At 45.4% G+C, this 139,375-nt stretch overlaps 4 protein-coding genes and 1 long non-coding RNA gene across 5 annotated transcripts; 1 reads left to right on the plus strand and 4 right to left on the minus strand.

The window, feature by feature from the left end:
• Positions 1–1,254: 1,254 nt before the first annotated feature.
• LOC149870927 (alcohol dehydrogenase 1-like) lies at positions 1,255–3,217 on the minus strand. Its single transcript, XM_090034533.1, has 5 exons — positions 3,207–3,217; positions 3,007–3,121; positions 2,765–2,976; positions 2,022–2,028; positions 1,255–1,548 (listed from the first exon to the last, which is right to left on the minus strand). Exons 1-5 carry the CDS (start codon positions 3,215–3,217, stop codon positions 1,255–1,257), a joined length of 639 nt encoding a protein of 212 aa, XP_089890659.1.
• Positions 3,218–9,654: 6,437 nt separating this feature from the next.
• On the minus strand, positions 9,655–34,520 carry LOC149870928 (alcohol dehydrogenase 1). The gene is made up of 9 exons (XM_090031851.1): positions 34,377–34,520; positions 31,583–31,684; positions 28,260–28,398; positions 17,365–17,452; positions 17,035–17,254; positions 15,873–16,133; positions 14,772–14,907; positions 13,561–13,699; positions 9,655–10,939 (listed from the first exon to the last, which is right to left on the minus strand). Exons 1-9 carry the CDS (start codon positions 34,392–34,394, stop codon positions 10,915–10,917), a joined length of 1,128 nt encoding a protein of 375 aa, XP_089887977.1. The 5' UTR covers positions 34,395–34,520; the 3' UTR covers positions 9,655–10,914.
• On the plus strand, positions 17,251–96,494 carry C2H4orf17 (chromosome 2 C4orf17 homolog). Its single transcript, XM_090031854.1, has 9 exons — positions 17,251–17,281; positions 70,206–70,438; positions 79,169–79,375; positions 79,913–79,983; positions 81,446–81,616; positions 82,195–82,276; positions 89,752–89,923; positions 91,376–91,419; positions 94,590–96,494. Exons 2-9 carry the CDS (start codon positions 70,285–70,287, stop codon positions 94,802–94,804), a joined length of 1,116 nt encoding a protein of 371 aa, XP_089887980.1. The 5' UTR covers positions 17,251–17,281; positions 70,206–70,284; the 3' UTR covers positions 94,805–96,494.
• LOC149870930 (uncharacterized) lies at positions 42,597–53,989 on the minus strand. The gene is made up of 4 exons (XR_016440502.1): positions 53,869–53,989; positions 52,789–53,346; positions 52,527–52,671; positions 42,597–42,802 (listed from the first exon to the last, which is right to left on the minus strand). It is a non-coding gene; the product is annotated as an uncharacterized LOC149870930 (long non-coding RNA).
• A 2,784-nt stretch (positions 96,495–99,278) lies between the features above and the next one.
• On the minus strand, positions 99,279–127,193 carry TRMT10A (tRNA methyltransferase 10A). Its single transcript, XM_090031855.1, has 8 exons — positions 127,084–127,193; positions 124,925–125,216; positions 122,746–122,908; positions 121,154–121,225; positions 120,615–120,689; positions 119,349–119,498; positions 115,414–115,519; positions 99,279–102,750 (listed from the first exon to the last, which is right to left on the minus strand). The coding sequence occupies exons 2-8, from the start codon at positions 125,137–125,139 to the stop codon at positions 102,581–102,583; spliced, it is 951 nt and encodes a 316-aa protein (XP_089887981.1). The 5' UTR covers positions 125,140–125,216; positions 127,084–127,193; the 3' UTR covers positions 99,279–102,580.
• Positions 127,194–139,375: the final 12,182 nt, after the last annotated feature.

A 139,375-nucleotide genomic window follows, 5' to 3' on the forward strand; every position in this document is an offset into this window, starting at 1 on the left:
TTCAGCCAATTCCTTGAGTGCTATATAGTGTATCCTGCTAGCCCTGCTGATTTTTCAGAACTAAGTAATCCCTACCCTGTTGTTCCACTATATGCTGGGTGTCTCCTTCCCCATCTTTGCTGCCAACTGCATGTGTCACCTGGTAGCTTTATTAGAGAAGACCGAAGTTTAAAAAAAGCATTAAATACTTTGGCCTTCCCTGAATCATCCATTAGCAGATTGCCTTTTACATTCAATAAACAACTTACCCTGTCTTGTAGAATCCCTTTTAATTGTCTTTTACATCCTTTGCCAGTTGCATCTGATGTCTTGCCTTGATCTTCCTGATTTTTCTCCCTACATGCCCATGCAATACTCTTATGCTCTGCCCTAGTAATATGGCCAAGTTTCCATTTTTTGAACCTCAAGTTCTTCCTTGTGCTTCTCACATTAGTATATAAAAACATTTAAGTTGACTGATTGTCCCAATTTCTCTCCAAGAACATTGCTAAAACTTCTCCCATTGCCTTTTCTTACCAGGTTTTGATCAAGGTCTCCTGGCTCTTTACTTATCTCTGAGCTTTTGTCTCATTCCCTGGTGAACCTATTCATAGTACTGGAAGAAAGTGAGGAGCTTGTAGGATATTGGTTTTATTCCTGCTTAGATTTTTCTTTCAAAATATTTTTATATTGTTTTCTCATGAGGTGTACATGTTTACAAAGGCATAGCATAACTAATAGAGATAAAAGACCAGGGATTTCAAAAGCAATTGGACATTAAACCTCAATAAATTTAAGTAGGAATTACCTGCTTAACTCCCACAGACCCAGCCTACCAAGGTAAGTCATACAAAATTTCTCTAAAGGAGAATTATTTGAGGAATAGGATGTTTTTTTCTATGCGGTGCTCAGTTTGCTTTGACTTTCAGGTCAGCTGTTTTGTGTCATGATTTATGGCACCTGTGTCTTTCAGTAAGATTCCCTTCAACTCATATAAGGCAAAAACACCAGTTTGACAGATTCATGGAAAAAAATTTCCAATTTTGCCATGAAAAACAGTCCAGTTCAGTTCTTGTGAGAATTTTCTAATATTCCAAAGAAGCAGTTTGAGGCAGGAATGACCTGTGCAGTATGGGGTGCTGGAAATGTGTTTGCAGTGCCACGTACCGCACAACCGCACTCATCTGGACATGCCCCTAATATTTTGTAGAATACATGCATAGCAAGTCCAGCCACCAGACAGAACACTACATTAAGGTTTAAATTAATATCAGGCTACTGGTGAGCAGAGGGAATGTGTACTAACAATTTACGTACCATAGTATCCACATCCCCAACAACTTCAAAGGAATAGTCCACACCACCAGCAGTCATCTCAGTCAGCACCTGCTGAATGGGCTGCCTGAAATCCCGTGGGTTGATGCACTTGGTTGCTCCCACCTCTTTGGCCTTGGTAAATTTATCCTTGTTGATGTCAATCCCAATGATTCGGGAAGCTCCGGCTGTTTTACAGCCAATGACAACAGAGAGCCCAACTCCTCCCACAGCAAAGACGGCACAGGTATGTCTCTTATGGGTTTACAGGATAGAGGGAAGTCCCACATGATATATTGGTTGAAATCAGTACACTGGTGGGGTGAGGTTGAGCGCTGTTCGTTTTCACAATGATCACGATTTTTATTCCTTTAATATGTTTATTAAAACTCCTTACTATGTATGTAACACTGCTTAGCTTTAAAAATACCACAAACATTAAAAACACAATAACTACATATTAGAAACAATGCTCCAAACGCACTTCCTTCCCAAACAATGCTATAAGAATTAGTATTACAAAAACAACTACAATTACAAGTAAAAGTTAAATTTGATTCACTACTATTATTTCTCATGGTATACTTACAATCCTAGAATTCTTAGAAACCAAATTCCCAGATATACTTTCATTCTTTAGTTATGGTTTTAGTGTTGCTCTCAGCAGTGATAGGAACAAGTCCCCTTCCTTTGGTCCCACTCGGGCACTCCGCGGCTTCAGCGTGAACGGGAGTTCTAGTTCACGGAAAGGGTGGTTCAGGTGATGAGTCTGATCTGGCCTACGCTTGCAATTCTTCCTTTGGCGTTCTGCAAGTTAGCTTACCTCCAAATTGGGACTGTAGGTTACAGGTTATATACTGGGTGAGTTGCTGTCTTGGGCCCCTCCTACCCAAACCTGTCACTACTCCCAAATTGGGCTCGGATCTTACTCAACAGATTTTTACTGGGTGGTCAGTTTGTCTTCTGCAATGGAATTTGTCCACTGACTATTCAGTTTATCTTAAATTCTTGCTTTTTGGGAAATTTTCCACAACACTGCGGTGACCCATCTTTCCCAACCCCCTTTCAAAAGCTTCTGGGTTTGATCTCTGGAATGTTTGCCTAAGAGTTGTTTTTCTTGTTCCAAGGTTAACTTGTTAAAGGGCTCCAAAGATAAGATTGAGAACCTAAGACTTTTAAACAAACTTGTTGCAGGGCCAGGCAAAGCAAGCAATGCCCTAGATAAGAAGATGAACCTTGCCTTTGTCTAAGCGGGCTAAGGGGCAGTTATTACAAGAATTCAAACTATTACATTCAATATGACAAGGTAAAACGAGGTTTAACCTGCATAAACACAGATAACAGGACTTTGTTAGAATCCAATTATAAAATATTGTTCCGTGAAATGGAGGAAAAGGTGTGGGCTCCACACAATTCGTTAATGTCTTAAGGAAATATTTGTGCCTTTTGTCCTTGCAACACAAACGCACACACCTTAGCAGTATTGATGGCAGCCCCATAACCTGTGTACCTCCGAAAAGGTGCTGATCCACAGGAAATGGTGAATCTGTTTCCCTTTGCAGGAGAACCTGCTAGTCTTGTCAGGCATCGGGTTCTGTGGTTCATAAAGACTGTAGAGATACGTCCATACTTGTTAGTAAAATAAACCACGTCTGACACAGTCATCATGGCTGACTGAGAGATTCAGGTAATAGGGAAATTAAAACAAACTTAGTGTGTTTTCAAGCAACAGTTGGCATCTGGATTCAGACAGGAGCTGCATTCCCCACATTGAGGCAGGCAAAGAGGAATGACCTTATCTCCTAGTAAAATAACAATACATGGATTGCTATTTTAGGGTCAAATCTCACTCAGCAACTCTATACTACGTATCTGCTGTCTACTACAGCACCTCAGTTTGAGTTTTCAAATACCAGCACCACATGCAGAGCCATCTACTCAGCTGGAGATTTACAGTATTAATAATAATGCTCAGCAATTATATTCTAACTTATACAAGACATTATATAGTGACAAAGTTCTAAAATAGTCATATTTTCAAGTATGAACTGTAGCTATTTTATAAAACATTCCGCATAGTAAACTTGTTTTTAAAAAGTTAATTGTTAGTACAGTTACAAAATTGAACTAAAAAAGAAATCACTTCTTTAAGTTAAAGAAAAGGGTGATTTTTGCATCTCAAACCCCAAATGTTAGCCCAGTAGTTGTTCTTAGATTCCCCGTTTTTGGAAAAAAAACACGTTTTGCTAATAATAGCTAATACTTATTAAAGAAAAGTCAGTGGTCCCCTCTGCTCAAAGAATATTTTAAGCAAACTGGTGAGGTATGGTAAAAGCAACCATCTTGAGTAATATATGTGAGAAGTCTAGCTAGAGAACATGAAAAGGCATGCGGCCTCCCTAAAAAACCCTTAAGTAATGAGATAGTCTCTCTCTTTCTCCTCACTGGATGCAGACATACTGCTAATAATTTATATTGGTCTCTAGGGGCATTTGTACACATGCATGTGCTGCACCACATGCATTTGTAAAAATGATGAAACGTACGTTAGTGCTGAAAAAATGGCAGTGGCACACATTTGAACTAAAACACATCGAAGGTGGTTGGGGGCGCAAGTGTTTTTTTCCTTAATCCTTCCTGTTACAGGTCACAGACTGAGGAGGAAGAGACAAATTGAGGCAATAAACAGAAGACTGCTGTGCTGGTGCCATTGTGAAGGCTTCGGGACTTCAGATAGAGAGGCAGTGGTCTGTTGGGAAGAGATAGCCTCCACCTCACTCCACTGGGGAAGAAGCTCTTCTCAGCCAGACTGACTGACCTGCTTAACCAGGTGTTAAACTAAGCTCGCAGGAGGATGACTGGGGATCCTTTGGGTTAGAATACAAGGGGAATGTGGTGAAGGGGATACAATGGTAGGAGTCTACTACAGGCCTCCAAATCAGGAACAAGAGTTTGATGAAGAATTCTCCAGGGAGCTGGCTGAAGCTGCACGCTCTCGGTGTAATGTTGTCATGGGAGACTTCAACTACCCAGACATCTCTTGGGAAGAGACGGACTAACAGAAAGCAACATTCAGAGGGATAGCCAGCATGGGTTTGTTGTGGGTATGTCTTGTCTTTCCAATCTCAATTCCTTCTATGACTACGTGACACCTGGGCAAAAGGGAAGAGGTTGATGTCACATATTTGGACTTTAAAAAAGGCCTTGATTTGGTGTCCCATGATGTCCTCATGGAAAAATTGGCCAACTGCGGCCTAGACTACTCCACAGTCCTATGGCTGGGGAACTGGCTCCGAGGCTGGACCCAGAACCCAGAGAGTGGTAGTTGATGTAACTGAATCAACATGGCACATGGTGACCAGTGGTGTCCCCCAAGGCTCTGTTCTTGGACCTGTACTGTTTAATGTCTTCCTAAATGATCTGGACACTGGTGTCAAGAGCAGACTGGCTAGGTTAGCTGACGACACCAAACTTTGGGGAAGAGTGTCCACACTTGATGATAGACTAGTGATCCAGACCGACTTCGATAGGCTTGCAAGGTGAGCGGAGAAAAACATATGGAGAAATGCAAGGTGCAGATTGGCTGAAGGGTCGTACTCAGAGGGTGGTGGTGGATGGGAAGCTTCTGGGAGAGGGAAGGAGCGGGGATGTGGGGGGCAGAAGAGTTGCAGCCCCCCCTCACGCAGACCCAGGCTGGGGTCCTGTGGGCCATGGAGAGGGTTGAAACCCCCTATCGCTCCTCCACCTGAGCCTGCTGGCCCATGCCCCTGCCCTCTCTACTCCAGTGGGAGGGTGAAAGTCTGGCAGAGGCTGCTCTGCCCCCACTGGGCAGGCCAGGCTGTGTCCCCAGCTGGGTTTTCCATCCCAAACCCCTTGTCAGCCAGCCCTCACTGCTCTGGCTAGGGTACAGGCGTGAGGGGCCAACCTTGTTCTGCTCGAGCAGACAGCATAGCCCAGCTGAGCCCAGGGCTGCACAGCATCCTGGGATGCTGGAAGACTGGGATTTAATTTGAACCAGGAAGAGGTCTGGGACAAATGTTGCATAAACCAGTTTGACCTAAATTAGTTAAGTTTGATACTACATTCAACCAGGTCTATCTTAAATCAGTTTCTTCCATTTTGAAACTGGTTTATGTACACTAAACTTCTGTTCTGTTATAGGTTTAAACCAGTTTCTGATGACTTAAACTGGTTTATGTGCAACTGCTGTCACTAGCCCAGGAGCCATGGCATGTGGCTGGGCTGATAGACCCCTCTGCCAATCAGTGGTGGGGGTGGGATGCACAGGGGAAACACTAAGATTAAAGGAGCCTCTGTGCCATGAGCTGCACCATGATTTAAACCAGGACCAAGGGCAACACATGGGGCGACACAGTGTTGGAGCACAAGTCTGTGCTGCCCCTGCTGCTGCCAAGCACTGGCTCTGGCTGGACTGCAGCCCTGCGTCTTATACTTCCTACCAGCCCTGACCCCTCTAGGAGCCCTTCTAACCCCCCTAGCAGCCTCTTGATCCTCCTAAAAGCCCCCTGCCTCCCCAACAGCTCCCCAGAAACTCTTTAGCAGCTCCCCCTAAGGGAGGGGCAGCAGGGTGGGGAGCTCTCATCTTCCCCTTGCCCCCCATGGGCTCCACTTGGCTTTACCTCTGGCTGTGCTGCCCACAGGCCAGCGGGAAGGGATGGCAGGCTCCACGCTCCTCCCTCTGCTCTTGCTGCAGCAGCCGCCACCTCCTGCATTTGGCAGGTGGCTCCTGACTCCAGCCAAGCTGTAGCCCTGTGCCCTGTGCCCCACTGTCAGCGCAGAAATCTGGTGAGGTATGTGCCTTCCCCAAGCCTCCCAAAACGTCACCAATGGATTTACCTGCATCAGTTGCTCCCACCACTCTGCCTGGCTGTCCTGCTGGCTGGGTGTGTGTGCACATGCATGTGCATGTGGTGCCCCTGCTCTGCAGCCTCTGATCACCATGCCCCTGCTCCCCTCAGCCCCAAGCAGCTCCTTGCAGACTGGAACTCTGCCAGTCTGCAAGGGGAAGCCCATGGTTTCCCGCTTTAAAGAGGAAAATCTGGGGTTTTCCACATTTTTTCCCAATGAAGTGGAAAACCCAGATCTTTGGTTATAACTCACCCCAACTAGTCAGAGATCATGAGATTTTAAAAAAAATAAGCATGAGGTTCTTGTTATTTGCTCTCTGGTTGGGTGCAATCAGCCCACGCTTCCACTCTTTTCTGTGCGATCTGTGTTTTAAATGAAAAATGAGATGCCAGGGAAGAACTTGGCAATGAATGGGAGCATTAAGAACACCAAATAGTTTGAAGGCTTGCCAAAAATATTGCTGCCTTAGGCAACATGGCTATTCAACTTGCTGTGACAACAGTGCCAGCCTAGGTTGCAATCTTTTTTCTGTTGGTCCTAGTGAATGAGCTTTTGAAACATATACTTGGGCATAAATGTCTAGAATATGATCTTTGTTTGTGCTTGTGTTCTCATTTTTCTTAGTTATTTTCTTCTGAAATGCTCAGTTGCCACCAGCCCTTGGTTCCTTCTTACTGATGCATGACCCAGGCCCTGGGCCATTGTGGATATTTTTATGACTACTAGTCTTACTCATTATTTTTATACTAGAAATGTGTTCTTTCCTGGAGACAACTAGAAAGTCATTGTCCTTGCTCTGAAGAGATCAGTGATGATATCGAACATAAATATGGGTGTCTGATATACCTAGGGTCATCAACTCTCACAATTTACTTGTAAGTCTTGCAATATTTCATGAGTTCATAAATCCAAGTAATGTGAAACTTTCCGTCTCCCTTTAAAAAATTATGTATAAAAGTATGTTTCTAGTTTTCCTGGTTGGAGAAAAAAGCTTGAAAAGGTGAGCTAAATGCAGCCTAAACTTTGGAAACCAGAACAGAAATATAGAGAATTAAAAAATTACTATTTTAGGGAGAAAATCCTGATCTTGTGATAGTTTTAGGTCTGATTCAAGATTTTTTTTAATAGGTGGAAGCTGATACTGTAGAACAGAAAGTTGGATAAAAATTCAGAAAGTAGAATGAAACTGGACATGAACAACAGCATGTATTAACTGGCACTTGACCATACACTTAGGGCCTTATCTGCACTAGGAAAAAGGTGTATTTTTAATTTGATTAATGTAATTGAAGTGGGCCTTGGAGAGACCTAGGATTCCCTTTGATACATCTATAACTTGTTCTGTCCACAGCATGATATTATATAAGTTAGCTAGCACATGGTAACACAACTTTTCCCCAGTGTAGCCACAACTTCAAAGGACTTTACAAATAAACATATAACAATAGGTTTGTGTGAGTCAGCTCTTTTGGACATACACAGAATCCACCTTTAGATGGGACATGAGCAACAAGAGGTGAGTAGCTTGGCAGAGTAGAATAAAGAGGCTAGGAGCAGAGAGGAGAATCTTACATATTGTCTTTGAAACAAGGAATCTCACATATTGTCTTTGAAACAAGGAATAACTAGCTCACCTGCCCAGCTTTCTTGACAGTGTAACTGTTCTTCTTTTTGGGTAATTCTTCACAGTGAAGGATGATTAACTTCCATGAGTGTCTTATCTGTGAGTCCGAAGATGGCTGATAATGCTGATCCAGGATCAAGAGAATCTGCAGCAACTCCGTGCAGGGTGGGGTCCGTGCAGGGTGGGTGGTTTCAGATTCTTGTCCACGACACGCTGTTTCTGATGTTCCTGCTTTTCAGCCTCCTGTTGTCACCATAAGGTTTCAAAGTACTGAAATCCTTGCAGCAGATTCTTCCTCCATTCGGGGTGGTCCTGGGTGATAGTCTGGGTGCATTTGTTTTCAACTTGACCATGAGGATGTCCTTAAAATGCTTTCTCTGCCCTTCTCTTGAGCATATGCCTTGAAGAATGTAACTATGTTCCACATAAAACGGCTCCTGTGTATTCTTGGAGCATCAAATGGGCAACTGGTGCCTCCCAAGTCGGGGGGGGGGGGGGGGCAGCAGATCACTGGCTGGGGGGGTTGTCCCCAGAGGCCAATCACCAAGCCCACAATCACCAGCAGCAAAACTGGAAGTGCACTTCGACTGGCACTTCCAGTTTTGTGACTGGTGTATCCAGGAGGTGCACGACCAATCTCAGGGGGTTCATATGCACCCGCGTGCACCCCCTATGCATTGCCAGTGCAGCATCACAAACCTGCAGCTACCTTAGGCCTGAGAGAACACACATTCCTGTGCGCTCATTTTTCTTCCCCACAGGCTAAGTTGGGACAGGCCTTTTTGCTCTGTCAGCCCCTTTCATGGGTGAGGAAGAAAGCAGAGGCTGACTAGAGAGAGAAGCAACTAGTCAAATATTTACTCACAACTGAAAAGAGTTTTATGGCCCATACAACAAACCAGAATGAATTTTTTGAGCAAAGTATGCCAGCAGAATTAATAGTAACATAGTGTAGAAGTAATTGGCTTACTTGACTAGAAAAACAGACAAAGACCAGAAATGCTGATACTGCTTAATTCAGTTAAATGTTCTGAGATAAGGAATCCTGCATGCCTTGGGTTATCTTGATACCTTGCTCTGTGCATAGATAGTTTGCTTAAGTAAACGTCCTAAATTTCTGTGTTATTTACTATTGTTTTCTTTCTCCAAGGTGTATTTTTTAACTCTTTCTCTGTCTTACGTATAAATACGCTTGTAACCTTAGAGAGTCTGAGAAATCCTTTGAATCAGACAAGTGGGTGATTCCCCTTGCTGTATGGAATTCTCCCTGTGATCACAGTATAGCCTTAAATAAAGAAAAGCTGGCTCTGTCAGTTCTGATTCAACCACAACGCGAAGTTTGATTTCTTCCACAATAGTTACAGGTAAAGTCCAGTTCTTTACTCCCTGAACAAGCTAATTGTACCAATATATTACTATTTATAATTTGAAAGTTACCTACATTAACTTACCCACAACAAATCATTAACAGGGTTTTGGTTATGAAAGTGCATTGACACAGTCAATAGAAATTAAGAAACATATCAGTTAAGGCAATGTTAAAATCCAGAGTTACTCCAGTTCACTTGCTTTTACCACTCAGTATCCTATTACCCTCATGTCCTGAACTCTGAGTGTGATAATCCTCAAAAGCTGTTTTTAAAGTAGAAATATTTCATTCTAAAAAATAAGGCTGAAATGTGTGTACTTTTGTCTGAATTTCATTGGTGTGTTAACAGGTAAACATAATTCCTTACTTATATGCTACAGTTTCTTTAAGATTGCTGCCATCTGAAATTTGAGGACAAGCAATAAGAATTCACACCTGGTGTTGTGTTTTTGTGGTGCAAATAACAATGCATCAGTCGCTGGCAACTATTCACACATGATACATTTCATTCATTTACTTTATTTCCAAACAGTTTTGGCGCATACACACGTTCTCTAAATAAAATCAAATTGTTGTCCAAAACCATGTGCCGCAAGGAAGAGAAATTAATCTAAATAGCAGAAGTATGAGGCATATACAGACAGTCCAGTGTTATTTTTTTTAATAACGTACATTGGTTTCAGAGCTCTAAAAGTTAAAAGTTCTAATACAGAAACATGTGTTGTAGCTTAGCATCTTCCACTATGTAGGTTTGCAATGACTTTGGGTGCGTACAGAAGTTACTTTTTTTTGCATGATGAGGCCCCTGAAAGTGCTCTGTAGACGTTACAGAGCAAACATTCACAGCTGTGGAGCACTTTTAAAATGGCTGATCACGTGAACATGTAACCCTCATTTGATGTAGTGTCATACAGGGGTGCTCTAGGGACGAGTATCGTAGGGAACCTGCGGACAGGTATCCTACAAGGGTTAATTTCAGATGACTCCACCTACATCCCATGAGCTGCGCTTGCACAGGCAAGCACTAACCTAGCCCCACCCCTGAAACTGTCCGAAAGAGGAGACAGAAAACCCCTGTCTGCTTCCTGCACAGCTGGGCAAGGGGTAGGGGGGGAAAGCAGCCCCCCACTGCAGGTGTCCACCCCCAGCTAGCACTGCTGGGGGGCGGGGGGTGCTCCCTTTCCTGTCCACCCCTGCTGAAGTATCTTGACAGAAGCAGCCATGGCTGCTGTGCCTGGAGCTGGTCAAGGGGGGGAAATGGAGCCCCCCACCTCATGAGCCTGGCCCAGCTACCCTTGCTGGGGTCTTGCGTGGAGCTGGGCTGGGTTGAAGAGCTGGGGGTGCTCCATTCCCCCATCCTCACCCCAACTCTGGGCACAGGAGCTATGGCTGCCGCTGTCAACGTCGTGCTTGTGTGGGGGATGAGGAGGAGGAAGGTCCCCCCCCGACATGGGCATGGGCCAGCTCCCCCCAAGCCCTAGCAGGGGTAGTTGTGGGGGCTGGTTTTTTGGGGGGGAGGGCGGGGCTACCCCTCCCCCCCCCTTCAGCCACTGCTGCCAGCTAGTTTCCTTATTCTTTATTATTCCAAAATCTCTCTGGATGTTTAAAGTGCTGCTTTGTTCCATGTTATTCAGCTGTAAAGAATGGTTTTCCCACAAATATGTTGTTATAAAGCTGTATAGAGATCATAGGAAAAGACATTTTAGATAAGCCGTGGCATGCTGTTGGTAGCTCACATGCTTCTTAGGAGTCTGGGATCTTAAAACGTCAGAACACTGCGAATACTGAAACATAAGAAGACAGGTTAATGCTGTTTTTGAAAAGCCATGCTCTAAACAGCATCATGGAACTGCTAAAATATTGTAAGATTTATGATAATCCCATCCTCCAGCATGCTCCTGCCAGCACCAACTGACTCTATTATAAAAGAACTGACTGCAAATTTAGCTGGATGCAGATGCAGAAAGCCTACAGACGCATACTTCTCACATCTGTTTTGTGCGGTACTATGTTCTTTACTTCACTCGTGAATCCCTCTGTGCTTTTGTTGTTTATCACGGAGGTTATAGATGGAAGACCCTATGAGACAGCACTAGGAAACTTACTTTTGGGAACAATGTTGTGCTCTCTGCGTGCCTTATTCTGAATCTGTGGAACTGGAGCTATTTTGTCATTAATATTGATCAACCTAACCAAGCCCTGAGGTGCAGCCTTCTTGATGTCATGGTCACAAGTGGCCTGTGCTGTTATTCTACTGTTTAAACTCGTGATTCTCAACAAGGGTGCCACAGCACAGTGGGGCGCCTTGAGATTCCTTCAAGGGTGCTGTGGGGTGCCACACAATGTTGGCACTGTTAGATGTGCAACTCTGAGTCACAAGCTAAATCCTGAAATTTCACATAGGTAGCCACATTCACATAGGAAGAACATTCTGCCCTATTGTAGTCTTTCTGAGTTCTTTGCAACAAAATAATTGCTCTATTCTTTTTCTGTAATCAAAAGACAAGAGCTGGCATTTTCTGAGGGGTGCCTAGTGTCTAAAAATGTTGATAGCCACTGGTTTAAACATTCTGCTAGATGGTTGTTTGGTTCTCTCATTTCCAGAGAAGATAAGTTCTGCTTCCTCTGTCATTTCTCAGACTGAAAACTGTTTTGGGGTATTTTTGGTGTTACACTTCATGCTACTGATAGAGCAGTGATCTCTAAGGGTGCAGAAAGAAGTGACAATTTTTGTCCAATCTGGGCACAGAAAGTGGTTTATAGCCATGACCAAACACAAGCACATGGCTGCAGACTGCTTAAAAATGGCCAGTGGGGTGAAACTCTGAACCCTTGTTACACAAGGGTTTAGATGAAGACATTTCCAAAAATAGCATCTTCTGTAACTTGTGTCTGCCTGCCTGCCAGCCTCCAAGCTGTTTGCAGAATGGGAGTGGGGAAAGGGAGGGGAGGGAGTTCAGTCTGGAGTTTCTTCGGGGGGGGGTGGGGGGGAGACTCCAGTTCACCCATCCGAACCTCCAGCATCAGCTAGGGAACCCCTAGGATGAGCTCCCTCTGCCCCCCTTCTCCCCTCCCATTCTGAACACAGGGAGAGGCTGGGAGGGAGGAGGCGCCCTTGGTAGGGGAAACTGGCTGCAGGCTCCCAGCCAGCAGCTAGATTCCCCTCCTCCCTGGAGCTAACAGTGACCTTCTGTTAGGTTCGGGGTATTGTGTAACTCAGAACGCTTCCTGAAAATCATTCTCAGGTACAGTGGGGAGCTGCACTTCTGTCTGCGCCCTAAAAGCGTGGTGTATGCTCCTTTGGGAGACGTCCAGAATTAGCTCCGAGGACAGGAAGAGACTTCCCAAGTGCTGCCCAGAGTCTCAGCTTTCATTTAGAGAAAGGTTGCACTCAGCTGTTATATTTGCATAGAAAACCTTCAGACCAGAGCGAACATTACTTATGCTGAGATGTTCGTTTGTGGTCGCTTAAATAATAGCTATCAGGTTTGAGCTGCTCAATTTGTTACAAGGTGGGTTAGCTGTTTCACCATTCACTAAAGCATGTAAAACTAGGAGAAGAAGTATATTATGAAGGGCTACACCATTTCCCAAAGTTGTGATTGAGGGGGAAAGGAGGAGAGAGCTTGTGAGTTATCTAAGACTTACATGTGGCAGGATAGATGGTGGGGGAGAAAGCGGGGAAAATGTAATGGGGTTTGTTTTCTTGAAACGGGAATCAACTTTCAAACATTTGTGAAAAAAATGTTATGTCATGGGCTTTTCTAAGGTGTGGGAACAATATATGTAGAGCAGATGCAGTAATATGTAAGGAAATAATTCATTTTAGATTTGAAATATGTGGAAGATTATATATATTCAGCTGAAAACACCTGAAGTAGCTCTACCACATTTTAGGAGATAACAATATGATCCCAACACTTGCTGCAACCATTTATATTTTATGAACATAAGCTGCTTAAGTTAGTGTCGTTTTAGTAACTCAAAATAATTCTAAAAGAATGTAATAACTGCTCAGCCAAACTTTGCCCCATTCTGAAGAAAACTGTCAATGTTTAATCAAACAAAGTTTATTATTAATGCAATGCCCACTATCAACCAGCTAAGACCCAGAATTTATAAAACAAGAATGACTCTGGATCTATGTAAGGGCAGAATTTGAATCCAGTTCCGAAAATCTGTAAGATTTGCAGAAAAAATCAACTTAAATAACTTGACAAAGGGAGGATTCTAGTGATGTTATAATATGCACATTTATGAGTCCTACATAAAGACTCATAAAGTCTCATCCCATTTATCAACATTCCTCTCTTTTTTCAGGTATTAAAGCAAATATCACATTTGCTTCTGTTTAAACTAATGGATCAATCAATGCTAGGTAGATCAATAAAGTAATGTTGCTCACCTCTTCCCTTTTCTCAGCAGCTCAAATCCTTCATTGATTTTCTCAAATGGCAAAGTGTGGGTTATTAATCCATCCAAATTAATTTTTTTTTCCATGTAGTCTGCAACCAGTTTGGGAACAGACTCTTTGCTCTTCCAGCCTGAAAAACAGAAAACAATGAGCAGTCAATCTATTACCATTTAATATATATAATGAGACTAGAAACAAAGGAAATGTTTAGAAAAACATTTGGGAGGTCTGGAGGTGTAACTTAATTGAAACTCACTTCTTTGACAAAGTGGCCCAGCAGTTACGACTTTGTAGGCATTTCTTGGTGGAACACTCCATATGAACAAGAATCAAGCTTGAAAGTATGCTTTGGTGGAGTCGAGCTCATGCTCTAACCCCAGCGTTGCCCATTTTCACCCTAATTCTGAACTATTTAAATAAGCAAGAATGTTTGAATGCTGGCAAATGAATCTTCATAGAATCCAGCCCGCTTCTCACAGCAGCAAACAATCCTTCACAATGCATTTATCAACCCTCTTGATTGACTTCAGTTACCCAGCCCTTACCCTAAAATCTGTAAACACATATAGACCAAGGAATGAGCAACAAAAGACTAGCTGACAACTGGAACTGGATTCCTTCATTTTCCTCTAGATACTATTAGAGTGGAAATGCGTTGCATGGTCCTTTCAGGAGGTACCAAAAACCCCGTGTGCATCAGAATCTCTCAACAACAAGACAAACAATGGAAGATCATCTAAAATGGCTAGCCAAAATCATAGTTCATGCCATTTTCAGTACAATTTAAAGGACTATTAAGCAAGGAGTTAAAGGATTATTAAGCATGGATTATTAAGCAGAGACTTTCTTTAGCTACAGGGATCTTGGAATAAAAAATTGTTTTTCTCCTATCTGTGCATTTAAAAAAAAGACTTTTAATGGTGGTTGTTACCTTGGAAGTACAGCACTGATAACCACTTGAAAGCTTGACCCAAACCTGACTGTTTAAGATTGGAACTCAACCAGGGGTCCATAACGTCCTCTCTCTTAATGAGCCGAAGCCACCCCATTCTCAGTACGAAAGGACTTAACCTTTCTTAAGGAGAAGTCCTACGTGGGGATTTAGGCACCTAACTATGACATCCCTGTTGGGAAATTTGACCTAAGATCCTGCCAAACTGAATAAAAGTGCAGAAGAGGCAAGTCATTTTTCAAGTTCGTACCTCCAAAAACAGACCCTTTCCAGGTGCGTCCAGTGAACAGCATCATGGGGTCGAAAGCGATCTTTTCTGATGCGGGGGGCACCCCAACAATCACGCAGGTTCCATAGTTATTTTGGCAGCATGCCAGGGCAGCTATCTGAATTAAAACAAAAGGAAACACTCTGCAGTCATACAGCGGTAGCTATTCCACACTCAGTCGCAAGCTCCATTCTTAGTTGCTTGTGTGACTGAAAATGCAGCAAGGTTCCTCCAGTGACAGTGAGAATACCTGACACAGACATCAGATGTCACCTCCCACCCTGGTCTGGGTGCAGAAGAGGGGACAGGAAGCCTGATGGAACCAAATACTGAATGTGAAGGGAAATAACAGACAGGTTTCTCTCTTTGGCCTCATTTACCATAATGACTCAGCACACAGAGGTGCCTCTGTATCAAGGTCCATAGCAAGATGGGTGACTGAATAGCTGCCTTGTGAGGCATTGTGTCCACTCCAAGACCTTTGGGGCCATGGAGGTAAGTTAATGCTGATGCTGATGCTGTTAGCATTTTCAGACCCGCCTCACCCCTCTGCATTTCCTACTGCTCTCTCCCACCACCTCTCAGGGGCTTTTTAGATAGCAGCATATTCTCTGGCAACATGAATCCCCAGCTGCCTATACACATGCTCCAGGGTGGGAGATGGGGGGTGGGGCTCTCGGGAGTGGCTTGCCTTAAAATACCTGCAGTATCTCGTGTGTTCAGCATCCTGTGTTTCAAAATGGCGATGGGGCGCTTTAACTATTGCTCATTTTATGCCATTTTGAAATGCAGGATGCTGAATACACCAGATGCTGCTGCACACTTGGGCATTCAGATTAGAGCTTTCCAGCAGAATCGATTCATCGAGTTTGCTTTGTTGCCTTCTAATCTAATCGGAGCACGTCTGTGGGATGTAAGGGATGTGGATTCTGGGGTTTTGAATTTCTTCTTAACCATTGCTTAACAGCTCTGCACTTCCAGTTGGATTGTAAAGAGGCTTAGATAAGGGACTCCTGAGTGGTTCAATTCATACTTTCCACTGCCCACCACTTGGTAGACATTTTACATTTTCAGGTCACCTACCATGGTATCAATGCGTCCAATTACTTCAAATGAATAGTCCACACCACCACCAGTCATCTCAGACAGCACCTCCTGAATGGGTTTCTTGCAGTCCAGTGGGTTGATGCACTCAGTGGCTCCTAGCTCCTTGGCCTTGGCAAATTTATCTTTGTTGATGTCAATTCCAATGATCCGGGAAGCTCCAGCTGCTTTACAGCCCATGACGGTGGAGAGCCCAACTCCTCCCAAACCAAAGACAGCGCAGGTAGAACCAGGTTCCACCTGCATAATCACAACAACATGGGACGCTTAAAAGGCAGGTGGCATTCAGAAAATTAGTCAGCCTGTCAGTCTCTTCAGGTTAGCCATTAATATGTGCTGCTGGTAACTGTCTGGCAGCATTTTTGCATCAAAAAGTAGCCCAGCTGCCAGCCACGTTACAGGATTACATCTGAATACAGTGCCACCAAAGCATGTGTGAGAGAACAGGTTTTCATTAGAGATGAGATCATGCCACCAAATCTGGGTTTAGTTTGGGGGTATTTAGATCAGGGATTTCGGCTCAACCTATTATGGAGAAGGCTGTCAAAAACCAGATTCTCATACGGATTTGGATTCTGAACTTTCCATGAAATCGCTGGAATTATCACATCCGAGTTTTTGATTTGACCATGTCTCTAGTATAAACATACGCACTGCACTTATACACAGAGCCCTGAATTATGCCAATTTTGCTGTATGAAAGCTGTTTCCATAGAGAACTGGCAGGCCCCAAAGTACTGTGTGCTTGCAGAGAACCGATATCTTTATAGCAGGCCTGTGGCTTCACCACTCCTAAATGTATGCCATGAGATAAGCAAACAGTTTTAAGAGAGGAAATCTTGTAGGAAATTTCCTTTTATACTGTTTTTCATCTGTAAATCTCAAAACGGCTTACTTTGGGAAAAATGGAGAGAGGCAGAGAGAACTGTTATTTCCTGCAAGTCAACATCTACAGCTCTAATCTTCTACATGCTGGCTATCCCTCAGGATGTTGGCATCAGACTGTCCAATAAGAATGGCCTCTTTAATAAACTTTTCTAAGATCTTCCCCGGGATAGAAGTCAGGCTGACTACAGGCACAGGCCCTCTCCAGTAGACACACTGTCATCCTTGTCCTTGAAACACGTAGTCAAATTCTCACCTGAGCAGTTTTTACTGCAGCCCCATAGCCAGTAGAAAATCCACAGCCAATCAGACACACTTTCTCCAGAGGAGCAGCAGCATCTATTTTGGCAACTGCCGTCTCATGTACAACTGTATATTCCGTGAAGGTACTTGTGCCCATAAAGTGATGAATCATTTTTCCTTTGCAGGTAAACCTGCTCGTTCCATCAGCCATTAATCCACAAGGTGACCCAAGGCTATTGAAAAGACATCCGGAAATATAGGTAAATTAGATATTTCTAATGCAGTCAGACTTACTCTAAATGTAGTCAAACTTACAGTGAGGGGTATGACCAGCAAGACTTACTCATTTTTAATGCATAGATTGCCATTTGATTTTAAGCAAGGCATACACTCTCCACACTGTGGGACAAAGAGTGGGATGACTTTGTCTCCTAGAAACAAAGCAAATGAATAAAGGAATTTTAAATCAAGAACACAAGTAAAAGGGTGAAGTACATACAATTATTACACAAACTTACAGTGAAAGAGCAATTCATAATTGAATCTTCACTGTTACCTTTTGAAATGAAACAACATGGTACGTAGTAGAAGTAGACAGCTGTACTTATTTTCTTACCAAAAATCAAGTTTCTGCCCAGGTCAGCGTAACTAGTACAAAGTTATGACTGAGAATTTCAACATTCAAAATATGAGGAAATTCAAGGTGTTGGTACTCATCACAGGGCATACACTGGGCATGTGCCTGGTGATAAAGACTTGTTGTCAGTTCGTGTATGTGTTACCACTTATACAACATGGTTAAGCAGTCTTCCACATTTCCCATTTCCCACTGAAGAATGACATGCTAGTGTGATGCGTGGAATCAAAACCAGAGGTTACAGAAAGTCCCTGGGTGGATTCTGACCACTCTTCCATTCTTTATATCTGCACTGAAAGACGATCATGATTTATGTTTTTTCTGTAGTAACATGGTGATGCATCTATATGTGCACTTTACTAGGGAGTAGACTAAATAACTGTGACGGAAAGCATCATCATCTACATTAATGCCATATTATGATAGTACTGTTGTCAGGGTAATTTGCAGGAGCGCAGAAACTGAGGCCAGGGATGGCAGGACTGTGGGGCCTGGGTCAGTGCAAGCCAATGCTCAAGGACACATGTGCTAAACCCTATGGGGAAATGGGTTTCGCTTAACGTGGTTTCACTTAGCGCTCGGTTTTTCCAGAAACAGTTAAGAGTGCTAAGCGGGGGTTGCCTTCTGCTGCAGCATGGGAGGGCAGACAAGTAATAAACTGATCAAAGGGGGAAAGTTTGGTGTTTTAACTCCTCTGTCCCATACATTTGCTTGTAATTCTATATGTTTTGGGAACAGGAATCTTCTTTTCGTACCTACAGAATGTGCCAAGTCCAGCACTGACCTTGGGGTATTCCATTCTTCAGAGTTCATACTTTGCTGTTATCTCTTTGGCTGGTAGTGAATTTGAATGATGTGCTGGAGATCATGTTCATGATGACAATACATAGCTCATTGTCAGGTATCACACAGTGCAGTTTATATTTGAGGCCTTGATGCCATACAGTGTCATAGGTGACTGTAAGGTTGATAAAAAAACTGTGCCTGTTTTCTACTTCATTTCAAATGTATTTGCTGTCAGATGTAAGTAATGTAACTGTGTCAACATGGTGCGTGGTGACCAGTGGCATCCCTCAGGGCTCTCTGGTTGGACCAGTACTTTTTACCATATTTATAAATGATCTGGATGCAGGTATCAGAAGAAGACTGGCTAAATTCACTAATGATACCAAACTATGGAGAAGTGTGCTCACACTAGAGGATAAGCTGGTGATTCAGACCAACCTGGACAGGCTTTCAATGTGGGCAGATCAATATCTGATGACATTCAACACTGAGAAATACAAGGTGCTCTACCTCAGGGAAAAAAAATCCATGTTATACTTATAGGCTCAGTGGTGCTACACTTTCTGGCCACGACTGAAAGGGACTTGGGGGTCATGACTGACCATAAGATGAACATGAGAATTGGCGACAGACGGGGGGACAAGGCTGAACTCCTCAATGAGTTCTTTGCCTCAGTGTTCCTAAACAAGGGGCAAAACAAGTCTCACAATGGGATTGTAGAGAGGCAACAGCTGGGCACCAGACTACCAAGCGTTGACCCTGAGATGTTGCAGAGTCACTTGGAAGGACTGGATGTGTTTAAGTTGGCAGGCCTGGATGAGCTCCATCCGAGGGTACTTAAGGCACTGGCTGATGTCATTGCACAGCCACTGGAAAGAATATTTGAGCACTCGTGGCACATGGACCAGGTCCCAGAGGACTGGAAAAGGGCCAGTATGGTCCCTATTTTCAAGAAGGGGAGAAAGGAGGATCCAGGCAACTACAGGCCAGTCAGTATCACTTCCATCCTTGGCAAAGTCTTTGAAAAGACTATTGAGGCTCATATATATGAGAGACCAGCAGGAAAAATTATGCTGAGGGGAAACCAGCATGGGTTCACAGCAGGTAGATCACACCTGACCAATCTTGTCTCTTTTTATGACCAGGTTACAAAACACCTGGACACAGGAGTAGGGGTTGACACTGTTTACTTAGACTTCAGGAAGGCCTTCAATACAGTATCCCACCCCATACTGGTGAACAAGTTAAGAGGCTGACTTGGATGATTACATAGTCTGGTGGGTGGCAAAGTGGTTAGAGGGTCATACCCAGACAGTGGTAGTGGATGGGTCGGTATCCACCTGGAAGGGCGTGGGCAGTGGTGTCCCACAGGGCTCGGTCTTTGGACTGATACTCTTCAGTGTCTTAATCAGTGACTTGGACGAGGGAGTGAAGTGTACTCTGTCCAAGTTTGCAGATGATACAAAACTGTGGGGAGAAGTGGACACACAGGAGGGCAGGGAACAACTACAGGCAGATCTGGACAGGTTGGACAAATGGGCAGAAAACTGTGTGCAGTTTTGGGTGCCACGCTTCAAGAGCAATGTGGATAACCTGGAGAGGGTCCAGAGAAGGGCCAATCATATGGTTAAGGGCTTGCAGGCCAAGCCCTATAAGAAGAGGCTAGGGCACCTAGACCTCTTCAGCCTCCGCAAGAGAAGGTTGAGAGGTGACCTTGTGGCTGCCTATAAATTCATCATGGGGGCACAGAAGGGGATTTGTGAGGCTCTACTCACCAAGGCGCCCATGGTGGTCACAAGAAATAATGGCCATAAACTAGCAGAGAGCAGATTTAGACTGGACATTAGGAAGAACTTCTTCACAGTTAGATTGGCCAAAATCTGGAATGGGCTCCCAAGGGAAGTGGTGCTCTGCCCTACCCTGGGGGTCTTCAAAAGGAGGTTGGATGGGCACCTGGCTGGGGTCATCTGAACCCAGCACTCTTTCCAGCCTATGCAGGGGGTCGGACTCGATGATCTTCCGATGACAGGCTGAGAGACATGGGACTCTTTAGCCTGGAAAAGCGTAGGCTCGGGGTGATCTGATAAGTTTATCAGGGGTGACCACCAGAATCTGGGGGAACGTTTGTTCATCAGAGCGCCCCAAGGGATGACTAGGTCGAATGGTCATAAACTCCTGCAAGACCGTTTCAGGCTGGACATAAGGAAGCCCCCAAGGACTGGAACAGTCTGCCATCGGAGGTGGTTCAAGCACCTACACTGAACACCTTCAAGAGTAAATTGGATGCTTATCTTGCTGGGATCCTATAACCCCAGCTGACTTCCTGCCCTTTGGGCAGGGGGCTGGACTTGATGATCTCCCGAGGTCCCTTCCAGCCCTGATGTCTATGAAATCTATGAAATCTATGAAATCCGTTGAGGTCCCTTCTGACCCTAACATCTATGAATCTATGAATCTATCTATGAATCTATGAGCCACCAATGTAATGCCACAGCCAGCACAGCAAACAAAACCCTTGTTTGAATCCACCTATGCTTTTCAAGCAAGACCCAGGAAGTCATCCTCCTGCTGTACTCAGCCCTGGTGAGGCCACAGCTGAAGTACTGCATCCAGTTCTGGGCTCCACACTTCAGGAAAGATGTGGAGAAGCTTGAGAGAGTCCAAAGGAGAGCCACGTGCATGATCAGAGGACAAGAGAATAAGTCTTATGAGGAAAGGCCTGGTGGCCTTTTACGATCAGATCACCAGATCATTAGATGCAGGGGTAGCAGTGGATATAGTCCTCCTGGACTTCCGGAAGGCTTTCGACACTGTCTCTCACCCTGTTCTCATTAAGAAACTGGGGGGCTGTGGTGTAGACACCCATGCAGTCAAATGGGTCGCCAACTGGCTGGAGGGCCGCACCCAGAGGGTGGTAGTGGATGGGTCCTTCTCAACCTGGAAGGACGTGGGCAGTGGGGTTCTGCAGGGCTCGGTCCTCGGGCCCGCACTGTTCAACATCTTGGCCTGCACTGTTCAACATCTTCATCAGTGATTTGGATGAGGGGGTAAAAAGCACCCTGTTCAAATTTGCTGATGACACTAAGATGTGGGGGGACGTGGGCACACTGGAAGGATGCAACAGGCTACAGTCAGACCTAGACAGGTTACAGGGGTAGGTGGACGAGAATAGGATGGATTTCAACACAGACAAGAGCAAGGTGATGCACCTCGGGAGGAACAACCGGCGCCGTACCTACAGGTTAGGGAACTCCCCTCTTGTCAGCACAGAGGCAGAAAAGGATCTTGGGGTCATCATTGACTCCAAGATGAACATGGGCCGGCAGTGTGGGGAGGCAGTTAGGAAGGCCAACCGCACCTTGTCATGCATCCATAGATGCATCTCGAGCAGGTCCAAAGAGGTGATCCTCCCCCTGTATGCGGCACTGGTCAGGCTGCAGTTGGAGTACTGCATCCAGTTCTGGGTGCCACACTTCAAGAGGGATGTCGACAGCATGGAGAGGGTCCAGAGGAGGGCCACTCGTATGATCAGGGGACAACACGGCAGGCCCTATGAGGACAGGCTACGGGACCTGAACCTGTTCAGCCTCCACAAGAGAAGGCTGAGGGGGGATCTTGTGGCCTGTTATAAACTAGTCAGGGGGGATCAGCAGGCATTGGGGGAGTCACTGCTCCCCCAAGCACCGCCAGGAGTGACCAGGAATAACGGTCACAAGCTGGCAGAGGGTAGGTTTAGGTTAGATATCAGGAGGCGCTACTTCACGGTCAGGGCGGCTAGGGTCTGGAACCAACTTCCAAGAGAAGTGGTGCAGGCTTCTACCCTGAGGGTCTTTAAGAGGAGGTTAGATGAACATCTTGCTGGGGTCGTTTGACCCCAGTATTCTTTCCCTCCATGGCAGGGGGTCGGACTAGATGATCTGCTCAGGTCCCTTCCAACCCTAGAAACTATGAAACTATGAAACATCCTTTTCCTGTAGGGTAAGAAATGATGTGTCAGAAAGACATGGCACTCTTCAGCCTGGAAAAGTGAAGTCTCAGGGGACACTTGGTGGCAGTCTATAAGTATATTAGGGGGGTGCACCAGGAACTAGAAGAATGTCTGTTTACCAGGGCAAATTATTTTGCATATGTTTATTGCACAATCAGTGTGGGGTTTTGGATTCCTTGTATTTCAAATTAACATGGAGGAAGTTGGGGGCAGATAACTGCCGTGGCTCTGACTCTGGCCTGAGTCTGGGTCAGGGCCAGAGTCAGACCCACAGCAGTCTCCTGTCCTTCTTCTGCTCTCCTCTCTGTCCCTTTCCCCTCTTATTGTCACATACAGTTTACTTCATTACTTTCCATGTTATGCTCAGGGAGGAACAGAGCAGTTGGTGGGGGAAGAGGGAAAGTGGGCCACTTGACCTCCTCGCCAGCCACTACTTTCCATGCTGTAGCAGTGGGAGAGGGACAAATTCAAGACAACCCTGTGATAATTTGATTCTACACCTGGAAAATTATAACAAATTTATAAATTGTCCATATATAGAATCTAATTATGGGGACCATCTTATATTCGAGTAAATTTGGTAATATATGCTCATGGGATCCCATGTAGAGGGGCATGCCCTCCATTACTCTGGATGTGGCTAAGCTGCTTTCACCTGAGAAATAAATCTGTCCAAAGCAGTGCTGGATGCTTGATACTACCATGGAATGTATTAGTTTATGCTCTAACACTTACCTGGGTGACTGTACAGCTTTTACTGTACAGACATGGCCAGATAGACTATTACTTCATAAGCTTTTATATATAATGAATAATGACATGCCCTCCAGGAGAAAACAAAACACCAAATGTCCATTTGACTCACTTATTATAGACTGCCCAGAACTTCATATTCCCCACCCCGCTTCCCACTCCCCTCCTGCAAACCCCACATCCCTTCAGCACACCCTGTGTGCTCAGCTGCCAGACAGGATGAGACCTGATGGCAGGAGCTGTGGCTGCAGGACATCCTGGTTGGTGAAGGGGTAAAGGGGGGAGGGTCTAACTGCTTTAAGATAAGAAAACCAAAGGCAAACAGCAAAACATATCGGTATTTAGAATTCATTTTATTATGATGATAAAGACACTGGTAGGCTTCCAAATTGCTTTAACATTGTAGACATATCAATAAAACCTTGCCCAACTGATCACTCTCTCTGTCTCTCTCTCTCTCTCTATACATATATAGCAATCTTTTGTTTTAATTGTGGAAGAACATGGATTTTGGGGTATTTTACAGAGTGACTTTGGGATTTTTTTTATCTGGGATTTTTCAGTTTTTATATAGGGAACACCAGAATTCCTGCTAGGGAGGCAAATGGCAGTACCCAGGCAGAGAAGCCTGCTCAGACCTGGCACCCAGGACCCAGCTGGAGGTGGCTGACCTCCTGGCCACATGGCGCCAGGAGGACATGGTTTGACGGTTCAAAGCAGGCCACCCCACTGAGAAAATCTTCTGGGTGATAGCTACCCAGATGGCCAGGCAGAGGCACACATGGCAGTAGTGCTGCACAAAGGCCAACTCTCTAGCCACAGCCTACTGGCAGCTGGCTCAGAGGGGCAGATACCTCTAATGGCTGTGCAGTCCCCATCTGGGTCTGGCAGGTGCATGGCCTTGGGGCCATATGGTGTTGCAAGTAGCAGCAGGTCACAGCCAGGCAGCAGTCCCCACTGCCAGACTGCTGCTGTGGGTAGAGGGTGCAGGGAACTCTCAGGTTTGCTTCAGCAGTCCATCTGGCACAAGGGGTAGTGTCCCCAGGAACCAACTGGCTGCGCCCCAGAAGTTCCCGAGAGTGAGTGGCTCTGAGCTACTTGCCAAAGCAGCTTTTTGTGCTGGCCCCAGGCTCTTAGCTCCCCTTGGCTGCAGATCTGGGAGGAGCCAGGCAGGGTTAGTCTGCCCCAAGTAGCACAATTTGCCCCATACCAAAGTGCATGTCTGGGCACGTGTGCTCAGGCAAAAAGCCCCTGATCAAATTTGCACTATTTCTATTTTAGCTGCTGCAAGTGCACATGCCTGCATGTGTGGATGTGCCCAATGAGTCTTCAGCCCAACTTGGGTTTTGGAGCCTTGTGGAAAAGTTTGGCTGTCCAAGGAAGTTTATATCTTAAGACAGCTCCATGATGGTAATGTGGGGCCCCTGCAGGACACATTAGGAAATTTGGTCTTCACACCAGACGGCAAAGCCAACATATTTAGCAATTTCTTTGCCTCCATTTTCCTAAGCAGGGACCGGAACAGTCACGCCCCTGCTGGGCCCCCCTCAGGCCCCAGTGGAGGCACACCTAGGCCAAGGATTAGTAAGGAACTAGTTAGGGAACTGCTGGAGGGACTGGATGTATTCAAGTCAGCTGGTCTGGACGATCTCCACCCTAGAGTACTAAGGGAATTAGCTGAGGTCATTGCAGGACCCCTGGCCCGGCTTTATGAGCACTCATGGTGCTCTGGAGTGGTGCCAGAGGACTGGAAGAGGGCCAACGTGGTTCCCATCTTCAAAAAGAGGAAGAAGGAGGACCCGGGAAACTATAGGCCAGTTAGTCTTATCTCTATCCTGGGCAAGCTTTTAGAGAAAATTATTCTGGCGCATATCCACGAGGGGCCAGCAGGGGAGATCATGCTTAGGGGCAACCAACACGGGTTCATTAGTGGCAGGCCCTGTCAGACCAACCTGGTGGCTTTCTATGATCAGATCAACAAATCATTAGATGCAGGGGTAGCAGTGGACATAGTCTTTCTGGACTTTCGGAAGGCCTTCGACACTGTCTCTCACCTAGTTCTCATTAAAAAACTGCGGGGACTGTGGTATTGACACCTACACAGTCAAATGGATCGCCAACTGGCTGGAGGGCTGCACCCAGAGAGTGGTGGTGGATGCATCATTTTTGACCTGGAAGGACATGGGCAGTGGGGTTCCACAGGGCTCGGTCCTCGGGCCCACACTGTTCAACATCTTCATCAGTGACTTGGACGAGGGGGTAAAAAGCACCCTGTTCAAATTTGCTGATGACACTAAGATGTGGGGGGATGTGGGCACGCTAGAAGGGAGGAATAGGCTGCAATCAGACCTAGACAGGTTACAAGGGTGGGTGGATGAGAATAGGATGGGATTCAACAAGTGCAAAGTGATGCACCTGGGAAGGAAGAACCGGCACCATACCTACAGGTTAGGGAACTCCCTTCTCATCAGTACAGAGGCAGAAAAGGATCTTGGAGTCGTCATTGACTTCAAGATGAACATGGGCCGGCAGTATGGGGATGCAGTCAGGAAGGCCAACCGTACCTTGTCATGCATCCACAGGTGCATCTTGAGCAGGTCCAGGGAGGTGATATTCCCCCTCTATGCAGCACTGGTCAGGCCGCAGCTGGAGTACTGTGTCCAGTTCTGGGTGCCACACTTCAGGAGGGATGTGGACAACATGGAGAGGGTCCAGACGAGGGCCACTTGCATGATCAGGGGGCAGCAGAGCAGGTCTTATGAGGAGAGGCTCCCGGACCTGAACCTGTTCAGCCTCCACAAGAGAAGGCTGAGGGGGGATCTAGTGGCCTGTTACAAACTAGTCAGGAGGACCAGCAGGCACTGGGAGAGTCCCTGTTCCCACGAGCACTACCAGGAGTGACCAGGAATAATGGTCACAAGCTGGCAGAGGGTAGATTTAGGTTAGATATCAGGAGGCGGTACTTCACAGTCAGGGCGGCTAGGGTCTGGAACCAACTTCCAAGAGAAGTGGTGCAGGCTCCTACCCTGAGGGTCTTTAAGAGGAGGCTAGATGTACACCTTGCTGGAGTCATTTGACCCCAGTACTCTTTCCTGCCATGGCAGGGGGTCGGACTAGATGATCTACTCAGGTCCCTTCCGACCCTAGAAACGATGAAACTATGAAGGTATGAAACTATGGTGTGGGTACAAAGAATAAAGGTTAATAGCATCCTATCTAACTGCTTCCTTCTGCCAAGTGGCATAGTGCTCAAACCAACATATGCCTTAGGGCAATGGATGGCAAATGACAATTTACAGGCTGGATCTGGTGCTCCAAACAGTTTTATCTGACTTGGAAGGCAATAGTGCTAAACAAGGTGGACCCTGTCCTTAATGCTGGGTTTAGGCTTCATTTCGGAACCGAGGCAGATTCTTTTTAGACTATAAGCAGAGTGTAAGGTTGCCAAATGGACTATTAGAAACCATTGTATGTCAGTGACTGGTTGCTGGTTGCCTACTCCATGGGAGACCTTCAGCTGTTGGTGGACCATTTAACTGCCACTGCAACCAGCTTGTGCTCTTGAGTGGAAATGTCCATTGTGTGATCAAAAGTATCTATCATGCATAGGACTATACAGTCACCTGTGTATGCACTAAGAAGGGGGACACTCCCCATGACACTGTCAACTTCAACTACAAGGGATTCCCAAGGACAATGACATTGTGCACACCTGAAACAGATGTCTATGGGGGCAAGGTAACATCATTGCTCTAAAGTAAAAGTCTATCCTGATGAAGTGTCCAACAGTATATATTTGACCTGGCAGCTAGAATTATAAGCACAGTGTTTGTATTAAGTCTAGTGAGTGTCACACTCTCTGATCCAGGCTCTCAGAAGATATATGGGAAAAGAAAAATTGGCTCTACCTACCAACACTTGAAACGTCCAGAAGTTTGCATGCTTATCTGAATCTCACCCAAAGCAATTTGATATGGGTGCCTGATATGAATAAGTTGTATCAGGTGATCTCAAATTCTTCCTGGTTCCAGCATACCTGGAATGAATGCTTTTGCATTTCTGAAGCACTTACCTTGCCAGTACAAGCAGCAGCTAGTAAGTACAAATGTCGAAAATTTAAAAAAGGGTAACTAAACATGGTTAATCTTTGAACACTGGCTTGGATTCAGTTCAAGATTTGGAGAAGGATCTGGTTCCCTTCATGTTTTAATTACTCTGCCCAGACCTGTTTACAGTTTGGAGTTAATGGGAAAAGAGTGCAGTTGTGTCTCATCTTGCAATGAACTAGAGGTATTGAAGCCTGATGTCTTAGCCTCTGATATAACAAAGTATCTGATACATGCCTTACGTGTCTGTCTACACATTCATTATTGCACAGAAGTTAATGAGCATTTAATTTAATACTTGCTTGATGGAGCACTAACTAAATGCACAGTAACTACAGTTACTGCGCAGTAGTGCTGGTCATGTTTACAGAGCAGTAGCTTAATACTACTGTGCGACAGTGTATTAGCACAGTTTTTGCCCGGCATGTTACTATGCAGACATGCCTGCTTAAATTTAAGTTTAAGGACTTGATTACTGTAGTTGATAGAACTATTCAGGTACTTAAAATCTTTGCTGAACTTCTTCCCAAATCAGGATCTGAGCTCAAAAGTAGCAGCTCACATTTGGTTTACTTTGAGTAAAACAAATGCACAGATTTTTGAATCCTGAAAGGGATACTTCACAGGTGGATGAAGAAGTGTGCCACTGATGAAACCAAAAGTGAAAAGATGGAAACTTCAGAAATAAAAAAGAATAACTGGAATGTTAAAAAGACAGATTTAAACACCATTTTCTCCTATGAAATACTCTAAACCATCCCCTGTGAAAGATGACACATTAGGTTTAACAAGGAATGTTTTCAACAGGGCCTGGGAGCTTGAAGGTCTCACTGGCCCAGAAGCACGGCCAGGTCCCAGAGATTGACAATAAAATTTGTACATACCAGTGTCCTTGATTTTGGACTGGGTTTTGTGAAAGCTAAATAAAAACTACTGATCAGTGGTTTGTTCTTGGTAGTTTTTCATACCTGGTTTAAGGCTAGTTACTCCTTCTCCAGTACTCTCCACAACACCAGCTGCTTCATGGCCAAGAATCATTGGTAAAGGCATAGTGAATACACCAGCTGTCACATGATCATCTGAGCGACAGATCCCTGTGGCCAAAATCTGTATGGAAAGCAAACAATATTTCAATTGGAAGGAATCTTTTGCTCATATTTTACCTGCATGACATGATAATGAACTGAAAATGCATTTATATTTGCAAAAGTAAATTTTCTATATTATATTTTATAGATTTTATATTTGAAAACTTTCCATCAAAAAAAGAATATACCTAAGAGAAACTGGGGGACTGAGGTGTCGACACCCACATAGTCAATTGGGTCGCCAACTGGCTGGAGGGCCACACGCAGAGAGTGGTGGTGGATGGGTCATTTTCGACCTGGAGGGATGTGGGCAGTGGGGTCCCCCAGGGCTCAGTCCTCGGGCCCGCACTGTACAGCATCTTCATCAGTGACTTGGACAAGGGATTGAAAAGCACCTTGTTCAAGTTTGCAGATGACCCTATGATGTGGGCACGTTGGAGGAGAGGGACAGGCTGCAGCTAGATCTAGACAGGTTACAGGGGTGGGTGGATGAAAACAGGATGAGATTCAGTACTGACAAGTGCGCGGTACTGAACCTGGGAAAGAAGAACCGGCAGCATACCTACAGGCTGAGCAACTCCCTTCTTGTCAGCACAGAGGCAGAAAAGGATCTTGGAGTTCATTATTGATTCCAAAGTGAACATGGGCCACCAATGTGAGGATGCAGTCAGGAAGGCCAACTGCACCTTGTCATGCATCCACAGATGCATCATGAGCAGGTCCAGGGAGGTGATCCTCCCCCTCTATGCGGCACTGGTCAGGTCGCAGCTGGAGGACTGCGTCCAGTTCTGGGTGCCGCACTTCCGGAAGGATGGGGACAGCATCGAGTGGGTTCAGAAGAGGGCCACTCGCATGATCAGGGGCAGGAGGGCAGACCCTATGAGGAGAAGCTATGGGACCTGACCCTGTTCAGCGTTCACAAGAGAAGGCTGAGAGGGGATCTGGTGGCCGTCTATAAACTTACCAAGGGGCACCAGCGGGGAATGCTAGAGACCCTGTTCCCCTCAGCACTACTAGGAGTAACTAGGAATAACAGCCATAAGTTGACTGAGAGTTGGTTCAGCCTGGACAGCAACTCCTTTACCGGGTAATGTTTACAAGATGGTGCCCTAAATGTCTCTAAACGTCTGTCTTACTGTAACGGGGTGGCCGTGATGCCCCTGGAACCCTCCTCAGCCCTTGTCAGCTTGCTCGCTCTGGGCAACCTTCCCTTCCCCTCGCCTGCCATGCTTTGAGGAAATGTTACTTTTAGAAAAGGGAGGCTGCCCCTGGGCTTCCCAAGTCAGATCTCCTCTCATGAACACAGGTGTCAGTACTCATTGCCTTAAGGGCTAATTACATGGCTCTGATTGCCCTTTACACCCACCCATGCCTCACAGCTGTTACTCAGTCCTGCTGATACATGCCTGTCCTGGGCTATGGGATCCCAGTCCCAGTCCTCACTCCTCTTGGGCTATGGGCTTCCCTCAGTCTCCAGTTATGACCCCCAGTCTTTGGCCCCTCTCTGGGGCCTGGTCCTGCTCTAGGCCAGTCATGAATCCTGGACTCTCCTGGCTCCAGGTCTCCAGCTGTGGCCCGCCTCAGCCTTTGGCCCATCTCTGGCCCTGGCCCCATTCCTGGCCCAGTCAGACCTCTGGGCTCCCTGGCCCTGGTGACACCCCCCGCTCCTGGGCTACAAACCTCTGGGCTCCCTGGCCCCTCTCTCCCTTCTCAGTCAGCTTGGATGTCCTTACCTCCCTTTAGTGCAGAGCAGGGCTTTCCAACCTTTTCCTCAGCATCTTTGTGACCCCATTTTATCATTGAAACCCCAAATGGGGTCAAGACCCCAAGGTTGGGAACCACTGTTTTAGACCCTTTCACAAACCACCACTTGTTACTTTCCCTCAGCCAACCTGTTCACCGGGAGTCCTGCTGCGGCCCTGTTGCCTAGAAGGTCCTCTCCCCACAGCTCTCAGGGCTGGACTTGCTGACCAGCTCAGGCCCAGGGCTTATATGCTTCAAGCCAGGCATCCTTCTGGTCAAGTGACACCTGCAGGCTGCTTCTCCCACAGCCCCTTCCCTTCTTAAAATGACAGAGGCAAGCTAAGCACCCTGAGACATACCTCCTTCACTTTGTTCACACCTTCAGCCTCCACAAAGTGCTTTTCTGCTTGATGTGCTCCCCTAGCCTTTTTCCTGCCACAGAATAACGCACAAGGCAGACCCACAAGGCAATAATTCACAACCATACTCAGCTTACCCTGAGGTGGCAACATGTGGCATTTTATAGAGGCTGCTTGGCCACAGGACCCCGCCACATCAATGCAGCCCCAGGAGGGTGCAGTTTCAGGTCATACCCATGACCAGGAGCTTCCCACTCTTGGGCTTCCTAGATGTCTCTTATGCAGTTCTCTGAGGCTGCCTATTCCCGGCATCTTGTTTTCCTGTGCCATGATAAGCCCACTCTTTTGTTTCTACACATTGTCTTGGTCTCTAATGCTCACCCTATGGGTCTCCATTAACTTCTGGCCTTTTCTTCCATTAACAGACCATCCTTAACTCAGACATCACTGCCTTAGCCAGCCCCTTCCTGGGCTGCAGGATCCTTAACCCCCTCTGTCTCCAGCTATGGCCCTCCTGGCCTTCAGTCCTTACTTAGACCCTGACCCCACTTCTAGGCCAGTTGAGACACTGCTGGGGTCAGGCACACAGCCACCAGTCCTTACTTGACTATGGTTTGCTCCTCTGCCCCAGCTCGGGCTCCATGCACTCTGGCCCCAGATTCTGCCCCTCTCTGGCCCTCTGGTCCCTCTTTCCTTTCGGGACCAGCTGCGATCTGCTTACCTCCCCTTACTCCCTTCATAGTTGTTGCTTACCCCAGCTCACATTGTAGCCAGCAGTCCTGCTGCAGGCCTACTGCCCAGGAGCTCCTCTCCTCATGGCGTAGAGGAGCTCCTGGGCAGCAGGGCTGCAGCAGGACTGCTGGGCTAGACTCCTGGACCAGCTCAGGCCTCAGGCTTATGTGTTTCAAGTCCAGACCCCTTCTGGTTAGATAACTCTCTAATGGGCAGCTGCCATACCTGTTGGTGGCTTTTCCCACAGCCTCTTCCCCTTTTAAAGTGTCACTCTTACCAATGATAATTTACAAAGCTCATCTGGCTTATTAGTTTTGGGCGGGAGGGGCTGGGAGGGGGGCATAGTGGGGTTGTTTGTTTGTTTTTTACCTTAATGCGAACTTCATGTGCCTTTGGTGGGGCAACTTCTATCTCCTCAATGGAGAATGGTTTCTTTATCTCCCATGTAATAGCTGCTTTGCATTTAATGACCTGTGGAAAGAATAAAGGAACAAAATTGGCATGTCTGTATGTGATTGTACATGTGTGAATAAATAGAAACTTGGCCCAGATGCTGCATTCATCTTTTTCATAAATACTGCCACTCAGATTTGGTTGCATGGTAGGTTTGTGACCACCACCAGTGCAAGCTCCCATCATTATGCATCAACAGATAAAACGGTGCTTGAAGAACATTTTTTTCCTGATTCAGAGCAACCTTATAGCCATCTTTTCTCTCTCTCTCACATAGTCCTCAAGCATATCTGAGCATCACTGAGAAGTATAGCATATACATTAAGCTAGATGGATTTCTCTACTTTTTGATCTCCTATTTTCATTAATTTAATTTGTTCATCCTCCTCCCACCAGGGCTGATTCCCAGGATGACAACTAGTTTATTCCACTCCTCGCCATTGCACCTTGCACCACAGCTACTTGTCCCTGGGGAATGCCCATACATTCAAAAAAAGCCGCAGGGAAAAAAAAAAATGGCGCAGTGCACGCTTGGACAGTGTGGCCTTGCAGGGAGGAGAACACCACATCCTGCACGACCACGCTTGTCTGGACATACCCATAAAGGACTTTATGTGGGAGTGTGCTTGTTGGGATCCAGAATACATGCCTTGAATAGCTTTAGTGCTTCCTTCTGAGCTTTGTTATGACAAGCTACTAGCTGATGACCTCTTAAATTTTCTTCTTCCGCTCAAAGGGGAGGCCACCTAGGATTGGTAGAGATTCCCCTACTGCATCTGTGAGTGCTGGTATAAAGGCCGTGGACTGAGGCTGTGGGGATATGGTGTTATCCCAACAGCAGGTCAGCAGAGAGAAACGCAGGGCTTTGGGGGCACAACTTGGATGGATGACCCTTACTTCAGCTGTCAGTTTCATCTCAGCCTTCATTGCTTTATAGCATTTCTCCTGGGATTTAATAGTTTCCTACTACTTGTTTTTCAGCATCTGCTCTGTCCAGTGGCTTGTTCTTCAGTTGTGAGCAATTTTTCATCTTCATCCTTGAATGGCAAATAATTCCCCCTTCTTTTCAAATTTAAAATTAATGCTTCCCCCTTCCAAAGAGGAATTGGAGTATTCAGATCTTGCATGTACTAGTTGCACCATAAAGCTTTCCATTTTCAAAGATTCTTCTTGTAGGAGTCCTATTCTTTGTGAAAAGCTACTGAAATCAGCAATAGGTCTAAAACTTACAGCCGATTAAATCTTAAAATTAAAAAACTATCTTGGTGAACATTTTTGAAATTTTAAAATTGTGTTCAATTAAAAGGGTGAGAAATGGACACTTTTAAAATTTAAATGCATCCTTTTTAATATAAAAATCCCCAAATATTTATTAAAACATTCTTAAAAATTGTATTGATGTATAAAGACATGCAAGAGGCAAGGAATTTTGAGGGTGATATCGTTCACTGGACCAACTGCACAGCTGGGGTAGACTTAGACAAGGTAAGTCTACCCCGCGCCTTGACAAGCTTTTGAATTCAGCAACCTGAAGAAGAAGGGTCTGCATTTGAAAGCTTTTCCTAAGTCTATCACCACCATGCAGTTGATCCAATGAAATATATTAGTCACAGAAATCCTTGCCTCTTGCGTATTTCCTGAACCATCCTGGCTATAACATCATTCCAGCACTATAAAAAAAAGATAACATTTTGGGTGAAAATGTTCAATAATATACAAAAGGTTAAATGAAAATTTTATCTTCATAAAAAGACTGTTATCAATTAAGTAAAAGTAACCTGTCCATTCAAAATTTGTTAGGAGCTCTACTAAAATAAAATCAACTTTTTCTATTTATCCACTACTGTATTGCATCAGTCCTATAGCATATTCCTATAGTACAACTTAACAAACCTAGCTAACTAGGATAATTATAAAAAGGAACAATAAATCCACAAGTTAACAAATACATGCATGTATAAGCAGATCCTGAATATGTGATCCTTGGTCTCAGCTGTAAAGGGCGATTCATGGAACATACAGTTTCGTGGAACTTCATGAAAACAACTTGTACATATTGTTCTCACATAATATTATACAAACCCGATGGAAACAATATTTCAATATTTGCACAGCTTGCAAAGGGCAAAGTTTCTGCAAACTTTACAAGATGTAGCCAAAAACTCTGGGGCAATGCAACTGATTCTAGAACAATCCAAAAGAAATTTTCCCCAACTGGATTCCTCTCCAGTTCTACCAGACTCAGTGGTTGCTCTTTATAGACATCTGAGAGCAAAATTTCACCCACTTTGATTAGCCATAGGAAGACATAGCAGCACGAGCTAGCTGGAATCACACCAGCATTTCAAAACATAACGGGCTTGTTTTCATTGCTAAACAAGTTATGCATATTTTATTCCCTTCCAGGTAACTGATGCATATTAGCTATCTTGTTGGAAAATACAGTTAGGCAACATTTATTGGCAGGGAGCTGGAACGGCAGCAAGTTAAAGCACAGTGACAGATTATCCCATAGGTGAATAAACAAGTTTACTGTATTAACACAGAAATCATTAAAAAAATGTCTTTCAGGTGATATTTATGCCCCTTTTATTTCTGTCAACTTTGGGTTAAACTACACAAAGACACACATTTCAAGCAACATCATTAGCAATTAAATCCTTGCCCATTTATCATTTACAGTGATATTTTTCTTAAATGGCTTGCTTACTTTGCCTGCTGTGCTCATACTGGCTCTCTTTCTCTCACACCAGGAGGCCCCTAAGTCCCCACTTGTCAGGCTCAGTAGGCTGTGGAGGATTCCTCTTGCTGATGGTCTTTCTTGATGCACGGAGGGGATGAAGTGGCTCCTGCCTTATTTAAACACTGCTGCAAACACATGACAGACCTTTGAGCCAAGCCCACTAGTTGTGGGCTTGGCTTGGCTTGGCTTTAAACATTCAAAACATTGAATAGAAAGACACTAAACGGATCCTCTGATGAAACCCTACTCTTTGCTGTATTTCAGTTTCTCTTTTGATCCCCACCTCCCTGCCATGTTTTCTTCTTCCCTTCCTTCTCCTTCTGTGTCCATGACTAATTTGAACCTCATAAAAAGAAAAGAAAAAGCTCTGAATTGCAGGCCAGAGCTTTCTAACTATGTTTACAGGACTTGTCTGTTAAGGGACACATGAGATGAATAGTTTATTCCATAAGAACAAGAATGAATGGGACCAGCTGTTGACTTATTTTACAGCAGCACGGGCATTAGAGTGGAGAACAGGGCGAATCCAGGGTCTTGAAACTTTTCCTGCTCTGTGTACATCTCCTGTGATGCACAATTTTGTTATACTGGTCTGCTGGCTCTCTAAAGCTGGGGTGGGCAATTCTTTGGGCCAGAGGGCCACTTAATGAGTTTTGGTGAGCTGTCATGGGCCCCCCATGCCTTGACAAGTGCCCTGCCACCTGGTTGCCATCTTGGGATCAATAGTGCCAGACCTAACCTCTGACTTTTGCCACTGGAAGTCCCTCCCCTTGCCCCCAGAAATGCTTCTTTTGGGAAGGCAGGTTGTCACCTTGGAACCAGGAAAAAAAAATTTATATACTAAAAATCAAACATCCGTAATAGCGTCTTTTAATTTTATTTTTTTTTAAAATAGTTCCGATTTGTGTGTGTTTGCACTATTTATAGAAGTGATTCCATAATAGCTCAAAAATCAAGTCTTACTCTTGTATATTATGGGGAGGGGTGTGGAGGGTTGTGGGAACTATGGGAAGGTGGGTGTGAGGTTTGTGGAGGGTTCTGTGTGCGTGTAGATGTGTGTATGTGGGGTGTGGGGGAGGGTGTGGGGGTATGTGTAGATGTGGGTGGGTGAGTATGGGAGGTTTGTGCAGATGTGTAGGTATCTGAGTTGGTATGGGATTTATAGGGGGCTGTAAGGTGAGTGGAGTGGGAGAGGGTGGCTGGCAGTGTGGGTGTGCATATGTGTGTGGTAGTGTATGTGCATGTAGCAGTGAGCAGGGCTACCTCAGAGACACATGAGTGTGAGAGTGGGGGGTGTGGGTGGGTGCAGTGTTTGTGGGGTATGTGGAGCTATAACGTTTGGGCTGCAGAGCTCCCTAAGGGTCTGGAAATTTGGCAGTGGGGAAGTGGTGGCAATGTTAATTGCCGCTCCCCTGCTGCCAAATTTCTGAGCCTGTGAAATGGTCTGTGGACCAGATCATGTGGCCCTTTGCACCTGATTAACCAGTGCAGAGCTGAATTTTGGCTTGCAGGATTGGGCTGGGGGTTGGATCACACCCATGGACAACCCCATGTGCTGATCCCACATGGGATCTGGTCTGCATACCACTCATCTGGCCTGCAGGACAAAAGTTTGGGTGCCACTAACCTATATCAAGAGTGGGAGAATTGTGCAATTGTCTCTTAAGGGAGGTGATGACCCAAGGCTTGAAAGCAGAGTACTTTCAAAGAGGTCAGAGAAGCAGTTAGTTGGTAAATGTAACGCTGTTATCTACACATTATAAAACAATTATCCTAAGTATAGTATGGAGTCATGTTAGTGCAATGAAATAATCTCTGATAAGTTTAAAACTGCTGGTAATCATGTTAATGAAAAAGACACACTGGGCACATCTACATATGCTATTAATGTGATTAAATAAATTCTGGTGCAGTTCATGTCTGGAGGTTATTGCTTCCAGGTGCCACATGACCAGCAAGTTGAGCTGGGGCTGAGGAGCCCCAGTTTATAGGGGGCCCAGGGTGTCAGCCTGCCAGCCTGGGACTGCTCCAGCCCAGCTCAGCGTGCTGCAAAGGGGCTGGCTAGGGCATGAAAGTGCTCCAGTGTGGGGCTAGCTGGCAGGCAGCCTCTGTACTGAAGCACCCTTTTTCCTCAGCCAGTCCCATCAGCATCTACACAGTACACCATATAATGCCCCATAGGACAGCACTTGTGTTGCAAGACTCACAGAGTTAATAACAGAGCTGGTGCTGGACTTTGTGAAAAAGAACTTGGACTTCCAGTTTTTAGCTAAACAGAAGTATCTAATGCTTTTTTTTACCAATGACCGGAACATAGGCAGTAATGCAAACCTACTGCCCAACCTCCCTCTCTTCCCCCCCACCCCCACACCTCCTCCCCTGATCTTGAAGCAGGGCCTGGGACATTGTCTGATCTCAGAGCTGGGGCTTGGACAAAGTCACCTGCCCCTGCAGGAGGCAACTGTCAGGGCCAGGGACATTGTCTAAGCCCTGGCTGCAAGATCAGAGCTGGCCCTGCCAGCAGACAGCAGTGAAGGCGTGGGGTGGTCTGGCATCTGTTTGGTGTGGGCACACGGGACATTGTCCCTGCCCCCTCTTTGATCGACTGATTGCAGTGAGGGCTAGGAAGCAGGCAGCTGCCTGGGAGAGTGGACAGTTCTCTCGCTCCCCCGCTGCCTGGGCTCATAGGGAGCAATTTGCTCTTGGTCAGCTATTTTAATGCGTGGTAGGCACTGCACAGGGTTACACAGTGATGATTTACTGTGCCATAAGTCAGTCTACTGCACAGTAAAGTGTCTCATGTAGACACACCTGCAGGAGTGTTTCTTCCCCTTTCTTTGCAGAAAGATCCTTATAGTAATGCTATGATTTTACTAGGATTAAAACTGCCATCTTTGTGAAGGTGGCCTCTGGGTTCTAATTGGATTAGGGTTGGTGCTTCCAGCTGGGAACCCCTGATTTAAAAACTTTATTGAGAAAATTAAAAAAATTACGTGGTACAATACGATTATGAAAAGGATGGCAGACACATGATTATACAGTTGAAGGGTAGAAGAGCATTCTTAGGCAGCACATTCAATATGAGGTTAACATTTGCTCCCGTAAGGGAGATGCCACAACTTCCCTGGGCAGTTTATTCTACTGCCTCACTGTTCTAACAGTAAGAAAGCTTTTCTTGGTATCTAATCTACATCTACTTTGCTGAATTTTAAACCATTGCTTTGCATCTTGCCTCCTCCAGGAGGGGAGAAAAGTTGTCCTCCCTTTTCTTCATTTCAGATATTGGAAGACTGCTATCATGTCCCCCTTTAATCACCTTTTCTGTAAGCTAAGCACAGCCAGTGATCTCAGCCTTTCCCAAATGGCTTGCCTTCCAACCCCTTTATCATTTTTGCCATTTGCCTCTGGACCCTTTTGACTTTCTCTGTATCCTTCTTAAAATAGAGCCTTTAATACTCTAGATGAGATTTAACTGGCACTGAGGAAAAATAACACAATTACCTCCTGTGTCTAACACCTAATACTTCTGTTGATGCAGCCCAAAACTGTATTTGCTTTTTTTGACTGCATTATATCACTAACTTGTATTGGGCACATATATACAAGTGCTTTAATCCACAATAGACTATTTTCCTGCATGTTAAACCGTCACATAAAAAATGACATTACACTAATGCAGTAAAAATAGTCTATTGCATATTAAATGTCACTAAAAAAGCATGCAAATGTACTACTGCGCACTAGTACAGCCTAATGGGCATTAATTTAGTTTCTGACATTGGAGGTACTAAATTTAATGTGCATTATAAAAGGCATATTAATGCAAGTGTAGAAAAGCCCACTGAGTCTATGATTCATAAAAACCCCAAGATCCTCCTCAGCAGTCCTGCCACCCAGCCCATTATCTCCCATTCTGTGTTGGTGTTTTTAATTATTCTTCCCTAAGTGCAGCATCTTGCATTTGTCTGCGCTGAATTTCATCCTATTGCCTCTAGCTCAGCTTTCCAAACTATCAGGACTCTTCTGGAATTTATTCCTATTCTCCAACGTATTTTCAATCCTTCCCGGTTTCATGTAATTTGCAAATTGGCTCAGGAAGCTATTATGGCATCCAAATCATTATAAACATGTCAAATAGCACTGGACACAGAACAGATCCCTAGGGAATCCCACTCAAAGCCACTCTCTATTCCAGCACTGATTCATTTTTAATTACCTTTTGCTAACAGAAATTGAGCCAATGTTCTATCCACCGTGTAGTAATTTTATTTAGCCCATATTTCTCCAATTTGTTCTTAAAAAATCCATGCTGGCTGCTTGTGATCAGCTTTTCTCCTTTACATGTTTATAAATTGACTTTTTTATAACTTGTTTCAGTAACTTCCTGGATATTGAAGTCAGCCTGACTAATTTATACCAAAATTACTTGAGCAGAAGATGACCCTAATTATAAGCTGCCTCCCCAATAATTAGATTCTATATATGGAATGTTTATAAATTTGTTATAATTTTCCATGTCTAGAGTCTTGTTGGAGATTGGCTTTGAATTTGCACCCTTCCCACTATTACAGCAGAGAAAATAAATCTGGGGGATAAAGTAGCCCTTTGCTCTGTTTCCCTACAGCTTTTTCCTCTGGAAGTCCCTTGCCCCTCCCCTTACCATCTGACCCTGCTCTCTCTGAGCACATAGAAGCAAGGAGCAAATTCGAAAACAATAACCTTGCAATTAAACATGAGTGTAGCAATCTGCATGCAATATCCATACATGTAGTTCATTCGGAATTGATGTATGCTACCTGTTCTTGAAACTGCTGCAAGTTTTAGCACAGGCATTTCATAAACACAATTTTGAAAAGCACTTTTGTACCTATTTATAACTAGTATAAAATATACATGGTATTCATCCAAAGCCAAAAAGCTCATGATTTACCATGTAGTTCACTGGGCTGGGTGCCACCAGAGTCAATAGTACAATCCAGAATAATACAATACAAACCACTATCTACAAGAAACCCATGGACCAACATACATATCTACACAGAACCAGCAATCACCCTAAACACACACCAAGAAAACTGTAATATACAGCTAAGCCTTCAGATACCACTGAATTTCTGCTGAGGAGAACACCCATGATCATCACCTTTCACATTTCAAAAGGGCCTTCACTCAACAAGGACACTCCTCTAGAGCGATAGATTGCACGTTTGAAAGAGCCACCCGGATACCATGTGAAGAATTGCTGCAGTACAGAAGGAAAACCCCCATGAATCGCATACCACTGGTTATGACATATCACCCCTCCCTCGAACCTATATGGAAAATCCTCAAGCAATTGCAACCCATACTAGAAGAGATTCTCAAAGAGATCTTCCCAGAGCCACCCTTTAAACAAGCACTGAACCTTGCCAACCTTATCACCAGAAGCAAACTTTCTTTGGCCCAAAACACACTGAATGGATCCAGACCATGCTGGGATAAGAAATGCAAAACTTGCCAACACAGCTCCACCACCCCACAATTACTACACCTCACAACAGAGCCATCAGCATTCCTGGATCTTACAGCTACACCTCCAGAAATGTAATATATCTCATCCAGTGCACCAAATGCCCTGATGGAAAATATGTAGGAGAAACCAAAGAACAACTGTGCACCAGAATGAACGCATATTGAAAAACTATCAAAGACAGGAATACTCAAATACCTGTGGGGGCACATTTCTCACGAGAAAACCACTCTCTCTCCAATCTCTCTACTGCTCAGTATGTGCATATACTCCAGATTCCCCTCACAAAAAATCCATGTGCTAGTTAGCCCTCACTCATGACTGGAACCGGGTAATCTTTTCACAATTCCTGGGATGCTCCAAAAATGTATGTGCAGATGAGGCAGAGCAACCTAGTTAGGCTTCACCTCATGAAAGGCATGGCCACACTAATTATATGCACCAGGCTGAGAAAGACACAACAGAGAGATTCTGGGTGAACTGTATGCAATGGCATGGCTTACCATGACTTGAAAAGGAGTCAGCAGTGGTGGGGATTGCACTTAATGGGCACTGCCATATGCCTTATTGAGATAGATTGTGCTAACCAATCCTTGTGGTAGGTTCCCATCAGCAGCATAGCTTCTCAGCCAACTTTGGCTAAGACCAAGTGTAGTGGCTGGGTGAGAGGGCCGGTATACCACCTGGACTGATGCCAGAAACACTGGCAGGATAATGATGGAGCACCAGATGGTGGTGGTGGAGGAGGAGTTCTAGGAGCCCAGAAAAGCATTGGCAGCAGTCCTGGAGAGGAGAGTGAGTTATGAAAGAAAAAGCAGACCAAGAGATGAAAAGCAAATTGGAAAGCAGAAGTCCATGGAGGATGGACAAAGGTGGGGAATGAGGGATGAAAGAAGGTAGGAAAGAAAGATATAATGGAGATCATCAGTGTTGGAGGAGGCTTTATTGAAGAAAGGAATGAGGAAAGAGCCCAGTCAGCAGGAAGAACAGGAGAAGAAGAGAGGAATTCAGGAGGGAGAAATGAGGAATGAAACAGTGATTGAAAGGAAGAGGAAAACTAGTGGGAGGAATAAACCAGATCTGTAAGGAGAAAGAAGATGGAAGGAAGCAAGAGAGAGAGCAGCAGGTAATCTACACCTGAGAATAACAGCAATAGTAACAGGGGAAGGAGAATGGAGAAGTCAGACAATGAATAGATATGAATTTATAGAAAAATATTGTTTTGACTTTTTGGATGTTAAAGTGGAATATTGGAATAGCCAGGTTGCCTTTCTTAACTGGAATTCTTGGGAAATTTCATATAGCAGTGAAGAAGGATCTGAGGATTTTTGGAAGATGTATGCAGCAGTAGACAATACCCGATTTTACGATTTCCATGAAATTGTGAATTGAGTGGCTCCCTACCCATGCTCAGTATAGGATGCTGACACCTTTCTATCCTTCACCTTCAGTTTATCATGTTAGTTTGCATCAAAACATGTATATGAAGGAAAACATTTGCTCATTAGAATGGAATTTAGGGACAAAAAATGGAACTGTAGCTAAAATTCATGTCATGTCAAATTAAATCAGATGCCACTCAAGACATACCACCTGACTACATGAAGAATTATACAAGCATTTACGATGAAAAGGTAGACCTGAATTCAATAACCACATAAGGAAGAATTGCCCAGTTTGGGAACAAAATATTTTTAAGCCCTTCTGTGGCGAAATGCCGGGCTAGCGGCTCCGGCACCGCTTAGGGGAGCCGCGGGCTTTGCGGAGCTGTGTGAGTGCGTGGCTTGTGGGGCAGAATTGAGGTAGCTTTTTAGCCGCCCTCGAGGTTCACCGAGTTGGCACAAGTAGACGACTTAGAGTAAGTAGTTAGTGTCTCTTAATCTATAGGGTGTCCGTTGGTTCACGAGGTTCCAGAGCCAGCCCTTGCGTTCCAACAGTGGAGCTAGTCCAAAGCTAGGTGCGGCTGCCGGCTCCTTAAGTCCCAGAACTGGTCAACGGCTCATGAATGGGAAATACAAAGCAATACTGTAACATGGTGAATCGTTGTTAGTTGTCGGATTTCTGAGGCCTTTGTCTTCGCTGGGGTACGCCCAGACGGAGAGGCTGAGAACCGGTCTGCGGGATGATCAGGCCCACAGGGTTTTCCGGTTGTCGTCTCTGCTGCTTCCTGATTTTTTGCCTCTTTTATAGATGTTCGTTGGACTGCCTTTATGACACTAACTATAATATAGAGATAGGATAATTTTCTTTTACATAATTATTGCTAGGCAGATTTTCTACATAAGTTTCATTTCTGCAGAAACGACACTTCTAGATAAGAAATGAAATTTACAGAATGCGCATGTGTAGCTTAATGCCAGCGGAGAAAAGTACAAAGTGTTCATTTTGATTAACAGTTGACTTCAAGGTTACATAAATGTGAGAGTGCCGCGCGGCAGTTATACAGAAAAGGGAAAATAATATAAAGTCTTTGCTAAAAACTATAAGATAGTTACACCTTCCTCAGAAAATAAGAGACCCAATGGTTTGGTAATATTTTTACTTTAAGGATTCATAGGATGGTACAGTGTTAGTCCCAGGAAAAACAGAAGAACAAAGTCTGGCTTTCAGTCTTTGAGTGAATAAGAAGATAGAAGAGATAAGTAAGAACCAACATTTGTTATTGTTGTTTAGTGGTTTTTTTGTCCAGCAGAGCTCACAAGGTACTCAGCGCTGCGTTCTCAGAAGTGCAGTACCCAGCATTGTGCTTTTGCAGAGGTCAGGTATGGCCATAATCTTCAGGTCAAGAACCAACCTTAGCTTGTCTTTAAGTTCATCTGTATATTTTCAAAAAAGTACCAGGGCCTCCTTCAAAACATCTGCTTTAATTTGTCTAAAAATCCCCCTGTGGACATAAACAGAATTTCCAGTGACAGAAACCAACATCAACAATCTAAACAATCAGTACAATCACAGGATGAAGAGTATCTAAATGAGTTGCACATTGGAGCTATAACAAACCCCCTGGTTAAAAAAACAAAACAAAACAAGAAAACACCTTTGTTCCCCAAGATTACAATAAGAAAGAACTTATTACTTTAGCCAAAAATAAATTAAGAAAAGATTGTACATTTTTTCTAACCATCCAAGTATAAATGGAAAGTTTGGAAATTCCAAGGGACGGTTCCACTTAACAAATTTCCCAAACATTCATCAGCATGTAAATGTACTCTTAAGCCTTCATAGCTCTGCCCTCCATATGGCATGGACCTGATATCAAACCAGTAACTTGATTGCCAAGTCATATATATTTAGCTCATTACTGGGCACAACTACACAAGATGCTTTACTGATCATTAGGTTAATTTAATGCACAGTCAAGTGTCACTTCATGCACCATTTGCTAGTACCAACACACACAGGTACTAGAGAACCAGCACATTAACTAATGTGCAGCAGGGCATGTATAGATGCAAACTGCACCTGGTCAGCCACATCAGGAGGGTGCCAACCTCCAGCTTGGGGAAGAGCCATGTACCTGGCAGTTTTCCAGCCACATGGCATGGGCAGCTGTTCAGCTGCCCAAAGCTAGCCTCTGGAGCCCTCATTGTGCAGGGCTTCCCCGGTGGTGTGCAGGTGCTGGGAGCTGGAAGTCCGCAGCGTGGAGCCTTGCACAGTAGAGGCAGGATGGGCAAGCTGTGCTCCTTGCCGCTACATGTAGCACTGCCAGAGCCATGCAACTGCTGGGCAACGGTACCACAAGGGCCCTCACCTGCTGCTGCCGCCACTGGCAGGGGCGTGTGCCATGGGGTGGGGAGTGTGGAGGGGGACCCCACACCCCAACCCTCCCTCACACCCACACCCTGCCCACCTGAGCTCTGCACTCCTGCTGCCCCACTGGGCATGGGTTCCACTGTCCTGCCAGTCTGAGCCCCGCGCTCCCTGCTCAGCTTCAGCGTCCCCCGACCCCGCCACTTCCCTAACTGTTGCTTGGAACAAGCACTGCTGCAGGGAGACAAAGAGGAGCTGTTGGACACTGGGGAAACTGAGCAGGTCCCCCAGCAGCTGGTTGTGTACTGGTTGGGCCAGGGCCCATCCATGCACCAGGGTGGGTGAGACATGCAGGGGTTGAGTGGGGTACAATTAATTGGTGGGTGCCTGTGGGCCAGATGGGATTGTCTGGCTCACCAGATCTGGCCCACAGGCCATATTTTGCCCACTCCTCATCTATAGACTGAGTCTCCTTGAGCTTTTTCTTTTGTTTAATGAAGCAGGCCAACACCCATTAGTTTTGCAGGAAGTTAGGATTGCAGGTGCTCAGTGTCTCTGGGTGTGTCTACAGAGATCTTTCACTGTTCATTAGATTAATTTAATGCACAGTAAAGCATCACCGTCTACATGTACACAGCAATTACTATGCAGTTTATTTGTCTAATACGCTCTACCATACATGTAGACACTGACTGGGAGCAAATGACTCCTGGTCAGCCTAGGCAGCAGGGGGCCACAGGGTGCAAGGAAAGTAGTCTTGGTGTGGCAGGATGCTGCCTGCCAGCCACATGGAGATTGGGGCCCGTCTCCAGCCAGGGCAGCTCCTCCCCTCCCCTCCCCTCCCCACCACACTTGGGGCCAGCCCAATCTTCCACCAAGCTGGGACAGCTCCCCCTGACCTCCACAGCTCAGGGCAAAGCCCCCATGCTGCCTGCCAGTCTGGGACTGGCACCTGGAGGAGCCTGTTAGATGGGGGCAGAGCAGGGCAGGAGTGGTCCTGGACTGGGCTGCTCCTGTCGGGATTAATTTGCTCCTGACCGGAGTGTAGACATGCCCAGGGAGGAGCAATCCTTATGTTTAGTTTGATTTTTCAAGGTATAATCTCAAGAACAAAGATTGCATTTTTTTTCTGTTACAGCAGAGAATTCAGCAAAATATAATGGTCCTCTTTGAAGTTAGATATTTTCTGTTGTCTCTTTCAGCATATAATAATACATTTTAAAAATGTGTAAACTTCTGTTTTACATTCACAGTCTAAGTTACTAATTAAACCTTGAATGTTTGGTGACCTAGATGAGAGTTTCCTGCTTTGCCTGTAGCAGCTCTAACACTTGTAAACTGCAGCTCTTGTTAAGGGAAGAAAATATGAGACTCTATTTCATTATCCGTATCAATGTAAATTCCTATTAAATATTGACATGAGAATTTTGATACCAGATTAAACTTTCATTTCTAATCAGGGGAGAAAAAAGTCAGGGCAAGCAAATTTACACTTCCCCCCCACCGAGTTTTTTTAGGGTGTTATTGTATAAAAGGATGTAAATACCTTGCTAATACGCTCAGGAGGCAAAATCCTTATCCCTACTCTGGACATCTCTTAGGGCAAGCTGATGCTGTTAAATACCTGCATGCTCTGGCAGGAACAGGAACATACCTAATAGCTCAAGGCAGGAACAGATTTTCTCTCACAAACAATTGCTTTCACATCTGTTATGTAAGCCGTACTTCCTGTGCTTAGTAGTACTCACATTCAGTACTGGGATTTGAGGTATATGTCACCATATCCCCTTCCCCACACACCCCACACCCATCATATAAAGCAGAGCCCATCTAGAAATTGGTCTGTGGTGCACTGTGGGGCAATTTGCCATTCCTTAATGGCCCATGGATAGACATCATTTTTGCCCGCTATCCTCTGTGGCTGTGAAGTCCCCTGTGGTTCAGTAACAGAATCCTTATCTACCACACAGGAGACCTGGGTTCAATTCCTGGACGCTTATACAAATACAGCCATGGAGGCACCAAATGTTTGGACTATCTGGACTTTGGATTCTCTCTCAATGGCCTAAAGGGGTGATGGAAGGTCTGGGCAGCCTCCACTCTCCAAAAAAAACCATCCAGCCTAGGCATATGCATCAAAGGTCTGGGTGACCTCCCATGCATACACCATGATCTGGAAGGGTTGATGTTTGCCAAGTAGTGCATTGAAAGGACTGCATCTGCTCCCCCCTGTGGCTGTGCCAGCTCAACATGCTGCTTAGTCTTGTGTGAGCAGTAGTCAGAGCCATGGTCCTGCCAGAGTAGCTCTTCTGACCATGACCCAAATGTTTACAATGTGGGCCAATCTTTCCAAGAGATGCTTGAAGTTCTTTGAGGTATTATAGAAACATGTAAAGGTGCTGGATATGGACGGCCTGAAGGAAGCACACCAAAATTAGGAAGACGTGACGAATACTGCAGTTTTTGTCCTGTTCTCATATGTAATATTGGATCAGGAAAACTAGTATGGCATGGTAAAATCATATAGTTCTGCAAGCATGGAAAGGCCAGTAAAGACTCCAGAACTTTCACATGAGGAAGTAGATCTCCATAAACCTTTATAAGAAGCTTGCCCCTAGTTCCTGGAGCCACAGTGCACAATTCAGGTATCTTATATTGACAGAGAAGAAGGTTATTGTGACTGTCCAGGAATCAGCTATCTCAGATTCCTATAAGTTTCTGATTAGCTGTTTGGTACTGGCAAGTCAATGTTGAGTTAGTGGGTTGTGATGTGATTATGAAAGTTGTATGAGAACTGCAGGGTGTCAACACCAAGAACATGCCTGAAATAGTAGTTAGATGTCAGAGAACGCTCTAGGGCAGTTGCATCAGGGAGGGCTCTCAGGCACAATGGGTGCCTGTAGATGCATGGGAAGTGCTGTAATAACAGTGTGTTGGAACTGACTTGCTCAATTAGCATGCTCCAGCAGCCTTGGTGTCTTGTGTATTCAGCATCCCCATGCTACAAAATGGTGGCAATAGTGTTTTAACTAAAGCTTGTCAAACAAGCGTTAAAGTGCCCCAACCACCATTTTGAAGTGCGGGATGCTGAATACATGAGATGCTGCAGGTGCTTTAATTTGAGTGGATCCTGAGAGCTGCTCTAATTAAAGCACTCCCTGACCACAAGAGCATGTGTAAAGACACCCAATAACTTGGCCCTGGCTCCCCAAATTGGCATGATTGCTAGTAGTGTAACCACTTGCAGCTGGGGTCTGACTCTTTGTTCCTGGTTCCCTCTTGCTTGTTCCTTGTTTCCTTTTCCTTGGAGAGTTGTTGACTTCCTGGCTTCATCTTTTTTCCCAGTTTCTGCCAATTGGTTCCTGCCCTTTGACTCATTGTTTCAGCCTCCAGCCCAGTTCCCTTTGCTCTTAAATCATCTCTCTGGCTCCTGATCCCAGTCCACTCCTGTCTCCTGACAGCCAGACTCTGGCTCATGGCTTTAGTTTGGCAGTTACCTATGTCCCAATCCCATGTATCTATAGCTGCCTCATTTGGACTCCCAGGCTAGTAACCTCTGTCTGGATACCTCTTCCCTATTCCTGGACCCTATAGCCAGGGTGACTGCCTAGGTCATCTCAGTCCCTTACAGACCTCAACCTCCCAACCCTCTGACTCTTGACTCTATCATGCACCTTCCCTGGTCCTCATCATCCTAGACTGTGACTGTCTAGGGCATTGGTTTTCAACCTTCTTAGATTTGAGGCACCCCTTATTAGACTTAAGACACCCCTTGGAAAATGCCAAGTCTTAGTTTTCACTCATTTTTTGACTACAGAAAAATAATAGAGAAATTCTTTTGTTGCAAAGAACTCAGAAAGACCACAACAGGTCAGACTGTTTTTACAACTATGACTTCCTATTTGAAATCTTGTGAATCATGTTTACATACCTAACAGTGTTAACATTGTGGGACAGACACCCTGTGATGCCCCTGAGAAAAGGATCTCAAGACACCCTGGTTGAGAATCATTGGTCTAGGGTCAAATCTTGATCACCTGTGTGCAGTCCAATCCCCAGACACTGACACTATGGTTGAAAGTCAGGTAATCATTCGCTAGGAAGCTGCTCTTAGGCAGCTACCTGCTCTTTAGGAACACATGTTTGGCTTTGTGGACTGGGGTGAGGTAGCACTTCACAGCAATCCATGAGAAAAATGTTATATCGGATTATTATAAAGTGCCATCCAGCTTCCAGGGCATTGATGACATGTAAGTGTTGACAGTGGGGGAGAGGGCATAACTCCGTGCTGCTGCCCCCCATCCCTGCTGCTGCTTGGTGCTTACTCTAGCTGGGCTGCAGGCCCACACCTTCTGTCGGCACAGACATCTGGGGGGGGAGCATGTGCCCTCCATGCCCTGCCATGCATTGCCTATGTTCCAGGGAGTAGATGGCATGGAAAAAAGGACCAGACACATAAGAACAAAGGACTTGTGGGAGTAATAGTGGAGAATTTTATATTCAAGCCCCATAATTCACAATTGTGCTCCAGCCATACTCCATGTAGGCTGTGTAGAGTCTGCAAGTGTGGGCTGCACTCCCCCAGGAAACAAGTACAGGGATTATTTATGTGGACAATATAGTGACATGGGCAAGAAGACCAGCCCAAATGAACAGGTACCTCGCAATGGAGACACTCAAGTGAAACAGCATAAAATCTTGGTACTTCTAATGTTATCCTCAGATGACTGTTCAGTAGTCTTCGTCAAATTAGTTGATTGTCTTAGTCCAGATCCTGAGCAGTGATGACAACTAAAAAACTACCAATACACTTACAGCTGATAGGATAAACTTAATATCAAGGTAAAAAACTTCATTCTAATTCCACAAGAAAGTCCTTCCAGGGTACATATAATCAGCTTTGTTACAAATCTCTGCATTATCAGTTGAGTAGTTAACTGGAGTTTTCAGATATTTCAATTCAGTTTTTTTGTGACAATTAAAAATCTATTTAAGAAACAAAGGTTGCAAAATTATGTAAACAGATCCATCAGTCAATATCTGCAAGCTTTTTCCCCCCCAGGGTTGATCATTTCATATTGCCAATGACCTTCCGTCTATGTAATCTCTTGCACAGGTCACAAATGCTGTGTTGGACTTACAGCATCCTAAACAAACACTTTCGTTAGAATTGAGTAACTGCATGAAAAAGGTTGTACAAGACCTGTTCCACTTGATGTGACTTTGTAAAACAAAAAGCAGTTTGTTTGCTTTGTTTACATATTTCGAAACATGGGAGTTTTTCACTTAGTTTTTTAAAATTTTTCAGAAATGCTGCTTCTACTTGAATACTTGCATGGGAAATTTTCATCCTGTACCAAAAAGTGAAGTCCTAGGAAGCAGCCATCTGAATAAGCAGAGGTGGCAACTTAAAAACAAGAGTTCTGTCCCCTTCTGCCTTAGCAGTACGTTACAATACTATAAAACTTTCAGATGTGCTTTATGAACTTACAGTGGGAGGTAGGTAAACAACATTATGTGGAAACTGAAGGTCAGAGAAGCCAAGTGACTAGCTGTCAGACTACTGGCAAGTAACAGAATAAGATGAGACTGATAGGTAGAATCACCTACCTAACCCCGCTGTATGCATTAGTTTCACCATTGGTGAAAGATATTTACCTACCTGCACCCAAAAGATGGTGTACAATTTGAACAAACCTTTGAACAGGAAAACATTATACAGTCTTTCATTTTCAAAGTATCAAATCCACCTACAAATTTATACACCACCTGCATCATTAAGTATCTTAGTGATCTTAACATTTGACAGCAGGGACTCAGTCTCTTGAAAGTGCTCTACATTAACTTCTGTCTGTCCTTGCATGTAATGAGGGCTTGGCTGATGCTCATGGGGAACTCCAGTCCACCCACTCTCCCCTCTCCAGATCGGGCTGGGCAAATCTTTCTTCTCCCTCCCATCCTACAGACAGCACCAGAGCTGGCAGGGAGAGGGAGAGGGGAAAGAGGCTGCGGGCAGGCAGCTCCTCTTGGATCAGCTCCAAAGTGAAGCTTGATTCCTTCCCCTGCCCCAAAAGCAAACAGCTGTTGGGTTGGGGGTGGAGTCACTAACACATGGAGGTATCTGTGAAGCGCTATGAGTTAGAGCAGGGAGCTGTACATCTGTTAGCACCCTTAGCCACTCACAAAAGGATCTGGATCTTAAGGAGTACAATGACTCCTGACAAATAATTAAATAAGGGAAGGGTTATAGACATTTCTCCAAACTGTCTTCTATCCATCATTTCTATTTGTTATATCCTTATATAGTTCATATTTGTTGATTCACTCAATTTATATGGCTATTTATAAAATGATGCATGTCAGCAAAACTCATAACTGAGATCCAAAGCCAGGAAGGGATTTCCTTTAACATTGTTGAACAAATAAAAGCACAGTGCATTTTCTTTTTTGCTCAAAGATCTCTGTAAGGTCAAATGCTCTGTCACTTTATAAATAAAAGACAGCGCTGTTTAATGCAGGAACCATGAGTTTTCTGCTTGAGGTGTTGGTTGTGGGGGGGTGGGGGGCACTCTGTGTGGCTTGTGCACCTTGGCAATCTGCTCATTGTGAATTTTTCTATAGCATAATGGAGCTTGCATTGGGAGCTAAGGGACAGGAATGGCAGAGTGGGCTATGGATTCACCACTCTGTTGCTGCACAAGACAAACCCCCTGCATGGAGACTTGAAAACTTATGTATCAGTTCCCTTTGGCTCTTTTTATCATGTTCCTAAATAACTGAAACATTTTGTCCTCACCTTTGGCTCAATTTGCCCAGAAATGTTTCAACAAAATGTTAGTTCTGCTGGAAAATACCAGTACTTTGGAATCAAAGCTGTTTGTGGATAGAAGTTAGGCTCAGTAAAGCTTTGGTTATGAAGAATTTTTCTTGTCCAGAGAATTATGGGTCATAAAAAAAAGAGAATATGGAAGATCCCAGAATAACCACTTGTCTAGGGGGTAAGACTCTCACCTGGCTCCTGGTAAAGCTGGGTTCAAATCCCTGCTGTAAGCCAAGCAGAGAAAGGGTTATATGACCTGATGTATCCCATTTCACTAGTATGTGCCCTAACTGCCAGGTGAGACTAGCTATCAGGGAGCATTGTGCTCTCTTTCCTTTTCACTAAAAACCACAAAATCTGACAGTTTGTCTCTATACAGAATAAGACAGAGGAAAACTTCTGAAATCTTGAAAATATTTGCAAGACAGGGAGACCTTTCATTGCCCATCTCTGGACAATAGAATCAGGCAGGTGATCTTTAGTCTCAAGAGAAAATGTGACTAAACCTGTGCCAAGGTCTGTGCTGGTCTGATATAGTTTACTTAATTGTGTATGCCATGTTCACATCCTATGACCCAAAACAATAAAGATATTAAGAGTATTTTGCTTTTCACCCCAAATAATTACAAGTTCATTTGGTTGAAATCACCCACCAGCCCCTGTTTCAAGTACCATTTATATTTATCCATAACACACATCCTCAAATAAGACATGCACCTAGTTGTGGGAAAGCAAATTGAAGAAGAAAGGATTTTCCCCCTTTAACCAAATTGTCCAGAATCAGTTCTCTCATGTAAGACATGCACCCCAATTTCAATGCTAATTTTAAGGAGAAAAGGTTAGTGTAGCATGTGAATAAACAAGGTACATGTTATCCAAAGTTTTTAGCAGTATCTCATGAGAAAGCATTTCACACCCAAACATCTGGCTATTGTTAGACCTAAACTTGAATCAAACCCTTTACATGCTTTGGCTATAGTCATCTCATCTTCTGGGTTCTGACTGGTAGCACAAGTGTAGCATCTCTCAAGAAGAAAGAGTTATTATTAGTCCATTGAACAATATTTGAATTTCTAGAATATTTAGTTCCAAAATTGTTGTCATTTACTTGTAATGAAGATGCATTTATCTTCAGTCTGCTATGTTTCACATGGATATGCATATGCTTTCTGCTCGTCCAGTGCAAGGTAGCTAAGGCCTGAAGCAGCCCTAGATTCCAGGAGGGCAAACTTCAATGAGCTAAGGAGTCCAAGTTACATTGAGTAACTTCTGCTGGTAACTATAACATCTTACTGGAGTGGTTGGTGAATTCCAGCAGGTGATGATCGCTGTCACCCAGGTGGTCGAGCACCCACAGCCCCCTCACCAGGTCATCACCCTGTGGCCAGCACCAGGTCCAACAAGGCATCTCCCCTGGTGGAGCTGTGCACCTCCTGAGTTAGATGGAGGTCCAGCATTTTGGCCAGGAACCTACATGAGCAGTCAGATCTGGCTGACTGCTCTTCCCAGCAGATGTCTGGAAAGTTCAGGTCACCCATGATGACCACGTCCTTTGACCTAACTACCTCTGTGAGCTGACTTAAGAATTCCTGGTCTAGCTCTTCCCCTTGGTTGGGTCGTCTGTAGTAGACCCCCACTGTTAAGTCTCTATCCCCTCAACTATTGGTTGTATTCTAACCCAGAGCACTTCAGTGTGCCCCTCCTCTGACACTGTGCTACTTGATGAGAACGTGTATTCCTCCTTAGTGTAGAGCACCACACCCCCGCCTTTCCTCCCTGTCCTGTCCTGTCCTGTTGTGTCTTGTTCTGTCCCTCCTGTACAGCCTATAGCCCTTGATATTCACCACTCAGTCATGCGTTGGGTTCCACCATGTTTCTGTGAGCCCCACTATGTCTGGGTTGGTGTCAGCTAGCAGGAGGGTAAGTTCCTCCTCTTTTTTCCCATACTACAAGCGTTTGTGTAGAGGCATTTGAGGCCTCCTGAGGATGTGTGCACTGCCCCCCTAATCTCAGCATTGCCCTGGTCCCTGTTGCTTACCTGGGTATATGTTCTGCTCGTCGGTCTAGGCTGGGCTGTACTTGTGGGTGCTGCTTGGTTTTGTGGTCCAAGGCTTCCTCCACCCTCATCTTCCTCTTCTCCTGACAAGCCTAGTTTAAAGCCCACGGGGAGGAGATCCACCAACCTAGAAGAGAACACATGCTTACTTGTAGGGGAAAGGTGGAGCCCATCCCATCCCAGCATGTCTCTCATCATGATGTGCAGGTTGTTGTCTAGGAAGCCAAAGCCCGCCTCAAGATACCATTCCCGAAGCCTCCAGTTGGTCTCTTTGATGCAGGTTTCATGTCGTCTTCCACGTCTGCTCACTGGTAGAATAGAAGAGAATACCACCTGTGCACCTATCTCCTTCAGCATGCCCCCCAGAGTGTGGTAGTCTGCCATCAGGTGATATGGGCTTCTCCTGGCCGCATCGTTAGTACCTACATGGATTAGGACCATGGGGTAGTAATCGGTGGGCTGGATTACGGCCTGGATCATCCCCATCATGTCCTGAATCTTTGCTCTGGGCAGGCAGTAGACCTTGTGTGTCAAGGGGTCCTGGCAACAGATGGGGCCCTCTGTACTTCTCAGGATGGAGTAACCTATGATGATCACTCGATGCTTCCTCCTCCGGGACTGCTTAGCTCCTTTGGCCTGTTCGGAGCATGGAGAGTGTGGAGTCGCCTCCTCTCCAGTTGCTCTCCTTCCTTTTCCTCCAGTGTTGCCAAGGCCTCGTACCTGTTCTCCAGTTGGACTGGAGGAACTGGTACTGTTATGTTGTGAGCAGCCCTGGTGGTGCTTCTTCCTTGGATGCATGGCCCTGCAGGGAAAGGAAATAACCATCAATTTCATCCTCCACCTCCCTGATTCCCCTCAGCCTGCTAACCTCCTCCAGGAGTTCCCTCTCCTGTGCCTCCGTGGCCCTAAGGTGGGCGCCTGCAGGACAGGTGTGGGGGCCCCCAATTCCTGCTCCCCCAGCCTTGCTGGACATCCCTCGCAGGGTGGGCGGATGCCAGCTCCCCTGTGGGGTCTGTCTCGGTGGAGGCCTCAGACAAGCCCCGGGTAGGCCGCGCCCCCCGGGCAGGGGCCCTAGCAGCACTCCGCGTCAACACCATCGTATGAGTTGCTGTTTATTTATAGTTTAGTGCGGTGCCTCCACCCTACCCTAGCAGGAGTCTCCCTCCTGGCCCTTCCTGCCTGCCCACCGGCGTGAACGCTGGTGCGCTCTGTTTGCACGGCATGGCTCGGAAGCATGGCTTCCTACCAGCTCAGCTAAAAGGGATCCGGGGGGCTACCTCTCTGGATCTGGCACAGCTGTGTCCAGTCCCTCTGCCCCACTTACCTTAGGGGGACCAGCTGATGCTTCCCCTGCTGCTGGTTCCACTGCTGCTGTGTCCACATCCTCCTCGAGTCAGGTAAGGGGGCACACATGTGTGTGGGATGCACGTGTGCCTGGATCCCTCCTCTCCTCCTGGCTCCCAAGTGCTGGGGGCTACATCAAACTGTGGCTTTTAAAGGCCCTGGTTTGAATTTTCCACCGCTGCCCCAGCAGCCAATCAGGCGCTCCAGTCTTCCTGGAAGTGCCTGCTGGCAGTCCCGCCCCCTCTGCTCCTCCGCTTGCAGATGTTAAAAAAAACAACAACAAAAAACACTTTGCAGGAAGAAACAGTGCTTTACTTCAACCTGGCTCTGCAGGCTGTAAAGATTGGGTGCTTCAGTGGGGCTTTTTGGTGCTTTTAGCTAAAGCTGATTCAATCAGCTGTTAGAGAAAAGCACCCCAAAAAAACCCCACTAAATCACCCAATCCTTACAGATCCTGCAGAACTGGGTTGAAGTAATGCACTGCATCTTCTGAACATGTGCAAGGCTCAGGGCAGCCGGTTTTGGGATTTTTTACATCTGCAAGCGCCCACCAGCAAAAAAACAAAGTTGGAGTGTATGTTCACTGCTGATAAATGCAAGGTTCTCTCTCAGGATAACTTTGAGAGATCATAAATAAGAATAATCATAAACATACATACAAAACAGGTGACAGCTGGTTGGATGGTAGCACTATGGAGAAGGATCTAGGAAACCTGAAGGGTCACAGAGTCAATATGAGTCTGCAGTGTGATGCAGCTGCGCAAAAACTGAATGCAGTTGTGGGATGCATTAATAAAAGCATTAGGTGGAAGACACAGGAGATGGCAGTGCCTCTCTTCTTGGCACTGGTTAAGTAAGCCTCATTTAGAGTATTGTATGCAGTTTTGGGCTCCACATTTTAAAACTACATGGAGAATTAGAGAAGGTCCAGAAGTGAGCAACAAAAATGATAAGGGGCTTGTAAGGCAGGCTGTATAAGGAGAAGCTGAAGGAAATAAGCAAGTTCAGCTTGCAGAAAAAGTGCTTAAGAGGGGACATGATAGTAATCTTCAAATACCTTAACAGCTGCCATAAAGCAGAGAGAGAATGCCCTTTCTCTCTTGCACAGAGAGCAGGACTTAAATCTATGCCTTGTAGCACAGTAGGTTTCAAGTGAATATCAGGTAAAACTTCACTGTTAGATTACTAATGCAGTGGAATAGACAACCCAGGAAAGTTGTAGAATCTCCGTCATTGGAGATGTTCAAGAAGAGGATGAATAAGTATTGGCCAGGGATGATTTAGGAATAGCTATGGCTATGCTCTGCTGTGGGTATTTCCTATGCCTCTGGTCTTTGTTGATTGCCATATAGGGTTGGGAAGAAGCCTGTTGTTTTTGGCTCCCTCAGAACCACTCTGTTGGCTGCTCCCAAGGCTGGGGATTTTGACTGGGGTGTTCCAGTGCTCCGCTGAGCCTAATACTCCATTTCTGGCTGGATAGTCTTGCCTCTTTGCTTGTAGTGGGGGTGTGGCCCTCTAGTGTGGATCTCTCAAGTGTATTTAAACAACCTGTGCAGCAGAACACTGATCACCATTAACTCCCTACTTTAACTGTCGCAGCTTACTATGGCTATATCTTGAGGGTAGAGTGACAAGGTTGACTGTGTAGGTTTAGAATTAGGTTAGACAAGGATTTTTATGGTTTGGATACAGCTGATCCTGCCTCAAGCAAAGGGTTGGATTAGATGACCTTCCAGAGGTCCCTTCCAGCCCTTCTTTTCTATGAATAACTCTTCAAATTCACATTTCTGATGATTGCAGCTGTCATAGTTAGAGGGAAAGAGAGAGAGATGGTACCTGAGAAAAATCAGGGTCCTTTCTCCTGAGGACCTTAGAAAAATCAGCATAAGAACCTTGAATCCAATCCAGAATTGGATAGGGAGCCAATGCTCTGGCTAGTTTGTTCATATCAACTTGAATTGCCTCACACATGCAATATAGAATGTTTAACCAGCTGGAAATAGGTTCAACGTGTTGAACAACAAGATCACAGCCATGTGGATCATTATGACCAGTTTGTCACTCAATAGAAAAGACAGCCAGGGTGAGTCCAGGCAAGTGTGCATATACCTCTTGCAGTCTCAAAGCAGTTTGAGATGCTGCAAGAGGCACACTGGGAACAAAAAAACTTTCCCTGCACTGCATATTTTCAGCACTGACTCTAAATTTGATATCTGGAAATCCAAGAATATAAAAAAATACCTGCAGGGAAAAAAAGCCGGGCAAGGCATAGTCCAGAACCATGTCCTGAGGCAAACTGGTGGTGGGTCATCCAGAGACGCTCTGGTATCCAGCCAGAACATTTCTATGGTGCTTCTCTTGCCCCAGCATGCTGCCTTAGTGTGGAGAGCAAACAGAAGCAGGGGAAGCCTGTGACAGAACCCGGCTCCAGCACTGTCCCAGGTAAGCAGAGACTGGGGGTAGGGAGGTTGTATGGTTTCAGGGGTAGGGGGGAATTTGTGAGTGTATGGTGTGTGGAGGGGATCTGGGGTTTGTGGGGGAGCCACCACATGCAAGCCCTCCCATCCCGTGGTGCCAGCTGGGCCATGCCAGTGCTAGTGCTGCCCAACCTGTGGTCTGTGCGAGAACAGGCCCAGCCAGACCCAACCCAACCCAACCCAGCATGCCTTTGGACAGAACCAGGAGGCATGGCTACGGGTCCAACAGCTCCTGTCCAAAGGTGTGCACAAGCTGGGTGGGCTGGGCCAGGTTGTGTTGGGCTGGGTCCATTCTCCATGAAGGTCAGGTGGCGATGCACCATGGTCTATTGTAGGCAGAGCCCCATGGCCATGCACCGCCACCTGACCCTTGTGGAGAACGGGCCCGACAGCCCAATACAGCCTGGCCTGGTGCACCCAGCTAGCACATGCCTTTGGACAGAAGCCGTGGGTCCTGGAGCCACGCCTCCTGGTACTATCCAAAGGCATGCTAGCAGGCCATCCTGGGCTGGTTCCAGCTGGGCCCACCCTTCCCACACAGACAGGGGGTTGGGCAGCATTTTCACGGGCATGGTCCAGCTGGTGCTGCAGGGGGTGGAGGGGAGGCATGTGGCAGCCCCCCGCACAAATCCCACATCTCCCACCCCCCTCCTGCAAACCCACCACACCCATGCACACACCCACATCCATGTTCTACAAACCCCACATTCCCCTGCACCCACTCACCCCACTCCCCCTCACATCCACCCACACAACTCACACCCCCCCAACACCCATTCCTCCACCACTCCTGCAAACCCCACATCCCATCCACATCCACCCACATCCCCCACACCCCTTCTGCAAACCTCACATCCCCCACAACATACACCAGTGTGCCCAGCTGCCAGACAGGATGAGATCTGCGGGAAGGAGCTGTGGCTGCAGGGGCAGCTGTCCCCACATCCTGGTTAGTGAAGGGATCGGGGGAACTCTAATTTTTGTCTAATAAGAAAGCCAAAAGCAAATATCAAAGCAAATAGATATTTAGAATTTATTTTATTATGATGAAAAAGATACTGGAAGGCTTCCAAGTGGCTTTAAAATTGTAAATTTATCAATAAAACATTGCCCAACTGACTGATCTCTCTCCACGCACACACGGCTTTGCTGAAGATGTCTAGTCATGATGGGACTCCTCTGGAAAGGTTTGCAGCTCATGTGTTTCACTAGTTTTCTGTGGCCAGTGGTTGAAGTAAGATGATTGTTTGCATCTTGCATCTCCTTTTGTTATGTCAGAGTGCCCAGAACAACACACGTGCGTTAAATTTTGCATGAAAAATCAGGAAAACAGCAAGTGAAACATGAATTTCTTAAAATAGCATTTACTGATGACACCATGAGCAGTGCAAGAGTTTTTGAATGGTATCATCAGTTTAAAGAAGGATGATCATCAGTTGAAACAGATGAGTGTTCTGGATGCCCTTCAACATCACAAAATGCTGCAAATGTGGCAGCGGTTCACAGTTTGGTTTGAAATGATAGGCGATTGACTGTCTGAAAGATAGCAGAAGTTGGAATTTCTGTTGGTTCATGTCATTCAATTCTAACTGGTGATTTGGGAATGAAACAACCAGAAAAATGACCAGAAAAAGTGGGTGTCTGACTCTTGGATGCTTCACCACAACAATGTACCTGCCCACTCAGCACAGCTTGTGAAGCAATTTTTGGCCAAACACCGTATCCTACAAGTGCCACAGCCTCCATATTCACCTGATATGGCCCCATGAGACTTTTTTCCTATTACCTTAACTAAAGAAAAGCTGGAAAGGAATAAGATTTTGTGATTCTCACAGGGTCATGCAGGTGCCCTGTTCCTATGAAGGAATAAGGGCAGCTGCCAATCGCAGGGGGCAGCTCAGGTGATGGTTGCTGGGGCAACCGTGCTGGTCAGGTGACCAGAAGAGGGCAGGGCCGGGCCTTTATAAACAGCCCAGGCTGAAGCCCAGCTGGCAGTTCCCTTCTGGCAGCCGGAAGAGCAAGGGGCTCTGCAGGGGAGTCGAGTCGAGTCGAGTCGAGTCGAGTCGAGTCGAGTCGAGCAGATTGATAGAATGAGCATCACGGTGCGGGTGGAGAGAACCCTGACTAGGAGGCTTTACTGGAAAGCCAGGTGGGACCTGGACCTTATGTTATAGCCAGAAGGCTTACTGTTATGTTGCAGCCGGTTGGTTCATGGCTTTTGTGTTCCCTGTGTGATATTGTTAAACCGGAGGACCGGGTGAGGCTGTAGGGGTGCGAGGAGGCCTCATGGGAGCTCCCCAGTTGCTTGGGGGTTCCTGGTGCCCTGTGTGGGCAAACGAGTAGTGCCAGGGATGGCATGGTTGTTTGGCACCGGGTGGTGCAGTGTTGGTGATTACGGAAAGACCGGCAAAAGCAGAGAGAAGCCACAGGATCGAGCGGATACTTGAGAGGAGCCCGGGGGGCGGGGCATATTTAGGGAAGCAACCCCAAGAGGGAGGTGGAGTATTGACAGACACCCCAAGAGGGGTGTGGCCTAGAAGGCGTTCCAGAGGGTTTCCAATGTAACAAGAACCCTGAGGAACCAAAAGGGCCAGGTAAGGCTTCAGCTGCCTGAGCCTTGCTGGATGCATATTATTGACAGGAATCCAGAAGGGCCAGGGAGGCCAGGTAAGGCTTAGATCGCCTGAGCCTAATTGGACACTTATTATTGACAAGAACCCAGAGGGGCCAGGAAAGGCTTAGGCCGCCGACCTCAGTGGGCAAAAGCACCACCAGTAAGCCCGATAGGGCTAATGAGTAGAGGGGCGCCGGTTGCGAGACGAGCCCAGGGGGCGCCAGATGAGGGGCAGAGAAGGTTAAGGACCAGATAATGTCCAGGAAGAGCTGCGAGGCTTGGGACATGCTAAAGGGGAGGTAGGAGGCACGCATTGCCCATAAGGCTGGGGTGCACCGAGTCGCCTCATACGGAACAGGGGGATAGTTCAGCATAACACCGTGCATTAGGAGATGAAAGGCAGCCTCCCATAGAACCTTATATATCTTGCCTGCCATGTCTTGCTGGTATAAGAGGGTGCTGAATCACCTAATCGACATGGTAGGGGGCGCTAGTGGGATCACGGCCGCTCCTAGGCCCCACTCCGTGACAGTGATGTGAAAACCATAAAACAAAATGTGACTGAGCAGCTTTTAGTGATTCCACAAATTGCTCATCAGAAGTGCTTCCAACCATGGCAGAAACGTTGAGAGAAGTATGTGGCTGCAGAAGCAGCATACTTCAAAGGAGATTAAGCCAAAACCCCTGTAAAGAAAATATTTTGTTTCCCACAGCATCAGTCTTGATACTTTTTGAACAGCCCTTAGTGTCTGGGTGGGGCATGAGGGCAGCATGGTGGAATATGCAGCGCACAAGCATGTAGAGGGGCTGGCAATGGATGGTGGAGGCGTAGACTGGCTTGATGTCCTCCAGCTAGCTCAGGTGGTGGAGCAGGGAGTGCCATGAGGCCGGGTGAGGCACCAGCCCCATGACACATTGCAGCAGGCTGGAAGACACAGAGGCAGGGACCGCCATCATGCAGGACCTGGTTGACAAAGGCAAGGGCGTCGGGAGGTAAGGCAGATTATATCTCCTGGACTAGGCTACAGGTCTCACACATTGTGGGTAAATCCATGCACTGGGCCAATGCAGCAGGGTCCACCCACTCCTACCTATTGTAATCCAGGAGGTCCCCAATATGGGTGACACTAGCCAGGATCAATGTCTGTCACAACAGAGGCACTTCCACCATCAGCACCTCCAGCTGGGAGTCCCAGAGGAGGGGCTCAAAGAACAGGTCAGCACCCTGGGTGAGTGTTGCAGGGGACCTGGAGGTGAAGACCAGACTCCAGGCCCAGAGAAGGTCTCTGTCAAATGCCTTCTCCTGACCCAGGGACAGGAGGGCAATAGACAGGCCCTCCTGGTATACTAGCTCCAGAAAGCCCCAAACTAGGTATAGGTTGTCAAAGATGGAATGTCCAGGCACCATGTACTTCATAGTTGGTAGGGTCGGAAGGGACCTGAGTAGATCATCAAGTCCAACACCCTGCCATGGCAGGAAAGAGTACTGGGGTCAAACAACCCCGGCAAGGTGTTCATCTAACCTCCTCTTAAAGACCCCAGGGTAGGAGCCAGCACCACTTCTCTTGGAAGCTGGTTCCAGATCCTAGCTGCCCTGACAGTGAAGTAGCACCTCCTGATGTCTAGCCTGAATCTACCCTCTGCCAGCTTGTGTTATTTCTAGTCACTCCTGGTAGTGCTTGGGGGAACAGAGACTCCCCCAATGCCTGCTGGTCCCCTCTGACTAGTTTGTAACAGGCCACTAGATCCCCCCCCTCAGCCTTCTCTTGTGGAGGCTGAACAGGTTCAGGTCTCTTAACCTCTCCTTGTAGGGCCTGCCCTGCTGCCCCCTAATCATGCAAATGGCCTTCCTCTGGATCCTCTCCATGTTGTCCACATCTCTCCTGAAGTGTTGCGCCCAGAATTGGGCACAGTACACCAACTGCAGTCCAGTCCAGTCCAGAACTGGATGCAGTACTCCAACTTCGGCCTAACCAGTATTGCATAGAGGGGGAGAATCACCTCCTTGGACCTGCTTGAGATGCATCTGTGGATCTATGACAAGGTATGGTTGGCCTTCCTGACTGCATCCCTACACTGTCAGCCCATGTTCATTTTGGCATCAGTAATGACTCCAAGATCCTTTTCTGCCTCTGCACTGATGAGAAGGGAGGTCCCCAGCCTGTAGATATGGTGCTGGTTCTTCCTCCCCAGCTGCAGTACCTTGTATTTGTCAGTGTTGAAACCCATCCTGTTCTCATCCACCTGATGCAAATGATTGCGGTCCGTTTCTTGGAGGCCACTAAAATCACAGACACACATACATCAGATGGCACAAAAGGTGTATTTGCAAATAGGGTCAGAGCAGAGTCAAAGACTCAGATTACTCTGAATCCACCAAGGAATTTTTGCAGGCTGTATTTATCTTTTTCCTCCTGGGCACGTGTGCAGAAACAGGAACTCTTACAGCTCATTTCCGTTTCATACAAACATATATGTGGTTACATCACTACATCCATCGCATGTACATTATAATTAACTACTTAAGTATGCAGGGCGGAGAGGTAAAAACCAAGAGTTTAAACCCCCCCCACTTTCAAGGACACAGTCAGTTGAATTCCAGCTTCTGTAATCTGCATGAGAGAGGCTAGGGAGAAGCTGGGGGAGAGTCTGTGATTTAGTATAAGAAGAGCTGTGGCAAGGCTGGGCAAGGAGAAAAGTCCTTGGCAGTGTTTCTTTCTTATCAGGCGCAAGATGCAAGCTGTGCATTTCTAACAATATTCCATTTCTAACACACCCACCCCTGTAACCTGTCTAGGTCCAATTGCAGCCTATTCCTCCCTTCTAGTGTGCCCACTTCCCCCCATATCTTAATGTTGTCTGCGAATTTGAACAGTGTGCTTTTTACCCCCTCGTCCAAGTCGCTGATGAAGATGTTGAACAGTGCAGGCCCAAGGAGTGAGCCCTGTGGAACCCCAAATCCGTCCAGGTCGAATAGGACCTCTCCGGGACATAGAAGAAGTAGGAGCCATGTTCCATCTCCCAAAGGAGCTGGATGCACGAGCGGACAAATGCACAACAGGTGCATTGGTAGTCTAGAGCACGAAGCTCTTCCTGCCTCTCCCAGTACTCTCTCCAGAGGGATGGATTGTTTGGGTCAGTGGCCAGGTGCCTCTCCAGCTATAGAACTTCCTGCTTGAGCTGTTCCCAGATTGCGTCCCTCTTCCGAGTGTGCCCACTTCCCCCCCCCCCCCCGAGTGTAGCTGTGGCAAGAGAGCCAGATGTGCACCTTTGCCACATCCCACCATTTCTGAGCCAAGGGGAAAGCTGCCTGTTGCTTCTGCCAGGCCAGCCAGAATTCCTGGAAGGTCTCCCTGAAGCCCATATCATCCAGCAGACTGGCACTGAAATGCCAGTAGGTTGACCCCAGATGCCCAGACCCTAGTGTGGCCTGGGTCCAGACAAGGTGGTGATCAATGAAGGGGGTTAGCCAGATGCAGAGGAGTGGGCCCGGGCACAGTGCAGCAAAGAGATATAAACCTTATATGGCATGCCTGCTCCTCTCCCACCTTCACAGTGGTGGGGGCAGGGGGGCTGGTAGAGTGACAGGCATGCCAGATGTCCACCAGGGCGTAGTTCATCAGGATCTCCTTGAGGACACCCACAGTGGCCTGGTTCTGCTCCCTGCCTAACTGTTCTCACTTGTCTAAGGTGACATTAAAGTCCCTGCCAAGGACCAGGCAGTCATGAGGGTTAAGGGTGCCAATGTATGTGGCCACCTGGCAGAAGAAATCCGCCAACTCTGGGTCCCTCACGGAGGCATACATGTTCAGAACAAGCCCCTGCACCTGGACCCAGAGGCACAGCAGGCAGCCCAGCACTACCTCAATGTCTTGGAGAACCGCTGGCTGCAGGCCTGGGGAAGAACAGGGCGGCCATCCTGCAAGAGGTGACTAAAAAAGACCCTCCTTTCCCCACTTCATCTGCCAACTAAGCTCAATGGTGCATGTGGCGGAGGCCAGGGTCTCAGCACCCCAGTGAGAGGGCCACCACCAGAGAGAGAACTCTCCCCAGTGTTTGGAGCTGGGGGAGCAGGGCCCACATGGGGATATAGGGAAGGATGGAGCTGGTCCCTAGCTCTTCTAGAGGCTTGAGGGGGTCATACTTGCCCTCCACCATGAGCCCCCTCTCCACCGCCTTTTGTGCAGTGGCCTCTGAGGCAAGGAAAAGACCCCTTGCCATGAAAGTGGGAGGCTGCCATGATCTTGGGGGGGGAGCCCCCCACTACCTGAGCCAGGGCCTGCATCCAGGTCTTGAAATGCAGGTTCTCCTCCTTGGGCAGTTGGCAGTTCACCCCATGCCTGTGGGTGAGTGTGGGAAAGGGAGCCCTGCTGCCCAAGTTGGAAGGGCCAGCAGTGGAAGGTCCAGGCCCCCTGGCTTCAGGTCTCCCCGCAGCTGCCTGAGCATAGCTGTGGTCCCCCCTCCAGGGGGCCACGTTGGTGGATCCAGGGCTGGTGTAGTGCACCTGGTCCCCTCAGGCACTGGTGGTCTAGGCTTGAGGGCAGGGCCTTCACCTTTCCCACCCCCAGCTGTGGAGGAGGCTGAAGAGGAGCCCTTCCCACTGCACTTGCCCTCTGATGGGAGAGGGGGCTTGGGAACCCCTGGGGGGGGGGGAAGCTAGCCAGGGGAGACCCCCTGGCCCTGTTAGCTCCCTACCAGGGTCTCACCTGCCTCTGCAGTGGAGGTCCACCCTGGAAGGGGTTGGTTGCACTCTGCCTCTGGGGTGGAGGCTGCAGTGGCATGCATCCCCCTAGGGGCTTGGCTGAGATCCATCCCCATAGTGAGGGCTGCAGGAAGCTCTTTGGGGGCAGCTGCCTCCCGAGAAGGTTCCTGCCCTGCCATTGTTTCACATGAGGGCAGGGAAGACAATAAAGAAAAACAAAATATCCCATTGTGAATCTAGTAGGGGCAGGCTGGGGTTGAAGCCCACTGAGCTACAGCCCCACAGGAAAAAAAACAACTGGGAGGTCTATGCTTTAAGAATGTGGTGGGAGGGGAAACACAAGGCTGGGGAAACTTGAGGTTGCTTACTCAGCCACACAAACACCAGCTCAGGGGGAGTGGACCACAGGACTTACCACACAAGGGCAAAAACATACAGGGAAAGCTGCTGAGGCAGATGTAAAAGATGACTGGAACAGTGGAGGGGCTTTATTTGTGGAAGATTTGTCCAGAAGCCTCTCAGGCCTCCAGCCAGGTAGTCAGCAACAGAGTAGTAGGTAGAAAGACAAAGCAGGATCAGATGCAGTGAGGTAGCTGTGGGGGAGGGCAGGAGCAGTCAGTCAATTAAGAAGTAATCCTGGTCAGGTGTGGTGTTAGGTGGTGTAAGGTGCTGCAGCAGGGAATCTCCATCTCTCCTGAGAGGGGGCAGCAGCAGTGATGGTGGGAGCCATCCAGTTCAGCCATTCAGGGTGTGCTTCTGGTGAAAGTGGAGGTCAAGATGGGGGTGGCCTGCCAAGGCAGCAGTGGCAGGCAAGGTACCTTTAGACTCCGGCAGTAATGGTGGAGGAGGGGTCCACAGGCAGCACAGGCTCCCTCCCCAGGCTGTCCCCTGACCGTGGCTTGGTGACGGGCTGGGCAGCAGACCAGAACAGGGGTGCAGAAGCTGAGGTGCGGTGCAGTGCAGTGGGTCCCTCCCTGCATGCAGCAGAGGACTCCCCTGGCAGGGGGGGGCAGCAACAGCAGGAGCAGCAGCCCAAGGCAGGAAGAGGTGTGGCCAACTTACTCCAAAGGCTCTGAGACCAAGTTAGCAGCAAATAGTAGCCAGAGGCAGGAAAGGGCCTGGCCATCTTCTTCCCAGGAGCTCCTGAGTCCAAGCTTGCAGCAGCAGCCTGGGATAGGAAAGGGCATGGCCAGCTTCCTTCCACAGGCTCCTCTCCCAGAAGTTCCTGAGGTCAAGTAGCTCTGAACTGCTGGCCAGGGAAGGTTTTTATAGTGCTGAAGCCAGCACATGTACTGGCCCAAGGCTCTAGCTGCTCCTGGCTGCAGGTCCAAGAGGAGCTGAGCACAGGGACATGTGTGTTGAGGCAAAAATCACCAGCACAAATTTGTGCTGCTCCTATTTGAGCTGCTGCAGGTGCACATGTGTGGATGCACTCCCAGAGATTTAAAAAAAGTGCTTTTGATAATGTTCACTATTTGGAAGTCTAGCAGCAAAAAAAAAAAAAGTCAAAAACTAAGATTGACAGCCATGGAAATTTCTGGAACCTTTCCTCCAGGTGCTTATGAGGTCATTTCTAAGTGAAGATATTCTAAGGAGATTTGAAAGGTCAAATATATTGTATTCATATGTTACATTTAGCTGTCAAGAAAACGGAAGTCTTATTTTTTTAGCAAAGTACCACTGGAAAGAATCTGGATTTGTCTTCTTCTATTATATTAATCCATTTTCTCAAGACATTGTTTGATATTAATTCCTAGATTTGTTGTGCCAGTCTCGTATATGATTTATGTACCTAACTGATCCATACCTCAGAACATGTTTTGCTACTTAAGTGGTCACTGTTAACCCCCGTTTAAGCCTGCATATTGATACATTTAGCAATTTAGGTTCTGGACATACCACTTGTTGAAAATTATCTATGCACTTATGCTCATGACAAAATAATCAAATTCTAACTGAAGTGTGAATTTTACGGAACACACAAAAAATCAAAGCTGGGCAATGTAAAAAATTCAGTGCATGTATTATTGCGCATCATTACATCCAATGTTCTCACTCTCTGAAGTTAGTAATTCCTGATTCATAAGTAGTATGTGGCTGTCTCTCATATTAAAAGGCAGAAATGCTATATTATAAGCATGTTTTTTGAGGTACAGTAGCTTCTCTCCCCTAATGACAAGCAGAGAATAGCCATGTAACTGTCTACAGCTAAAACATGTCATAATAGATGCTCAGAACACAAGAGAGATTAGATTCTAGAACTGAGACTTTACCTGAGCCAAGCAGAAACCGCTGGTGCAACAGGGGAAAGCTTTACTTGCGAGACAGTAAAAAGAAGGCATTTGGTTAAAAGGATCATCCTTTTGCAACATTGCTCGTCAGGTACTTTGACTTTTCTTTATATTTGACCATTTATTAGATCAAATATTTCTCAATGTAGCCGGTTAACTGTTTATTAAAATCTCTTTCTTAAAGCAGGATGCTTTGCATGAAAACTCATTAAGGCAGGGGTGCTCAATAGGGCGGTGCAAAGCTTTGGTAGCTGATTCAATTTGGAGGAGATTCAGCCTGATCTGGGGACTGAATCTCTGAATCCCAACTTGAATCAGGAGACCAGTTAAGAGCTCTGAATTGATTTGAAGCATCCAAATCAATTCAGAAAAGTTTTGGAAAAGATTCAGGCATTTAGGAGATTTGACTATAGACTAAATAGGCAGCTGACACAGCTGCCTCCAGCTGGTAAGTCTGTTGGGGTTGGGGGAGGGAGGAGGGAAGGGGCTTGGGGAGGGAGGGATGGGAGCTGGTACTGGGACAAGCTGCCCAGCTTGGATGGGGGGCGTAAATTACTTGGGGGAGGTGTGGGATGTGGGATGTGGGCACAGCAGCGCTGGGACCAGGGGCTCTGCCATCCCCAACCTGTTCCAGCCTCCCGGCATTTAAAAAAAAAAAAAAGAAAAAAAAGAAAGAAAGCTCTGCACTCACTGGCTGCAGCAGGGGCTCTGGGGCCACATGGCAGAGCCCCTCTGTATAGTCCCCACTCCCTGATTTCCCCTCCCCTGCCCAGCTCCACCCCTGATGGCCTCCCCTGCCCCACCCCAGCATCCTGGCATGAAAAACAAAAAAATGCCTGCTGCCCCCCACTGCTCCGTACTGTGTGGGGGGGGCTCTGCCATGAGTGCCCAGGGGCTCCAATCACCACTGCTGCAGCTGGTGAGTATGGGGCTTCTTTTTTTTTTTTTTTTTTTCAAAGTGCCAGGACTAGGCTGGGGCCAGGCAGGGCATGGGACTGAGCAGGGCAGCCATGGGGGTTTCTTCTGCAGCTCCCTCCACACGGGGAGAGGCAGGCATAGCCAGAGGAGCCACAGGAGAACCTGCAGCCATCCAGCTGTGCCTGCCTCTCTGGCTGATCCAAATCACCGAATCTCTCTTATCAGTGCCGAATCTTCCAACGCCAATTCAGCTGAATTGATTCAGGACAGTGATTCAAATCTTGAATCAAATCACTGTCCTCTGAATCAGCTGAATCCAAATCAAATACTTCCCTATTCACACAGGACTAGTGCTCAACCCCCAGCCTGCGGAATAGATCCAGACAACAGCACTGTGTCATCCAGCCTCTAGGGCTCCTGACAGGTCCAGAAATGTGGTAGTTGGGGAATGGTAGCTCCACTCCTCCAGCCACCAAATTTCCAGACCCATGGTGAGCCCTGGGTTCTACATGCTGCATCAGGCACCTGATCCCAGGGTGCAGCGCTGCCCAAGCTGGCACACTGTTTTTTTCCCCCTCTGGACAGTGTAACCTTTGAACATTAAGCCACACTCATCATGTGATGGACATGTCATATGACAAAACCCCTAGTGTAATAAAAATAACATATAACATAGAAAGCAGAACCTTAAAGAAGAGGAGCATGACAAATAAAAGGTATTTGGCTGATCAGTGTCAGTCTATATCAGCTAACAAACTTAGTCTTTGTGCAAATGTGACCAATCATTAAAATGTTTTAACTTACGTTAGAGCCAAATATACATCACTCCTATGGGTCTGTTTAGAAAGAAAAAGGTGGAATGATCCTACGATAGCTACTTCACTGCTTCCACCATGTTTTATTTCCTGTGCACCGTTTTAGAAAGATTTTGTGTTCTGCCTGTCCACTGAGTTTGTCTCTTTTCTTCTCACTTATTCCCCACCCCAAGATGTTACATAAAATACTGGAGCTTTCCATGATAATCTTGCTTAGCTAGCAAGAAAAGCCAGTCACTCAACTGTTGACACCTTGAGCAGTTAACTGATTCTGCACGGATTATGTGGCAAGGAGTTTGATACAGGACAAACTGTGGTTCTTACAATCAGCCTGAGAGGTTTGATGTGGAAATATTCTAGTACAAGTGAATATTATTAGAGCAGTATAAGTCCCTAGACATATGCTTCTTGTGGAATAAGCGTGTCCATAATGGGAGTTATAATTACATGACCTTTGTTACATCAGTATGTTAGTAAGCAAGTATGAATGATTTATGAAATTGGACTTCAGCATATTGTGATAACTACTTATCGGTGGATTTTTAATACTACTTTAAATTCATCTCATGCCTTTCCCCTCAGAACGCTTGGTCAAGCTACGTCACAAATCCAGTATAACAGAAGTATAATATTGCAAATTAAAAAAAACAAACATCAGTGGTTGGAGACTTTCTGGCATGCCAAATTGTGAATGATTTGGAGCTTCCTTTTAAATTAACGCCAAAGCTCCTGAAATGAAAACAGATTCACCCATATGTATTATCTGACTTTGAGCCCAGTTCACTCCCACAGAGGCCACGGGCAGATGTTAATACAATTGTGCCAATTGGATCTGAGGAACTTTATGCCCAGTCCAAAAACGCATGCATCCAGCCATGCCAGATGTGTATGGCAGGGCAGGCAATTTTTGGAAATTGGGAATAAAATTTCCCAGATCCCGATCATGCAACTGCTGGGGTGTGCTCCCTAATCCTCAGCTATATGTGCTGTTTAAAGGTCCATGGCTCCTGTTCAAAGCTGCTCTCTTGAAAGACATAGCAATGCAGCACAGCATAGCAACTATGTCCCAGACCTTGGGGTTGCCTCCTGCTCAGTGCCAGGGATCAGGTAGTTAGCAGTTGTGATGGCAGCCCTGGGTCCCAGTTTAGGAATGGGTGGCTGTCTACCTGACTCTGGGGCTTTCCCTCTTGTACAGGGGTGGGCAAAATACGGCCCACAGGCTGGATCCGGCCCGCCAAGCACTTCCCTCTGGCCCGTGGAGCCCCTTCAAACCCATGTAACTCAGAGAGCGAGGTGCTAAGTTCCAGGGAAGATCCAAGAGCAGAGTTGAGGAAAGCCAAAGCTAAGTCAGGAGCCAGGTGCATCAGAGAAAGCAGTGACTGTGAGGCTTTCCAGAGAAGACCGAGGCCATTGTCAAGGTGTGCCTGCAGCTTAAGGCTGCAGATGTGCTTAAAAGGACTGAGTGGTGTTCTCAGCAGCGGGTTCAGTTACAGAAATTGGCCTGTCCAGGCCTGACTGGTCAGAGGCCCTGACAAGGTAAGCAGAAAAATGCTTAGTGATGCTGGAGTTAGCTTTATAGCCATTCATATTAGAATTTCACCTGAAGTCTTAAGTTGCTGCATGTATTTAGCCTGTTTCTTCAAAAGGTTACAGTAACCAAAAAAGCAAACAGTGAGTGTCATTAAAAATATTGGTAACGTAATAGTGATGTTGCAGCTAGGATGGTCCAGAAGTTATGCAAGAGGCAAACATTTATTGGGGTGATATCTTTTATTGGACCAACTGCACAGCTGGTCCACTAAAAAGATATCTCCTTAAGAAATCCTTGCTTCTCACATTAAAAATATGGCCGTTTACCAATTACATGGTGTGTGTTTTGGCAGTTTTCCCTATTTTAAACCAATCCAAGAAGTGGCAGGCACACAGCTGCTTACTAGTACCCTTATAAACCCCTTATTAATTTTCCAGAATCTCAGTTGCCATTTACATTTTTTGACAGAGTCTTTTTTCAAACCTTTCTTAGGGTTCATAGCCCTTAATTTCTCAACCAGATGTCAGAAAGAGAGTTCAAGAGAGGTAGACAACAATAGGAATGATTGCCAATCTCTATCAACCCATCTAAATTTAAGCAATAAAGGATACCAAGTCCATAATAAATACAGTGCCAGCTGCATGAGGTCATGAAACTCGAAGTAAAGAATGCAGCAGAGATTCCCTCCGCTGCTTCACACATGGACACCTGTCTTCCACCTCTAATACAATTCAGCAACAAGTTCAGTCCCCATGTATATCATTTCTTCCTTTCAAAATATGCCACTGTCTGCCAATTGTGTGTGGTATTCCCCTTGGAAGATGAGTCTAATGCAGCCTCTCGTTTACACTCTGCCTCAGAGCAAATGCTAAGATAAAAAATCTGTAAAGCAGTCATGAGAAAAATAAATAATATCTTAAGTGTTCTGCTGTATTCATGTATGTGATAACTGTTATTCTACACTTTTAGCATGCTGCCTCTGCTGATGAAGTAAATTCAGGATCAGCCTTCCCCAGTAACTCTTGGGAAAGAATAGAAAAGATACCTAATGAATATCAATTTCAAGTCACAACCTGAACCTAAGTTCAACCACAGACTAACAGTACAGAAAAATGTGAATGAATCACCTTTTACAAGAACAAGTGGAACTTATTTTCTCTCCAGGCATAGTCCACATCCCCGGAGAGTCTGCCATATTCAAGGTAAAATATATTCCCAGAACTGTACATCCAGTCTACCCACTCTCCTGATTCTCCTGAAATGTATTTTATTTCAAAATCTTTTTTTATAAAACAAATGACACAATATTCATGAGAGAAATTTCCCAAGTTTGTCTCCAGTTTGACAAGAAACCATGCCTATGAACTAGGATGAAGAGTAAACAAAACAGGTTCATACTGGGAGACACCACTGGATAGTTAGCTTTGCATTTACTGGTCACTTAAATAACTGCTGCATATAATTTAACTGATGAAAATAGAAGGTCTTATCCCATGGAAAGTAAAATTCATTGAAACATTTGAAAACTGGTATTAAAACACATTTCACTTCAAGTTCATGACACAGAAATTAGCATGGGCTATAGACAGTCATGTTGTACTCCACTATGTGTTCTGATGTCATTAAAACAATTTCAATCTGATAAGAATAAAATTATATAACCAGTATTAATTAGCTATCTATCAGCTTAACTTATATATATATATAACACATCTCAATTAATTTGTCTATAAAGGCGCATATTGGGGCTGTGCGAAGCTTCAGGTGCTGATTTGGTTCGGAGGAGATTTAGCCTGATTCAGTGGCCGAATCTCTGAATCTGAATTGAATCAGGGGACCAATTTAAAAGTCTGCATCAATTCAAAGCTCTCCGAATCTTTAGAAAAGATTCGGAGAGCTTAGATGGTTTGGGCAGTCCCTGGTGGCTGCAGCAGAGAGCTGCAGCTGCCTCTGAGCTGGTAAGTACTAGGGATGGCGGAGGGGGGCTGGTGGGGGGGTAAAGAGGACTGTGGGGGGGACCCCTGCCAGCCCCCCTAACTTCTCCGTTCCCCCATCCCCCCCCGACCTTTACCTGCTCCCCCCTCCATGGCTGCCGCTCCAGCTCCAGCTCCTGTCCCTTTAAAGAAAAGCTCTGGTGCTCACTGGGTGCTGCTAGGCAGGGGGTGATCCCCACTGCCCACCACTGCCCCATGCTGCATGTGGGAGCTCTGCCACAAGCCCCCAACCCCCCTCCTCGCTCCCCCATGGGTGCCCCACCCAGGCCAGCTCTAACCCTTTAAAAGAAAATAAAAAGGAGAAAAGCCATTCCTGCAGAGGCCTCAGGGCTTTGGAGGCTCATGCAGAGCCTCCCACGCAGTGGGGGGCAGTGGGGGGCAGCAGGGATCACCCCCTGCCAGCAGGAGTGGTGAGTCCGGGGGAGGGGTTGTTGTTTTTTTTTCTTTCTCAAAGGGCCGGGGCTGGCCCAGTTGGGGTACCCGTGAGGGTGCTGGGGGAGTGAGTGGGAGTCAGGGGGCTCATGCAGAGCCCCCCCATGCAGTGTGGGGCAGTGGGGAGCAGTGGGTATCCCCCCCTGCCCAGCAGCACTATGTGAGCCGGCTGGGGGGTGGGTCCCAAAGAGCTAGGAGCTGGTGCAGGTGGGGCAGCCATTGCTGGGCTGGGAGAGCAGGCGGGGATTGTCCTGGCCTGGCTGATTCAGAGATTCGGCAGCAGCCAAATCTCTGAATCAGATTCGGCCATAGTGAATTGGGACAGTGATTCGAATCACCAAATCGAATCACTATCCCCCAAATCAGCCAAGTCTGAATCTGAAGCAAATACTAGCCACTTCACACAGGTCTAGTGCATGTCTTCCCTACCTGTTTTTTTTTTTTTTTTTTACAGTCTTCAGGCTAAAGTGGCTAGCTACCTCTCTCTATTCTTTCATCAAAAGGTCAACAGCCTTGAGTTCTTCTATAACATACAATAGAAGCCAATTCATCAGGATAAGTAACTGGGAATCATTTATACAAATCTTCAGAAGAGAAGAACATAAGAAGTGCCATACTGGGTCAGACCAATGGTCCATCTAGCCCAGAATCCTGTCCTTGACAGTGGTGGAAATGGATGCTACATAAGGAGAGCACTAAACTAAGTATCTCTAGAGTGCTTGATCCCCTATTTAATACTCTCCCAGAATCCACTATGTGGTTAGAGATGCCAGAAGAAACACATCCTACCCTTCTGTTCAACAGCCATTAATAAAGCTATAATCCATTAATTCATCCTGTCACTTTTTGAACATGGCTATGCTATTTCTCTCCTCCACCTCCTGTGGCAATGAATTTCACAAGTTAACTATTTGTTGTATAAAAAATTACTTTCTCTTGTTAGTTTTAAACCTGTCACCTGCTAATTTCAGCAGGTGGTCCCTAATTCTAGTATTCTGGGACTTGGTGAACTGCCTTCCCCCTTCACTGTCCCACCTTCTGTGCTCTTGACAGTGTTTGGGCATCAGGAAGTTGGAGACAGGTTTTACTTGTCATTTTTTTCATTAAACCCATGTCAGACAGCTACTGGTGTACCCAAGTATGAAGTGACAACCACAAATTTGGTGATGTTACTACTATTAGCAAATACAGCTTTTGTGAGAAACAAGTCTGATTTCTTCAGAGAAGTCAAAACAGGGAACACTTGTCACTTCTATATAACAGGTCAAGTTTTGTTTAGGGCTACTATTATCACTACAGCTGTCACTATAGTAGTACCACTGTACCAAAACACTACTGCTGTATTACTGTTGTAATAGCAGTACTGTAAACTCTCTGGAAACCAGCACCTTACAAGCCAGCATGCTCTGTTAACTGGCATACCAGCTTGTAGGAAAAGTGAAACCAGAAGTGCCCACCGTGGCACTTCCGGTTTTGCTGAGCCCCCATGACCTGGGGCAAAGCAGCCTGATCTGCTGAGCCCCCATGGCCTGGGGGCGTAACAGGCTGCGTGAGGCTGTGTGGAGCCCACGGGAGAGGCAGCAATGCCATGGGAGGGGAAGAGGGTTGCGGTGGAAAAAGCGGCAGCCAGGGCTGCTCAATTAACCAGCATATTCTGTTATCCGGCATCCCCGTTCCTGGGTGGGTGCCGGATAACAGAGCTTTTACTGTAGTTTAAATCTGCTTTGGAAAGTTGACAATAGAAATAGTTATTTACAAAAATTATATCTAGAATTATTTATATAAAATGTTCTTTTTGTGACGGTTGGAAAATGGAAAAATGCTATTTTTCCCTATAGTTAACAGTTCTTACTCCTCTCCCTTTTACCTCCATTGCCACCATGAAAGGAAAGTTGATCTGAAGAAGTCACTGGCTGGGTTTTTGCAGAGCTGCAGTTAGGGTTTAAGTGTATAGTTAAAAATATCTGTCAATAATGATTCATCCCTCTCCTTTGAATTTCAGTCAGTTCAACAACAACAAAAAAAGGAATGAACTCACTAAAGTTCTTACTTCGCTAAAATCACTAAAATCAGTAGTTCAGATGCAAGGGTCAGAACACTCCAATTAAAATTCTGATTAAAACTAGCAATTAATAAAAATAATACCTCCTTTCCCTTTTCTGAGCAGCTTCCCTTTCAGCATGATGATTGCAGTTCATTAAGGACAGTCTTTTTTAAAAACAAACAAACAAACAAGTAAGCAGCATAGCATATTCTAGAAAGCTAGCATTGTTCAGAGTGAGATTCTGTCATCAATTAACAGTTTGCTGGACTAAGCTACTAAGCCAGAAATCGCACTCTCCTACATTGGCAGTGGTAACTTACAATTAATTAGTTAAAATATGTAAAGGTCAAGGGGAGGAATTTTTCAAAGGCACAAGGGGAATTAAGTGCCTATCTCCTATTAACGAACAAATAAGCTTTAGCTTTGATACAGGTATTGCATACAGAACAATCTTGATAATGGAAAGAAACAGTCTTGTTTTGAAAGTGCAATATTGTAGCTGATTAGGCTGGACTGGGGAGAGGATGAATGTCCTACCATATGTTCTGGCTGCCAGTGGAAGGAATCCCTCTCTCCTAGTGCACAGGAGCGAAAGCCATAGCCATTCTTTCTGGGTGCTAGCCAGCTAGAGTGAAATCCTATGATTAGACCAGTGATTCTCAACCAGGGTTATGCTGGGAGATCATAGATTCATGGATAGAGTTCTAGAGTTGGAAGAGACCTGGTACATCATCGGGTCCAACCACCTGCTCCAGGCAGGAAAGAGGGCTGGGGTTAAGTAACTCCAGCCAGATGCCTGTCTAATCTCCTCTTGAACACCTCCAGGGTAGGGGAAAGCACCATTTCCCTTGGAAGCCCATTCCATATTTTGGTAACCCTTACGGCAAAGAATTTCTTCCTTATGTCCAATCTAAATCTGTTCTCCTTCAGTTTGTGGCCATTATTCCTGGTAACCCCGAGGGGCACCCTGGTAAACAGAGTATCCCCTTCTTTTGTGGAGGCTGAAGAGCTTCAGATCTCTCAGTCTGTCTTCATAGGGTCTTACCTGCAGGCCCTCAACCATACGAGTAGCCCTCCTCTGAACCCTCTCAAGGTTATCCACTCTTACTTTTGTTCTGCACTATCAAGCTCCATACCTGCATGGCTCCAGCTCAGCCTCTTTCCCCATCTCCACCCAGCAGCTGTAAGGCTGTGTGCTGCTGCTATGGGGCCAGGCTGGGGCCATACTTGGAACCATGGGCTGCAGCAGGCATGAAGCTTGCTGGTATGGAGCAAGGGGAAGTAGGGGAAGGAGAGAGGCATGTGGGGGAACAGAGGCTGTGTGAGGGGGCATGGAGAGAGAGACTGCAGGGAGATGGCGGGGAGAGGGGAGTGGGAGGGGGGAGTTACTGGGAAAGACAGCAACTGCAGCTGCAGCCCTGACCCCCAGTAGGGGCTGGTGCCTGACCCACAGCAGTCACCTGACCTTGTGCTCAGTTCTAAGATGAGGGACTCCCCCCATTTGGGGGAAATCCTCATCTTAGAATCAAGTAAGTGTGGTACTTATATACCAACTTGGGTCAGTGCTTTAAGCCCAGGATCCACTTTAATAGAATGGAACATGATCAATTTGCTGTGAGGTCACAGGCTAAAATCTCACAATTTCCACTAAAGGGTAGATACATTTCTCTAGAGTTAACTGGGAAGAAAAATCTTACTGTAGGGGTATGTCTGCACTGTGGTTGTTACAGGGCAAATGTGGGGGCAGTAATATAAATGAAGTGTTGTGCAGTGGGGGTGCTCATGGGTGCCTATCACCCAGGCTAACACTGCAGTAAAAAAATGTATCCTCAATTTGAATACTGAACTTAAAGCCCATCCAGAAAAAAAATAAGAGCATTTCCTATAAAATGTGTGTGACTACACATAGTGAGGGGCCAAATTCTGAACTCACATTGGTGTAAATCTAGAATTGACTCCCCTGTGTTCTGTAAAGGGAAATGTATATAGCAGCATGACAGAGAAGATTTTTTGCCTTCCTATTCATTATCATCCTTTCTGAAATAGTAAACATTCCAAACCTCTTCATTTTTAAAGCCATTGGAGTGCTAACAATTCAAATAAAGACTAAGCAAACAACAATAATAGCAGCTGTGCCTGTCCCCAGCAAAACTTGGGTATTATTTGCTAACTGAGGAACAAAATCATACTTGTGAAGGACTCTCACATTTGCTTTGTATTTTGTACAGACTTGCTCTACACACCTGGGTGGCATGAAAACCTTACATAACACTTACATAACATGCTTGCTCCTTCCCCAGCAGTAGCAACAGCTGCATGTGTCCATATGGGTCAGGGGTGTGCAATTATTTTGTGCGGAGTGCCGCTTACTGAGTTTTGGCAAGCCATTGAGGGCTGCATGACAGGCAGCCAGGGGCAGATAAATATTAATTTTCTAAATTTTTTAGGGGCCCCACAGGCTGGAGAGAATGGCCTGGCGGGCTGCATCCGGCCTGCAGGCTGCATCATGCCCACACCTGATATAGGTTTTAAGGCCAGCTGAGTGAAAGTGCACAGACCTCCCAGACAAGACCTGGCTTTTTATTACCATTCTTATGCTTTTGTTCTCTCTATCAAGAGATACAGAGAGAGAAGGTCACATAGGTGCTAGGGAAGGAAATATTAGATGTGACTCAGCAGATTAAGGAGGAGTAGTGCCATGCCTGCCCAAACAGTGTCCAGATACGAACTTCCTTAAAAATTCAGGAACAAGTGAATCTGAGATTTGGGTCACACCTTTACCCATTTACTAAGAACCTGAGGTAATTGTTACTCAGTCTCCTTCCTCCTGAAATATGGTGGTGGCTTGATTTAGGACCAGGGGAGTAGCTGTGAGAGCTGTAGATAGCTATCCAACAGATCTGTTGGATCCAGTGGATATCCAACTTAGAATTCCTTATTTACTTCCAAACCTTTATGCAGTTTCTCTGTTAACTGTGACTTTGGGAAAGAAGGAGGAAAGAAGAGAAGTTTTTTGCGTGTTGCCAGATGCCTATTGCCCAAAGGCTTATATAGCAAATCACTAAGGGAACAGAAATCTGTCTGTAAATGGTTAGTTAAAGAATTAAGGTAGTGCACATGCCTAGAGGACTTGAAGGAGTGGTAATGGAGCATACAAGCTTGCATACCCTTTTTAACCAGGGATGAAAAAAGATGAGATAAATCTAAATCCCAGCCAGTGAACCTTGTATCTGTTTCAGAAAGTAAAGAAGGGACAACAGAAATACTTATCCCTGGGACAAAACACACAAAGCCTGGTTTTGTAAGGGGAGACTGACAGACGTATAACCGACGAGTTTTGTAGTTTGGGCAAAACCTGCCAGAAACTTTGGAGAGTGGAGAGGCGGGGGGCGGGGGGGGGGGGCAGCGGTTAGCAGTGAGAAAAAAAATCACTCTTGCCAGCCTCAGGGACTCTAAAAACCCTGGGTACTATTGCCACCTTCCTGCTACTGCCATAGCAAAGACTTCTCAGGGAGTTGCTATTCCAGTGCCCCCTCTTAAACAGCACCTGATTTGCACATCTTGAGTTATGCTATGCAGGACAACCCACCCATTTGCACAGACTTATTGGATCTTAGGACACACATATACACCATTATGGGACACCAGAGCTGACAGATAAGCAGTTGTAAGCCTAAGACAAAAGTCTGTGCAATTTTCAGTTTGATTAGCCAACGTACTCTAATCTTAATTAGCTATACTTTTCAGAGTGATTAGTCCATCTGTGGTTTTTACTTAATAAAGGAAAATATTAAACAAGATAAATATTAAAAGTTTGGTCCAGAAAAGCAATTAGCCAGTCGTGTCACTTTTCCACTTGGCTCCCTGTTCCAATTGCTAAGTAAAATGTTTTGTTTTAAGGCAGTTTTTGGTTAGTTTAGCACAGGGGTCGGCAAAATGCAGCCCACCAAGCCATTCTATCTGGCCTGTGGGGCCCCTAAAAAATTTAGAAAATTAATATATATTTAACCCTGGCTGCCTGTCATGTGGCCTTCAATGGCTTGCCAAAACTCAGTAAGCGGCCCTCTGCCCAAAATAATTGCCCGCCCCTGGATTAGCAGGACTGAAGGGTTTCCCAAACTAAGACATTTTGGTACTCAAAACCTAATCAGACCTGCAGGTTGATGTGGCTAGAGTACAAAGGACACTAGACCAGGAATCAGGTTCAAAATGCAGATGAACTGAGAGATTCCACTGAGATTGGTAACAACCACCCCAGGGCCCACAACAGATGATCTCAGAAAGACCAGAGAAGTGAGAGATGTTGCAGATAATCACATAACCCTGACAGCTTTCTCTTGAGAATGGAGCAGTCCAATAGGAGTGTGAGAACAAACAGCGTAACTGATTTTAAAATGAAACCCAATACATTTATCGATTGCTTCCAATAGCTGGGGATTGGACCTGATTGCCTAGGAGGTGCCATCCACTAGTAGGTCCTAAAGCCAGGTACCTCCCTGGTAATTTGTCACTGCCCAGGGTCTCCAGTGTGCAAACTAAACTTTAACAGTGTTACCTGAGGAACGAAATGATAATTTTTCCTTAACATTGGGTGCTGAGACAGCAGAGACCTATACAGGTCAGCGTGTGTTAAGGAATGCTACTGTGAAGTACTCCCTTCCCATTTACACCCAATCCACACATGCCAGCTCCCCATAAAAAGAAGGAGTTTTCAAACAAATTTACATATATGCCTAATTTCATCAAAAGCTGTGCTTTGCTAGAAGCCACGTTTGGTAGACATCTCTCTTGATTTACAAGACAAAACATGAATCCATGTATTCTTAGAAAGCCAAAATAGTTCTAGGCTACATAGCATGTTCAGTGCTTATTTAACGTCTCAGAAAACTGTTTTTAAAACCTCCTACTTCAGATTGATAAGCAGTTGCTATAATATAGGCATTCAAAATATAACAAAGACACCATTGAGCAATAAGGCCAAGATGTAAAGTCTTTCTTCTGCCTCAGACTATTTTCCCTCCCCACCACTCTCTCTATCACTGGAGTAGCCAGCAGGCAGCAAAGCCAGCTAAGAGAATGCCCACATAATGTTTGCTCTACTATCTTGGTTGTTAAACCCACTCAGCTTTAATGGCTTTCAAAATTATCTGTCTTGCAACTGTCTCTCTCCCGCCTGTGAGGGAACTGAAACTGTTCGATCCCTTCAGATCCTGGCTGTTGAACTGGTGCCCTGCAGGCGGCATAATTTTCCTATTTCGGTAAAACAAAATCATACTTTTAATCAAGGCTGCACCAGCAGCAGAAGTGTTAACAAAAGTAGATAGTTGAAATAATTACTGTACAGCTGTAACAATTCATCAGCCCACTCACTTAGCAGAAACCATCTCCCACGATGGCCTACAAAAACACTTTGACATTCATTCATGCGGTAAAGACTGGACTGGTGTTCTTCTCTCACCCAGGGTTAAACAATGCACCTGTCTGTGTCGTCAAAGATGCAGGGAATTTTTCAAGGCAACAGATTACCAGCAAAATCATAATACCACAGCAAGAACATGACAAACTTGTGCTAACTGGAAATGCCATGGGTGCTACATCTGCCAACCAGGCTATGCCAAGCTTTCAGGCCTATCTACCCAAAGGGAAAAGTCCTTCATGGCCTGGTTCATGTGAGTAGCTGAAATAATTTGCCACTTTTTATGACAAAGAACAAAGTACCTCAAGTTGTGAAGTTTGGAACCAGATCTCAGATGGATTGACCTCACAGCAACTCATGTTTGGGACTATGGGGCAGTGAAATCCCATTAAATAATATTTAAAAAGAGCACTATGTTTTCATGCCAAGCTTCTCTGTAATTATCAGCAGTATTCTGCAACAACCTTTATATGGAGAAATAAATATTGAGCAATAAATGGCTCAGAATCTTATACAAACTCCATAAGGCATTTTGAGAGACATACCACAGAATAAAATAACATAGGTTTATTACAGATTGCAGGTGACCTTTTTCATCTGCAGTAAATTGGTACAAAGGGCCAAAAAACATAATAGAAAAAATGTTACGTTATTCCAGAAATTAGTATTTTTTTCTTCAGTCACTAAGTCGGACTACTGTTTTTGAAATTGAGACAGATATCTCATGCATAATTTCAATTGTATTTTATTTCCTTTGATTTCAAACTGAAAAATCTCTCTCCATTTCCAGACCAGAGAAGAGAAGAACTTGCAGAACTCTCCAAAAGGACGAGAAACTGGGCTGATTCTTCAATTACAAAGGTAAAAGAATATTGTAGTTCATTATATCAGCTCTTTGCTCTCAAATAGATACTGAAAAACAGCTTGCAGCTCTGAGTCCACCCAGGAGATCATCTGTGCAGCACACTCCTCTGAAATGAGGAAGTGCAATAAGGACACAAAATGAGGGGGACAATCACTGAATAAGTAAGATAGAGCACTGAAAGGATATGGGGTTTATTTCTAAAACATAGTATTCTACAACTTCATTCGACTATTCTGTATCTCTATGTTAATTGTTGCAACACATTAAGAATTGGTTTGTGTGCTGTACTGAACACAAGGTCAGATTTAACTTTAGAGCCAAAGGCAGTAATCTGTTCTTGTTAATCATTCAATGGGTTATACTTTGCACTAATGTGTCTTTCCTCCAAGTCCCATAACACATTTTACAAATGCAAAAATCTGTCAAGTGCAGCATCATTTGCATTTCTTAAACAGAAATGGGAACAAGGGTCACTTAGGTTTGGACAGAAGTAACACTGGACATATTTACAAGCATTTGGACATGTTGCACAGAGGAAATATTTCAGCCAGGGGACACACATGTTCCTGGCTAGAACATTTCAAAATGCTGCAGCCTCCTCTAGTGCCAAGCAGGTAGTGCTACAGCAAGTTACAATGCCCTGCACCTTAGCTATTCATTCCCCATTCCCTGTCTCCTCACAGGGATGTAAGGTTGAGGGGAGAGGAGAGGAAAACCAAGTGGAGTGGTAAAGGGGCTGGGGGGGAGCACAGGTGTCCCAGCCCTGCTTTTACCACTGGGAGTCTGACACAGTGGCCCCCAATCCCTTCTACCTCTCCTCTCACCCTCTCAGCCAAGCAGAGGTAGAGGAGACAGAAGCTGAAGGGCCCAGGTCAACTGTAGAGCTTATTAAGTATGCATAGTTGTTATGCGTGCATTTTCCACCATTTACTGCTCTATCCCATGGAAACTCTAACAATTATTAGCAGAGAAGACCGAGTGGAGAATTGAAAAGTCTTTGAATACTGGAGAGGTGGTTGCAAAGAGGATGATGATAGGCTGTTCTGTGTTCCTGTAAGAGAAAGAAAAAGAAGTAATGGTTTAAAATTGAAACAAAGGAAATTTAGGTTGTATATTAAGAAGTTTCTTACTATGAAGGTGGTTAAGCACAGGAGCTGGCTATGTAAAGGTCGTGGAATCTCTATCTCTGGTCATTTTTTAGATCAGATTAGAGAAACACTTGCCGGGGATGTTTAACTCCTGGACATCCTGCCTTGAGCAGAGGGCTGGGTTAGATGACCTCCTGAGGTTCCTTCCAGCCCTACTTTTCTAAGATTCAAATTGATGGGATGGTTCCTGCTCTTAGTAAAGATAACAGCAAAGCTCCCATTAGCTTCTGAGGGAGGAAGGCCAGACACTTTTTCTGGTCACCTCTAACTGGAGCCTGACACATTCTTTTATACATTACCTTCTACTTAGGAAGATACTTGGAAAAAACAACTTGAAACCCGTCCTTCATCTGCGACTGGCCATGATGTCCATCCCTCTTCTCTGAACCATCCCTCTTCTCCAATCCACTCCACGTATTACAGGCCAGGAATCAATTCCTGTGCTCCCCAGGTCCCAGGTTACCTGGATCAGGAAATACGAGTAAGATATAAGCTATAAGCAGATTGCTTCACTGTTACACATGTTCATTGTCCTGGATTGGGTGCTGGGAGGCTTTTAGTCCTTGCAAGTTGTATCTACCAGGCTTGTTTCATTTTTTTTCAGGGGTTATTGTGGGAGAGCCTGGAAACCTCTTCCAGCCTCACAGGGGCAAGTACTAGTAACTGAGGGAGAAGAGCAGAAAGGCTAGAGTATAAACCAGTGCTCTAGACTAGTTTATGCTTCAGTATACTATGGTGCTTCCCAAGGGAAGGGCAGAATCAGACACTGCTGGTTGCTTTAATCCCCTCCCTCCTTACAATGCAACACACATGTTCTTCCTCAAGCTCCAGCTCCCTGCATCTGTTGCAGTGCTATGTATGTGGCATGTTGATATGTCAATCCAGGCTAAGTAAAAGATTTTTAATTTTTCTTTTGGGTCATTTGCAAAATTGTTATACATTATGCTCAAATTATCACAAAGCTGGGACTCATGAAACATGCAAAAATGTAAACAGCTATAAAGCTGTCAAGCTACCTGAACCCCTTTCTTAATCACAATTGTGCTATACATCTTCCAGATTTTGGAAAAACTCTGTAACATTTTACAGACAGACTCCCTTGCAGAGATCCACGCATGGCTGTCAAATGCAAGTCTAAGAGGTAAAATGGGGATGAACACCTTTTTAAAACTATGGACCATTTTCTGCATTTAATTTCATAGCTGTTGCAATATATTTGTGTTCCCAAAGAACTGAGCTAAAGGGGCACATCTACATTGTATTAGGAAGCACTGCCATGAAAACATGCCCACTAACTATGCTCTACTCCCCCCACTGAAATGTCACATAGCTCCTTTTTTATGTAGGTCCAAAGCTTGCCAAGTGTTGCCCTAAGTAATGTACATGCAGAGTGGAAGTCAATGAACAGGGTGTGTTTTCAAGGTGGTGCTGCCTCTTGCTGTCCAGCACTCTGTAGACATGCTCAGCAGGACTGACCAAATTGAAGTGAGGGGCAGAATCCAGACACATGCAATTGGGCTGTATTGATCAGAGTATCAGTATGTCTATGTCCTTCTGCCAGTTACCCTGTGGTATTACCCTTTTCAAGGGGTCTATCTCTTTTAAGATAAAACATCTTTCTCTATAATGACAGCACTGGAAAACGATCCTTAAAAATAAAATCCTCAAGGCCCTCTTTGCTTGAATTAAAATTGCAAGAAAAGTTATGTTATACTGGGCTAGTGCTGATTTTCCAAGGCCCGTGACACGTATTACATTTATCATGCAATTAACTGCTTAATTGCCCAATAAATTTAGACATGCTACATATGAAAAGTACCAACCAGCCATGAAGATGGCTAACTAGCAGTAAAGATGTTGCTTGAAAAAAGTAGAACATTTTTGTAGTTGGTTCCTATCAAGCTTTAATTTGATGTCACACATAGGTTGATAGTGTTTGGCTAAACCTTCAGAGCCCTGGGGTAGACTGTTCTTTCTCTCCACACCACCTTCCCTTCCTGAAAAAGGACTTTCTGTAAATCATGCTGATCTCTGTTGTCGCAGGGTGCCTCAGGAGATGCCCACCCATCCACTCTTCCCCCAAATAGCCTTCAAAGCTGCTTCTTAAAGGAGCCATTAGAACCTCTTCCTGTGAGAAGCAGAGCATAAACAGACACTCAGCATGATATGCTTTACTTACACAAAACTGTAATCTGATAGAGGCAAGAGAGTTGATTTGGAAAATTGATGGTGGATGCATCTACATGAGATGCTTTACTATGCAATAGCATAATTTATTACACAGTAAGTATATGCATCTACATGTGCACACACTTACTGTGCAGTAAGCCTCATCAATCATGAGTAAATTTGGTACCTGCAAATGCAAGTAGCAAATTTACTTGAGATTACTTACTGTACAGTAGCGCTCATGTAGATGGCTGACTGGGAGCCTAGAGCAGGTTCCACCACTGAAGCCTGGGCAGGGACTATGACCCCCTTCCCTGGGAGCAGGGAGCTCTAAGCCCCCTGCTCTGATATGGTGATCAGGGGCTGGAAGATCCTTATCTCCCAACCCTGCCTTGCCATACCAATTGGGAAATGAGGGAATGGGAGATCCTTATCGCCCAGATCCAGCTCTATGACAACAGAGCACGGGCTGGGATATAAGGATCTCCTAGTACTGGCCCAGCAGTCACGGAGCTGGGAGATAGGGATCTCCCAGCACCAGCCCTGCAACTGTGGAGCTGGCGCTGGGAGATTAGGGTCTCTCAGCTCCTGCTTCCTAATAACAATATCAGAGTGCCAGATGAGGATCTCCCAGTGCTGGCCCCATGACTGTGGAGCTGGTGCTAGGAGATAAGTGTCTGCCAGCATCCGCTCTGCAGTTGCAGCGCTGGCACGGGGAGATAAGGATCTCCCAGCACTGGCCCCACGACCACAGCGCTGGCGCTGGGAGTTCCCTGCTGGTGGAGTCTGGGGAGCCTGGTCCCTGCTCAGCTCCGTGATTGTGGAGCTGGGTGGGGAATGGGCCGGGGAGCCTGTTTCCTGCTCAGCTCTGTGATCAATCATGGAGCTGGGCAGGGAACAGGCACTCAAGCCCCGGCCCTGCAATCACGAAGTGGGAGCTGAGAACTGTCTTGGTCAGGGGCAGGTCCCAGTCCCATGCCCTGATAGAGTGATTGAGGCTTGGGAAAAGCTGCAGGTTTGGAGTAGGTGCTAGCTGCCCCACCAGCAGATCAGGACAGGGGGCTGCGTCTTTCGCCTTCCTCTTCCCCTTAACTTTTTCCAAGTCCCCTGCCCTGAACTGGGGAGCTGGGGCCAGGAGCTCCCTGATGCCAGAGCAGGGGGACATCGTCCCTGCCCCAGCAGCAGGCAGCACCACTGGGGGCAGGGTGCAATGTCCCAGCTCTGGCCAGAATATAGTTGTCTCCTGGCCCAGTGCTCCTTTCCAGCCCCTGGCCTAGTACCCAGGAGAGCCTAGAGCTGCCCCTGGTGGCAGCATGGGCCCACTGCAAGGTCCCAGGAAGCAGGAGCAGTTTGCTGCCCAACAAATTTGCTCCCGCTTCCCTGATAGGTTGCAAAGCCAGAAGGGACCTTGGAAGAATACTGGGTCCAGCCCCCTGCACCAAGCAGGAAAGATAGCTGGGAGGCAGGTGACCCCAGCAAGGTGACTAAGTCTAGTTTCCAGGGTAGGTGATGGCACCACCTCTGGAGAGAGGTTATTCCACAGTTTGGACACCCTGTATGTGAAGAAGTTTTTCCTAATGTTGAAGCCTGAATCAGATCTTCCAGGAGTTTGTGACCATTACTCCCAATTTTCCCCTCAGTGCCCTGGTGAACAGTTGCTTACTGAGCCCTTGATGTACTCCCTAGTGTAGCAGTAAGCTGCTCCAGGTCCCCTCTCAGCCTTCTTTTCCTCAGACTGAAGAGTCCCAGATCCCTCAGCCTTTCCTCATATGGCTTGCCTGTGTAAGACTCTGATCATACGTGTGGCTCTTCTTTGGACTCTCTCAAGCTTGTCCATGTCCCTGTTAAAGTGTGGTGCCCAGAACTGGATGCAGTACTCCAGCTGCAGTCTCACCAGTGCTGAGTAGAGAGGAAGAATCACCTCCTTGGCTTTGCTGGAGATGCATCGATTGATGCATGCCAGAGTATTATTTGCCTACTGGCTACAGCATTGCACTGCCAGCTCATATTCATACTGTGGTCTATTATTACCCCCAGGTCCCTTTCATTCATGGTGCTAGTCAGTTTGGTGCCACCAAGCCTGTAGGTGTGTTGAGAGTTGCTCATCCTGAGGTGGAGCACTTTACATTTCTCAACGTTGAACTTCATCAGGTTTTGATCTGCCCAACTTGCTAGCCTGTCTAGGTCTGCCTGTAACTGTAGTCTATCTTCAAGCATGACCATGCTTTCCCATAACTTGGTGTCATCTGCGAACTTGGCCAGTGAGCTCTTCTCCCCCACATCCAAATCATTAATAAAGATGTTGAAAAGTACTGGACCAGCACTGACCCCTGCAGGACACCGCTGCCCACTTCTCACCAGGATGACACAGATCCATTCACTACGACTCTCTGGGTCCTATCCTGCAGCCAGTTTCTCACCCACCTCACTGTCTCAGAGTTAAGCCCACAATCCTCCATTTTCTTGTCACAAGGACATTGTGGGATACTAAATCAAAGGCCTTTTGGAAATCTAGGTATACAATGTCAACCTGCTCTGTCATGTCCAGGTGGTAAGTTACCTGGTCATAGAAGGAGATGAAGTTGGTAAGGCAAGACCTGCCCATGTGAAGCCATGCTGGCTGTCATTCAGAATCTTACCTTCTGCAAGCTTATCGCAGATAGACTCCTTGATGAACTTTCTAGGATTTTCCCTAGGATGGAAGTTAGGGATTGGCCTATAGTTACCCAGGTCCTCCCTCCTGCCCTTCTTGTGGATGGGCACAACCTTGGCCCTCTTCCAGTCCTCAGGGACTTCTCCAGAGCACCACGAGTTGTGGAAGAGTTTTGCCAGGGGTTCCGCAGTGACTTTGGCCAGCTCCTTCAGCACTCTCGGATGAAGATCATCTGGTCCTGCTGACTTGTATATGTCTAATTTTATTAATTGGCCATACACCAATTCTATGGCCATAGTAGGAAGGCGACTATTCCTACTGTGCTCAACTTCTACTCTACCTGGCATGAAAGACCAAAGTGAAGTAGTAATTCAGGAGTTCAGCTCTCCTGGGTGACAGTAACCAGCTCTCCTGAGTTGTTGAGCAAGGGCTCTACACTCCCATTTGTTTTTCTCCTGGTCTCTATGTACCTAAAAAGGACTTCTTGTTGTCCTTGATTCCCGTTGCTAATCTAAATTCAGTCATAGCTTTAGCCTTTCTTACCTGTTCCCTGCAAATGAGGGCCATCGTGGAATAGTTCTCCTTAGGGCCTGCCCCGAGCTTCCATTGTTTATAAGCGTCCTTCTTCTTTCTTAAGAGGACTGTGATTTGCCTGTTTAGCCAGGAGGGCTTCCCAGCCCTTCTGTTACCTTTTCTCCAGTTGCTTCTCCTGGCTGTGTACCTCTAGGCACATAAAATAAAATAAAATAAAATTACGAGGACAAATAGTTGACTTGTATTTCCACCAATGAACTGAAAAACAAAGCTTTCTGCAGTCTATTCCTCATTCAGAAATGGACAGGGGACAAGGTGTTAAAAACAGGATGGTCCAGTATAAAACAGGACCAATGACCACCTTAATTAAGATATATGCCATTAATATCAAATGGCAGACTGACTGCATTCATAACCTGGCCATCCCAAGCATGTGCCAATATTCTACAACACAGAATTTGTATTTAGCATATGCTTTATCTATTGACCAGTATCATCATTGCTTCACTTCATGCAAATAAAAGCACTACATAAATGGACAGGCCCTTGGCAAGCCTACTGATGGAGAAACTTATAAAAAAAGAAGAAAGTTTAATTAGCCTCACTGGGGAGTAATTTACATTTCCAGGTCTTCTTGAAGGCCAAAACTGAGATGCATAGTACCTCCAGATAAACTACTACCACTCTATAAATGACTGTATCTTTCAGGTCCATCCTCATTTTAAAAAAATTAATCAACCCCAATATTATAGTTTCATAGTTAGTAGGGTCGGAAGGGACCTGAGCAGATCGTCAAGTCCAATGCCCTGCCATGGCAGGAAAGAGTACTGGGGTCAAACGACCCCAGCAAGGTGATTATCTAGCCTTGTCTTAAAGACCCCCAGGGTAGGAGCCAGCACCACTTCTCTTGGAAGTTGGTTCCAGATCCTAGCTGTCCTGACAGTAAAGTAGCGCCTCCTGAAGTTTAGTGTGAACCTATCCTCTGCCAGCTTATGACTGTTATTCCTGGTCACTCCTGGCAGTGCTCGGAGGAACAGGGAACTCCCCCAAAGCCTGCTGGTCCCCTCTGACTAGTTTGTAACAGGCCACTAGATCCCCCCTCAGCCTTCTCTTGTGGAGGCTGAACAGGTTCAGGTTCCGTAGCCTCTCCTCATAGGGCCTGCCCTGCTGCCCCCTGATCATGCGAGTGGCCCTCCTCTGGATCCTCTCCATGCTGTCCACATCCCTCCTGAAGTGCGGCGCCCAGAGCTGGATGCAGTACTCCAACTGCGGCCTGACCAGTGCTGCATAGAGGATCACCTCCTTGGACCTGCTTGAGATGCATCTGTAGATGCATGACAAGGTGTGGTTGGCCTTCCTGACTGCATCTCCACACTGCCGGCCCATGTTCATCTTGGCATCGACGGTAACTCCAAGATCCTTTTCTGCCTCTGCACTGATGAGAAGGGAGTTCCCCAGCCTGTAGGTATGGTGCTGGTTCTTCCTCCCCAAGTGCATCACCTTGCACTTGTCAGTGTTGAATCCCATCCTCTTCTCATCCGCCCACCCCTGTAACCTGTCTAGGTCCAATTGTAGCCTATTCCTCCCTTCCAACGTACCCACATCCCCCGTCATCTTAGTGTCATCAGCAAATTTGAACAGGGTGCTTTTTACCCCCTCGTTCAAGTCACTGATGAAGATGTTGAACAGTATGGGCCCAAGGACCGAGCCCTGTGGAACCCCACTGCCCACATCCCTCCAGGTCGAAAATGACCCAGCCAGTACCACTCTCTGGGTGTGGCCCTCCAGCCAGTTGGCGACCCATTTGACTGTGTAGGTGTCAACACCACAGTCCCGCAGATTTTAATGAGAACAGGGTGAGAGACAGTGTTGAAGGCCTTCCGAAAGTCCAGAAAGACTATGTCCACTGCTACCCCTGCATCTAAGAATTTGGTGACCTGGTCATAGAAGGCCACCAGGTTGGTCTGATCTTTTCATTAATTAAAATAAATCTACTGGTCATCCAAAAATAAAACATATTTATGGAAATCTCAACTGCAATTAGATATTTTCTCATTGATATCTTTTATATATATCTTGACTTCAAAAAAGCCTTCGATCTATCCCATTATCACCTCTTGGTGAAACTGGCCAGTTGTGGCCTTGGATCCACCATGATCCGCTGGCTGGGAACCTGGCTCTGTGGTCAGACCCAGAGGGTAGTAATTGATGGAAGTCAATCGTCATGGTGCCCGGTGACCAGTGGGGTCCCCCAAGGTTCTGTCCTTGGACCCATACTGTTCAACATCTTCATTAATGATCTGGACATTGGAGTCAGAAACAGACTGGGCAAGTTCACCAATGACACCAAACTTTGGGGCAAAGCATCCACGCCAGAAGACAGGCAGGTGATCCAGGTTGACCTCGACAGGCTCAGCAAGTGGGCGGACGAGAACCTGATGGTGTTTAACACTGAAAAATGCAAGGTTCTCCACCTTGGGAGGAAAAACCTGCAGCTCCCTTATAGGCTTGGCAGTGCTACACTGGCTAGCACTACAGAATAAAGAGACTTGGGGGTCATCATTGACCAGAAGATGAACATGAGCCTGCAGTGCAACCAAAACGCAGGCTTGCATCCATAGATGCTTCTCAAGCAAATCCTGGGACTACATTCTCCCCTTGTACTCGGCCTTGGTGAGGCCGCAGCTGGAGTACTGAGTCTAGTTTTGGGCTCCACAATTCAAAAAGGATGTGGAGAAGCTTGAGAGAGACCAGAGAAGAGCCAAGCGCACGATCAGAGGTCAGGAAAACAGACCTTACGATGACAGGTTGAGAGATATGGGGCTCCTTAGCCTGGAAAAGCGCAGGCTCGGGGGTGACCACCAGTTTGTTCACCAGAGCGCCCCAAGGGATGATGAGATTGAACGGCTATAAACTACTGTAAGACCCTTTCAGGCTGGACATAAGGAAGAATTTCTTTACTGTTCGTGCCCCCAAGGTCTGCCATCAGTGGTGGTTCAAGCACCCACTTTGAACGCCTTCAAGACACATTTGGATGCTTATCTTGCTGGGATCCTATGATCCCTGTTGACCTCCTGCCCCTGGGGCAGGGGGCTGGACTCGATGATCTTCTGAGGTCCCTTCCAGCCCTAATGTCTATAAAATCTAAGAAATATACAGTTTTTTTGGGGGAAACAGTGAAAGGCTTCACTGATTTCAGTTTTTTAAAGTAACATATTTCAAATGTCCTGCCTTGCCCCTACCCACCTTTGCTGCTTCAGAGAAGGAGATTGTTTCAAATTTGGTTCGCTCAGAAATTACTCCCAGAGGCTTGCTGAGCTACCAGCAACATGCGCTAAATACAGATGCAGAGGAAAACTTGACTTCCCCTGACACAGTGAAAGCTCCTGCTATCAACCAGACAGAACCAAAGGAAGGAGTTAGCCAACTCAGGTAAAATATATTTCTTTGGGTTTAGCTTATTTCTATGTGTAACAACAAAGGTCAACTGCTCAAGTTCATTTTTAATGAGAAACTCAATTTTGAAAGTGCAGCATTTTTTTTGGAGAGGTTGGGGCATTAGATGCATAAGTAAGGTTTGTGAACTTGAACTGGAAATTTTGTTAGAACCATCTGGCTCTCTTTCTCTTAAATTTGGGCACTTCTTCTACCCACAGCAGAAATCTTGCCAACAGCTGCCACTCCAGCAATTCCATGTTTCTAAACTAGGGTGACCGCACCTCCTGATTCTCAAAATGGGTCAATCTGAAAAGTATTGAGGGGAGAGGAGAGGGAGGAGGCAGGACATGACACACAGGACAGTGGGGGAGGGACAGTAGAGCTGTGGGATGCTGGAAGACCATCAATTCCCTATCACATCCACCTAGCTAAAGAGGGCCACTGAATTAAGTGGTGATATTTTGAAGTTTTCCAACTGGAAAGCTTCTGAAAACAGAACAAAGAACATTCATTTGAACAAACCAGTAGGATGCAGGGGCAAGTGTCTAAAACAGACTGTCCTGGCAAACTTAAGACTTACAGGCATCCTATTCTAATGCCAACTAAAAACAAAAGCCATAGTCCTGTAAAGATATATGTGTTTAACTTTTCCAAATGACATCTGTCTAGTAGTGACTTCAGCTAGGTTACAAGTGCATAAACATTGGCCTAAAAAGGTAAAGAAAAAAAAATTAGAACATGGGATAATCCTAACATTTTGAGAAGGTCCCAAAGGTAATAGAGTTTTAATTAATTTTTATTCTGTACAAACTAAGATGGAAAATAAACAGAAGTAGAGAGCTTTTAATCGGTTATCAGGCAAATCCGGAAAACATATTTGAAACTGTACTTCCTTCTTTTACTTCATAACAAGATTAAAGTGATTTATGTATTGAACAAGGTAACTGGACCATTCTTTTTCTAGATCGTGGAAGTCACATTTCCCCCAAAAGTCCACAGGAACAAATAACACATGGAGGAAGAGACAGACCTGTTACTACTACACGTATTCAGTCATTAATAGACTGTATACATCTTTTGCTGCAAGAGTGCCATAGATCCAGGAAATAGCTGTTTGTATTCTACAATTATCATTCTTTAAAATAATTCACTAACTCAGGCCATTTTTTTGGAGACAGGAAATTCACACCAAGTGAGAAGAAGTTAGAAAACCATAGGAATCCAGAAAAAGTCAATAAACGTTCCAGGTTTAAAAGAGTCAGTTTTGTGATCACCTGGAGTTTGCATTGGAAATGCTGCTAACTATAAATGATTCCACTCCTTGGTTCAAATGTAATTACAGCTAGCACAGGCACCAAAAACCATTTAAAGGTTGTGTATAGGGAATATACAGTATACCAAATGGTGTGGTTTTATGGATTTACACACTCTCCCTTTTCTATTCAGGCCTTCAAGTAAAGCATCAGAAGCGAGCAGAGGAATGGAACAAGGTATGTGATGAAAATTCCAAATTCTAAGACACTGTGCAGGTAGGAGGGGCCTAATTCATTTCATGCAGCAATGCGGAAGCATTACACTTTGAAGGGCCTTGGAATTTGTTGGTCATTTAGGGCATTTTTACATGTGCTCTGGGGGTTGTGGTGGGGGAGGTGCTTTAATTAGAGAGGCTCCAAGAGCCACCCTAATTAAAGTGCCAGCAGCATCTAGTGTATCAGTGTCCATGTGCTTCAAAATGGCAATGAGGGTGCTTTTAATCAAATGAGCTTTAGTTAAAGCTCTCCATCACCATTTTTAAGTGTGGGGACACTGATACACAAGATGCATAGGCTGCTGGAGCGTGCTAATTAGCACACTAGCAGACTGGATTAATTGCATGTCTACAGGCACCTTTACTATTTATTTCCATATCAGCATCAAGACAATGCAATAGAAATATAAGAAAATACCAATGTACCTTCTTAAATGGTGGAGCCTAGAACTGCACATAATACTCTAGCGGAGGCATAATCAGTCTGAGTAGTGATATTATCACATCCTGTGTCTTACGTAGTATACTCCTAAGGCAGTCCAAAATGGAGTTTGCTGCTTTGTGTTTTTGGGGTTTTTTTACACTGCCTCACATTGCTGGCTCTCAGTGAATTTGTGATGCACCAAAAGCTCCTTCTCACCAACACTACTGCCGAGCCAATTACCTCCCATTCTGTTTGTGCATTTGTTTTTTCTTCCTTATGTGAGGCGCCCTACATTTTTCTTTGTTGGATTTCATTATGTTGTTTAATGCCCAAATTGCTAATCTGTTAAAATACTTCTGAAGTCTAATCCTATCCTCCAAAGCATTACAACCCCTCCCAGCCTGGTCATTTGTAGCCTTAATGAGGAGGGCTCTTTTATTCCAGCATCCAAATCACATGGTGAACACTAGACCCAGAACACACCCCTGTGGAGCCCTATTTGAAACCTCTTACCATTCTGACATTGATCCATTTAAAGCTCTTCTCTGAATACTGCTTGCAGTTATTCAGTCAGTTACATAGTAACTACCTAATAAGTAATTTCTTTAGTTTACCTGTAAGAATGCTACACAGCTCTATAGCAAAAGTCTTTTTAATGTTGAAGTATACCAATTCCACTGCATTCTCTTCATCCCTGTCAAAGAATGACTCAAAGCATGATACATTATTAACAAACTTATGATGGCTACTAGTGATCATCAGGGATCTGGGTTTTCCATTTTTCACGGAAAAATAAAGATTTTCCCCTTTGAAGTAGGAAAGTGTGGGTTTTTTGTTTTGCAAACAGCACTCTGCAAGCTGGCAGAAGTTCAGCCTGCAAGAACTACTTGCAAAAGGGCAGGAAACCCCAAGCCCTGACCAGAGGGGACGGGGGCAAGGCCTGAGAGTTTGAGTCAGCCAGGACTAGCTTAGACTTGCATTTCCTCTTGCAGCCCCTGGGCTAAGTAGGGCTTTTGAGGGCTGGGCCCTGCCAATGGGGGGCAGCTGGGAGGGACAGGGGGGGGAGGGCTGTGGGTGAGGTGAGGGTCTTGCTGCCAGGGGGGCTGAGGCCTGCAAGGGGAGCTGGCAGGGTATGCAGGGGGCAGGGAAGGGTAGGGATGTGTGGGTGGCAGTCACTTTGTCCTGTGCTGCAGGCCAAGGCTGGGGCAGGTGCAGACTGCCTTCTACCACTGTGGCTCATCTCAGTTGGGCTTGGGCTTGGGCTGGGACTGGAAGCATTGCCCAGCTGGGGCAGTCATGGCAGCACCTCAGTGCAGGAGAGGAGGAGGAAGCACACACCAGGCTAGCTACCCTTGGGGCAGGGTGGGGGGCTGAGGCTGAGGCCAGTGCCCAGCAAGGGCAGTGCCTGGGGCAGGGGCAAGGGCACGAGGGGGGCAAGCATTGCCTACCTGCTATGCCGGTGGCCACTGCCCCGCTGCCACACCACATCCTGTTGGCCTGCCTTTGCGGCAGCTGCTGGGAGCTCTGCTGGATGTGGAAGCAGGGTCTACGTGTGTGTGATGGGCCCGGAGGGGCATGCATAAGAGAGAGTGGCTGGAGGGACACTCAGTAGAAGTGGCCTCCAGAACTAGGCCTGGGCCACCCCAACGTGCTAAAGCAGCCTGTGCAGGGTGAGACTCCAGCCTAGGCCAGAAGGGAAGGGGCTTGCCCGGCCTCATCCCTGAGCCCCAGTCAAGGATTTCCCTGGAGGGCATGGGGATCAATGGGGCCTGGGCATATGTGTGAGGAACAGAACAGGAGGGGCTGGCACTGTTCAGAGCCACAAAGCAGCAGGAAGGACGGCCGCAACTGGATCTGTGGCCTGATGCGGGGGGGAGAGAACTGCTGCTGGGAGGGAGCACGTGTGGGGCAGGCAGGGCTGGGGGGCTGTGGGTTGGGAGAGAGGGCAATGGCATGGGCAGGGCACCAGCATGTAAGTGATGCTCATTGCCATAAAGCAGCTGTGGGAATAGCCTCAGCTAGACTCGCGTCCTGGTGAGCAAAGTGGGCAGGGGGAGCTCTGATTTTCTGATAAAAAAACCAAAACCAAAATCAAAATATACAGGTATTTAGAATGTATTTTATTATAAAGATTGAGGCACTGGTAGGCTTCCAACTTGCTTTAAAATTGTAAACATATCAATAAGACATTGCATTCATTTGTTATCTATATATAGAGTGGCCTTTCATTTTAATCATGGAAAAATGCAGATTTGGGGGGTTTAATCAGAGAATTTGGGGTTTTTAAAGAGAAACTAGGGTCCCTGGTGATCACCCCCTCCTTCCAGGGGAGGGGGTGTCCAGTCTGCAATTTCCTAAGTCCTCTATTTCGCCATTTTTACAGATGGACACTTGGTTAACTTTTCTCCAGTCCTCTGAGATTATTATTTAATAATAAATGCATGAATAATTCATTAATTAATGACCTTGAGATATGGGTGAGAGTCTATACATAAAAGGGATGTCAAAGTAAATGAGGGACATTTTGTAGTACAACCATTTTCTATTGTGACTGCGTTATCAGGTCATATTTGCTTAATGGATAGAGACTGCATGCTGCTTTATTTTCAGAACAATCCCAAGAACCCACACGCAAAACCAAATGTACAATGAAAACAAAGCCCAAACTTAATGACACATACAGCTTTCATGTTCAAAATCTCTTTCAGAAAGGGATCAAGAGGTCCATCTGTTCACGAGGCAAAGAAATACAAGCCCCGCCTGTGAAAATTTACGTCCAAGGAAGCCTGCCAACAGGACAAGAACTGAAATGAGCCGCAGTCCTGCCGCAGCACTTCAGAGGCCCCACCTATGCTACACCAGGACACCGCTTAGTCAGAGAGGCTCTCTCTCCAGAGAAGAAATCCCCCGTCAAAGCCAATGAAACAGTGCAATCACTCTCATCCATTTATAAAACCACACACACTATTGGCAGTGATAGCGATTGAAAATACTTAGTCTGGCAGTACCTTTTTAAAAATGAACTTGTATTCATTATATTTAGTCCCTGTTTATTTAATCAAATATGTAGCAGAAGCACATATATAAAGCAGGAAATCTGAACAAGACTCAGGCAAAAAAAAGATGGGCAGCTGACCTGCCCTTTAAAAAAAATATGCATGCATATGTGAGTTTGGGCACAGGAATTGAAATTAAGGCCCATAGGGCTTGTCCAGTGAGCATGCTCATGTGATGCCTCAAAGCTGTTTGAGGCATGGCAAACCACGTGAGGCACACGTGCACCCATTCACTGTACTCCAAATTTGCAGCACAGCACCAAAATTTGACACTGGGTGATCTGTGTCAAGAAAATGTCACTAAGAAAAGTGATGTGGCACACATGGCAGCGGCATGTGCCACCAGAACTGGAGCCTGGCCAACCAGAGCCACATTCTGGCTGCCAGCTGGGTTCCAAGTGGCTGGATCAGTGCCACTGCTGCCCCAAGAGGCTCCTAGGACCCCAGGTAAGGCTGCTAGGGCCAGCACAGGTGCTGGCTTTAGCTTCCCCTACCCCACCCAGGGCAATTAGCTGTGTGCCAGAGCATGCATACAGGGGCATGCTCTGGGACTAAAAGCAATGGCACAAATACGTGCCACTGCTTTGTACCATGGGAAATATCTGTCCCTGCATATTTGTCTGGAGATGCCCTAGAATACTAGTATTTGGATGTGCCAAATAATCATGCATGATAGGTATATGAGAGAACACTTTTTTGCAGGGTACAATGAAGGCACCAGGTTTTGAAAAACCGATCTGAGTTTTCAAGCCTGTATCACTAGCAAAACTGTAGGCAGAACATCCTCTCTGCAAAGAGCAAGCCAACACCTACTTTAGTTTCTCTTAGCAGCAGAGAAACAACAAGTTTTTAGCATCTTATGTTAGAGATGGGAACCTATGGCCCATGGGCTGAGACATTGGATCCAGCCTATGGAGTTGGGGTTTTAGTGGTATTGGGCTTTGTTCATATGGCACTGCACCACAGCTGGATGATAGGGTGTTTCGCCCACGGCCAGCGGGTGGAGAGAAGTGATAATGGCAGCCACCAGGTACTAGCAGCACCTTGTCTGGGCCACAAGCTGGGGAACATTGTGGCTTCCCCTAGGACAGTGGTCAGAAAAAGCACCAAATAAATATCATAGAAATTACAGCAAGCAAAGATGATCAAATACTGGAATCATTTACTTGAAGTCCACCTTCTCCCACACTTCTAGGTGAGCTTAGTCCTTCTGCTCTGAGCTTAGCAAAAACAAAGTTCAGCGTTACCTCCAATATTGTCCAACTGCTTTTTTAACTATCTTGAGTTTGCAGTTTCATAATCAAGCTTCTTATAGCTCATTAAGAACCAAGCAGCAACCTCAATTTTACATTCCTCTGCTAATGTCAAGAACTGGTAAATGACCGAAAGATCTGGTTCTTGACCTGTTGTCATAAGACCACCAGAGGTTAATTCTTTAGACGGGGGCACCACGCTGATCATCTGGTGCTATTATTCCCTCTCCTTCACATCTGCCAAGTCATACTAAAGAGGTAGACTATAATTTAATATCAGTATGACTTTTCTGTGTATGCACCTACGATGGTTGCCCCAGAAGAGAAAGCAGGTGGCACTAATGGGAAAGAAATGGCCCATGTAACTTAAGAATAAGTGCAATACACACGTTGAAAAAGTTTGAAATCCCTTTTTGTGTTGCTTATTTTTCACTGATTGATTTGAAGAAAAACATTTGTAAGCCCAATCTATTTAGAGTCATTATTAAAAATAAGTTAGCAGCAATATCAATATCTTTATTAAAATAAGAAAACATTTCCTCTGTCAGACTTATCATCACAATAGTTTAGAAGGGATAAAGCAGAGCAGAAAGTGAGTTAGTTTACAAGGATAAGCAACAAACCATACTGTTTTTTTAATAGACTATAAATGTACCCGCACAAATACACAAAGCTAGTCTTCTCCCCCAACCAGGGATACCCTCTTCCCCTGTGCACTAAGGGCAAGCAAGTTGCATGATACATGTACACACTCCCATACTTCACACAAATACTTCAGCAAGTGAACTTAAGTCAATTAAAGGCTCGCTGTGGTAAATAGCTTCATGTGGCATGACAGACATCTGTCTATGTCTCAGTCTAATTTTTGATTCTCCATAGAAATGCTGCATGATAAAAATTTTCAGCCTGAGCTAATGGGAGTGTGCTTGCCCTCAAGTTCCCCTCCTCACCCCATGATCCTGTCCACCTGCTCTTTCAGCTACTTGATTCCCTACCAAAAGCAGCTAAAGCAGACTAACATACATAAGTTGAAGCATAGCAATGATGGAGATTCCCACAGGACTATTCTTGTGAGGCAGTCACATTTCATTGTGCTATAATAAAATGAGACAGCCCATCTTCCCACTATCACTGTCCCTGACACCAACAGCTGAGAGTCTGCAGTCTTCAGGATCCAGTCTGCTGTTACTGAAACGGTTCAGATAATACACTGGTTGAAAATTGTCATACATCTATGTCAAGCATTTTTAAATTCTTCATGAATATAGCTCAGGTTGCAATCTAATATTCCTCAGACAGTATTTATATTCCATTACTTTTGGAAGTTATTACCATGTTACTGGAGACCTGGCCCATTCAATAAGTAACATGTTTGCAATGAGTAGCAAACACAGAAATAGCTGTAAGTTATGTAGCCTTTACTATACTTATTAAATATGGGCAAGTTTAAGAGTTGCATTACTGTTAAAGAAAAATGAATACAGATCTGCAAGCAGCTGAAAACAATTTCAATAAGTAGTTTAAAGAGAAGTATCATACACTACCATAAAAAGAAAAGTTGTACGTAAGTACAATGCATCATTACAATTCTTTTTGCTGTCAAAATTAAGATGGGAGAGGTATTAAAGAATGATAATGGTTACCTAAATACATCTAGAGAAGAACTGGTATTGCCTCAGAGAGGCGAAGGCTGCATAACGTATCTGATTTTTTTCAATTAATAAATGCATTCATCCTTGGAAAATGAGACAAAATTATAACAACCCCTGTCTCAAAGCACATGCAGTTTAAAATAATCACAAGGATAGGAAAAGGCATATTGTGAAACAAGGGAAAGAGCCAAGGTACTCTAATGGGATTCATTTACCACTCTCCCATCTCCACATTTATATCAGAAATAGGGACTGTCTACTTGGGTGCAGGGTTATTTTACACTGACCTGGAGCAGGTTAATTGTTACCACTAAGACAGTCTGCAGTAGCTGTATCCACCTGGCTAGCTGCCTCCCTCAAGTTGGAATTACCGTTCCCATGCTGCAAAGACTTTCTTTGTACTAAGTGCTCAGCATTTTAGGTAGGTATCCTAGCATCCTTTGTCCCTCTGCTAGGCCCTATGAGCGAGGTGAAATTCTCCCCACAGGACATTGTGGAATACTTAGAGCAGGGATGAGCAATTATTTCACGTGGAGTTTTGGCAGACCATCGAGGGCTGCATGACAGGTAGTCAGGGGTAGATAAACATTAATTTGCTAAATTTTTTAGGGATGCTGCAGACCGGATATAATGTCCTGGCAGGCTGCATTTTGGCTGCCCCGACCTATTGCAAGGCTGTTTCACTTCTGGGCAATAAAGGGCTGCACCTCAACCTCATTGGGCACATAGCCAAGTCTCCCCCCCCCACAACATGCACAGCCCAGTTCCCCCCACCCAAGTTTACATGCAATGCACAGGAAGCCCACCCTGCTGCAAGGGTAACCCAGCTTCTCTCACCTTCCTGGCCATGCCTACAGTACAAGTAGCATACCTGCAGGACAGTTCTCTCCTGGCACAGCCTGGCATCCTCCCTTGCTGCACACAGCACTGGCAGCCTGATTCCCTCCTGCTGCACAGCCTCACCCTCCAGGAGCCAAGACAGGAACCAAAAGTCAGAGGAGGAAAAAGGAGTCTGGAACCCCCAGTCATTGCTGCCCAAGAGGAATGGGTGGAATGGCATCCAGATAGAAGCCCACAGGCTGTATGTTAACCTCCCGCAAGCCACTGGCTGCCAGTTGGACAGCCCTGACCTATAGGAAGCCATCTAGAAGCAACAGGGACCCGAAGGTAGAAGAGAGGGTCAAGCACAATTTTCTTGATCCCTCTCATACTACGCATTGTTCAGGCCTGGACTAGCCTGGCACCATTCTCAAATTGTCTGACAGCCATCCCCGAGGGGAGATGAACTCAAAAAGGCAATGGCTTGCCTAAGTGGCTTGTGAGGGGTTAATATACAGCCTGTGGGCTCCTATCTGGATGCCACTCCACCCATTGCTCTCAGGCAGCAATGACTGGGGGTTCCAGACTCCTTTTTCCTCCTCTGGCTTTTGGTTTCTGTCTTGGTACCAAAAGCTGGATGCTACCTAACATGGTAGCATCCAGCAGCCGTGTGTGTGGTAAACACTAAGAAATAAAAACCACACCACCAGGCATCAAGTACTTAACACTTACAAAAAAAAATATTATGCGTGTTGGGTGAAAGATATTTCATGGCTGACTTCCTTTCCACAGGGCTGTCAGACAGGACGTCCACAGTGGTGTCTTCATATGCTCCTGTAGTATAAAGAGCTCATTCGCAAGGTCTCTCCTTTATCACAGTCACTCGGTCTGTTTCTCTCTACGAGGTCTGCAGTAAAACCTAGTTTTAATCCTGGGTTTTCAAACAATCCAGTTTAAACTCCTTACTGTTCATCTGACATTATTGGGTGTCCTGGGTGTGTTTCCTACTTACTCAGCCATGCTCCCATTGGACTCCTTGAACCATCATATTTTCTTGGAGTCCTGCATGAGACATGGTGCAGTGCTGTTGTACAATAATGCTAGCCTCAGTGCCACTAACTCCAGGGCTCCTGAGAGACAGACAATGAAAGCCATGATGGGATCCCAGCTGTGATTCCAACAATCACATCTACTGCTATGCCACAAGTACGTGGCCAAAGGCATGATTTTGGGTTCCTCCTGCACTGCCATCATGCCTTATTGGCAGTGCAGGAGGCACTCAGGGTAATAATCCAGGGCTCCACCTGTGACCAGCAAGTAGCAAGACAGGTGCCCAATGGCTTGGAGCACCAGTCAGCTGATCAAAGGGCTCCACAGCTGGAAGCACTGATCAGTTGCTTGATGCTGACCATCCATTTGATTTAACGCACAATGGCAACTAGCCACAAAGTTATTATACAAGATGTGTGTAATAAATAAAAGAATAAACCACAACATTTTCATACATGAATGTATGGCCAGGTTACTACTAAAGATGTGATTAACTGGTTAATCATAAGTGTAATATCTACCAAAGCCCCAGGAGTATGGAGTCACAAACAGCCCAATTCTGGCTGTGCAGCAGCATTTAAAAAGACAGATGGCATATGGTCAACATGACTGCAGATCATAGAGGCCATCCAGATGCCCAGAGTGGTTGCTCCTGGTAGGGTGAAAAGAGTGAGAGATGGCAGGTGAGAGGACTGCCAAACTAGTGAGAATCAGAGATGTCCATACAAACATTAGTTCGCACTAACATAGTGTAGTCTCAAAAGAAGAAAAGAACAGAATATGCCAGTTAATGAATTCTAAGAACTAGGTCACACAGAGACAGGTCATTTCATTACAGTTAAATTTACTGCGAACTAAGCCAGCCTGGTAAGGCAAGCCCCACGACCCGTTGATGTGTTAGTGCAGTCAAAACCCAACAGGGGTGATGGATAAAAACACTAGAGAGAAAACTTGAAAAGGGAATTTTGTTATAAGTGATGGGAGCACGGAGGGAGGAGTGCATGCATGTGTAATAATACAGAAGTCTAAATTATTTGTTGGGGGGGTAGGCAGAGAAATCAGCAGATTTTAAAAAGTCATTCAGTACTCAGAATTTAAAAATCTGAATCCCTGTCTAACATGCACTGTTCATCAGTGAAGTTATAGGAGGTGGATTTTTTCTGTTAAAAAAAAGTATCTTTTACCTGCCACATAGCAAAAATGCTTAATTTATAAAACCATGAAATAAGGCTACCTTTAAGAGTGCTGCAATTAATTCTACATGTATAAATTATAGATACAATTTTTAACATTTGGAAATAGATATAAGAGCTTGACACAGAAAAGAAAAGAGTACACATGAGAAATACTTAGCAAACATCAGAGAAACTAGAAAATTCTTAGGGTCAGGTTTAATAGATGCTATATGCAGTGACACACAGTACCGCAGCATTAAAGCGTGTAATACTTTGTAGTTTTGCCATTTTACACATTTGTTAAGAGAGGAACTCAGTATTTAACTGCAGAATTACTTTGTTTATGCTATATATTTCTTTGGTTCCTTAAAACAAGCAAGATGGCTTTTGTCTAGTCTTATCCAGCTTCTGAGAGCTCTAGAGCATTCCAGACTTCAATATTTTAGCTGGGTAGTAAACTGCAGACAGTGCCTTATGGCACATGAAACTTCATCACAGTTAACTGGCAAATGACTGTGCTCCCGTTTATTTTTACTAAGTCACACAACCATTTCAAGTCAGTTTGTTGGCGATCTGTACAACTGCAAGTTACCTGTACATGTAAACATATTTTACTTCAACTCCCAATTAAACAGTGGAAACAGAAGGGAGGGCTGGAACCTGATGCAAAGCTGGTCATATTTATGTTGCCTGTTCAAATCCAGGTCAGAACTGACCAAAATTTACAACCATCCACATTATATTTGGAAAGTTACTGATTATAATCTAGCTCTCGGGATAAATGGCAAGATCCCAAAACTCATAAAAGGTAAAAGTGGCAGCCTTCTAAACCGTACAAGCAGAAGGGTCAGGAAAACAGCCTTGCACGTCTGAAAATGGTTTTCCATCTCCAGGGCTGTCTTTGCATCTTTTTTAAAGAGCAGGGAAGCCACTGCCAAAAAAAGCATGAGCAGAGATGCAAGTTCAAAAGGCCAGAGAAGTTTGACATCTTGTCACTAAAACACCTAGCAGACAATGTGATTAATAAAGCCCCACTGCCAGAAAACAGGATCCTCATTTTGTAGACAAGTATGCCAAGAGAGTAGTGGAGTGACTTGCTAAAGACAGCATTCTGGCTCCCAATGCTGTTCCCAAAGACTATAGAAATATGACTGCTTAGGGAAAAAAAGAAACCACAAAACAAACCCAAACTTCATTGCTATCTTTCCAATTATTCATACTTTGCAACAGGCACTATGGTATTGGGTTTGAGATTCCCTAAACCATTAACATTTGCTACTTCTACAGAGCTGGGATGGGTAAAAAAAAAAAGAGGGGTAATTCATATGCAATTATTACGAAAATGTTCATCATTATCTTCTGTCACAAGCTTCCAGAGAAGACAATACAACCACTCTGGACATATCAAATAACATTTTTAAAAGGAAAAAAATAAATATTAGCTTCCTTAGGAAACAAAATTAAATTCTGCTTTTGCTGTTAATTTAGTTTATAAAAAGCTACTAAAAACAAAAAAATTCCAAAAGGTAAAAATAACATTCATCCTTCTACACCCATTGTCCAAAAATGGCACTATGCCTAGCCACTTTAACAGTTACATAGCATTAATATGATAGATTGTTCAGATAATTCAAGTCCTGTTTTTACTCCTTATGCTACAGGTCTATTTTGTTCCTGCCCACTTTTTCCAAGGCCTAGTCACTGTCCAAGTCATCATCTTCAGCAGCTTCCTTCCCAAGCAGCAGGCATTTTGAGTCATCATTGGCTTCACCCAGTGGGACAGCTCCTTTCCGCTGTGGCAAGACACTGAAAAATGCTTCCTTCCAGTCTTTCTTCTCCAAGTATGCAAGGATGATCTCAAAAACTGCAAGACAGACCATAATCCATCCAACAATGAAGTAACTGAAATTCCTGACAGGGAAAGAAATTAATTCCTAAAGTATTCAAGCTTAGAAGTATATATTGGCTGTTACAGGAACTCACAACGCAGCTCTGCTTTTGCAGTAGGCTTAATTCTATTAAACGCCTCCCCTCTTCTCCCAAAGTAGCATGCACTGAAAGTGATTTAGACAAGCTGTACCAAGAGACTCCTACAAAAATATACTCACCGAGGCCCAAGATTCACGTGTGCTTTTTTCCTTTGCTAAAGGATGGTGATAGATAAATAGCTATCCAAAACAAAAACATTCAAGTCCTCTCTCCCCTCCCTAGAAAGGTCTTCACCATGCAAACACTGGAGAAGCAAGCATAACTGTTTTGTCATCATGATTTAGACACCCCCCAACCTCAGCTCCTCCCAAATCAAGCTAATGCATGCCCTAAATGCAACCTTCCCTGTAACACTTATTGCCCTGTGCAGAGAGCTGTAGTTAGCTATGTTAGTCTGAAATCAGACAGAAGGCAGAGCAGAGAAGCACCTTACACATTAAATGAATCAAAGATGTATAAACTTCTGGGAGCCAGAGTTCATTTCAGCAGATGCTTCTGTATCTCCAATTCAGTTAAGACTATAAGATGCATCTCTATCTGGCACAACTATTTTGGGCAACAGTTGTAACAACATAGCAATACACTTCCTGAATCAGAATCCAATCCAATCCCATGCTATCACAGGCAAGCAAAAATCAGATTGTCTTGATTTGGGATGGGGGGGGTCGGGGGTCGGGTCAGAACTGTAGGGTCAGAGGGTTGCCAAAAGAGAAAATGTGAAGACACATGTATGGAAAAGCCCTACAATGTGCGCACAACAACATAATGTAAAAATTCTTGAATAGACTCTTGAAAGAGGCAAATTTAACTTAGTAGTAGGAGGTGCAGGTTGGCTTAGAAAACATGGTAGTGGAAGACCTGTAAAAGACAAGAAGGACCATTAAGAATGGACGTACAGAAAGAGTCCAAATAATCAAAGGTAGCTGTGGGCAAGAAATCTCATTTGGGAACCAGTAAGGGGAAAAAAAGACTCAAAATGCGAAGATAGTGGAAATGCAAAATGCAGGTCCAAACTGGAAGGGAAAGAAGTGAACAGAAAGGAAGTGATGAAGACATCTTAAGCCACTTCTTCAAGTTAGTAGATGCTAGTAGAGGATTTACGAACACAAAACATGTAAGAAAAAGGAACACCATGCAAGCATAGGTTTAGAAATTATGGAAACCCCATTAGCAGGGAAGATACTTAGTTTTTAAACCAGGAAGAGATAGAACAGGAAGAAGAGGAAAGTTGAAAACAATTTCTTATTGGGTTACCAATTGTCCAATTCCAAATAGCCTGTCAAAATACCTTGTCGTACACCATGGCACCACTGGAGACGATTTAGTGTTCAAGTCTCCCAGGGACTGATGTTAATAATGTATTTCTTCCGAGTGGCTTTCCAGGTATCCTTGAATCTCTTTTTTTGCCTACTTCTAGAGTGGGGATCACCAATGAGTTTGGAGTGTAGGACCTATTTTGGGAGCTGGGTGCTGGCATCCTTATGACATGTCCTGTCCAACAGAGCTGGTGTCATATAAACATGGTTTCAATGCTAGCGGTGTTTGCTTGAGCCAGAATGCTGGCATTCATTCTTCCATCCTGTCAACCAACATGCAGGATTTCCCTTAGACCTTGCCAAGAGTAACTGTCACAGATTCACCCTCAAACCAAATTGTCTTTTGGGTGGGGAGTGGGGTCACTATGTGGCACGCATGGATGTTTTTCCAAATCAGATTTACTCCTATCATGTTTAGTCTCTCTTTGTAGCTAGCATGAAGATGAGTTTAGTTTTGCCATTTCCGTATCTGTGTGTACTATAATATTTGACATAAATGTACTTGTGTAATTTCATGATGCCACTTGAAGATAATCAATGAAGCATTTAGCACACAACCACAACACTGTGTGTCTGTGAACAGGGAAATCAGCTCCTCCATAGAAAAGAGATCTCACAGAGTTGACCCCCCACCTGGGCAGATCAGAGCTTCATGGAGAATTGTGGTGACTGATGAGAATGCTGGTGGTGGGTGCTGGTTGGAAGTGATTTAGGAAGATAGCTGTGGGCTATGTAGAGTCTTTTGGATTTCTCCCCAGTTGGGAGACCCTAGTTGCCAGGACTGGGGGGGTGGTGGTGGTGGAAGGAATATCAGCAGCAAGGCTAATTTCTAAGAATGCCAGCAGGTCTTTCAGAAGAGCGAAGCTGTAGCCACATGAGAATGTAAGACAGAAAAGCAAAATGAACAAAGTTATCTCCAAGCCTACAGACAGTTTTACTCATGTAATTCTTTTATCCTATGCAGTACATTATTTTGTTGTTCCGTCTCCTTACTGATTGACTCTGGAAAGAATAATTTCTGTCAGAACCCAGTGGGGTGGTCACGTGGGGCTGGCAGAGGCTCCCTCACTGCAGCTGCAGGGTCCAATATAAGGACCGTGGAGCTGAGGCTTGATGAATGAAGGCATTATTCCAGGACAGTCTGTTCCTTAGGACAAGTAGAAGCACAAAGGAGAAAAAAAAACTCTGGGGGTCCCCTGCTGATAGGGTTGCAACAGTAATGTTCCAAAGTTTTTGGGTGCTTCTGGTATGTCAATCAAGTTTCACACCCATACAACAGGGTAGGAATGACAACAGCCTGCTAGACAAGAAATCTGGTTTAGGACTCTGTGATTCATAGATTCATAGATTCATAGATGCTAGGGTCGGAAGGGACCTCAATAGATCATCGAGTCCGACCCCCTGCATAAGCAGGAAAGAGTGCTGGGCCTACATTACCCCAGCTAGATACACATCCAACCTTCTCTTGAATACCCCCAGGGTAGGGGAGAGCACCACCTCCCTTGGGAGCCCGTTCCAGACCTTGGCCACTCGAACTGTGAAGAAGTTCCTCCTAATATCCAATCTAAATCTGCTCTCCTCTAGCTTGTGGCCATTATTTCTTGTAACCCCCGGGGGCGCCTTGGTGAATAAATACTCACCAATTCCCTTCTGTGCCCCCCTGATGAACTTATAGGCAGCCACCAGGTCGCCTCTCAACCTTCTCTTGCGGAGGCTGAAAAGGTCCAGTTTCTCTAATCTCTCCTCGTAGGGCTTGGCCTGCAGGCCCTTAACCATACGAGTGGCCCTTCTCTGGACCCTCTCCAGGTTATCCGCATCCTTCTTGAAGTGCGGCGCCCAGAATTGCACGCAGTACTCCAGCTGCGGTCTGACCAGCGCCCGATAGAGGGGAAGTATCACCTCCTTGGACCTATTTGTCATGCATCTGCTGATGCACGATAAAGTGCCATTGGCTTTTCTGATGGTTTCGTCACACTGCCGGCTCATGTTCATCTTGGAGTCCACTAGGACTCCAAGATCCCTTTCCACTTCCGTGCCACCCAGCAGGTCATTTCCTAGGCTGTAGGTGTGCTGGACATTTTTCCTCCCTAGATGCAGCACTTTGCATTTCTTCTTGTTGAACTGCATTCTGTTGTTTTCTGCCCACTTGTCTAACCTGTCCAGGTCTGCTTGCAGCTGTTCCCTGCCCTCCAGCGTGTCCACTTCGCCCCATAGCTTAGTGTCATCTGCAAACTTGGACAGAGTACATTTCACCCCCTCGTCCAAGTCACTGATGAAGACATTAAAGAGTATCGGTCCAAGCACCGAGCCCTGCGGGACCCCACTGCCCACACTCTTCCAGGTCGAAACCGACCCATCCACCACAACTCTCTTGGTGCGACCCTCCAGCCAATTCTCCACCCACCGGACTGTGCAGTAATCCAAGTCACAGCCCCTTAACTTGTTCACCAGTATGGGGTGGGATACCGTATCAAAGGCCTTCCTGAAGTCCAAGTATACGACATCCACCCCTCCTCCTGCGTCGAGGCGTTTTGTGACCTGGTCATAAAAAGAGACTAGATTGGTCAGGCACGATCTACCTGCCACGAACCCGTGCTGGTTTCCCCTCAGCATAATTTGTCCTGCCGGGCTCTCACAAATGTGAGCCTTGATGATTTTCTCAAAGATTTTGCCAAGGATGGAGGTGAGACTGACTGGCCTATAGTTACCCGGGTCCTCCTTCCTCCCCTTCTTGAAAATGGGAACCACATTGGCCCTTTTCCAGTCCTCCGGGACTTGACCCGTGCGCCACGAGCATTCAAATATTCCCGCCAGTGGCTCTGCAATGATGTCGGCCAGTGCCTTCAGTACCCTCGGATGGAGCTCATCCGGGCCTGCCGACTTAAAGGCATCCAGTTCCTCCAAGTGACCCTGCACCACCTCAGGGTCCACGCATGGAAGTCTGGTGCCTTGCTGCTGCCTCCCTACACTCCCAGTGAGAGACTTGTCATGCCTCTCGCTTAGGAACACTGAGGCGAAGAACTCGTTGAGGAGTTCAGCCTTGTCCCCTCTGTCCGTCACCAATTGTTTCTGCCCATTTAGCAGGGGTCCTATTCCTCCCTGGGCCTTCCTTTTACTCCCTATATCTCTAAAAAACAATTTCTTATTGTCTTTTACTTGGGTTGCCATCCTCAGCTCCATGGTAGCTTTGGCCTGTCTAACTGCCTCCCTACAAGCACGAGCAGAAGAGGTATATTCCTCTTTGGTGATCTCTCCCTGTTTCCACTTTTTATGTGCTCCCCTTTTGGCCCTTAGTCTGCCCTGGATTTCTCTGGTCAGCCAGGGAAGCCTCCTGGCCCCTTTCCCTCTTTTACCTCGCACGGGGATCGTCTCGCTTTGTGCTCGAAGGATAGCTTCCTTAAGGCACAGCCACCCTTCTTGGGCTCCCATCATTTCAAAACTACTACTCTGCAGTGCATCCTTCACTAATCGCCTGAGTTCGCTGAAATCAGCTTTCCTAAAGTCCAGCACGTTCACCCTACTGGTTACCTTACCCACTCGACGCCTTATGTTGAATTGTACTTTTAGGTGATCACTGTCCCCCAGATGGCTACCGATCTGTAGGTCCCCTACTATGTCATCCCCCGTTGCCACTGTGGTTTCAGTGATGTCCAAAAGCAGCACTGGCAGATTTTATCTGGTGTTGGATATTGTTGTCTATATTTACTTTTTTGAGAAAGGTGGCTACCTAGTAGGGAAATGCTTCATATTCTTCATGGCACGCCCTCTAAATGTAACATTTGAGGGAAAACGGCTGGTTGGGGGCGGAGGGGAGATTAATATTCTTGGTTTCTGGGAAGTTGGCAGTAAGATCAAACTTTTCATAGGCATCAGAGAAGCTATCAAGAGTGACCTGGAGCTCTTCAAGCAAGTGGGCACACACAACAATGGTCAGTGTACTGAATATCCATAATGGAAGTGTTGGTTATCTTGGATTTGGAATGTAACCAGTTGATGCTAAATAGAGATTTCCATTCATGCAATACTAGGTGCTAATTCCAGATGGAAGTCTCTCAGCAGTGAGATGTGAAATAGCTATGATACAGATAGAAAAGAGTGTTGGTGCAATAACACACCCTTGCTTGACTCCAGTTCTAATAGTGGAGAGGTCTCTTTCCAAGCCATTGGGACAGCTGCTGTCATATCATGAATGAGTCTGACAATGGCAAATTTTGGCAAGCATCCAAATCTCATCAGGGTGTTCCATACGGCCTCTGTTGATTGACTGAAAGGCCTTAGTCAGGTCACTGAAAGCCATGTAAAGACCTCAGTATTGCTCACAGCACTTCTCTTGCAGCTGTTCTGCAACAAAGATCATACCTACTGTACCTCTGAGTGGTCTGAAGCTACATTGGGACTCAGGTAGAATCTCCTCAAAGAAGGAAGTGCATTTACTGAGAAGAGTATGGGAGATGATCTTCCCACCTATGGACAGGACTGCAATACCACAATAATCACAGCAATCTGATTCATCTTCTTTCCTGGATATGGTCATGATTCTGGCATCTCTCCAGTCACTATGAACCTGTTAATGTTTTCAGATTTTCATAACAGCAATGCATCGTTATGAGACAGAGCTTTTTTCCACCATGCTTATATATTTCAGCTAGTATTGTATTAGAAAACAACAAACCATGTGATCCTATCTATTTAATGGCTTTCAAGGCCCTCTGACAAGTTGGACCTGAAAGGTAGACCTTAATAGGGTGTTATGGAATGGCTTCAATGGTAACATCTTTGACATTAGGATTTATTTAGTATCTCTTAAAAGTGCTCCTTCCACCGTAAGTTGATGGTGGAGCTGTCTTTAAAGTGCGTTGTTCCATCCTTGGACCTCAGGGGAATGACACTGTGTGCCTGGCTCACAGAAAATTTTAGTTGTGCTGAAGAAACTATACAAGTCATGGCTGTTGGCAAACTTTTTAATCTCTTTTACAGAATAATAGAATAAATACAGACAATTACAGTTGGAAGGGACCTCAGAAGGTCATCTAGTGACAGCCTAACCCCCTGCTCAAAGCAGAACCATCCCCAATGAGGTCATTCCAGCCAAGGCTTTGTCAAGCAGGCCTTAAAAACCTTCAAGGATGGAGATTCCACTACTTGTCTTGGTAACCCATCCCAATGCTTCACCACCATCCAAGTCAGAAAGTTTTTCCTAATATGCAATCTAAACTTTCCTGAATACAATGTGAGACCATTGCTCCTTGTTCTGTCATCACTGAAAACACTAACTCCATCCACTTGGGAACCACCCTACAGGTAGTTCAAGGCCGCTAGCAAATCCCCGCTCAGTCTTCCCTTCTGCAGACTAAATAAATCCAGCTCCCTCAGCCTCTCCTCCGAAGTCATGTGCCCCAGCCCCCGAACCATTTTCACTGCCCTCCACTGGACTTTCTCCAACTCGTCCACATCCTTTCTGTAGTGAGTGCCCAAAACTGGACACAGTACTCCAGATGTGGCCTCACCAGTGCAGAATAGAGGGGAAGAATCACTTCCCTTGATCAGCTGGCAGCGCTCCTATTAATGTAGCCCAGTATGCTGTCAGTCTGTCCTTGTTGCCAGGAAGGCTATTGACTCATATCCAGCTTACTGTACACTGTAACCCTGTCTGCAGAGCTGCTGCTTAGCCAGTTTGTCCCAAGCCTATAGCAGTGCATGGGATTCTTCTGTCCTAAGTGCAGGACTTGGCACTTGTCCTTGTTGAACCTCATGAGATTTCTTTTGGCCCAATCCTCCAATTTGTTTGGGTCACACCGAATCCTATCTCCACCCCCAGCATACTGAACAAAACTGGCCCCAGGACCGACCCCTGAGGTACTCCACTTGATACTGCCTGCCAACTAGACCTCGAGCCACTGATCACTACCTGTTGAGCCCAATCCAGTCAGCTTTCTATCCACCTTATAATTGGTTTATCTAACCCATACTTCCTAAGTTTGCATGCAAGAATGTCAAAAGTCCTGGTCAAGTCAAGGTATATCATGTCCACTGCTTTCCCTGCATCCACAGAGCCAGTCATCTCATCCTAGATGATCAGGTTAGTCAGGAATGACTTGCCCTTGATGAATCCCTGCTGACTGTTTCTGATCAATTTCTCTTTCTCCAAGTGCTTAGAACTGGATTCCTTGAGGACCTGCTCTGTGATTTTTCCGGGGACTGAGGTGAGGCTGACTGGTCTGTAGTTCCCTGGATCCTCCTCCTTTCTTTTCTTAGAAATGGGCACTATATTTGCCCTTCTCCAATCATCTGGGTGCTCCCCTGATTGCCATGAGTTTTCAAGATAATGGTCAGCAGCTCTGAAATCATCAGCCAACTCCCTCAGCACCCTGCACCTGACTTTCGCTTTGTCCTCTCACCACTTGTTCTTTTGCTCTTGAATTTTCCTCTGGCTTTAATGTGGTGATAAATGTCTTGCGTCTTTTTGGAGTTGACAGCATTCTGCCAAGTTTCAAAGGCGCTCCTTTTTCTGTCTCCGAGAGCCTGAATTTCCCTATCATTTTCATTAGGCTGACTGATATTTCTTGGTGGAAAAGCCTAGAGTTTCTTCAAATGCCTTGTGGATGCCTTGCTTGAGGATCTCCCAGTGATCAGTGGTGTTGTAGTTTTTCACTGAGACATTGCTGGAGATGATTACTTTTAGCAGGGTTTTCATATTCAACCTCTTCCTTGGTTGTTTCTTTTGGTTACATCATTTTGGGGCAAAAGGAATGGACATTACTGAACTTATCAATGATCAATCCAGCAGTCAGGAGTCACTTTATCCTTTCAAGAGTCCAGTCTTTCCTCACCTTGAACCTCTCCACAATCTTACTTTTGGGAGTTCTACCACCTCTACTCTATCATTTTCTGTAGATTTGCCTTGCAAGTCATCAGTGGATATTCTCCTGAAGCAGGTGATGAAATAAAAGAAGAATTCTATTCTAAACTTGAGTAAGTCCTATCATCTGTCCCCAAAGAAGATAACGTAATTCTTCTTGGGGATTTCAGTGCTAGAGTGGGCAGGGACTCTGAGAACTATGGAAAGGAATACTTGGAATGGAAGTCTTGGGTTAAGTCAATTCAAATGGCAATCCTCTCCTGATTAAGTGTTCAGAACGTGATCTTATCATTACGCATTCCTTATTCTGCTGAAGCAACAAATAGGTGTCATGGATTCATCCCCCTTCAAAAAAAAACTAGTGCTTGTTTTACTGGGTCAGTGCTTGTTTAGTGCTATTTGTCCCTCAGGAAATGCACACCCCTGCATGTGTGCACTCATTAGGACACACCTCTGATATCCAAGATACTAATCACCATCTACTTCACTGATGCACAGACTGTGCTTTCTGAAAACACTGCAAAATTTACAGTCTCCTAAAGATGTAATAATATGATGATAGTAACAAACCAATTACCACAGAAGGTAGAATAGGTTGTATCCTGTTTTCTTCATCTTTATCTAGTCCTTGACTATTCCAAATGAACAATACTGTTGATAAAAGCAGTACAGGAATGCAGTGGTCGGGACAAAACAGTTCCATGAGCCTGATTTTGCTGATGATATTGCACCGGTGACAAACAAGACAAATCTACAGAAAATAATAGGATAGGGGTAGCAGAACTTCTAGAAGGAAGATTGTTGTGCTCAGCGTGAAGAAAGACTGGGATCCTGAAAGGAAAACTTCAACTTACACTGGCTCCTTACTTGCAAAACTGTATTACATAGGAAGCTTCATTAGTAGTGCTAGAGCATTTATGTCAGGCAACACCAAGGTTACTGAAACGCAAATAAACATTAACAAGGCTTGGTAAAATATGGAGATCCAGTATTAGCAATACAAGAACAAATATACTTTGGAACTAATTATACTTCAAATTTAATGGTGCAATTGCTGATCATCTCTATCTCTAGAGGGTGATAGTTCATTAAGATGCTCGGGACAACTATAATTCTGTTTAAAAGTTTATATTAGAGACTTTCCCACATCTAGCACTTCAGAAATTGGGTCAGAAAGGATAAGCAGAACTGGTCACCTTACAAACTAGACCTCAATACTATGCTGTGCCAATTTCAAGTTTGGTGCATATTGTAGGGGCATAAATTCCAAAGCCAAAACCAAATAGGCATTCGATTTTTCTATTACAAGGTAATAGCAACAAAGGCAACATATGTATATTTTAAAAGAAAAAAGAAAAAAACCGGACAGTAGTTTCATAGTTGGTAGGGTCAGAAGGGACCTGAGCAGACCAAGTCCAACCCCCTGCCATGGGCAGGAAAGAATGCTGGGGTCAAATAACCCCGGCAAGGTGATTATCTAGCCTCCTTTTAAAGATCCCCAGGGTAGGAGCAAGCACCATATCCCTTGGAAGTTGGTTCCAGATCCTAGCCACCCTGACTGTGAAGCAGTGCTTTCTAGTGTCCAGCCTGAATCTACTCTCAGTCAACTTATGGCCGTTATTCCTAGTTACTTCTGGTAGTGCTGAGGGGAACAGGCTCTCCCCCATTCCCCGCTCGTTCCCCTTGGTAAGTTTATAGATGGCCACCAGATCCCCTTTCAGCCTTCTCTTGCGAAGGCCGAACAGGTTCAGGTCCCATAGCCTCTCCTCATAGGGTCTTCCGTGCTGCCCCCGGATCATGTGAGTGGCCCTCTTCTGAACCCTCTCCATGCTGCCCACATCCCTCCTGAAGTGCAGCTCCCAGAACTGGACGCAGTACTCCAGCTGTGGCCTGACCAGGGTCACATAGAGGGGGAGGATCACCTCCTTGGACCTGCTTACGATGCATCTGTGGACGTATGACAAGGTGCGGTTGGTCCTACTGACTGTGTCCTCACGTTGGCGGCCCATGTTCATCTTGGAATCAATGATAACTCCAAGGTCCTTTTCTGCCTCTGTGCTGACGAGAAGGGAGTTCCCTAGCCTGTAGGTATGCTGCTGCTTCTTCCTCCCCATGTGCATCACCTTGTACTTGCTGGTGTTGAAACCCATCCTATTCTCATCCACCCACCCTTGTAACCTGTCCAAGTCTAGCTGTAGCCTGTCCCTCTCTTCTGACATGTCCACTTCTCCCCACATCTTAGTTTCATGTGCAAACTTGAACAAGGTGCTTTTCACCCCCTTGTCCAAGTCACTGATGAAGATGTTGAACAGTGCAGGCCCAAGGACCGAGCCCTGTGGAACTCCACTGTCCACATCCCTCCAGGTCAAAAATGACCCGCCCACCTGTATATCAAAGATCAATGAAAAAGTAATTCGCTACCTGCACATGCATGCACACAAGAATTCTACAGAGGGTTTTTTTTCCTTATATCCAGTAATGACTTACTTGTAAGTAATCCTATTGAAAGTGGACCTTATATCAAGGTTAGAATGTGTAAGAGACTAAAGTAAGTTTCCTGGCTTTTCTGCTTAAAATCCTCAACTAAGATTTTTTAACTTTAACTACTGTATGCGATTAGTTCATGTCAACTTTTGCCCTAAAAATCTTTAAGAAAACATCCATCAAAAATTTCATTGTACATGTACCTACATCACAAGGACACTAACATTTCAACATAAGCTGGATACCCAAGTACCTTAAAATGTGGCCCTAAGCATCTTGTACAAGATCACTTAGTGAATCAGTGGGAAAGTCAGATTATAACTCTGTTTACTAAGCCTAGTACTCAATCTAGTCAAAGACAGCTTCTCAAAACTTCAACACTAGAGGTCAGCATGCAATTGCTACACAACGTCCTACCTAAACAGAAGAAGCTAGTATTCTATAGCTTTAAATGGATAATATGACAATGTTGTCCAACTTCTAAGTGGCTGGGGGCTACATGCCCCACGGGTTGCATTAGTGGGGCCCACATACCACACAGACGATACCAGTATGGGTCATGTACCCCTGGGCTGCATACCACATGGATGCCCCTCCCTCCGCTGCATTGTGCACCTACGTGGCCAGCCTCCCCCATCGATTGCACTACATGCCTACCTGGGTGCCTCCCTCCCATGCCCTTGACTCTGTAATGTGTGGACCTGGCCCCACCTGCACTATGCTGTGCCATACTGCACTGTCCTCTGGGGCAGGCATAGAACACAGAACCTAGAGGAGGGAGAAGCCTGGACACTGGCAATAACAGCTGGAGCAACAGGGGGTGGGGGGGTAGCAGCCAAAGTTGTGGGCCCCAGGCTCCAGCCAACTTCTTTGTGGGCTGCACATGGCCTGCCAGTTGAACAGCCCTTACATACGAAACACTGTTCTCAACTTTGTAGTTGATAATTAAAGCTAAAAGACCACTGTGTGCACAATGTTTCAAGTATGTGGAGTTTAGTTAAGATTAGTGATGGGAGATTCAGTGTTAGAGTTGGTTCTCCACTGCTTAAATATATAATGCTTCCATGTAATTGTGCCTATTAGCAACATTTTCTGACATTGTTGGGGGAGCATTTTTACCACCAAAAGAAAGGTCAGATGATAAAACCAAGGTTGGGAAAGTTTAAATAAAACAACACAAAACAGAAGAAATCCATGGGGAGGGGAAGACTCATATGATAGCATAACTAGACAAATCAAAGTAGGACTGAGAAACAACCATGCTGTGTAGGCTTATACTTAAACAAACCAAATTAAAGAGATGCCAGATGTCAAAGCACAGAGAAACAGCATAATTAAGTTTAGTACAGTCGTCAACTTAAATGTACGTGTAACTACAATGTACAAAGAAACTATGTACATATTCTTGCAGCTCTTGCTAAATGCATTTAGGAGCAACCCAAATTCTGTAGCTCTCAAGTAACTAATGAACAATAAAGATTGTCAGACAGGGACAGAAACTGATCCTCTAATTTTTTCAAAGAAAACAGAAACCCATTGGACAAATCCCAATATTTTAATAATTAGTTAAATTTTCTAGAATGTCTGGAAAGCTGAACAATTACCCATTATAGGCCAAAATTTCAAAAACTACATGCTTTCTATGGGAAACGTTAAAGGAACTTGCACTCTTAATGGACTTAGATACTTTTGAAGATTCCACCTTAAAACCTTACCATCTCAAAAACACGAGAAGATGACTGGGCCAACTATTACCTCCTAGAGAGAGCCACTTTGTTTAAGAGATCCAAATAGGTGAAAATAAAGATTAGGTCTCTATGTGCTGGCTTGCTTTTGAAGAGTCATATTTTAATTTGCATTTTACAACCTCATGACTTACCATGGTTAACTGCCAACACTTTCCGGGTGTTCATTTTCACAAAATTTCCAAGAGGGAGCTGCGCATGATTAATTCCCTCCTCTAGTGCTTTTCTGTAAGTGATCCCCTACAGTGAAGATACCAAAAATAATAATTAACAGAGATTACCTTCTTTTCTTCTTGTCACTAGGAAGGAAACAGAAAACATTACCAACACTTTAATCAGCACAGCTGTTGCAAGCAATGCCATATACTTAAAAAGGGTATAGACATCTGGACAAAACTATGCATTCTTCAAAGATGTTCTTTGAAACTACATTAAGTACTGATATGTCACATGGTCACACTCAGAGCTGTAACAAGCAGGATTTGCATCCTGGGCAAATGCATGGGTTCTGAAAGGATGAGGGGAATCACACGCAGATTCTGAGAGCAGCAGTGGGGCAGGTGCAGGAGTCCAAAACAGTCCCTAGAGGCTCTGTTGCTGCAGCCATGTGCGCTACCTGCCCTAGCTCTTGCTCATACACCAACTTTCACTCCTGCAAGAACTACACTGTGGGGCTGCAGGTGCACAGACTCCATCAGTGTGGAGGATGATTCTGGCACCCAAATTGGTGTCTACCACTAGTGCCCCTCTTATCCATCCCTAATTATTAGAGGTACGCCAATACATCAGTCGGATATCAGATCGGTACCAATATAAAGAAAATTAACTGTGCTGTAAATTGGCCTGAAGTGGCCAATAAATATCCGTCTGCGCGTGCAGCCGCAGCGCAGCACTCAGGCAGCAAGAAGCAGAGCCCAGCTGCATGCAGCTGGTAAGACTGTTGTGGTGGAAGGGGTGTGGGGGGCAGATCAATTCCCCACGCAGTGAGGGAGGGGGCAAGGAGGGTGGAGCTGTAGCTTGCTGGGGGGATGGGTGCGTGGCTCCTCCCACTGTGTGCACTCTGGGAGGGCATGGGGGGGCATGTGCCACCAGATCTGCGTGAGGTGGGGTGGGCAAGCTATAGCCGCAGGCTGGAGCCAGGGCTGTGCTGGGCTCCTCTTGGCTGGGGCAGGCAGCAGCAGTGCTGGGAGGGGGCTACAGAGGGGGCTGCAGCCAACCCAAATTTCATCACAGCCCTGCTCCCAGCACTGCCACTGCACACCTGGCACACCTCGGCTCTTCCCAGTGCATGGGTTGAGCTGGGGCTGTGCTTGGCAGGTAGTGATGCTGGGAGTGAAACTATGGTGAAATCTGGGGTGGCTGCAGCCCACCCCCCAATGCCACCACCTGTCCTGAACCCAGCTCCTGCTGAAAAGAGCCTGGCACAACTCTGGCTCCAGCCTGCTCGCCTCACGCAGATCTGGGATGCACATGCCCCTCCCCATGTATGCGCAGCTACAGGAGCTCCCCCTCCAATGGGCCACAGCTCTGTCACGTGCCTGCTCCACCCCTTAAGTGATTAAAAAAATCATTTAAACCTCTCATGCTTTCATGTTTTCTGGAAAAACTGAAAATTGATAAAGTGTGACACAGGTAGTTGAAGCTCTGATTTATTTCTCTCAGTCTTTCGCAGCAATTGCTAGACTGTGAAAAATTATGCAAGGCAGAATTATTCGTTTTTAAATGTCATGTATATAATTATTACATAGCTCAAAGGAAATAGCTTGGGTCACTACTTTATCCAAAGGAAAGCATTCTTAAGAGTTCTCTAACCTTTACATGGCATTCCCAGCGACACACCAGTTCCACACAGTGTGACTCCATGTCCAGGTGTGGAAATAGAGTCTAAATGCAAGTGTGCTCCTTAACTAAGTCACAGTAACAAGCAAAGTTATTTAAAACAGTACAGCCAAGATCCAAGTGCTGTTCTGTGCCTGTATTATGATATACATTTGTGAAAATCTGTGTACAGGCATGCATATAACTGCATACACAGGAGATCCAAGACAGCTATTAAAAAACCTGGCCCTCAGCAACATAGAAATGGAATTTAAAATATAAGTATGGTAATAAGCAGGATGAAATTGAAGAATGCCTATACACTTGGTCTGATGCATTCTGTTTAGAAAAGAATTCTAATTGGAATGCTCCAGCATGCTGGAGAGTCTCATGTATTCAGCATCCCACATTTCAAAATGGCAGCGGGGGCATTTTAACTAAAGCTTGTCAAATACGCTTCAGTTAAAGCACCCCTGCCACCATTTTGAAATGCAGGATGCTGAATACAAAAGTGACTGTGGGTGTTTTAATTACAGCAGCTCCTGAAAGCTGCTCTAATTAACCCCCATTTCCCCACCACATGTATAGGCACCCAGACCATCTTTAAAAACAAACAAACAAACAAACAAACAAACAACACCAATGAGTCTTTGGTTTCTGTGGTCTGTGGTATCTATAATCATTAAAGCCACAACGTTGTGATTTACTGCACAAAAACTGGATAATGAAGTATTTCTCTATTTGCTAGTTTGCAGATGTACAACAACAATATTGTTGTTGTACCCATCTTCAAAAAAGGCAGGAAGGAGGACCCGGGAAACTATAGGCCGGTTAGTCTTACCTCGATCCTAGGCAAGCTGTTTGAGAAAATTATGCTGGCACACATCCAGGAGGGGCCAGCAGGGCACTGCATGCTTAGGAGCAACCAACACGGGTTCATTAGTGGCAGGTCCTGTCAGACCAACCTGGTGGCCTTTTATGATCAGATCACCAGATCATTAGATGCAGAGGTAGCAGTGAATATAGTCTTCCTGGACTTCCAGAAGGCTTTTGACACTGTCTCTCACCCCGTTCTCATTAAGAAACTGGGGGGCTGTGGTGTAGACACCCACACAGTCAAATGGGTCACCAACTGGCTGGAGGGCCGCACCCAGAGGGTGGTAGTAGATGGGTCCTTCTCAACCTGGAAGGACGTGGGCAGTGGGGTTCTGCAGGGCTTGGTCCTCGCGCCCGCACTGTTCAACATCTTGGCCTGCACTATTCAACATCTTCATCAGTGATTTGGACGAGGGGGTAAAAAGCACCCTGTTCAAATTTGCTGATGACACTAAGATGTGGGGGGACGTGGGCACACTGGAAGGATGCAACAGGCTACAATCAGACCTAGACAGGTTACAAGGGTGGGCGGATGAGAATAGGATGGGTTTCATCACAGACAAGTGCAAGGTGATGCACCTCGGGAGGAACAACCAGCACCATACTACAGGTTAGGCAACTCCCCTCTTGTCAGCACGGAGGTGGAAAAGGATCTTGGGGTCATCATTGACTCCAAGATGAACATGGGCCGGCAGTGTGGAGAGGCAGTCAGGAAGGCCAACTGCACCCTGTCATGCATCCACAAATGCATCTCGAGCAGGTCCAAAGAGGTGATCCTCCCCCTCTATGCGGCACTGGTCAGGCCGCAGCTGGAGTACTGCATCCAGTTCTGGGAGCCGCACTTCAGGAGGGATGTGGACAGCATGGAGTGGGTCCAGAGGAGGGCCACTCACATGATCAAGGGGCAGCAGGGCAAGCCCCATGAGGAGAGGCTACGGGACCTGAACCTGTTCAGCCTCCAAAAGAGAAGGCTGAGGGCGGATCTAGTGGCCTGTTATAAACTAGTCAGGGGGGGATCAGCAGGCATTGGGGGAGTCACTGTTCCCCCAAGCACTGCCAGGAGTGACCAGGAATAACGGTCACAAGCTGGCAGAGGGAAGGTTTAGGTTAGATATCAGGAGGCGCTACTTCACGGTCAGGGCGGCTAGGGTCTGGAACCAGCTTCCAAGTGGTGCAGGCTCCTACCCTCGGGGGTTTTAAGAGGAGGTTAGATGAACATCTTGCTGGGGTCATTTGACCCCAGTATTCTTTCCTGCCATGGCAGGGGGTTGGACTAGATGATCTGCTCAGGTCCCTTCCGACCCTAGAAACTATGAAACTATTGTATGCAATACTGCAAATAAATAAATAAGATACAGACACAGAAAACATCTACCTTGTGGTGATTGTGATCCACCAGCCCTCCAATCACGTAGGCTTTGGTTTCATCCAGTTCATTCAGTATATTAGGGGAATCTGAAGTAAGATACATCAAGTCTTCTTTCTTCATCAGTTCACTATAGTGCTCTGACCTAATGTGGATATCCTTTAAGACAAACAGAAGTTCCAAGCTGCATACAACTGAACACTGTACAGGCTTTTAATATAGTCAAGCATTAGATATAGCTAAAAAATGTATAGATGCAAGCTGTCAGTTACTGAACTAGCAAGATGGCACTGGTGCAGTATCAGTGGAATAGTGTATTAGCCAGTCCACAGAGTGTTTTTCTCCCTCACATCCCTGTTTACACTGCACTATACCACTAAAGCTTAGTATTTACCAAGTCCCCATCCCACCATTACTGGCCCAGCTTTCAAACAGTAGCTTGCAAATAGGTGCCAGTTAGCTTTCTGGCACCCATATAAAATTACAAGAGGCAAGGTTGATCTCTTATGATTCTCCCTGGAAACTTATATAAGCCCCTGAACACCAACATCTTACCCAAATTTTTATTTTCATAAATGGAAGTCAGAATAAAGTGTTCAGCTCTTGTCCCTTGCTTGGCAGGACAGGTTTTGGCTGTAGCTACAGAAAAGCAGTCATAAGACCTTGCTGCTCTATAACAACTTACACACAGAAAGTTCTGGCTGGGTTGCCAGGTTATTGGGATGTTTACCACATGAATACTGGTTTAGTTTAAGAGGACTGTAAGGAAAAACAAGAAGAAAAGATAAAAAAATGGCCTAAGATAACCAACTTTTCCACAAATACTTGAGATACCGGGGATATCAGGGATTTTAAATAGTCTCTCTTTCAAGAATAGTAAGCTTTTGGTGGATCGACTAAGGGTCAGCATCTGCCTGAAGGTTTCTGGGAAAAAAAAGTCTTATCAAACCTACCATTCAGTGGATGGTAATCTTTCATAAAGTTGATGCAGTTTTATCCTCTCCCTTTAACTACTTTACTTTCTTTCTACTATACAAGTAACACTTCTGCTTTAAAAAAAATAAAAAGGTTGTCACTGTAGACCACTGTTCAGAACTGAGGTGTATATTAAGTCAGTAAATGCCTATCCTTAAATAGGCTAAGCTGTAGCTTGAACTAGCTATTACTTTTATGAAGCAAAATTCATTCAAAATAATTAAAATCCATTAAGACTTAAGTTATTATTTCTAACAACACCTCTGATGTATTAATAAACACTTGAAAAAATGTTATTACCTTCCAGTTGACCCATCCTTTGTCATTTTCATTCATATTGTTTTTCAACTGACCACCATGGCTGGTCAAGTAAAACTTGGAAGAGAATAAAAGAAAAATAGTGCATAAAGTCCAAATTCCATATGCTGCCATGTTTTCCTAAAAAATGTCTCTCCTTCTGAAGGGTTACGTCAAACCCTTACTGATGTCAGTAAGACTATTCTTTGAACAAGCAGTTAAAGGTACAAGGGCAAAAGCTTTTATTTTCGTTTTGTCCTTGCGCTGCAGATAGAAAACTAAGCATTAGTAAGTTGCTTAGAAAAGTATACAAGCATCTGGCAGTCCTTACAGTAAAAAAAAAAAAAAAAAAAAAAATCACATGCTCCTTCATGTATCTAGGCATGTTTACTGAGCTTATTACCAGGAGGATTATTTTTGTAGTAAATAGAAATATGAAAAAGACAGTGTTCTAAGTTAATTGTTCACCTGTTGGGGCAAGGGTTGCCTCTTGCATGTTCAGAGCACAGGAAGTGCTTACATGCATTATGTGTTGTACATACCTGTACAGGATGCAAAGCTTTGCGGTTTTCTGCATAACATCTCTGAATTTGCTTGTGAAGCTTCTTGACATCCTGCAGATAACACAATTATACAGTCTCCCTCAGATAGATCACCACAAAATACTTTACAAGAATCAGTCAGAGGCTAGAGAGAGAAAAAGGAAGCTTTTAAGCGGCAAAACAGGTTCTTGGTTGGGAGAAAAATCGGAATCTTAGAAAGGAAGAAAAAGAAACAGAAAAAGAAAAAAAAAAGTAAAAGTTGCTGTGAGCAAATCACACAAATTTCTGTGGCTTCTTAAGATCACATTCTTTAGTCAGCTTTAATCACATGTTGATTTAGAACAATGTGAAGCAAATGCAAGACTCAACTTATTCCCAGGAATAGAACATATTTCTACCATGCATATTTTAACTGTAACATTCTTTCACCCACAAAAACCTAAGGTATTTCTACATTACATTTTTTAGGACAACCTGAAGCATCCATAAATAATTTGAAAAATTTATTTTCACTTCTCCATCACTCCCCCATGAAAACCTAGATAGTTTGTATTTAGCATGACTCTAGAAATCATTACTTTGTTAGCCAATAACACATTCCATTTAGGACTTCAGAGTGTCAAACCAGCAGTTTCAATTTTGTCCAGGAACTTACTACGTAACTAGTGTCACTGACTATTAACACTGAGCGCTCTGACTCAACAAGCTGCCAGATACATTCTGCACTAACTCCAGTTTAAGAGGCCTTGCTGTATAGCTGCACATAAAAAACGTCACAGCAGGCTAGTCCTGAGGGCCTAAAAATGAGAGCTTTTATAGAAAAACTTAAATCAGAAAGAAAAGGTACTACCTTCAAGTAGACAGAGAAAAACTTGCACATTTAGGTCCAGTTCTTAATTCACTACTAGACCTATGTCTAATACATCTTTAGTTTGTGAATCTGGCCCACTTAGCCAAACACAGTTCCTTGACCTTCTGATTACTGACCACCCTCCTCCCAATCCACCTTATTCCAGTCATTTCTGGGTTAACCAGAAGTCATCTTGATTTTAGCTATCCTCACATTCATAAAAAAACAAATCAATTTATTTGGTCCACTTCACCAGCTACCTCTGAAGCAGTTGAAACAGATGTGAGCATCATCATGGCTGACTATGTTGCAACCCATGGGCCCCTGTGAACTCTGCTAGGGGCAGCAAGAACTCCTTGAGCAGGAGGCCTAACAAAATGAGCCTTTGTAGTACCTGTAGAATGAGCTCCCAGAGAACACGAATGGCCTGGAATTTAATGGTTGACATGATGTACATATTACATAAAACAGAAGTAGTTTGTGTTCTCAGATGCAGTCAATTTACAGGACCATGTCTCCACAAAAGTAGCTGCATTTCTAGCAAGTTTGGACAGAAGCATCTTTTGAAGCCTCAACATTTAAGCAGCTAACATACATGCTAATGTATGAATTCATGTTGTATAGCAAACATTATTCTTGGGCAGAAAAAAATTGAAAGAACTGTCCCCACTCTCAGATCATGCCAACAGTAGTACCAGAAAATGCCTAAGATTTTTGCTTTCAATAGCAAAATTTAGTTTACCTTTAATACCATTAGACTGTCAAAACTGCAGTCTACAATAAGGCGAAGGTTGCTAGGAACAATATCCCGACGCATACGCTTTCTGTCACTCCCTTCATTGTTAGATTCTGGTTGAGACTGACGTTCTAGTTTTCTTTTCTGGCGCTTTTCTTTTCGCTTCTGCCTAAAAAAAGTAGTAAAAAAAATAGTCAGCTGTTCTATATGCTACAGCTCCTGGGAGATAAAAATATACTTGAAGAAGTTAAGGAAGAACATGGAGCTGTCCCACTGTCCTATCTAGTAGGGTAGCCCACCATAATGCTTAGCAAAGGGGACAGCTTGAAATGCAACTGCAAGTAGACCCCCATCTTTCTTTGTAAAGTCATGGGTATATTTATGGCACTAAGTTGTTTGGGTTAGAATCTACTAACTCGATGGAAAGAAGCTCTTCCATTTCAAAGGGATCAGAATCAGGTCATATATGCAAAAAGGAGTAGGAATACCACAGCTGAAAGAAACCACTCGTTTTCAAATTGTTTCTCTCTCTTTAAAATATGCCTGTTTAAACTAAAATCTGAAATGTTAGCACCTAAACTTATTATAATCTTTAAAAATCAATAAGCCTTACAGGGTACATGTTTTTCTATATCAGAAAAGAATGAGAAGAAATTACTAATTTTGAGGTCAAGTTTTATACAATAGATCCTGTAACGTATGAAGGGTTTGATGTGATGGGTGTTCTGCTACTGGGTGCAAGAGCCAGGCAAAGACACCACAGGCAGGTTACACCATCACGAATTTGTCAAGGTCATCCACAGGGCACATCCAGAAGTCTGATTTGATGCAAATTATGAGCAAAAAGCAAATTATTTAGTAAATAAGAAAAATATCATTCATCATTTTCTTATGTTTTGAAAATGCAACATGAATAAGAATCTGAAAATATTAAACTACAGCAGTTTTTAAATAAACCTATGTCACAGGTAACAAAAAGATATACAGCCAAAGCTGCTTAAGACATCCACAATTAAGGCAGCAAGCTCTTTAACTCAAGAAAATGGTGCAAACCACTTCCTATCTTCCACTAACCAAATACTGAAGGCACTGTCTAAGCCATGTTAAAGTGTGGCGGCTCATCAGTGCAGACACAGCATGTGCTTACCTTACAGAGCAATAACTGGGTCAGTTACAACATTGACAGGCTCAGCTAATCATTCAGCTGTTAATCACTTTCACGCTTGTTAACAGCAGGCTTGAAAGGGAGAGCTTCTGGTCTGTGTCATGGCTGCTATTAGCACAAAACTAACATCAGCCACAAACGTGACAAGTTGTTATTTTCAGCACTTATTCCAGTCATGTCTGCTGCTGCAGCCATATAGCCAGCATTGCAGCACAGTGCTCACAGGCCATAAGGTTTTAAACCCCTGTATGAATAACCAAGCAGAGAGCTGTCTGTCAAGTAGACCTGCTATTACTGACTCAGACTGTACCAAATATAGTTTAAAAGGTCTGCTTTGTAACTGCTACACTATGTAAGTTTACTACATAAACCAACAAGGACACATCTTTCACTAACACTTAAGAAGCTCGTTCCAAACAGCTGCTGTCTGGGAAATTATTCTTTGGTGTACAGCTAACATTTGGAGAAATCAAAAGCAGCCCTATTCTTCAATCCCTTTCTCTGCAGAACATTGTAGAAAGAGTGTGAAAACTTACCACTAGGGTCTTATTTTGAAAGACCACGAGCCACCCAGCAGCATTGTTTTGTATTGTCAGAGAGGAAATCTGCCACTGATGTTTGGTTTTCATTGATTAGTCAAGCAGGGCTAACAGCCAGCACATGCATTGCTGGTTCATATAGAAGTAACAATGAACATTACTTCTCCAAGGCAACTATTTTGGCCAATTAGGGAAAAGATTCACAGGTTCTGAAAGGCACCCCCCTCTTGGCTTTCATGGCAAGTTGAGAAACAGTTGCTGCACCACAGGCCTATTGGGAGTGAGGAAGATGCTCATCAAAAGTTCCTTGATCCTCAGATAGGACAGCTGAGGACTTATCCCATGCTTCGTTTGTTCAAACACTGACTTAAATTCTGGGGGGTTTTTTTTGCTGTACACAGCATTTATGCACAAGTTCTGCTTCCCATACCTAGTTATTTTTGGAATTCACCATGTAGAAGAGTCACAGTTCGAACCGTACCTACGCATGTCTCTCTGTTCTTCCCACTGTTTCTGTTTCAATAGCTTCTTCCTTTGTCTCTTCGACATAGTTTCAACACACTCTGTCTTGTCTGGTCCCGAGTCCTCTCTTTCAATTTGCTTATCATCTGAGTTCACCTTTTCCCCTGTGTCAGGAACTGTGGGCTCCAGATCCTCTGTTGGCCCTTCTGCATTTTCTGTTGGTATTTCTGACATTTTTTTTCTAATGGTTTTTCCTGAATCTTTTCTTAAGAATTAGGATGTTTCATGAAAAGTCTCTCTCAAGACTGCCACTAAGAAAAAAGAATGCTGGATGTTACAGAAATACTGAGAAGCTTACTACAAATCAGTAGCATTTTAAACCTATTATAAATGCATATTGAAACAAAAACATTAGACAGATTTTTACTCAGTGCCTTGGCAAGAAAACAATTAACAGAAAACATAGTAGACATCATTACTGCAGCATTCAGTATACTCCAAAAAATTCAGTGATGCCATCTGGAGCTAACCAACAGCATATTTTAAGAAGGGGGGGAGGGCAGATCAAACTGAGTTATGACTCAGCTTATAGTAATTTTCTAGGTATCTAGATCAGTTGAATAGTATCCCTATGTCCATGTGGGGGAAATAAGAAACCATGGAAGAACTAAAATTGCAAAAAGGTGGCTCAGGTTGTTCAGGGATTTTTTGAACAGAGTTCTCTACTGTTTAAAGATAGGCTATTTAATGCAGATCTCACAAAACCAACATTTGCAATAAACTAGGAGTTTGGACCCTTCACGTTAAAAATAGAGGAGAGAGTATTACAAGGAGCTGCCTCTAGCTACTTTTCCAAAGGCTCCGAGTCAGTTTTGGGGTGAGGGCACAGTGTTCAATTCTGGTGACATATTTTTACTTCCTCCCTCCTCTACTGATTTCTAAACAAATATTCCCTTCTTCCTTACTCCCTCTTCTGCTGCTACACAGAAAGGGAACTACACTGGTATGAGGAAAAAGATGCCACTGCTGCTATGCAAGCAAAGTGCCAGCAAGTGCAACAAGAAAACGCTGCAACACAAAAGTCAGTGCTTTGCTCAGCCTTCTAATTCCAGTAACTTTAAATGTCACTGATAACAGTGAAAAGTCATTTGTTGCCTCAAACAGGTGGTGTCCCTTTAGGGACAATTTTTGTACCTTCCCACTTTTAGCAACCTGTATGGGAGCGTTCAGGATACAAGGAACCAGGGTGGACTGGGCAAGGCAGGGAGGAACAACCAGTCCATCCCATCACAAAGCACCCCAGCTGCAGAGCTGCCCTGGACGTGACAGCGATGGCCCCCTTGTTCTTTCGGGAGAACCAGGGCTGGGGCAGCTCCTTAAAACTGGGACAGTCTATGCATGTCCCAAATTCAAATATGAAATATGAATTTTCATTTCTCCCTAGGGAACTTTTCCAATCTCTGCTCTCTCCTATTCCTGATGATGGGCTAGTATGCTCAAATGCTTGCAAATAAAGCAAGGAATTTGTTTGCAACTATCTAGCTGGTTTAATAGACCAGTGGTCTCCAAAATGGGGTGCGTGCACCCCACAGGGTGCACAAGACTATCCATTGGGGTGTGGGAAGAAAATATTAGAACTTCTATTTATATTTATTTTGTATCTACAAAAATAAGAAATTAACCTTTACTAATATTTAATATACGGATTGACACTGGCGCCCTCACTTGGTCTGTATGTCAAACAAATAAATATACATATATTGGGGGTGTGTGCTCAAAAATTTTTTACTGATGGGGGTGCGCAATCAAAAAATTTTGGAGACCACTGTAATAGAACATATCATCTCTTCCACGAGTTTTGATTCCCAAGTTCAAAGCCACGTGCACCTCTTGGGGCGGGGCGGAGAGGGGGAAGGGAGGAGCCCCCAGTCAGCGCTGCGTTTCCGCACCAGCACTCGGAGAAACCGAGGGTCGCCATTCCGCCAGGCACCGGCACGAGCGAGCCGCACAGGTCCCGCCGCTGCCGGATCCCCGCAGGCAGGCCCGAGAGACCCTTTATGGCGCGGCCGGTTACACACATAGCGTGACACACTGGAGACTCCGCTGCACTACTCTGCACTGCCCCCCTGCTGGACCCGGCTGCCCGCCCGCAACCCACTCCCTCCCTCCCTCACTCACCGGCGCGTGGCTCCACCAAGACTCCAAGTCCCGGCGACGACACGGGCTAATGTCGTCATCGCTTTGCGCCGCAAGCGAAAGGCGGGGCCAGCACGCAAAGGCTACAACCCCGGCGCATGCGTAGATGTGTTGCTCCGTTGCTCCTGGCGCGGGGGTGGAGTTTCGCATGTGCAGCAGGGGCGGGGTCGGCATCGAGCTCCAGCGCCACAGAGGCGACTCGGGCTGCCCCGAGAAGGGTAGAGCCCTCGTTTTAATACAGGGATACTGGATAACTTCCCCCCCCCCTTTCGGTTAAAAACAGTAACCCGAAATCTGCATTTTTCTACGATTAAAATGAAACATCACTATATATATATATCACTAACATACACATATATATATATTCTAGCTCTGTCATTTTTGCAATGTGATTCTAGTCTGAGTAAATTAGAGGTTCTGTATTTTTTGTCTCACCCCAAGCTTGACCAGCTTGGAGTTAAAAAAAAAATTGTGGCCACTGCTAAGCCATTTGGGGATCTGAAAGTCAAACTATTGTTTCTGATTTGTGTAGAATCATTACTAATAAACACGGGACAAGGTAAATGCTATTTTCAGCTATAATTTTACAGTTCTTTTGTCTTCACTGGAACTGTAGTTAAGGGCAGATAAGATGCTGTTCATGGAGTTTAGACTGGTGGTCTCCAAAGTGGGGTGTGTAAGACAATCCATTGGGGTGCAGAAAGAAAATATTAGAACTTCTATTTCTCTCTATATAAATATACATATATTGGGGGTGCGTGCTCAAAAATTACTGATAGGGGTGTGCGATCAAAAAAGTTTGGAGACCACTGGTTTAGATCAGCAAGAGACAAAACTGGCATTTCAGAAGTACAGCTTAAATGAATGGTTCCGCTGAAGCCAACAGGACTACTCACCAGCCATAGGGCAGGGCAAGCAGGGCACTAGTCCTGATTGCTGATGTAGAGGAGGTGCCAGTGGCACCCCAGTGTTTGGCACCTCCCTCAGCTCTCTAGAGCACCAAAATTGCTGGTTGCACCTCTGCACACATGCATTAGGATCTAAATTAAGGGTCCTGTGAGAACAGGCAAGAAGAAATAGCATTCAGCTTGCTGTCTTCTAGCTTCATTGGCTCCATAGGATTAAGAAGAGTGAAAGTAAGAAAACCTTATATTTATCCATGGGTTTTAGTGGTGTGGCTGAGTGCATACACAGGGCAAGAGGTATTTTTACATGGTCACATTCTTCAGAGTATCCCACGTTTCAAAATATCCGTGCCATTTTGCCCTTTAAATTGTTACAGTATTCACATTTAACTTATACAAATTACATTATCAATTCATCCTTAAATCTAAAGCACGATTACTCAATTGGATTTTAATTCACTGAAGTGAAAATAAAGCTATTTGCCCAGCAATGTTAAAGAGACATATAAAGTCAGCAAACACATGAGTATGTGTTACCATAATATCTTTTTCATGTACATTAATGCTTGTCTCAGGTTTCAGTGGTTCCAGATATACACAGCCTTCCAGCCCTAGTGTTGGTTTCAGATTTGCTTCTGCTATATTAAAGTCACAAAACTGTATAGTGTTTCCATAGCAAGACATTGACCTTTAACTGATGTTAAATATGTAATAAATTAAATATTTGATTTCTTCAGAGATCCATATATTCTTCAAAAATCTGGATTTACATTTGCTTATGCTAGTATTTATTTTAAACCTTGTCATGTACCTAGAATCACATACAGAATCAAACTATTTCAAAACCATCACAGTCCCAATAGAGAATCCATCATTTTTACTTGGCCATTAAGAAGCTGCTGGACAGTTGCTGGCAGAACCCCATTTGCTTGCTTGCTTCATTTTAAAGCAAACCAATTCGCACAGGATTCAAAAGGACTTTTGCTCAGGAGCATGAAGCTCCTTAGACTTTCAGATTAATTTAACAGTTTTTCTCACTTACCACTTCCATTTCAAATCCAAACCTATGCTTCTTTAACCAGTCACTGCATGCAACTTTTCCTGAACTGGAAGTTGTCACAATGCCAAGTGATGACAGGGTAAATTGATGACCCAAACAAGTGTAAATGGTTAAAAATACAGTTAGACTGACTCAATTTTTCTGATACCATCCAATGTGAAGTGTTAAGAGATCAAGTTTCCTTGAACTGAAGTACACTGAATATAAAATGCAACACAGCAGCTTCTTCAACAGCCAGATTAAATAAAAAACAAGAGAAAAAAAATTAGCAACTAAAAATCATCAACATGATCATTTAGTAATAGGTATGCCTGTAGCATACCTTGGTGATTTTGCAGAGCAAGTGGCAACACAATAAGAGAAGAAAAAAACTCACTGGAGGTTCCAGGTTTATATCTAGAAATCACTCTTTGTGACCAAAAAGGCTAGGTGAACTGGATTCTAGCCTGCCGTTCCAGTGGGGAGCACTTTGGGGTGCTCAGTGTGAGCAGGCTTTACTGTAAATAATGCTTGCAAATAGTTCCCTAAGCAGGTCATCTGACCATTTCACCTATAGGCCTGACAGCACGCCACAGAGACTGCCCAGATTGGATCCTCATGACTTAATGTTTAATTGTATTGGGTTAGTGTTTTCCCTAGGTTAAGACTACAGTTTTGTAACTGTTCTGTTGCAGGTGGGGCTGACTGCCTGAGCAGAAGTGAAGCTCTGAGAGACAGGGAAAGAAGGTCCTAGGGTGGATGGAAAGAGAAGGTCCCAGGGCTGACAAGGTGAAAAGGAATGGTTTCAGGGCAATTCGAGTTCTCCAAGTGAGGACAGGGGGAATTGGAATGGCACAATAAAAACTGTTTGTTTTGAAGGAGCATCCGGTGTGCTGCTTGGGACAATGGCACTCTGATAACCCTCGTCTTTTAAAGAAAAAAACATCTCCCCTCCTTCCCAGGAGCTGACTGAAAAGAAGGAGCTCCCCAAGGTGGGAATGCTATGGATCACTGGGGAAGCCAGGGACTGAGAAGAGCCACGCTCTCAAAACCAAAGGTTTGTCCCTTGTGAAGCCATGTTCAGGCTGGTTCCAGAGGGTCCTCTCAGGAGAGGGAGACCGAATCAAGCTGCTGCTTGGGGGAGTTCTAAGGAAGCGCTTTCCCTTTCCTCTCTGAAAGGGGCAGGTTGATCCTTTCCTTTTTTCCTTTCCATGACAGGTGGCAAGAAAGGTGGGATACCAAAGCACCTACCCAAAGCTATGGCTGAGGATTCAGCATATAAACACTTGCTAGAAGAGAGATCTAACCTTTGGAAGGGCCAAGAAAGCACAGCTAATCACACTCCTGGAACACAGCAGTCAAGCCTCTGAATCAGTTCTAGACCCAACCACAGGACAGCAGCTTGATTTTCAGGTACAGGAGGTAGGCAGCATTAGTGATGATCATTGAAGCAGCTGGAGCAGCAGCTGGGTGTCATCACAACCCTCTTCCACTAACACTGGGCTGGAGCAGCAGCAATTCATGTTGGAGAAACAGAAGTGTCAGATGGAGGAGCTTCAGCTCAAGATGAAGTACAAGGATCACCAGTGCCAGATGGAATTTGTGCTGGAGCTGGCAATACTGAGGACCTTCAGGAATCCTGATATGGACCCAGTGAGAGTTTCTGGATTTTGGGCATCATCAGGGTTCTGGGTTACCCTGGCCAGCAAGGACCCAGGGGTCTCAATTAATATTATGAGACAAAGGGTAAATCGGGGTGAGCCATTTCTCTGCCTGGTCTTCCAGGGCTAGATGCTCTCTCAGAACTATTTCGTTTCCCTGGAGTCCAAGGTGATAAGGGGAATCCTGCTATACTGGGGAGACCTGAGCTACTGAATGGAAAAGGTGCTACTAGGAAGCCCATAATAAGACTGTCTGGGCCTCCTGATTCTAAAGGTTTCCCAAATCATCCTGGCCCAGCTGGTCAGCCAGGGACCCCAGGTTGTGCTGGCTTGGGTGGTTTACTAAGTACACCAGATTTGCCAGGTCAAAAAGGTGAACCTAGAGTGGGGCTCCCAGGTCCCAAAGGGTTATCAGGCCCACAGGGCCCAGGTGCTATCCCTGGCCCTAAGGGAGATGCAGGACTGCTTGGCTTGCATGGCATCCCAGGCATAAAGGGACAGGAAGTCCACCCTAGCCTACAAGGTCCTGCCAGTGCCAGTGGAGAGAAAGGTAAACTCAGTTATGATGGAATCCCAGGTGTTCCTGGTATCAAAGGTGACCAAGATATTCCTGGAAAGGGACTTCCAGGAATTTCAGGGAGAAAGAGTCTTTCAAGGATCCCAGGTTTTCTGGTGCTTGGCTGGAAATAATTCCCAAGGTAGGTCATCTAGATGCCCTTTTCACCCCATGGGCAGATTCTAGTCTAGGCCTGACAGCAAGAGGCAGAGACTTCCCCCGATTGGTTCCCCATGACTCAATGTTTCATTGAATTGGGTCAGTGTTGTCCTCAGGTAAAGATTACAGTTTTGTAACTGTTTTATTGCAAGAAGCTCTGCAGGACCAGGAAAGTAGGTCCCAGGGCTGACAGATAAAAGGTCCCAGGGCAGAAAGAGTAAAGTCCAAGTGAGGACAGAGGAAACTGGAATGGCACGATAAAGACTGTTTGTTTTGAAGCAGTGTCTGCTGTGCTGCTTGGGACAATGGCACGTGGATAATCCTGTTTTAAAGAAGAAAACACCCTTCCCAGGAGCTGTCTGAAAAGAAAGAGCTCCCAGGGGGAGCTAGGGACTAAAAAGAGCCAGGGCTGAAAGCCAGAGGCTTGCCCCTTGTGAAGCCACACTAAGGCTGGCTGCAGAGAGTCCTCTTAGGAGAAGGAGACTAAAGGCTGCTTTTTGAGGTGTTCTGAGCAAGAGCTTTCCCCTTCCTCTCTGAAAAGGTGCAGAGTGATCCTTTTTCTTTTTTTGTGACACTCTCACTAGGTAAGGTTTGATTGCTGAACTTCTCAATTATTCCACACAGAGAATTTGATAAATACAAAACAAAGAACTATGAACTATAGAGTCTAGGTGTCCAGATCCTCCTGCCCTAGTTTCAGGCTGGCACCACCACTTACTTATTCTCCTCTGAAGCCTTACCCACACACCAGTTTTATTACCAAGCCCATGCCACTGAGCCTTGTGGTTCTCAAGCTAACTAAATTAAACTGAGCTCAGGTATGGGTTGCATTCACACCTCCTATTACAGCATAAATAAACTGTCAGCAATGGGTGTACTTAATGCGTTCAGATCTTGGCAAACTCTATGGATAAAATACATCAGTCACCAGTAACCTTGGTTAATTATCATCATCAAAGAATTTTCCTGAGGTGGAAAAGGAGGTAGATCAACAATAGGGTAAACATTGTAATGTCCAACTCTTAGGTGCCAGGTCAGTTAGTGGTCTCTTTATGTAGGATGCCAATGCTGCCTGTATAATGCCTAAGAAGGGTTAGGCACTGAAGAAAAAAATCCACAACTGCAAGCACATTGAAAGTTGTTGTAGGCCTATCCATTTCAGGGATGTAGTTGCCTAACCCCAGGCTGGAGGGATGTTTTTTCTTCCACTCAGGATTTCCAGCCCTGAATGGCTCTCTAAGTCAGGTTAGTCCTTTCTGAAAAAAATACAGTGAGGTGGAGAGCAGGCCCTCTCCACCTACAGCCAATGTTAAATGGTTAGAGCATGGTATGTCAAATTCATGGGGTCAAGTCTCTGATGGGAGTGCTAACCATCTGCTTATTTTCTGTCAGTGGTTAAATGAAAATAAAAAGCACAGGCAGTCCTCAGACTTACGACACAATTGTTTCCTGAAAACCACGTCTTAACTCAAAATGTTGTAACTCGGAACCAATTTTCTCATAAGAAACAATGTTATAAATGGGGGATTGTTCCTGAACCAAGGCCTGATACCCTGTTTTCATCAAAAATACCCCATAGTTTTGTACTTGATCAATTATAGATGAGTAATATAGCTACATTATTGTATTTATATTGTAAATAGCAATCATACTGATTTTTAAGGACTTCTTTGAGGTGACTTTGCTGGACTTTTTGAAGGGTCTTGGACTTGTTGAAGGGTCTTGGCTGGAGTCTTCTCAGGAGTCTTGGCTGCAGGTTTTTGTGGAGTCTTGTCAGCTTTCTTAAAGAAAATGTCCAAGGAAAATGTTCTCTAGGGAGATGAGCGATGCAGTGAATTTGTTGAATGGCTTCGCATTGGATCAAGCATAAAGTCGAAACTGATGTCATAAAGTTGAAACTGCGTGTCAATTTATAAACATTGTAAGTGCAAAATGTTGTAACTCAAAACCTAAGTCAAGGACTGCCTGTATTTCATTCAAAGATAGAATTGCTTCAAAAGAGACAAGCTTGAGAGAACCTCTTACCCCCAATAGCACTATAGACAAGTTATTCCCACACACTCTCCAGGAAAGTGGGAGAATCTGGCTTCAAATCCCCACTCCAGAAGAGGAATTTTAAATCAGGTTTCCTGTATCCCTATGGGACCACAACTCCTGGCTGTTTTGTATTATGTCCCATCTTAAGAATGGCTTCTGGTCTGGGCCCCAGAGACAAGACTAGCACAGGAATAACTAGTTTGTCAATTCCACTGGGGTTTGGGCACCAAAATATACAGCACCATCAGGACTTGGGTCATTATATACATGCGTGGTGGCAGAAATGTAGATGCTAGGGGCATTTTAATGGTAGAAATATAGGCACCTAAAGGATTTTGGTGGCAGCTAAAGCAAAGACTGAGGATCTACATTTTAGATTTAAGTACCTAAAATGGCAATTAGGCAACTAGAGTTCCTTTGTAGTTCTAACCCGAGGTTTTGATTGAGTTTTGATTAGGATATATTGGTAAAAATTTATCAATTTATCATTTTATTTCACTGCATTTTTCCTATAATACAGAACAACAATATTTTACTCAATTCAAATGATCAGAAGAAGCCTGAATAGTTTTATTAGGTCATATAATGGTATACGATTAATTAGTTGGACTCTGGAAAATATGTGCCAACAGTAGTACTTTGACCCTAGACACATGCCAACATGGCCTAAGTGAGGTGTAAATTATGGTCTGATTCTGTAACCTCTGAAATTGATGGCAATATTCCCGTTGACTTTATTGGGTACAGAATTCAGCCTGAAAAGTCTAACTTATGGGTTCAGTTCTGATCTCTTTTACCCTCCTCTTATAGTGTAACTCCTTGGACCTCAGTGGACTTACGTCTCATTGACAACTGGTATAACAGAGATTGGAATCAGGCCCCTGTTTTAAGTACATTTTATGCCATATATTTTCCTGACCCTTTTCTGCCCTTAACTGACATAGCACATAGACATCATCATACTGATTTAAACCAGATAAGAATAAGGCTGCTAACATTTTGAGTGTCAGAGGGCAGAAACAGATGAGCAAATTATACAGAGTTAAAGGGGATAGGGCTACTTTATGTCTGCTGCTCCATAGTAACTCTTTCTGTCTCTACTCCTACCTTGTGGTAAGTGGAAGTTAAACCAGAGTAATCTAGCTCCGTTTCATTCAGTGCTTACCTGACCCAGTTTAGATTCCACTTTATTACAGCAGACTCACAGCAGAGCAGGTCAGATTCAGCCCCCTCCCCTGTTTACCTCCATATAACGTGTTTGACTCTTTGTACCCCAGGATACATCCTTTTACTTTGTTGCAAGGAAATGTATTTCCCTGAAGTATATGACATTATTTCTTGCTTATATTCCAAGGAGGAGAGGTAGTAAGCATTTCCGCAGATGAAAGATATAAGTAACTCCAGGCTTTTGTCAACTTGAAAATTACCTACGTTTCGAAAAAGTACCACTTTTAAAAAGTTTTCAAAAAGTACAGCAAGCTCACAGTTTCTTGCCTTCCAAGTCCTAGAGAACATACCAGGAGTATTTGCTGTAGTCCAGACTAGACATACACAAACACAGATATTATTCAACTTTGGTCATGCAAGAAAATACAATTTAGAAAGTACAACCCCCTCCCTCCCCTCAGAGCTAGGAAAGGATCAATTTAGATTCATAGATGTACGGGCAGAAGGGATCTTAGTAGGTAATCGAGTCTAACACCCTGCCCTGGGCAGGAAAGAGTGCTGGGGTCAGATGGCCCCAGCTAGGTGCTTGTCCAGTCTCCTCTTGAAGACCCCGAACATAAGAGAGAGCACCACTTCCTTTGGAAGCCCATTCCAGGTTCTTGCAACCCTTACTGTGAAGAAGTTCTTTCTAATGTCCAACCTAAATCTGCTCTCTGTCAATTTGTGGCCATTGTTCCTAGTTACTCCAGGGGGTGCCCTAGCAAATAGAGTATCTCATTCTCTGCTGCCCTCCCCTGATGGAGGCAGCCACAGGATCTCCTATCACCCTTCTCTTGCGAAGGCTGAAAAGATCTAGCTCCCTCAGTCTCTCCTCGTAAGGCCTTGCCTGCAGGCCTCTGACCATACGAGTGGCCCTCCTCTGAATCCTCTCAAGAGTCTCCATGCCCCTCTTGAAGTGCGGCACCCAAAACTGGATGCAGTACTCCAACTGCAGCCTGACCAGTGCCACGTAGAGGGGAAGCATCACCTTCCTGGACCTCTTCGTCATGCATCTGCTAATGCATGATAAAGTGTGGTTCGCCTTGTTGATCATCTTGTCACATTAATGACTCATGTTCATCTTGGAGTTGACTATGACTCCAAGATCCCTTTCCGCTGCTGTGTTGCTGAGAAGGTCATCCCCCAGCCTGTAAGTGTGTTGGTGGGTTTTTTTGCCCAGGTGCAGCACTTTGCACTTGTCTTTGTTGAACTGCATCCTATTTTGTTCTGCCCATTTTTCCAACCTGTCCAGATCTGCCTGGATTCATTCTCTACCCTTTGATGTGTTAACTTTGCTCCATAATTTGGTATCATCTGCAAACTTGGATAGGGTGATCTCCACACCCTTGTCTAAGTCACTGATGAAGACATTGAATAGCACCAGTCCAAACACCAAGCCTCACAGGACTGCACTGCACACATCTTTCCAGGTCAACATCGACCCATCTACCCACCACTCTCTGGGTGTGACCCCCTAGCCAATTTGCCACCCACCTGGCCATGTAATCCATGAAAAACCACTATATACAGGAAAAGCCGCATTAACCGGCACTTCATTAACCGGCATGCTCTATTAACCGGCATGCCAGTTGACGCCAGTTGATGTGGCAAAAGGGAAACCGGAAGTGGGACTTCCAGTTTTGTTGAATCCCACAGTCTGGAGGAAAGCAGCCTGTGCGGGGTATAGCAGCCTGCGCTAAGCCCCCACTCCCTTTCCCCCCGGCACACGGACACTGGGGGAGGGGCAGAAGGGGTGGCATGGTTAATCTGAGATGTGGATGTGCCAGATGCGGTAGGAGGGGCATCTTTGCCCAACCAGGCAAAGACGCCCCTCAGATAACCAGCACATTTGGTTATCCGGCACCCCCCATGTCCCGTGGATGCCAGATAACAGAGCTTTTGCTGTACATAGGAATCGGTTGAACACAATATTTTATCGATGTATATACAATCTTAAAGCAATTTGGAAGCCTACAGTGCCTCAATCATTATAACAAAATAAATTCTAAATACCTTTATATTTTGGCATTTGATTTTGTTTTTATCATAGAAAATCAGAGCTCCCTCTGCCCGCTATGCATGCCAGGATGCAGGTCCAGCTGCAGCTGTCCCCCTGCTCATTGGCAATGCATACAGGGTACATGCGGGTGCATGTACACCCCCTGAGATTGGCCACCACTGATACTACCGGTGGTGCCTGCGGGCAGTCACTGCTTGCCATCCTTCCCCTTGCTGCTGACACTACCGGTGGCATCTGCAGATGGTCACCAATCACTGGTAGGTACTCACCCCCTCCCCCCCGCCACCGACACTGCCGTGGCCGCCTGTGGGAGCTCCTTGCTCACCGTTGCCACACCACCGCCTAAAGGCAGTTGCTATGCACCCCCAGCCTCAGGAGGCATGCAATGTTCATGCTCCTGCTGGTTTGTGGTGCTGAGCAGCCCTGATATGCTGATGCCCTAACCTTGCCTATTCCATTGCCCCTCACTCCCAACCCACAGTCCCCCACCCTTCCCAGCTCTGCTGGTGCCCCTCACTCCCAACCCACTGCCTACCACCCCCAGGCTCAAGCTCCCCAGTATGTGGGAAAAGGTGGGGCATTGGAGGCAGGGGGTGATGCCGTAAGTGATACATTGGAGGGGAATAAGGAGGCACATGCCCCGCCACGATTTCTGCAACCACAGCACAGCATGGGGCTGTAGCCTGGCTGAACTGGCCTCAGGCAAGATCTGCCTCTGTGACCCAGTGAGTGGGACCCAGTGTGGGAGGGGGTGCTGCACCACCATGGCTGCCAAGGTGAGGTGCCCCTTGCCCACCTGGTAGCAGCGGGGGGGCACAACTCCATGCTGCCACCAGGAGCACCACACCAGCCATGCCGCCATGGCCTCCAAGGGGAGGTGGCATGGCCATGGTGCCCGGAGTTGTTCCCCCCGCTGCTGCTGGCTGGGTAGGGGGCGTCTTATCTTGGTGGCTATGGTGGTGCTCCCAGCAGCAGAGGTGGTGACAGCAGTACCAAGCCCCGCCACTCCGCTCCTCCCTTTCATGCTGGGTCCTGCCCACTCTGTTGTGCAGCCAGCTCCTGCCTGGTGCCAGTCCAGCCAGACTGCAGCCCCATACCTCATGGTAACCACAGAAATCTGTGGGGGCCACATGCCTCCCCAAGTCCTCCCCATGTGTCGCCTATGTGCCTACCCCCCCATGCAATACCTATGCCACACCTTATAGACTTGCCTGCAGGAAGCTGTGGAAGCTGCTCTTCACCATGCTGCCTGGTTGCATTGCTGGCCACGTGGATGTGTGCTGTGTGCACATGTACGTGGCTCCCTGCCTCTGATTGCCGTCCCCCGCTCCTCCTAGCCCCAAGCAGCCCTTTGCAGGCTGGAATCCTGCCAGCCTGTAAGGGACAACCCATGATTCCCTGGGATTTTTTTTTCCCTTTAAAAGGGAAAATTGGTGATTTTCTATTTTAAAGGAGAAGATCTGCATTTTTCCATGGGAAACACAAAACCTGGATCCCTGTTGATGTACCATAACATCTGCAACCCCCTTTTCAAAATTTTAGATCTACCCATGGACCTGTTATATCCTGCTCCTTGGTCCCACCCCTAATCCACCCAATTTAGCTCCCTGTTATGAGCACAATGGATTCTCTCTTAATGTGTCATAGGCCACATCTACACGAGACATTTACTGTGGACCTGCCTAATTAGCTCTGCAGTATCTCAGCATTTACACAAGCAACACTATTAGGCCACAGTAAACTAATTAACCTAATTAATAGGTTAGTATAAGTACTATCCTGCAGCAACATTATTTAGCATGCTGCAAAACACATTTAGATGCTAACAGGGCTGGCTGGAGAATGAGTGCTTCAGTGTGGAGGCTGCTTGCTGGCTAGCCCTGCACTGGAGCACCCTCATGACCCAGCCAGCCCCTCCACAGCACACTGAACCAGCTTGGAGCAGCCCCAGACTGGCAGGCTGACACCCCAGGCCCCTGCTAGCCAAAGCTGCCCTGTCCTGGCTCAATGTGCTGTGGTCCCAGGAGCAATAAACTCCGGCATAATAAGTGCTGGTATTTATTGCATCACATGAATTCACATGTAGATGAACCCAGAATGGAGAAGGTGGAGAAGGCATTTATAGCATCACAAGGTGAAGACCTGGTGAGTTTGCAGCTTTTTATTATTACACAACACTTGGCAATAGAAATAATTCAATGGCTTTCTCCCTATGATTTAAATACAGCCTAGGAGCAATGATTTGTTCTGGATGCTCTTGAAAAGGAGGCAGGCACACAAAAGGCCCCAGAGCAGTGGAATAAGGCAAAAAAAATGTCACAATATATTAGCAGATAATATTAGCCACAGGCTAATATTAGCCATAGCTGTTTATAGAACATGGCTTGATGGGAAGGCGAATTTTCCCTGGCTGCTTCTTCAATAAAAACCTCAAGGGCAGGGAGAGGAGATAGTAATTGCCAACAGGTATATCACTAGATAAACATTTGAGGGGAAATTGTTCCTCCTCCTCTGCGGCTGCAGAACACTCAGACAACAGAGAAACCAGCACCATTTCACTGATGATTTGGAGACCTTTCAGAAGGGTGGATACTCATTGTGTGCCAGGGAACTTTGCTTCAGCAGGGCTTCTAGCATTCCCTGGCACAGGAGAGGGAGGGCTGGGGTGAGGACGGTGGGTGGTGTATCTCA

The sequence above is a fragment of the Crocodylus siamensis genome, chromosome 2 (assembly GCF_052110815.1).
Source record: "Crocodylus siamensis isolate JL-2025a chromosome 2, ASM5211081v1, whole genome shotgun sequence".
Taxonomy (NCBI): domain Eukaryota; kingdom Metazoa; phylum Chordata; order Crocodylia; family Crocodylidae; genus Crocodylus; species Crocodylus siamensis.

Excerpts from the sequence above, each read along its gene's own strand:
- C2H4orf17 (XM_090031854.1), top strand. The coding sequence starts at position 70,285 with ATGAATATCAATTTCAAGTCACAACCTGAACCTAAGTTCAACCACAGA. Across the intron at positions 79,376-79,912 it reads TCCTTCATGGCCTGGTTCAT|ACCAGAGAAGAGAAGAACTT; the intron begins GTGAGTAGCTGA and ends CTCCATTTCCAG. Across the intron at positions 79,984-81,445 it reads CTGATTCTTCAATTACAAAG|GAAGATACTTGGAAAAAACA; the intron begins GTAAAAGAATAT and ends CCTTCTACTTAG.
- TRMT10A (XM_090031855.1), bottom strand. The coding sequence starts at position 125,139 with ATGTCAGAAATACCAACAGAAAATGCAGAAGGGCCAACAGAGGATCTG. Across the intron at positions 121,226-122,745 it reads ACAGTCTAATGGTATTAAAG|GATGTCAAGAAGCTTCACAA; the intron begins GTAAACTAAATT and ends TGTTATCTGCAG. Across the intron at positions 102,751-115,413 it reads AGTGTTGGCAGTTAACCATG|TTTTTGAGATCATCCTTGCA; the intron begins GTAAGTCATGAG and ends TCTGTCTTGCAG.
- LOC149870927 (XM_090034533.1), bottom strand. Across the intron at positions 2,977-3,006 it reads ACTGTTGCTTGAAAACACAC|ATCTCTCAGTCAGCCATGAT; the intron begins TAAGTTTGTTTT and ends CCTATTACCTGA.
- LOC149870928 (XM_090031851.1), bottom strand. Across the intron at positions 17,453-28,259 it reads AGTAACTAGCCTTAAACCAG|GAGACAAAGTCATCCCACTC; the intron begins GTATGAAAAACT and ends CTTTGTTTCTAG. Across the intron at positions 13,700-14,771 it reads GAAAGGGTCTGTTTTTGGAG|GCTGGAAGAGCAAAGAGTCT; the intron begins GTACGAACTTGA and ends TCTGTTTTTCAG.